General features: G+C 39.5%; 9 protein-coding genes and 1 long non-coding RNA gene across 20 annotated transcripts; 5 read left to right on the top strand and 5 right to left on the bottom strand.

Annotated features, from left to right (window-relative positions):
• Positions 1-5,561: 5,561 nt before the first annotated feature.
• On the bottom strand, positions 5,562-7,953 carry LOC139187442 (pentatricopeptide repeat-containing protein At1g50270). The gene is made up of 2 exons (XM_070819829.1): positions 7,848-7,953; positions 5,562-7,751 (listed from the first exon to the last, which is right to left on the bottom strand). The coding sequence occupies exon 2, from the start codon at positions 7,655-7,657 to the stop codon at positions 5,807-5,809; it is 1,851 nt and encodes a 616-aa protein (XP_070675930.1). The 5' UTR covers positions 7,658-7,751; positions 7,848-7,953; the 3' UTR covers positions 5,562-5,806.
• Positions 7,954-8,730: 777 nt separating this feature from the next.
• Positions 8,731-13,153, bottom strand: LOC103443441 (uncharacterized). 2 transcript variants are annotated; one of them, XM_008382288.4, is made up of 6 exons: positions 12,707-13,153; positions 11,529-11,810; positions 11,357-11,435; positions 10,301-10,428; positions 9,442-9,682; positions 8,731-9,183 (listed from the first exon to the last, which is right to left on the bottom strand). In XM_008382288.4, the coding sequence occupies exons 2-5, from the start codon at positions 11,778-11,780 to the stop codon at positions 9,449-9,451; spliced, it is 693 nt and encodes a 230-aa protein (XP_008380510.3). In that variant the 5' UTR covers positions 11,781-11,810; positions 12,707-13,153; the 3' UTR covers positions 8,731-9,183; positions 9,442-9,448. The 2 variants fall into 2 exon arrangements, with proteins under 2 accessions (XP_008380510.3, XP_070675936.1); XM_070819835.1 differs by having other exon boundaries at positions 11,541-11,810.
• Positions 13,154-14,130: 977 nt separating this feature from the next.
• Positions 14,131-22,544, bottom strand: LOC103443442 (uncharacterized). 6 transcript variants are annotated; one of them, XM_008382290.4, is made up of 16 exons: positions 22,075-22,544; positions 21,888-21,989; positions 21,733-21,799; positions 21,476-21,657; positions 21,037-21,291; positions 20,073-20,156; positions 19,928-19,975; positions 19,759-19,823; positions 19,004-19,052; positions 17,552-17,810; positions 16,883-17,004; positions 16,297-16,377; positions 16,106-16,180; positions 15,294-15,478; positions 15,040-15,190; positions 14,131-14,699 (listed from the first exon to the last, which is right to left on the bottom strand). In XM_008382290.4, exons 1-16 carry the CDS (start codon positions 22,423-22,425, stop codon positions 14,502-14,504), a joined length of 2,274 nt encoding a protein of 757 aa, XP_008380512.1. In that variant the 5' UTR covers positions 22,426-22,544; the 3' UTR covers positions 14,131-14,501. The 6 variants fall into 6 exon arrangements, with proteins under 6 accessions (XP_008380512.1, XP_008380514.1, XP_070675927.1 ...); XM_008382292.4 differs by having other exon boundaries at positions 15,043-15,190; XM_070819826.1 differs by having other exon boundaries at positions 17,555-17,810.
• A 6,199-nt stretch (positions 22,545-28,743) lies between these two features.
• On the bottom strand, positions 28,744-31,499 carry LOC103443552 (uncharacterized). The gene is made up of 5 exons (XM_008382427.3): positions 31,125-31,499; positions 30,898-30,999; positions 30,330-30,396; positions 29,396-29,580; positions 28,744-28,875 (listed from the first exon to the last, which is right to left on the bottom strand). Exons 1-5 carry the CDS (start codon positions 31,491-31,493, stop codon positions 28,744-28,746), a joined length of 855 nt encoding a protein of 284 aa, XP_008380649.1. The 5' UTR covers positions 31,494-31,499.
• A 1,827-nt stretch (positions 31,500-33,326) lies between these two features.
• Positions 33,327-33,818, top strand: LOC139195391 (non-classical arabinogalactan protein 31-like). The gene has a single exon (XM_070820917.1). It carries the CDS (start codon positions 33,327-33,329, stop codon positions 33,816-33,818), a length of 492 nt encoding a protein of 163 aa, XP_070677018.1.
• Positions 33,819-41,117: 7,299 nt separating this feature from the next.
• Positions 41,118-46,671, top strand: LOC103443444 (probable sucrose-phosphate synthase 2). The gene is made up of 12 exons (XM_008382294.4): positions 41,118-41,677; positions 42,370-42,602; positions 42,727-42,790; positions 42,906-43,601; positions 43,779-43,910; positions 43,993-44,124; positions 44,213-44,389; positions 44,470-44,523; positions 44,621-44,683; positions 44,887-45,837; positions 45,928-46,055; positions 46,186-46,671. The coding sequence occupies exons 1-12, from the start codon at positions 41,399-41,401 to the stop codon at positions 46,472-46,474; spliced, it is 3,198 nt and encodes a 1,065-aa protein (XP_008380516.1). The 5' UTR covers positions 41,118-41,398; the 3' UTR covers positions 46,475-46,671.
• Positions 46,672-47,860: 1,189 nt separating this feature from the next.
• On the top strand, positions 47,861-115,171 carry LOC103443445 (probable methionine--tRNA ligase). 3 transcript variants are annotated; one of them, XM_070819824.1, is made up of 18 exons: positions 47,861-48,087; positions 48,756-48,939; positions 49,047-49,191; positions 49,289-49,442; positions 49,606-49,761; positions 50,024-50,254; positions 50,340-50,483; positions 50,950-51,040; positions 51,118-51,224; positions 51,348-51,462; positions 51,912-52,030; positions 52,146-52,211; positions 52,341-52,469; positions 52,575-52,718; positions 53,458-53,578; positions 54,818-55,032; positions 55,116-55,217; positions 114,912-115,171. In XM_070819824.1, exons 2-18 carry the CDS (start codon positions 48,804-48,806, stop codon positions 115,140-115,142), a joined length of 2,406 nt encoding a protein of 801 aa, XP_070675925.1. In that variant the 5' UTR covers positions 47,861-48,087; positions 48,756-48,803; the 3' UTR covers positions 115,143-115,171. The 3 variants fall into 3 exon arrangements, with proteins under 3 accessions (XP_070675925.1, XP_008380520.1, XP_008380519.1); XM_008382298.4 differs by lacking the exon at positions 114,912-115,171 and adding an exon at positions 55,810-56,213; XM_008382297.4 differs by lacking the exon at positions 114,912-115,171 and adding an exon at positions 55,810-56,213 and having other exon boundaries at positions 54,815-55,032.
• On the top strand, positions 63,774-88,855 carry LOC103443553 (protein NO VEIN). Of its 2 annotated transcripts, none has more exons than XM_029100786.2 (13): positions 63,774-64,225; positions 64,981-65,318; positions 66,139-66,541; positions 67,158-67,262; positions 68,300-68,471; positions 70,229-72,000; positions 72,756-72,968; positions 73,275-75,542; positions 85,546-85,655; positions 86,057-86,459; positions 86,547-86,861; positions 87,056-87,313; positions 87,686-88,855. In XM_029100786.2, the coding sequence occupies exons 1-13, from the start codon at positions 63,863-63,865 to the stop codon at positions 88,442-88,444; spliced, it is 7,479 nt and encodes a 2,492-aa protein (XP_028956619.1). In that variant the 5' UTR covers positions 63,774-63,862; the 3' UTR covers positions 88,445-88,855. The 2 variants fall into 2 exon arrangements, with proteins under 2 accessions (XP_028956619.1, XP_028956620.1); XM_029100787.2 differs by having other exon boundaries at positions 87,471-88,855.
• LOC139194881 (uncharacterized) lies at positions 83,596-83,939 on the bottom strand. The gene is made up of 2 exons (XR_011579623.1): positions 83,802-83,939; positions 83,596-83,705 (listed from the first exon to the last, which is right to left on the bottom strand). It is a non-coding gene; the product is annotated as an uncharacterized lncRNA (long non-coding RNA).
• Positions 115,172-116,248: 1,077 nt separating the features above from the next.
• LOC103409373 (protein NO VEIN-like) lies at positions 116,249-140,201 on the top strand. Of its 2 annotated transcripts, none has more exons than XM_029100783.2 (13): positions 116,249-116,964; positions 117,900-118,170; positions 118,867-119,530; positions 120,254-120,358; positions 120,958-121,153; positions 123,265-125,039; positions 125,758-125,970; positions 126,285-128,552; positions 136,321-136,430; positions 136,840-137,242; positions 137,330-137,644; positions 137,946-138,197; positions 138,607-140,201. In XM_029100783.2, the coding sequence occupies exons 2-13, from the start codon at positions 118,058-118,060 to the stop codon at positions 139,729-139,731; spliced, it is 7,539 nt and encodes a 2,512-aa protein (XP_028956616.2). In that variant the 5' UTR covers positions 116,249-116,964; positions 117,900-118,057; the 3' UTR covers positions 139,732-140,201. The 2 variants fall into 2 exon arrangements, with proteins under 2 accessions (XP_028956616.2, XP_028956614.2); XM_029100781.2 differs by having other exon boundaries at positions 117,833-118,170.
• The last annotated feature ends 2,335 nt before the right edge of the window (positions 140,202-142,536 follow it).

The following is a 142,536-nucleotide window of genomic DNA, read 5'->3' as shown; positions in this document are numbered from 1 at the left end:
GAGGATATCCGGGGTAAAGTAGGAGTAGCCGAAATTGAAGGAAAGATGAGAGAAAATCGGTTACGGTGGTTTAGACATGTGCAAAGAAGGCCTACTGACGCTCCGATTAGAAGATGCGACTATGGGACAGAGGTTCAGGGCCGAAGGGGTAGAGGAAGACCTAGGAAAACTTTGGAAGTGACCCTAAGAAAAGACTTAGAGTACTTGGATCTAACGGAGGACATGACACAGGACATAACACAATGGTGTTCTAAGATTCTTATAGCCGATCCCACTCAGTGACTTGGATTTTCCAAGTCTCCAACCGAGAAGTTTTCCTCACTCGGGAAATTAAGGGAACACTACCTCAACCTACATGCTCCACTCACAAAGCTTCAACATACAAGCTTCAACAAAAGAAAATTCAAAGAACTTAGCGAAGAAGGCTTTGGTGTATTTAACACAATACGTTGAAATAAAGGAAAGCTTATTTATTGATATCCCCGATAAGGTACAAATATGTACATATACATGAGTCAAAATAAACAACACAAGAGGGAGCCTTCACAAAGGTTGCTTAGGAGAAGTCTCAGCAGTCGGTAGAGCCCCAGAAAGAGAAGGCACCGGAGGGGGATCATTCGGAGCCTCAGTACTGGACAGAACCCTAGAAGGAGGAGGCATCAGAGGTTGATCATTTGGAGCTTCATTACGCGGTACAGCCCCAGAAGACGAAGGCAATAAATGCATTTGGAACAAACCCACAAATCTCTGATGATCAAGTAAAACCTGACCATCAGATTCCTTCATCTGGTCAAGCTTCCTCTTCATGTTTGTAGCTATGTCATGTGCGAAACGGTGCAACTGTTTATTCTCATGCTTGAGCCCTCTAATCTCCTGTTTGAGACTCATCACTTCAGCCGCCAATGATTCAACTTGGCGGGTTCGAGCAAATAGGCGTTGGGCCATATTAGACATAGAACCTGCACACTGAACAATGAGAGCCAGAGAATCCTTAACAGCCAACTCATCAGACCGTTTGGAAAGTAGTCTGTTATCTTTGGGAGTGAGAAGGTTCCTGGCCACTACCGCAGCGGTCATATCATTCTTCATCACGGAATCCCCAACGGTAAAAGGACCAGTAGGGGAGACGAAGGATGGGCGCCATATGTTGTCTGGAGAAGGCGGGGCTGCCTCTTCAACAAAGTTCAAGTCAAAACGACGGTCGGAAGGGCCAGACATTTTCAAAGGTGTTGAAGAGAGAAGAGGTCGGAAAAATCAAGATCTTAGAAGTGCAAGAATGGAGCTTCTACTGGTAGAGATTCAAGTGTGCTTTGGAACTTAATGCCAGCCCCTATAAAAATCTGCACTCGACGAAGCTTCAGAAATCAAAGAGGCGCCTGCTCATAAATCGAAGAGGCGTTTGCTTTCTCAAAAGCTGGGCTGCTCAGAGACCACGAGGGTCGATCTCAGAAATCGAAGAGGCGTTTGCTTTCTCAAAAGTTGGGCTGCTCAAAGACCACGAAGGCCGATCTCAGAAATCGAAGAGGCTTGCTTTCTCAAAAGTTAGGCTGCTCAGAGACCACGAGGGCCGATCTCAGAAATCGAAGAGGCACGTACTTTTCCAGCCTTGTCAGCACCTGTCACACGCACACTCAGCTTTGCGGAAATTATGGGTATTCTGTCGAAGATTTCTGGTGAAGTAGAAAGCACATGAATCGTACTGTTCAATCACCCACTTCCCACACGCAACAGTAGCTCATGGGTACGACAGATAACTTTGCCAAAGTTCTCTGACAAAGTTGAGACACGTGAAGCTTGCAGCTCCCACTACATCGCTCTGACCAAGAAGGGTAAAAGAATAGCAAAGAAACAACACTAACAAAGTTTACACACATAAATTTTGAAGGTCTAGCTACCATATTATTACCCACAAGGGTAAAGGAACAGTACCACTGCTGGATAATTGGAAAGTCCCGGTGTGTCAACTTTTGTGCTTCGTGGCAAGGTAGACTAGCAAACATACCCAACCTTTACTCACATTCGAGAAAACACTCCCAACAAGATTGCTTGCTCCAAAATCGAAGAGGCACCGCCCTCCGAATCTCGAGAGCCAGACTCCCAACATGATTACTTTCTCAAAAATCGAACAGAGGGTAAAGGAACAGTACCACTGCTGGATAATTGGAAAGTCCCTGTGTGTCAACCTATGTGCTTTGTGGCAAGGTAGACTAGCAAACATGCCCAACCTTTACTCACATTCGAGAAAACACTCCCAACAAGATTGCTTGCTCCAAAATCGAAGAGGCACCGCCCTCCGAATCTCGAGAGCCAGACTCCCAACATGATTACTTTCTCAAAAATCGAAAAGAGGGTAAATGAACAGTACCACTGCTGGATAATTGGAAAGTCCTGCGTCAACCTCTGTGCTTCGTGGCAAGGTAGACCAGCAAACATGCCCAACCTTTACTCACATTCGAGAAAACACTCCCAACAAGATTGCTTGCTCCAAAATCGAAGAGGCACCGTCCTCCGAATCTCGAGAGCCAGACTCCCAACATGATTACTTTCTCAAAAATCGAAGAGACACCGCTCTCCGAATCTCGAGAGCCAGACCCCCAACAGGATTGCTTTCTCAAAAATCGAAGAGGCATCGTTCTCCGAATCTCGAGAGCCAGATCCCCGACAGGATTGCTTGTTCGAAAACCGAAGAGGCACCACTTTCCCAACTTCAAGAGCTGGATCTCCGTGGATAAAGCTTGTCTGTAATCTTCACACGCAACATCAGCTTTCCAGATACCACAGACCACTTTTTCAAAGTGCTCTGACATAGTTAAAACATGTGAAGCTGGCAGCTCCCACTACCGTGTTATGACCAAGCAGGGTAAAGGAATAGCATTATTACTTGATGTTAGGGAGACTCCTATATATGTCGACCTCTATCCCCAACGGACAGGTAGACCTGCAAAAATGCTCAACCCTTCCTCTTATCTGAGAGGGCACTCCCAACGAAGCCTTTCGAAATATTCAGCTTTCTTTCCCCCCGATAATACCTCTGCAAACAAGTTATACTAGAGCAAGAATATCTCATATCATCAGGGTTAAAAGCAAGAGTATCTCATATCATGCTTTTTCCCTGTCTTTTCCTTTGGCCTTGTTCTTACCTGCAAGACAAGGAGAAAAAGAGTAATCAGTCAGCACTTGGAATCAAGCTTCAAGCCAGGAACTGACTGCCTGGAACCCCTTACCTGATTACTTACCTGGCATTACTCTCGAGTACTCATCTTCAACATCTTATGCTTCCAGGGAAGATACCGCATCTGCCTGAGGAACAGATAGGGCAAGTGAGAAGGATACAAGGAAGCATGTGGAGACAAGCGTAACAGCACACGTGCCGATACATCCACTACTCTGTCAAAAGCAAAAGTATCCCATATCATCAAGGTCGAACGTACTCTAGATTTGATGGACTTGTTTTGACCCTCAAATTCTTCAGTCGGCCTTATACTCTGGAGGAAACCAGAAAACCCTCCAGCCCAGTTCAAGAATAAGCCTGTGGAAAGTTAATTCTTCAAAAGCAAAAGTATCTCATATCATCTCTTCTCATTTTTCTTCTCTTTATCCTTCATGCTGCCTGCAAGATAGGGAGAATGTGAACAATCAGTCGGAGCTCTGATTGCTTACCTTGTCTGTCACCTCTTTCAGCAAATCCCCTAGCTCGGCGACTTGGGGGACTCCTACTACATGGTTTGTATCGCGCTTGACCAAGCCTGAAACTACAAGTAAGCTTCAAGTGAAATTGATACATTACCTTGTGCATCTCCACCAGTTAAAGATACCACCCCTGGATGGAGGAAGAGTACTTCCAGAGAAGATGCCACATCTACCTATGAGACAGATAAGGCAAGTCAAGACGATACCACACTCTGGTACTTAGAAGTTTCGTGATTACGAGATCATTCTCTCACAATATTTCCTAATGTCATTTGTACTAAATCATTCACTTGTACTCACTAAAGGAGAGCTTGAACCTATGTACTTGTGTAAACCCTTCACAATTAATGAGAACTCCTATATTCCGTGGACGTAGCCAATCTGGGTGAACCACGTACATCTTGTGTTTGCTTTCCTATCTCTATCCATTTATATACTTATCCACACTAATGACTGGAGCAATCTAGCGAATATCACAAAAAGCGACCGTTTTCGCTACCTAGGATCTATCTTGCAAGAGAACAGAGAATTAGATGGAGATCTCAACCATAGAATAAAAGCTGGATGGATGAAGTGTAAGAGTGCATCCGGCGTGTTGTGTGACCGTCGTAGGCCACTGAAGCTTAAGGGAAAATTTTATAGGATGGCAATAAGGCCATCGATGTTGTATGGCATAGAATGTTGGGCGGTGAAGCATCAACACGTACACAAAATGGGTGTAGCGGAGATGAGGATGCTTCATGGGATGTGTGGGCACACGAGAAAAGATAAGATTGGGAATGAGGATATCCGAGGTAAAGTAGGAGTAGCCGAAATTGAAGGAAATATGAGAGAAAATCGGTTCCGGTGGTTTGGACATGTGCAAAGAAGGCCTACTGACGCTCCGGTTCAAAAATGTGACTACGGGACAGAGGTTCAGGGCCGAAGGGGTAGAGGAAGACCTAGGAAAACTTTGGAAGAGACCCTAAGAAAAGACTTGAGTACTTGGATCTAACGGAGGACATGACACAAAACCGAGCACAATGGCGTTCTAGGATTCATATAGCCGACCCCACTTAGTGGGAAAAGGCTTTGTTGTTGTTGTTGTTGTTGATCATCTTTAGTTCATTCGATCCGACGGCCGAAAATTGAGAGGGGTGTGTGAGAGGTAAAAATTGGTGTGTGGATAATACCACCTTCAAGAATTGATATAAGAGGAAATAAAATAAATACTCCAATTTCTGGGTTGTCCGACATTTATGGAATACGATTATCTCCCCTCCTATTTTCTTCTCCTTCCCTCTTCTCCTCTCACACTTTCATTTTTTTTTTCTTTTTCTCTCTATAAAAAATTCAAAACAAAATGTTGATGTCGTTTGGTCGTAACCGTTTAAATAGGAGGGAGAGAAGGGGAGAAAGAAAAAGGGAGGATAATCTTACTCTGACGTTTATTGGATTTGAAAAGAAAGCAACAACATTTTTCTTCTCGTACAGGGGTGCAATTTGGGTTAGATCAACTCGGCGCTCATGCCAACTCGATTTCAAACCCAACCTAGCTAGTTAGAATAAAGTAAAAATCCTTCCAAATCTAAACTGACTTCAACACAATTATGTATTGGTTGGATCGGGTTGATGCTTTGCCCACCAATTTCAACTTAAACTCAACTGATTTCTAGCCCAAATTGCTTAAGGACATATTACTCGTCACATTTCTTATTATATAAGCTAGGTACAAGTTTGTGAGGGCTATACTTGAAGTTGTCGGGTTTTCATTTGAACAATGAATGATAATGTTGTTACATTTCTTTTGGTTAAAACTTTGGTATTGTTTTGTAATTTAATTTCAACTTTGCATAGTTGAAGCTCTAGAAATGTGTGCGACGCTATTTGGTGAATTTTAAACAGTTTTAACGTTATTTGGTTAAATTGAATATGAAACTACATGTATTCAAGCAATAGAATCATCTTAAATGGTCTTTAAAACCCGCAGCACCGCACATGCATTTTTGCTCCTTAATTACTAATCTTAATTAGTAATAGGGATTTTATCCTTGGTTTTCCTTTTCTTTTATCTTATCAAACTCGCACTGAATTTTGACTGCAATAAAAGTTCAAATCTGACCAGTGATCACCCTCGTCAACTTTCATCAATGTCAAACCCAAATAGGTTAGCATCTGGAACATAACCAGCCCGTTTCAGTTGGAAGAACATGTTGTCCAACATCACATATATATCATCCGATTCAGAATGCGATTCGTCGAATGCAGTAAACTCGAAAACTGCACCATTCACTTCGATCCAGCTACACCCCGTTATCTTCTCGACGCGTTTCCCTTTCATGAGCTTCCTTATGCCAGAAGCTGCTTCCCATTTATTCCATGTCGAATACAAGTTTGCCAGAAGTACATATCTTCCGCTATGATCGGACTGTAGCTTGATCAGATGATTTCCAACGAGTTCTCCTAGCTCGAAATTCTTATGAATCATACAGGCACCGAGCAGAGCTCCCCATACACCAGCTGAAGGCACCATTGGCATGTCCTCGATAACTTTTCGTGCTTCCTCCAAGTACCCAGCCCTTCCGAGTAAATCAACCATGCAACCATAGTGATCTACATTAGGCTCCAAATGAAAAACCTCCTTCATCGATCCAAAAAGCTTACATCCCTCGTCTACAAGACCTCCATGAGAACAAGCACTAAGAACAGCAATGAATGTAACTTCATTAGGCAGAACCGCACTCTGTAACATACGCGAGAAGAAGTTCAAAGCATCTAAAGCATTACCACCCATTGCCAAACCACTAATTACGGCGGTCCAAGCAAAGACGTCCTTGGTTGGCAACTTTCGGAAAATGGATAGACCTTCACCAAGGCACCCACATTTCGTGTACATATCTACTAATGCCGTTCCAAGTAATGAGTTCACTTGTATCTTATGCCTATATATATAGCCATGAACCGACCTACCTTGATCCAGTGCCCCTAAGTCAGCACAAGAGGTAAGCACACTCGTCAATGTAAATTGGTTAGGTTTAACATGTTCTGAATGCATGTATTTCAAAACTAGCAATGCATCTTTGTATCTCTTACACTGCACATAACCTGCTATCAAAGCACTCCAAGAAACTACATTTTTACTCGGCAATTCTTTAAAAACTTTACGAGCATCGTCATGGTAGCCGCACTTCATGTACATATCCAGTAGAGCGCTACCAACGTAGACGTCCCATTGTACTCTACCTGTTTCCACATAGAACCCATGAAGCCAGCGTCCGAACCAAAGATCGCCAGCCATTCCGGCAGCACAAAGAACACTAACAATCGTCACCTCATCGACTCTAATTCCCATCAATCTCATCTCCATAAAACACTTCATTGCTTCCACAGCCCGATCATTTTTGACATACCCGTCAATCAATGCAGTCCAAGAAATCACATCCTTCTGGGTACTTTCATCAAACACCTGGCAGGCAGACTCTAAGCACCCACAACCAGAAAACACAGATATCAACGAATTCTTCACAAATTGGTCAGAACTCAATCCAAACTTAACTATTTGAGCGTAAAACTGAAATGGGTTTTCGTTTTTCAACTTGGAAAATGACTTGAGAAGCAAAGGGAAGGTGTGCTTGTCCGGAGCAACGCCAGTCGTGCGCATTTTTGCGTAAAAAAGGAGTGACCTCTGAGGCTCTGAACTCGCAGAGAATGCTCTGATGATGGAGTTCCATAGGTGAGTGACGGGTGCTTCGATGCGGTCGACAAGTAGCGAAGCGTAGGCGAGATGGGTAGGCTGAGATGCTGCAATGGTAGTCACAAGTTGGTCGAGGAAGAAAGAGTTGTGTGAGAGGCCAGCGGTGACGAGGACGGAGTGAATTTGCTTCAAATGGTGAAGGGTCTTGTGTTTGTGAAACAGAGAGAGGAGGATGAAGATGCCGTCGTCGCCATGGAAAGGGTTGATCTTGCTGCTAATGCTGGTTCCCGACATTCAAATTTTCTCCCTCCCCAAACACCTTTGTTACTATGTTATTCAATTCATTCGATGCAGCCGAGAAAATTGAGTACTGTGTGAATATGAATACCTTTAAAAAAAAAAATTGTCCAAAAATAAGATAATTGTTGTGAAATCAATAGTATATGTGCAGTGTAATATAAAGTAAACAAGACATAATATTTACAAGGTTCGATAAGTGACTACGTCTTCGAGGCAACAGTAACATTCTCTCTTATTATCATATGGATATTACACAAGGCAATGGAAACAAGAGATTGCATATTTTCTTCTCTACTCCCTATTTGCATATTTGTGAGCTGATAAGCTTGTACATAAGAAAACTATATCTTCTCTGTTAAGGTCAAAAGATGTGAACGTAGACAACACAGCTTCAACATTTGTTGGCTAAAAAGAACCTCAACATTTGTTGACTGTTAAAAGACGGTGGGTGTTGCATAATTCTTCCTGTGAGTCATCCACTTTTATAACAAAAATAAAGAAAATATTTGAGATTGGTAAGTTATAACATTATAATACGGTCTATTTTTTATGTCTCTTATTTTCTCCTTAGAAATTTAAATTTTGTAACTTACCTCTCAAATACAGCGACCAGATTAAGATTTAGAGTGACCAAAAGGAATTTTAACCCAAGAAGGAAACGATGAAATTGAGGTTCCACCATAAAACCAATTGGCAATATGACGAGTAACCCAAGACCATATAAGCACATAGCAAACCTTGTCCCTCATCGTGGCGAATTTTCATGCCTACACGTGGACAACAACTGGGTGACGTAGAGCGCGTGTGGCCGTTGGACTTCACATGTGGACAACTTTGCTCTGATACCATGATGAAATTGAGATTCTACTATAAAACCAATTGGCAATATAAAAAGTAGCCCAAAACCATATAAGCACATAGCAAATCTTGTCCCTCACCGATGTGGGACAACTCTCAATAGGAAAGACCGGGCAGGGAAACCCAAAAAATCTCAAAATCATCGCTTCATAAACATGGAGTGAAAAGCTCGTAAAATATCCAATTTGGAGCGTAAGTGGCTAAAAGAGTGCGAAAATCATAACCTTGAAATTAATAAATCAGGCACAAGAACGAAACAAAAAATAATGGAAAAAAAAATAGCAGTGTCCAATTAGAATCCAATACAGAGACAGACTATTGTTCTTTCACAAACACAGCAAGAAGCAGCACTTCGTCGACAAAACATTTCCTTACTATTATGGTTCAGCACAGTGCTGCCTGCCGTCTGCTAACGGAATACCAAAAGAATAGGGTCATGAAGGAACTATTTCGACGAAGCCCGGCACCACAGTTTTGGCAAATGTGAGAGTTTCTGAACTTTACATATGCCTGAGCTAGTTAACCTGTAAATTCTAGAACGAGGCAGCCCCAATACAAGAAGAAGACCCATAGGAAATGACAAACCTAATAAGGTATAGGAAAAGCAATAGATATTGTGCAAGCTTCACCAAAATTGCCCTTTCCCTGTGATACCTATCCACCTGCATGAAACGGGGAGGAATCAATTAGCCATACTCGATGAAAATTAGGAGCGTCGATCAAGCATTTCCAACGAATAGGCAAATACAAACATGAAGGGGGAAGGGCTTTCCTCATTTTCTGCCTATGGTTTAACATAATTGCTCATAAAGAACCCTAAGTTTGAAAAATAAGGTTCGCCAAGTGTTTTACAACAAAATCATCTATTCGAAGTTAGAAGGTCAGAATAATAATCAGCCTCGTTAAAGAAAGAAATGTACCCTGCAATCATTTGGTAGGCAGGTATATCCTGATGGTGTCTTTCTTTCTAAGCCTTTTACGACAAGTTGGGCATTTGTGCTGAACTTTTATTGAGGCTTCAATACACATCTTGCAGAAGATGTGACCGCACTTTGTTGAGGTTTCTTCATTCAACGGGCCCAAGCATATTGGGCAGCTGAAGGAGGGTGTCTCTGGGGGTGGCGTGTTCTCAGCAAGTTCTGGAATAGACACTTCCTTTGTCTGCAGCAAAATTCACGGATTTAGCAATAAAACTTTGACAAACAATTAGCAACTTGATAAAGACTGAGAAGTTTATGAAACTCAAGAGTTTGTAACTATAATTATTGAACAACTCGCCAAGCTTTGTGTGGATTAAGTGGTCGCATGAAACCAATTAATCAAAAGTAGAATTTCTACAGAACCTGACTCTTTCTAACACTTTCTAGAGGCTATTTACCAACACTTTTTAACACCTTCCGCTTCAGTAAAATAGTGAATCATGAGGCCTTCTAACACTTTCTAGAGACTAATTATTTTGAAATTTACGTTAAGGATTGTGTTCATCACTGCAGTTTTAAAACTGAAGTACTTCCAAGCTTCTATCCAAAATTGATTTTTCCAAGGATATTTTCAGTACCATGCTCAAATTGATTAACAGAGCTCTAAACTTTATAAAAATATCCGTAAGTTTAGAGATATGTAGAAAACAACCTAAATACTAATACAAACAAAAAAAAAGGACAAAGGAAGATAGTGACACCAATGTAGACAACTTTTTTATGAGAATACCAATGGAAAAAGATTAAAAACATATAATCCCACATGAAAATATATCATGAAAGGAAACTGTCGTATCACCTTGTTTTCGTCATTGTCTTCCAAGCTAAAATGATGCTCCCAATTCAAAACTGCTTGATTTCGTAAAGTTCTTCTACGCTTGTGGCAATGAAGAGGAAGTAGAGGTACAGGTAATTGAGGAGGCACATCTGATGATTAATTATGAAAATGTAAGAGACTTCAAGTAATGGAGAAGTGCCCAAAAAAACTTCATAGAGTAACAGAGCAGAATAAAGCAAGGCTCAAGACCTCCTTTATTACACAAGTGTTTGTGTAAAGGATATGTCTTTTAAAAAATGGCACTAATGAATTAAAACTTCAACAGATAATCACAAGTATCAGATAAGGTTCAGGGTTTTGATGTAAACAATCACAAGAATCACTAAGTGCACTTTGAAATAATTACTTCAGATATTGATGAAAAGTAAATAGAACATGTGTGAACCAGCAGGGGAAAAAACTGCACACCCAAATTTAATTGCTTTCTATGTGGTGTTCATACAAACAATGATACAAGTTTTGGATAAGCATCTACAATGCACTAGAACACCCTTGTTGACGATCCTTTACTCATTTATGTTCCTAAATTTCATCTGTTCTGTACCCCATTCCATTTCAAAACTAGTGAACCATAAAGAAATCAAGATTAAGAGGGAAGGCCATGTTTTTTTATCCTTTCCTAGAGGCAAATGAATGAATGATGTCAAAAGAAACAAACTTGAGAAATTAGAACCTAAAGCATCAGAATGGAAAATAAGGTATACTGAATTGCTTAGATACAGAATAATGGCAGAGTAATGGATCTTAAAAAGCTTGCTCCATACATCAAAAACAACTTCAGTATACAGGAGTTTAGAGGAACTAACAGAAATTACTAATGTTTGAGGAAATCAGGTTGCCACAAAATCACAGGCAAACAAAGACGAGAAATTCATTGTTCAGAGCACAACAATTCTTGTTTATGGACAATACAACACACACATACAAAGGGATCTTCTAAACATTTCAAAAAATAATCAATTCTACTCAAATCAAACCATATAAAAGCATGATTTAAGAATACATTTGAAACCTAACCTGTATGGCCATTTTGCCTTTCAGAGTTTGTAGCAGACCCATCTCTCACCTCAAGGTTTCTCCTGGAGTTATTCTTGGCCTGATAGCAGGAAAAAGAATCAATAAGTATGCTCGTAAAGAAATCATGCAAGATATAAAGAAATGGATAATAGAAGAAATCCAAAACTCATACTTGAGCATATACCCTTGGGGAAATTATGACAACTTCATCATCGACAACCTCACAATCATTTGAAGCTTGTGCTTCTGACCGACCATATATTTCAACCTGAACTTGTTGACTATTGTCCCAAGAACATCTGGCATTTAGAACCATGTCCTCACAAGGAGCTGGATAGTTGAGGTCCACAATTAGTGGCATCTTCCCCCTTTGAGAATTCCTCATTTTCCCTTCTGTAGATTGCCCCAATGAGTGTGAGGCCATGCTTCTGCGGAAAGGGATTCGCGCTATGTGCTACACATACAAAGAACAGATAGGTGTGAGTAAAATGTGAGACGAGTCATGTAAGCAGCCACATCATAAAGTAAGACAACATGCTAAAAAAGTTCTAATAAGTGTAACGTGTTCCTTTATATATGGGAGACCATCAATGTGTAAATGATCATCAACCTACGGTCTCGACTTTTCAAATACATTTTCCACTTTGCAAATTCTAATCCAATCATCCAAATCAAACACAAAACCTGACAGACACCTACACCACCCAATGAAACGGAGCTACCTTAAAACAAAACCTCTTTCCAAAAACAGTGATTTACGATATCAGATTTCTACATAGACAGTTTCAAAGTATCTCTAGGAACCATGTTTACCGGGAAATCCATAACCAACTTAGGGTCACGACGTTAAAGAATCTTACTTTTGGGATAGATTGACTCCTGGCACCGCTAGGAATGCTTTCCGGTTCAATTGTACGCGAGAGAGGGGTTTTTCTCTTTAATTTGATTTATTTTCGATATAATAAACTCTCATTATTACAATACAAGATTCAATAGTATGCCTTTTTACAACAAAATTAGTCCATAAACCTAGTGCCACCAGAAATAAATCAACCCCTTATTGTTTCAGTGATTAAATCAATCGGGATTCCAACGCAAAACGATCCTTCCAATTCGATCAAACAATAGCAATACAATATCCACCTATATACACACACACATACATATATACATACATACATACAAAGTTCTAAACACATGTACAAGTTGTGTATGCAAATTGGAAAACTAAATACCCATGAATCAAAACAACAAAAAAAAACCCAAAACCCAGAAATCATCCATCAAGAATATCAAGATTCAACCCAAGAATATACTTCAAAAAAAATAAAAAATAAATAAAAATCGTACCTTTACCGGCGAGAGGAGCAGAACAACGAAAGGGGCAGAACAGAAATGTTCTTCTCACGCAACCAAATCGATTTATATAGACAGAGAAGCCGAAGCAGAAAAGGACAAGAACGGCGAGGAAAGGGGGACAAAATACAACAACGCCGAGAAAGTTCGATGTATCTCTCTTACTCTCTTTATTTTTTTTATTTTGTCTTTCCTTTTTGTTTCCGAATTTCTGCTTGTGCGATTGAGACAAATCAAGAAGCACTTTTATGTTAAGCGATTTCCTGGAAAATCCAATTCCGAATTGTTGTTGGCTTTTGTAGACAGAAAGACATTCAAGTCTGATGAGTGGTTTTTGCTTTCCTTTTTCTCTTCCGGAGTTTTTTTTTTGGAAAAAGTCAAATGCAGATGGGCCGAGTACGAATCGAGTTCGCGGTCGGTGAGTGTGAACCGGAGGTTGCTGTGATTTTTTTTTCTTTCTTTTTCTTTTAAGCGAATTACGACTTTAATAATTATATTTATTTATTTTAGTAATTTTTTTTATTGGAAGTTTTATTTTAGGGAGTTTTAACGAGACAATTCTGATACTTTTCATTTTAACGAAAAATGTCATTTTTACTTTTAAAAGTCACTTCTGATACTATACACTTACAGCTCCTTTTTGTCATTTTAATTAAAACTCAAAATTTTCAAGTATTTTTCATTAGTTTTCTGTTTATTTTATGATTACATTCCATCTAATTATTTTTGGATCTTGGACTATGTTTTTCATTCTACTAGGGGGGGGGGGTGTATATAGTATGCATATAATGAATATGGAATTTGAAAAAAAAAATATAAAAGAATGTATATAGTATGCAATATGAATGCGATAAAATTGAAAAAAAAAATATAGAAGTAAAAATAGTATTGTTGGAAAATTATTTTTTCTTTTCTTTTTAAACAATGATATTCTACTCCATGCGGGATTGAGTTAGGCCGCATTGAGTTAGGCTGCACAATGGGTCAATCACTAATTAGGTATCGAACTTAACACAAATGCAATACGTCGTTGAGCTAGACCACACAATGAGTCAGCCACTAAGTATAAAGCTCAACATAAATACAATACATTATTGCCATAATCGAAAAACAGCTTTTCTCATTCTATGGGTATGACTTAAAATTTTAGCCCGAGATAGATTTTAACCTTTTTTCGATAATCCTTCCCCATTCAATTTAAATAATGAAAAATATTTAAATAAAAGAAAGGTTATTATAGATAATGTTGAGTTTTGTATACCTAGAGATTTGCCAACCTTGATAAAAAGAGGGGTCAACAAACTTGTGTGGGACAAGACTACTTATGTACAAGGAAGGAGTCGATATTGTTGTTTGTACCACATTTACCGATTGTAGGAATGCATTTCTGCCAATTTGTCATATATCAACTTAAGAGGTTTTAACGAAAGATAACATTATATTGAGGCCGGCTTTGAAAGAAAATATATGTAGCAACATTGGAACAATCTAGATATCTCGTTTCATTGCACGAGTCTTGTCTTTGTAATTGTAACCAATTTTTCTCAATAATTTTGTGACTTTCGTACAGACAACACAGATCATTCTCACAAGATCTCGATGGCAGAGTAACCCAAACAAGCATTCAAGTAGCTGAACAAGAGAACCGATCCGCAGCTCGAGCGAACATTCTTACAAGTATCCTCTCAGAATTTCAATTGAACCTGAAGACTCTTCTTACGAGTGGTTGAGTTGCGGGCGCCAATGATGATTTAGAGGCATCATCTCTGAAAACTTCAATCAATTGGAGTCACTTCAAATGTCTCAACTTCTTCGTAGTATTTATAATGCTTTGGCTTATCTCCGGGTGTTCCAGTTTTAGTAATTTCTCAAGTTGAAGAGCGGCTTCAGGGAAGCAAACCTCCTCGATACAAGAAGCCGAGCAAAGACCAAAGATAACTTCATTGACGTCTTCTTCAAGCTGAAGGGAGAAGAGATGGCTAAACACCTGAAGAACAAAATTAAATTGCAGATCAGAAATACGTGAACACCATTCAAGCACATTATCATGTGGACAACCTAACAGGAATACGATTTACTGAAATTAACACTACATTATTAAACCGAGAGCCTTCAAGCCAATTTGATTTAGCAGAAAAACAACCAGCGCCAATCTTTTTTCACCATCCTAATCCTACAGAGTCGGACTGAATTTTTTTTCTTTTAATTCAAGTGAGTTGAAAAAGGACTTTTAAAGCCTACATGTATCGGTAGGACAAATCTACTGGATACAAGAGATGAGAGAATTTCTATATGAACAATAACGAAAATTAGTTTCCTATTCTTACCACCTTCATCCTCGAAATAACAGTGTCTTTAATGGCTTGTGACCGCGATACCAAATTAATAATAAATAGACCTTTCTCAGAAAGTGCATCCTTTACAGTCTGAAGAAATGATTCGTCCACGAAATCTGCTGCAGGACAGGTCATCCCAGAGCTGTAAATGACAAATGAAACTTATTAGAATTTGATGGCTTTAACATCAGATTGCCTTTTATATGGATACATTTACTTGCAAAATAGGTGCAGCCTGAATTCACCTTGAGTCTGCCGAATCCACATCAATAATAAGTATGTCAACCTTCGAAATCACCCTGCTTTCGAAATCACCATTGGAAGAAGTGTTGCATTGAGCATCCTTCTTGTCTTGAACAAGAGAAGTTTCATCAGAAGCAGCAGAATTTGCAATATTTCTAACAAACTGAATCCCATCAGCAACGTGCGCCTGATATGCCAAAATAAATCTAAGAAGTGATACATATTGAGTACAATACAACTTCAAGATATGAAGGATAACAAAGTATAATCTCATTTACAGGTTGTGTATATGTCCAGGAGCTATGTTTGCGTCTAATTGCTTTCTCAATGTGTATTCCAAAACAAAGAAACAAAAGAACACCAAACTTAAAGAGATATGTTTTTCCAATCTTTTGTCCATCTTAACTGATATGATTCTCTCCTCAATTGTCGTCAATTCGATTATGTCAGTGTTTTACTCTTACACACTATCACAAATATTGTACAGAGAATAATTTGAAACTGACATGCAAGTGAAGCGCTTTACACTAAACCATAAATTCGAGTCCAGCAATCAAGCATAAAGAAGCATACGAAATTTAAAAAAAAGGTGATCTCCACGCCCAAAAGATTTACTTCCCCACCCAGATTTTAATGGAAATTTACCCTTCTTGAAAATCACTAAAACAGACATATTATTAAAAACAAACTTCAAATGAAAATATAAAATAAAGAAATTAGCAGTGATTAGTTGAGCGTTGAGGGCAACAATGGGGAGGCGGGGGCGCGGGTGCCATAGTGTGTTCAAATAGAAGTATGATGTACAGTGAACTACCTGTAAGCAATCATCTTCAACAAAACCAAAGTATTCTTTTGCAAGTTTGAGGACTACAGGATCCAACTCCACCACCTGTACAAATAATAAGTGATTACTGCATTTGCACTAAATGAGTTTTATCACCAAAGATGATATCGAAACTCTGATTTTTTTTTTTCTTCTGGGAGATGGTTTAAGCGTAAAATTACCTCAGTGTGCACAAAGGGCAGACATCTGTTAAGGAACATAGGAAGTAAACCTGCTCCAAGACCAATTACAACTGCTTTAACCTGAGAATGCATATAGCAGTGTGAATGGGTACATTTAATAGATGAACATAAAAATTTGCCCTCATTAAACTAAAGCCTAACACCATGCATATATAAATGTTTCTACAGTCAGAACACGATTGACAATTTTCAATTTATGTTATAGAAAATAAAAACTTCATTTAAAAAAAATACTAAAACACAAAGAAAGTAAAACATGATCATCGGGCATGAGAAGACTAACTCTTTTCTTGGACTGGATTGAAGTTAAACAAAACTTTACTAATCCAAGATGAAAAATCACCATACTGTATGAGCTCCTCATTCAAATTACTCCTAAAGGTGACATTCTTAAAAGGGTGCTAAGGAGGAAAGGTGAAATTTTTAGAAGGGTGCTAAGGAGGAAATTAAAATAGCTTTTTTATTTAATCACATTTTGAATATAAAGCAACCAGAAGCCGATCCATTTTTTTTGCCACCAAGCAAGACCTTTTTACTGAAAGATAGTCAGAAATACAATGCTTACTGATTTTTGAGCTGATGCCATGCTTTCCAAATAAGAAGAGATCAACATTAATCCAGAAATAATCCCTGTATGGTAAGAACTAGCCAAATATCCATGATAGACCTTCAGCTGGTGGCTCGTTTCTTCAAATTAAAAATAACGAAATTATTCAAATTAAAAATAACGAAATTAAGTAAAACTGAATGAGGAAAATGCAAAGGATAAAATGGACACCAGCAGAAACAATAATATCTTCAATTAGGCTGATGGAACACGTTAGAGTTACAAAACTACAATGGGTAAAACAATGACAATAGAATAATTTGATAATTACAACTCCGTGTGTCAAGCCCACCAGTACCAGGTGCAATGATACTTTTAAAAGTTTCCAACATGCATGTATATTCACTATGCTATTTAGTTTTTGAGAAGAATTATACTATATTCTTTTGAACTTGAGGTAGGTTTTTCAGAAGGGTTTGTCAGAAGAAGTGAAAAATCATGCGGGTAGGTTTTTCCGAAGGTTTTGTTTAATCAGCATAAGGCTTTTTCATGTTCCACCAATAGACAATTAAGAAGATACTAATATTAGAGCAGATATAAATTTCATGATTGGAGCAAAACAAACCAGCAGGAGAGAAACTCAATTCAAATTATATTGGCAAAGACACAGATCAATAGATTCAATACCACCACTTCTTTTCTGGATTCCTTTTCTTTTAGATCTGGAAGATGAATTTGTCTTTTTTCTCTCTGTCTCACCAACAACTTTACTGTTAGATCCTTCCTCTGATAGAAGAGCTTCAGACTGAACCAAACCCTCACTTCTTTGGAAAACAAGGCGACGAAACGTCAAATCTCTGGATGGTAGAATGCGACTGATATCACCATCGACAGTTTCATAAATCACGTCCTCAACTATAATTGGGCCAGTTATTGTTGATGTGACCTGCAGATGCATGCAAGGGAAACATGTTTTCATTTACTAAAGGACATGAGAAGATTGGTATCCATCTCATACACAAAGGCTGATAAAGAATAGTGTGACATGAAGAAATTCATAATAAATTTCACAACATCCATTTTTCGGAACATCGACAATGGATCCAAACCTTATTTTGAAATAACTATTATAACCTTATAAGAATCGTATTATTGTATGCTTTAGGGGCAACCAGCAGTCAAAGTACGGGATCAGGAACGGAGCAAGCCTATAAAATTGGGGTGGGGTGGACCTTGGTACTGGGGACTAGTGGGTGGGCCTCAATTGGGGAGCGAATGGGCTAGGCCAAGGGTAACACCAAACTTGGAACTTTTTCTAAATGATCTCCGTTAGCCAGGCTTAGTGAGGGAAAGCCTTCTCAATGTTTCAATCACTTCGTGCCTGGATGGGATAGTTTAAACAAGTTTCTTCAGATAAGAAACACAAATTTGAGCAATTCAACTATGTAATTTAAGTTTTCCTTGCACCTCTGACTATGCTTTGTTGTTGCTTCCTATGTCCTACTTTATAGGGAACTTTGACTGGAGCTTATTCTGGGCAAGTTCTAGTTGTAAGAAGCTAAAGTATTGTGCCACGTTTATATGTTTGAACACTACTGTCCCCTTCAAGTCAGACATACTATGGAGTCCCAAAGCTCAAGCACCACCAAACTCAGGGCAATCACAGCCAAGTCAAAAAGTCAGACAAACTATGGAGTCCCAAAGCTCAAACACCACTAAACTCAGGATATAGGAGCATCGAAGGCTACTTCAGAGTTTAAAGCTACCACATAAATACGAGTCACTATCTTGCTATCTAGGGAACAAGCACCGTCAAGCCTAAAGGTACTTTAGACAGTCACAAAACCTTATGTAGGTGAAGGTGACTATAAGCTCTAGAAATTTAAGAAAACTACGTTAAATTCTGTGGAACTCTGTTAAACTATGCTTATATACTAAATTTAGACTATTTAGTAACACTTCAACTAGTATCTACATACTTCAACTGGTATCTACATATCAATTTATATTCCATTTGCATTATGAATAGAAGAAGAAGTAATGGCATTTGCTTAATAATTTCCACCAACCCTTTCCAATTGTAAACAAGTAAAATCAACGTCCTCGTAGTTAAAAAAAAAAAAAGAAAAGAAAAAAAACCTGGTGAACAATATCTCGTTGCTTGATCCCATCACTTGCCATCATGAATCTGCAAAAGCAACCAGCCAATACAAACGTATAAGAAACGAATAACTGCCTGAGCCATAGAGTACAGAGATATTATCATAAAATTTTGTATTGCAATACCACAGACCAGAGGGAACTGAAAACATAAAAGCAATTCGTTATTAATGTGTAAGTCATATTAGACAAGTCACAAAGTCAACAGTCAACACTACTGATGACATTGAGTCAGGACAGGACCAATTGTTCTTAGTTTTGTACTAAATTAAACGATTTAAAACTGACAACCTCTGTCTGAGTATAAGTATTGATAATTCTGAAATGGGGGTAACAGTGATCCTATAATAGCAGCTTCAAAAAAAAAACCTTAATATTTTTGCAGTTGGGACCCATATATCGGTGCTAATAATACTAGAAATGATCTTCGGCAGGTAATGAGTATTTGCATCATGACAACTTGGAAAACATCAAGGTACCAGAGTTCTATAATGTGCTTCAAAGTATAGTATTAGCATCCTTAGAATAGTGTCCTATGTTGGTTGCTCCAACAACTAATCTGTGGGGTATTTTATTGATAGGTGCACACAAGACAAAATCACAGCAAGAATAATGATGATAACTATGTTATTTTATCAGGTCATTTCATCTCCAAAAACTATACATATTACATAGATATATATTAAGTTGGCGTTCTGGAATATAAAACAAAAAGAAGTGATGCGAGTACATACGGAATCTGGGCTCCATTGTCATCTTTTCCAGGCGCCAATTGTTTAACCAAGGGAGATAAATCCTTCTGAAAGGGAGACCAAAATAAGATAGTAAATAACCATAATTAATAGGGTTAAACTGTCAGAATTGAGAAAGCCACATCAAAAGATTAAGACAAATAAGCATTACCTGAATGTCATCCATGCTGGCACTAACATGGCTGGCATCTAATAAAATCTTAATTCAACACATAAATCAGGTTTAGAATAGCAACAAAAAGAATAACCTCCAAAATGAGGACCACAAAGATATTATGACTTTGATGAAATTGTACCATTACTAGACGAGCTGCCTTAGAGCTTTCTACTACCATCCATTGTCCTTCTTCAGAGGAGAATAGCCATTCATGAGCCCGAGTCTGAAATATAAATTTACTTATTTATTTAACAGGAACTAATAGACAAATTAAGAATACAGAGAAAATATTAGATTGGAGATGAATTACACACGATATAATCGTAAAATTGTTATGATGTTCCCGTAGATTTGAGCCCCGTAAGCATATAAAATTAACTCTGTTTGTCAACTTCTTCCTCTCTATTCTTTTTTTCAATAAGACAACCATGACAACTAATAAGTGAAAGCGTGTTTCAATACACCTCTTAGCTAGCTTTGCTGCATGGTGGATTTCTTATCCACTATTTTGTAATTCTTGTTTTTATTTTAATAAAGTGTCATCGTTTCTTCTCAAAAAAAAAAACTTATAGCTACACATTTTCCCAAAATATGGCAGAACTCGATATGAATAGCCCACTGTACAAACAATCCTTAATGCACATCATACAATATCCTAAAACATTTATCTTAGTTACTGGAGACCTGAGAGAGCGAAAGAGATGTTTTCATGGAGATATGTCTCTTAATTTCTTAACAAACCAGGCAAGGTGATGGATGAAAGATAGACCCAATGTTGAATACTTGGATGGCACAATGCTACAGCCAACTGAAAGCAAGATGCATTGCCAGAATAACAAGCAAGTAACGGTCAGGACTAGTATCAACTGTGGTTTCATGAGACAAACCTATTTCATAAAAGTCAGGTAACATTATACATGCAGCATATGTAATTTGACAAGTTATGATGCTTCCATTTTGCATTTCCATTAAAGGGTTGCAGAAAACTTGGGTCAAAATAACTCTATTTGGATCAAAATTTTCATTACATTTATGCGTGTAAGTGTACTATGATACAATACAGTGCAAATGTGCAATAACCAGAGAAGTTCACAAATACAAACCTTAGGCACAATAAAAACCCCACAATGATACGCAAATGGACCAGATGAATCCTGAGCATCAAGAACTACAGCTCTGTAACTGAAACGGGATCCACCGCCCAAATTAAGCTGAAAACGACTGCCTGGGGAAAGCTTAGTCAAATCCCCTCTAGCTCCAAGATTTAACTCTTCAAGAGAGTACAGTACATCCGAACCAAGGGAGTATTCTCTACGAATTTGGTTCTCCTTATCAACAGCTTCAAGAAGTCCAGAAGCCTAATCCACAACAAAAAGCTTCTGTCAATCTTTCGAGAAAATAGATTACCAATTTATGAAACCAAGCTTACACCATAAAAGAAAGATTGGAAATTGCAATCCCTACCACCAACTAGTTATTCAGTTGTAACCCTTATTGTGCAAGAATTATGGGTAAATAAGGCATGTAGGTTGGGTATTTTACCTGACTTCCCCTACAAGCAAAAGAAGACTTATTGAAAGATGTTGTGACATCCTGCAACACGCTGGAAACCTCTTTCTCAGCAACCACCATATATGCTTGAAGGCTTGGCTTACTAGACGGTTTCTGAGGTATGGCATGAACACCCATTTTCCACCCAAACCGGTACTTCGAGAAAAGCAAAGCTGGAGTTACAGTACCACAAGATAATTAAGAGTTAAGAATTTTACTTAAATATACCTAAAGCAATTAAGTAATACCTAGAACATGTGACTCTGCCAGTGTAAGGCAAACAAATTTCCCCCCACACTTCAAAACTCTTCTCACCTGGAAAATACCAATACAATGCCACTCAACAAACAATTTCCGATTACGAATGAAACTAAATTATTGACAACATAAAATTAAAAGGAACCTCTGATAAATACTGATCCCCAAGCTTAGGCCCCATCTCTGGCTCCATTAAGGCATCCAGTCCACCTTTGTCAACTACAACATCAAATGCCTCCTCCGAAAACTGTAAATTTCGCAACAATAATCCGATAATTCAAATCATTTGATGCCGATTGAGTTAAAAAGAGTTAAAATTGCGTGAGGATTACCTGCATGGCGGTCATGTCCATGACGCGCCAGCGCATGTCGGGGCGGTGGCGAACATTGCGGCGGAGGCAGTCGGAAATGGCGACCTTGGAGAAGTCAATGTTGGTGATGGAAGTGAAGCCGGCGTCGTAGAGGTGTTCGGAGAGGCGGGAGCTGCCGCAGCCGGGGATGAGAATTTGGGGTTGGGGAGGGAGGTGGGAGAGCAAAGGATCTCTGAGCTCGGACCACTCGGCGTACCACTCGAAGGAGTCGTCGGTGCCGCGGATGGTGAAGAACTTGTCCCAGTTCTCTTTGCTGGTGAAGTCTCCTAGGGTTCCGAGTAGCTCTGCTAACTGCTCCTCCTTCTTCCCCATTTTTGCGGCGTCTCTCTCTGCTCTGTCTGGGTTTATATGGGGTTTGGTTCGTAGAGTATAAGATTTTAATCCAAGATTTTAATCCAAGTATAAGATTTTAATCCAAGTTCCACAATCATAAATTTACATGTCAATTACATAAACTTTTTAAATAAAAATTAATAATTGATTTAGAATTTTAATACTCACAACTTTATTAAACTTCTAACTAATTTTCAATTGAAAAAATTTCCAAAATAAATAAAAAATTAGAATAAGTTTGTATCCATTCACTTTTTATAAAATGTTTTCAATTTTTTTTATCTTTTACGCACCCATTCATGTAATTTTTTTTCAAGTTTTAATCTGAAAATGTACCCATTCTTAAATATATCAATTTGTTATATGTAAAATGTACCATTTTTTTATATAAAATCTATTCAATTTTTCTCTAATCTATTTTTAAACTTATATGGGTACATTCTTTTCTTTTGATTTGAGAATGTATCCATATCAAGTTTAATCAAACATATTTACTAATGTTATTAACCCTAATATCTATTACTTTTTTGTGTGGTTTTGAAGAATGTACCCATGTTTTGGTACAATAATGTTTTTGTTAATTTTGATTAATGTAACCATGTTTATATATATAAGTGTTATTAACACTTCAAAAATCTCATTCTACACTCCTCACAAGTGTATTTTTCTTTTCAAATATAGAAAGTTTGGAGTGTAGAATGAGATTTTTGGAGTGCCAATAACAATTCTCTCTATACACACACAAAAGTATAATTTATATTTTAATATTTTTAATCCCACAAATTATGGATTTTTATATAAAATTTTATTAATATAAACGACTATAAATTTCAATTTTTAATTTAAAAAATATAGTAACATACATAGAAATAAATGATCACATTAATTTTAGGGACTTCGATCAAAAATTAAAAACCAATAAGGCTTCAATAAAAAAATATTGATAGCTAATGACCATATCCAAAATCTCCCTATAATAAAACTCAAATTTGGTTCTACTTATTCCAACTTGCTCTAACTCTTGGGACAAATATAGTGCTAGAAAAAAGTCCAAAAAATCATGAACCAAACCAAAAAAATCCAGATCCTAGACCAAAAAAGCTCCAACCCAAAAATTCCCAGAATTTTCGAGATGAAATACCAAATCGATCCTGAAATTTCGGTACGAGATTCGGTATTGTCTACTCAATCTTTTGGTAATCCCATATCAAACCGAAAATAAATAATATATAACATATATGTATATATACATATATATATATATATATATGTATAATTATACATTTGAATTGTTGCTAACTACTAGTAGCAATATAATTGGTGTGGTCTACATGTAGTAACTATAGCCCCTTATCCCCACATCTGTTGGTACGAACCTCCTACAAATGTGTCTAATTCTTCAACACGAAATCAAAAAATTGTATTGTTAGTTTTCAAACATATTAGGTTTGTAACTTTTTTTTTTGCTTTTGGGTTTGTTACTTATTTTATTTTGGTTGCATGTTAATTTAATTTGGTATGTATGATTGCTATTTCATTTTGTATGAAATTTGGGAATACCAAACCATCTTGAAATACCGAAAATTGGGAATATTGAATTTTTGGTTTGGGATTGGCCTTCAAATTCTCGTCCCGAAAATTTTCGGTTTGGAATTCGGGATCCCATTTTCAGTTTGGGATCCCGTACCGAACCATCCCTAGACAAATATGAGTTAAAACTCAAAACTCATTTCTAAGGCAAATTTAGCTCAGGATTCCCCTAGATTAGTGGGGCTGGGCCACTATATATGTATTTTTTTTAAATTTTATATTTATAAATTAATTGAATCCAACGGTTAAGATCTAATTTGATCAAATTCAACAATAAAAAAAAATATCTAACTGTCCAAATTTAAATCCAACAGCTAAAGTAATTAAAAATTTATTTTATGTATTTCGTATTCTTTCATAGTGTTCAACGGGTTTCATGGTGTTGATTTAGTGATTTTTCAATATTTATTGGAATCTAAATATTTGTAGATTAACTTAGGATAATCTACATAATTTTTTTTTTAAAGTTACTTTAAGAAGGAAATTATCTTAAATTCATTATTTAATAATCTCGGGCTAAAAATTTAACCCAAAAGGGTTTGAGGAGAAAAACTATTTATGGGTTAAAATCTAAATTTTTTGGGCTACAAATTTTAGGTTTTAACCCAAGGGTTGGAGATTGTCACAGCCCGCCCTGAATTATTGTTATCGATGGCATGAAATGCCTAAATTGCCCTTGGACATTGAGCATGTTTATGTGGTGTTGTGGTTTAAGTTTGGGTTTAAATTAAATGGGTTAGTTCCTAAGTTTTTAGAACTAAAAGTTAGTAATTTTTTGTGGTGATTAGTGACCCAAAACTGGACCACACACTCACACACACACACCACCCGTTGACCTTTTCCCTTCTCTATCTCTCAGATCTTCTTCCACTTCAGTACAACTTGTACGGACAACCTTCGAAACCACCCATTTCTTCACAGATCGAGCTTGTAGACACCATCATCATCTTCATCTCATCGTCACGAACCCATCCATACCATTTTTAGGACGTGGAAGCTTCGGGATTGTGAGAACCAAGAACCCCGAATGGAGGTATTGTTCATGCGCACGTGGATGTGGAGTTTTTGGGAGATTTCAAGGTTATAGGGAGCTTAAGGACCTCTCCACGAAGCTCGGAGAAGAAAAATGGCATGATTTGGACGTCGGGAAGTCAAGATCGATGCATTTGAAGTTTGACCAGATTATCGAAGGTTCCCCAGTAAATTTCCGTGAATTTTAGGTCCCAAAATAGTTTCCGGTGAACGGCGACGACAACCGGCGAAGCTAACCGGAGAAGAAGATAGAATATTCCGTCAAGAAGAATATAGAATATTCCGTCAAAGTTGACGGAATATTCTGACGTCGTCAATTGTTTCGCATATAGAAGAGACTTATCCCGAGGACGAGCGCAGTCAAGGGCAATTCGGAGGCTACGACCCTTCGACATACCAGTTAATGGGCTTTTGGTTTTAAGTATATACGTATATGCTTGATATTTTCCCAGAAAATGCATTTAAATGAGTTATGCTTTGAAAATGTCATGCCTATTGATTTATGCTTAAACCATGAGTTAAAATTGTATGCATAAATGTGACTTAGTGTTGTGGGCGCTCAGGTAAGTTCCAAGTGAGTTTATGAATTGTGAATGTGTATTGAATGGTTATGATTAATTGAGAAACATTGAGCTCATAAACTTGCACCCGGTGTTAGTGATTAGCCAGAGATATGGCACAGGCCTGTATATAATGTCACATCCCGCACCATATGCTCACATTTGATCCAATTTAAGTGCACAGTCTTGTCGTACAGACCATTATATGTGGTTCCGACTCGTAGGTGACTAGCGATTTATCACACAGTTATAATGAGAATGTAGTAAGGAGTATAGTTATATTACACACAGTCCTGTCGTACAGACCCTTTCAGTGGTTCCGACTTGTGTGCAGTGTAGCGCCATATAGGTCACATGTAGTGACTCCGGCTAGATTGACTAATGAGCTATGAATTCAGCCGTATAGACTTCTGCAGGGGTTCCGGCTAATATGTTATTTTCCACGAATTTATTTTCACCTGAGTTACTTATTCTGTTTATATCTTGGCATGGCATACTTATAATTATGAATATGTGAAGCATTATTTGAATTGATATATATATATACACAATGGCAGAGCCACTAAAGGACAAGCGTAGTCATGGGCCTATCCTGCAATTTTTTTTTCCCATTTCTATGTATAAGATATAACATAACCTCCTTTTATTTCTGGTAAATTTAGTTGCAATCTTGAAATTCATGGATTTGGGATTCTCTTATTCTAGTTATAATGATGTAGTTTCTTCAACTTGTTAATTACTTCACGGTCATCTTTGGGGGGACGAGATTAATTTAGGTCGAAGTTTTTGACTGTGGTAATTGAATCTAATTGTCAGGATTTATCACTTACTCTAAGAATGTTGACTAATATTTTTCTTTGTTGGCTTGAACTTCTAGTCCATCTGCTCTTAAATATTAGTTGGATTATGTGACTATATGGTTGATGCGGTATGAGTATAATCTACCTCTATCTTGCATATTAACCTAATGGTTGATGCGGTATGATATTTTTCTGAGTTTAGATAAATAAATCGAAATACAACCAATCTATCTCGTATTTTAGGCATTAAAAAATAAAGTTTCATATTTGTGAAAGGCCCCCCGTGATGTAAGATCTTGGCTCCGCCACTGTATATATATATATATATATATATATATATATATATGTTTATATTCTATTTGTAGGAAAAATTATACATGTTTTATGGCGAGGGGTTAGAGCATTTGAAAGTTAAATGTGTTCTCAAAACTTTTGTTTTTGCCCACTCACGTTTTCTGTTTTTCACCCCTCCAGGTTTTAGGTAGACTTGTTGTTGGTGGCGTATGACGATCTCGGTGGTTCTGACATAATATAATTGTAGGATATCTTCTGGTACTGTATAACTAGTACTTGTCCTACTGGACTGCACCTAGACTTTCTATGCTCTGATTAGGAGTATTTATCTTTGTATCTCACTCCTAACACTTTCTGCTTATTAGTGCACATTAGTAGCTTTCGGTTTTTATTTATTCGTATATTTCTTATTCTTATCGTTTCCGCACTGTGCACATGGCTACGTCACTCTCACGTGACGGCCAACATGCCTCGATCTCGGTCGGGGTGTGTCAGAGATGGTCTAAAGGGAAAAAGGTCATTTGGTTGAAGCGAAATAGATGAGTAGTACTATAGTAGGATAAGAAATTACACGCATCGTTCATGCAAGTAATGCTATTCTTACTATCGATTTATTATTATGGAAACCTATTTGCTTTTGCCATACAAATGATGATATCTAAAATGAAGAATATTTCCCACCAAATGATCAATCCAATAATACCACTCATAGGTACATAGCGCAATACTTCTTCGTGAATCTCCACTATTTTTGCCTATTCAGGGACAATGACTTGGGGAAGTTCTAGTCCAGCCTTTAAGGTATGGATAAAGGACAATACATGATAAGTGTAGAACTTTATACGAATATGTGTATTTTTTTTCACATGTTTTGTGATTGTCATGGGATATCATCATAATGATGAATTCTTAAGTTGTGTGGTCTATGCCGATGATATAAGAATATGCTCTCTATTTTTACGACAATGAACTCGTATCATACAAGTTTTGACATGGCCAATGAGTTTTATTTTTCCATTTTTTGAGTTGTGTGTTGGTGTACTGGCATACTTATTTTTTTTTTCTTAATAAAAGGTTTAAGAGAGAAACCGGACGTCAATTATACAAGTTTAGGGAGGAACTTAGTGGCTTTATGAATAGTATTGTGCCCCCAAATGGCATTATGTGACATTCATTTAAATTTAATTTTAAATTGGAAAGAGATCCTCTCCTGATCTTTTCCACCAAAGTCAGCGGATAAAGTGATCCGAGTCTTTGAAATTTGATTCAATGACTAAAGTTATTATAACTTTTAAAATGGCCCTCTGTTTTTAGCCGTTTGATCAAATTTCAAGGACTCCGATCACTTAATCCGCGAGCTTTGGTGGAAGAGATCCGAAGATGATCTCTTTCCTTTTAACTTATCTTGATGTGTCAAAGATTGTACGACCAATCCTAGTTTGAATGAAAAGGCATAACCAAAGATATCAATATTTAAGTACTGGTTTGGTGCTGAGGTGCTTTTATAGAAAGTGAATTTCAAAAAAAGTTGAGCTCAAAAATGTGTTTGATACACACTTAAAAACAACTTATTTTCACAATTTTGGATGAAAAAAAGCTGAAAACGTGAAGTAGCAAAAAATAAGCTTATTCTCACATCACAGTAGAAGCAGTTTTTTTCAAAGCACAATAATACCAAACCAGCCCTAAATTTGATTTGTTTCTTAAACAACTTAAATTAAGCTTGGCTTGTTTCTTTCAAGCGTAGAACTTGAATAAGCCGAACCCAGGGCAAACTCTGTTTCGAGCCAATTTATAGTCAGTGAGTCTCGTATCGAAGTACTATGTTTCATAAAGGAAAGAGAACAACAAATTACATAAGAAACAAAACTAGTGCATATATATACTTTTTATTCCTCCTTAACAAAGGAATTCTGATGGTACATCCACCACATAACACACAAAATAAAAGAGAGACCTTATTCATTACATAGAGGAAATATATTCATATCCATGATGGTAAATCCACCTTATTATTCTACTTAATTACGGACCCTGCCACTCCATTGATCTTCAAGCGCGCAGAGCACGTCAGAACCAGTAGTTACAGAAGTGGAGCATTCTCTACGAATTCGGTTCTCAGTTTCAAAAGCTTCAAGCTGGAAGCTACAGCCCTAAAATCACAAACCAAAGCTTATGAGAAATAATGATTGGTCCAAAATAAAATTTATTTTAAAAATAAAACTATTTTGTGTCATCAATCCACATACTATATACAGTGTGAGTGAATCTCACGTTAAAAAATGAAAGTCATGCTAATAGTTTTAGAGAAATAATTTCCCCACACGTTTTTTTCTTCAAGTGTACTTATTTGTAGACGTTAGGTTAAATAAATTAAATAGATTAAAGAAGAATAGATGAACATAAATCATCAGGAGTATGCAGAAGGAGAAAATGATGTGTAAAAATAATGTCTGTATTGAAGATTTCTCAAATTCTACTGGTAGTCACATTTTTAGACAGATAATACGTACTCACTAATGAATACCCTATATAGTCAATTTTTTATTTTGGCTAAATCAAAGATGTCACGTGTTTTTTTTTAAGTCTAAGAAAAATTAATTAAGACATCAAGACATCTAAATATTATAAATAAAAAATATACCCTTATTAAAATAAATAATTATATTGTACCTGATTTTCATGAGAAGCAGTTTTGAGTGATGATATTGCAATTTGATGCAGAGCAGTAGGGATCTCTTTTTCAGCCACCATCATAAAGGTTTGAAGGTTATGGCCCTGAGGCTTGGTAGACAGGTTCAGAGGAATGGCATGAAAGCCCACTTTCCAACCAAAGCGGAAGGTGGAGAAAAGCGAACCTGGAGATATGTATATAGCAGGTGATAGACAAGCACTATACGTACATGTATATTATCCGTAATCCAAGACACGAGCATCTCCAAAGATATAGACAGATTAAGTAAGCAAAATTTGTACATCTACGTGACATGTTGCCGACCCAATTGACCTTGTATAAAGTTTTGGCACTGATCCAAAGGGAGTAAGTAGTGGAACATGGTATTGTTCGACTCCGACAATAAGTTCTAAGGTCATCCACACTGGTTCAGACGAGTTTGATTTATATACATGTGTGAACCACACCTTCAGTTTGATTCTTATAACGTTTGGTAAATTCTATTGATTGTCGGACCCTCCGAATTAAAAAACAATGTTGGACCTATCTAGTTTAATTTTCCTCTTTCAAATTATTGGTCATTTGCTGTATATCAACTCAGAATAAATATTATAGAACTCGAATTTTCTCCTATTGTACATCACGTGATTTATATACATGTGTGAAGAGAAATTTTTCCATATGATCGTTATACAAATGGTACATCACGTGTTATTATATAAGTGGTGATAAATTTTATTTTTATGTTATTACTTTTTAACACAAGATATCTCCACTTGTATAAGGACACGTGGCATACCACTACGTGTTTCGAGCACATTGAAAAATCTCTCTATTGTGAAATGTTAGGTGTTTCCTTAAACAAGGTGTCCTTACTCAATTGCCTACACCATGAAGAATGAATAGGAAGTTATAAAGCTTGACATTACGCACCTAGAACATCAGACCACGCCCAAGTAAAGCAAATAAATTTGCCCCCAAACTTTAGAACCCTGTTAACCTGGAAGAAAAAAAAAATCTTTATGAGAAACCAACCACTAATTAGTATTACTTAAAAAATGTCGAACCCAGTGCACAAGGCTCCCGCTTTACGCAGGGTCTGGAAGAGGTGAATGTCGGCTAGCCTTACCCCCATTTATGGAGAGGCTGTTCCCAAGACTAATTAGTATTACTTAGTGAGAAAAAAAAAATTAACGGTTCAGGTGATCATTTCATCCAAATAGGAAACTTTGTGTGAGGAGAAATATATATGTTAATTGCCATGCATGCATATGTGAGATGTTCTTCGTAGCACGGTACATCAAGTATCATAATACAAATGAAGTGATATTCTACAATTATATAATAAGTTATATTATAAACGTCTTATGCTATGACGTTATATTATAACGTGTTGTGCACCAGCTTGTGTTCGGATTTGCAAGTACATTAAAAATCTCTCTGCAAATACGTACACACGCGACGCCATGCAAATACAGTATTACGAAGTTCTACAGGACACCTCTTGTAAAAATTGATTGCCCATCTGCACGCCAAACTCTGGGTCCATCAAAGCATCTAAGCCGCCTTTATCAACAACAACGTCAAAGCTCTCATCCTCGAACTGCATTGAAATTAAGCCATGATTAAACAATAATTAGCACTGAATTAATTAGGACAAACTCGCTAGCTCTTTATTTGCTTCCAGTTTCGAGTCGATTAATGGATTGTGATTAATTATAGTAGTACCTGCATGGCAGTGACGTCCATGACTTGCCACTTCATACCAGGGCGTATACGCGCATTGCGGCGCAGCATGTCCGAAATGGCGACCTCAGATAGGTCAATGTTGGTGATGGCCTTAAATCCGGCATCATAGAGGTGCTCAGACAGGTGGGAAGTACCGCAACCGGGCACGAGTAATTGCAGCGGTAGGGTTTGGGACTCGGGCTTTGGGAGATTGGACAGCAGTGGGCCTTGGAGCTCAGGCCAGTCCTCGTACCACTCGAAGGCATAGTTGCCGTCTTGGATGGCGATGAAGAACCTGTCCCAATTCTCTTTGGTTGTGAAACCCTCTAGTGATCCTAGTACCTTTGCTAACTGCTTCGCCTTCCCCATTTTTCTGCTTCAGTTAATTTCTGTGTGAGCGTTTTTGCAGTTGTTTTGGGTTCGTTTTATAAGCACTGAATGCGAGCTAGGTGTTATTCATGCACATAGCTTGTTGCATGTTTGCCGCACGTTTAGGCAAGCTGAAAGGCCACCGAACATCAATTTGCTACGTGGGGATTGTTATGCATGCACAGAGCTTGTTGCATGTTGCGTTTAGGCCAGCTGAAGGGCCACCGAATTTCAATTTGCTACGTGGGGATTGTTATGCATGCACAGAGCTTGTTGCATGTTGCGTTCAGGCCAGCTGAAAGGCCACCGAACATCAATTTGCTACGTGGGAGGATTTTAGGCCAACATGAGTAAAATGATGTACCAAGGTTCGTGGAGCTCTTTGGTGTTTTCTATGAACTCATCAAATTAAACAAGCAATGCACACAATATAAGTGGTTCAAACAAGACTTCCACGTACATCATTTTAATTAAGCATAGTTGTAATTTTGTACTTGAGACTGTTGAAACATGCAAGGCTTTAGTTTAAGGCTGCGAATGGGGAATTAATGGAAGTGTTCCACCAACTTTGAGTAAGCCGAATTCTTGTTACATAAATGTTTTTGGCAAATTATAGCTTTTATTTCTTTTGGTTTCATTAATCTTATGATTAATTTCACTAGTACTAAAAGGCATCGAAATTAATGTGATTGTTATCGATCTCTGCGAGTAATAGATACTCATTTCTTGTGAAACCAAAACTTTGGTCGAGTAATAGATCATTCTACACTCATTACCAACATAAAATTTACACAACAAAGCCCCAAACCAAGTGCACAAAGGAAAAATGGACCTTCCAAACAAAACACCAAGAGTCTAAACAGAAGAGGCTCAAAAACAGTACAAAATGAAAGAAAACCCTAGATTTATGCTACTACCGCTGCCGCAACACCTCAGGATCAGCACGGATAACTCACCCTCACGAATTCTGTGGAGCCAAAAATAATCAAGAGGCAACACATGGATTTTTAGGTGAAGAAGACAAAATTGCCCTCGAGACACACATGGTTTCCTACATGCGAGCAGTGGAGAATCATCCATCAACCGAGTCAAGAGTGCCCAAAATAGGTAACAAGTTCAAATTTATCTCATCCATCTTTACTCCATATCCTCTACAAGGAAATCATTACATAACCTCCCAAAACATTTCCTTTATTATGATAATTAGTCAATTAATATATTTATACCTAATTAATATATTAATTGCTAATTGAATCACCAAATAACACCTCAAAAAACACTTAAAGGCCGGCCACACTCCCCTATAAAAGCCCCATTCTCTTCTCCAAAAGGGACCTCTCACACTCTTGCAAAACTCCCAAAAACTTTCCAAATATTTTTCTCTCTAAATTCTAACTTTGGCATCGGAGGTTCTTCGACTAAAGTCCCCCCCCCAATTCATCGTGGGCGCGTGAGGCTCTTGGCCTTGACCTAAGGTGTTAATTGTTTTGTAGGTGCAATTTTGTCCAAGAAGAAGAATGCGGAAATTTGTATCCACAAATTGGTACTTTCATTGAGAGTTGAGATTCATACTCATAGAAGACTCTCGTGCAAAAAGGTTTTTTTCTCTATTTTCTCTATTTTCTAGTCCACTTGTATTTTTCGTACGTTCTTATTATTAGAATTTTTTATTTGCAAAGATTCTTTGATAAAACGTAAAAGAGAAATACAATGGCTATAAATTTAGAAAATTCCACAAGTGAAAATTCCAATATTCAAGAAAAGAGACTGCGGCGATCCACGAGACTAAATGCGATCTTAGGGGGAGCGGCACCACCACCACAAGGCTCCACCATGGCAACCACCGTGGTGGCCACCACGGCAATCACCCATGGCAAGGTCTATGGCTCCACCACCACTGCCCAAGCCGTGTTATCCAAGGCCCACACCACTAAAGCCACGGCCCGAGTCATGTCACTTCATGCCCAACACGAGCCCAATGCGTTGCCAAGCCAAGCCCAAATCTCGTATTCGCAAGCACCACATGCCAAGCAGCCCACTCTCGTGGCCCAGCCTGTTCCCGCCGAGCAGCCCACTCTTGTGGCCCAACCTACTTATGCAGCCCAGCCTGCTCCCGTCGAACAACCCACTCCCGTGGCCCAGCCTATTCCCGCAGCCCAACCTGCCCCTGTGGCCTTCAAAGTAGCCCAAGTCAACCCAAGACTATCTCAACCATCCGGACCTAACATCAAGCCGGGGGCATTTCCACCACGTTTCTCCGTGGATTTGACATTTCCCAATTCAAATCTTGCGCCCGAAGCCTACCACACTTCCACTGCTCAATGAGGCACATTTCTTTCCAGCTCTTCCAATCTAAATGGTGAACAACACTTGTCTGGATAAGTCATAGAGTTGGCAAGCACCCTTGCACAACAGACGACCTTGATGAATCAACTTTTGCAACGCATCGAGATCCAATGTGCCCCGGACGAAGTGTCCTGAAATAGGATAAGGGCAGACAAACCTTTCCAGCAGTGTCCAGACAAGCAGCCACGAGCCAAGCATTCATGCAGTGTGCATTCCCGATTAGGCCCCCGAGATAGCGTATACTCCCGTCTTAGCGCGCGGAGGAGCGTGCACTCTGAACTAGGCCCGAGGATAAGTATACACTCACGGTTAAGGCCATAATCTAATAGTCAACATGTGCAGCTTTCCAGGTAAAGCATTCATTCGCGGTTAGGCCCGCAAGGAGTATACTCCACATAACATCGGAGCAGGCAACACGATGGACAGAGAAAAGCAATCATTCAATCTGGCTCAAGTTCTACCGGCAGTATGAGAAGAATTCCCTCGTTTGCCAGAAGTGGACCACATGCACCCTGCCACAACATAGATGAGCCGAGCATATGAAAGAGCAGCCTAGACCAGCAGGTCAAAACCAGGGCAGCCGAGAGCTCTACCACCCCCAACAAAGGCAAATTCAGAAAGAAGTAGAAAGGCTCATGACCAATCGATTGCGCAATTTCCTGCGCAACGAAGCTATTGATAAGGCGCTCCGATGATACATGACCAACATAAGTGAGTTATTTTTCAATGACAAGATCGAGCAGACATGACTACCCTACATAGATTGTCAGATATAAAGATAACTTCTACTTCGATAAACACAGCAGCTCAGCCTAATAGCGCGTCCAGGGCAGACGAGTACCAGAATGACACACCAGCCCAACTACCAAGAACCGGGGGCATGCTAAGGACTATTTCGGTTGTCCCAGCAGTCCAACTTTTCTCAGCTGCACTCACGACAATGATTTCCATGCTCTCCAGTGCGAGAGGATAAACTAATTGTTCTCCAGTGCGAGAGGGTAAACTAATTCCTCGACACCCATATGGGTCTGCTCTCCAATGCGAGAGGATAAACTAATTGCTCTCCAATGAGATAGGGTAAACCAATTCCCCGACACCCATATAGGTCCGCTCTCCAGTGTGAGAGGATAAACTAATTGCTCTTCAGTGTGAGAGGGTAAACTAATTGCTCTCCAGCGCGAGAAGGTAAACTAATTGCTCTCCAATGCGAGAGGGTAAAGTAATTCCCCAACACCCATCTGGGTAAGCTCTCCAGTGCGAGAAGGCCACATAGCTTAAAAGATCGAATGCTTGAAGATCGACTAGGCAACAAATGGTTAGGGGCATCAGCCACTTTTGCACTTAATAGTTCACTCATCCGATACTTCATCTTCAGCAGCTCCGATCTTGGTAGCTTTATCCTTGATTGCTCCATCTTTGGCAGCTGAGAAATCAAACTCAAACAGTTTCCTTATTTTTGGCAAGCAGCCCAGACATGGCAGCCTAAACCGTTGCCCCTGCCACGCCACTTCCTCGACCTATGCCGAGTTAATCTTTGGCTTCAATCAAGCCGACTCCTGGCCCCTGCCAGCCGATGTGCCGCACCACCCCGATGGTTGCCCCGTGGCAGCACCTCCCAAGAAGAAGACAAGGAGAATTAAGTTTTCCTTACATCGGTGCGACGCGGAGAAGACGAAGAAAGTAACGAAAGATGGTCCTTTGCATGGGCAAGTGTAGAAGATTGCTAGGGGAGGGGGACAAATATCCTCTGAGCCTTCCCTCTCTTGTAGGGTTGAATAAATCGCTATCCAAAGTTGATTTAACAACCCACTTAAGGTGGGCTTAAATAGGCTTTGAGAGAAATTTATTTCCCTTTCCTAGAATGATCTAATTTCATATTAAAGAGGGAATCTACATCAAAATATGAAGTAGTCCTAAAGCGAAAAGATCTCTACACTTGCTGCCCTTTCCTACGAGCAGCCCAGCAGGTGTGGGGGCATTTGTGGAGCAAAAAATAATCAAGAAGCGACATGTGGATTTTTAGGTGAAGAAGACAAAATTGCCCTCGAGACACACCGGGTTTCCTACACGCGAGCAGTGGAGAATCATCCATCAACCGAGTCAAGAGTGCCCAAAATAAGTAACAAGTTCAAATTTATCTCATCCATCTTTACTCCATATCCTCTACAAGGAAATCATTACATAACCTCCCAAAACATTTTTTTATTATGATAATTAGCCAATTAATATATTTATACCAAATTAATATATTAATTGCTAATTGAATCACCAAATAACACCCCAAAAAACACTTAAAGGCCGGCCACACTCCCCTATAAAAGCTCTATTCTCTTTTCCAAAAGGGACCTCTCATACTCTTGCAAAACTCCCAAAAACTCTTTAAATTCTAACTTTGGCATCAGAGGTTCTTTGGCCAAAGTCCCCCTAATTCATCGTGGGCGCGTGAGGTTCTTGGCCTTGACCTAAGGTGTTAATTGTTTTATAGGTGCAATTTTGTCCAAGAAGAAGAAGGTGGAAATTTACATCCACAAATTTGAACGTCAGAAATCCAAGCAAACACCTCCTCAAAGATGGAAGGAGGGGACTCCATCACCTAGCAAGGAATACCTTTCTGATCGCTGCATAAGCTAGTGGGAATCCCACAAGCGACATTGCCAACAAAGGCAGACTGAAAGAAAGTGGTGGTGCAAATACTTGAGCTGGTGTGAACACCATAACTCTACACACCTTCCCAATGGACTGCAACAGATTATAGTTAAAAGTGATTGCAAACCAATTTGGTATGAAATTGGTGCGGGTGAAAAGAGTGATCAGAAATGCAAAGGATAGACAAGGGACGTGAAAATGGAGGGATACCAATAATTAGAGAAAAGAAAAAGAATTTGAGGACATAGTCGAGTAAGATCAATGGCTTGTGGGGTGGTTGGGATGGATAGCAGAGGGACAACAGTAAGAGAAAGTAAGGAAAGGAAAAACAAAAAGAAAAAGGAAGAGACGGCTATCAACCATGGCTATAGCTAAGGGCATTGCACGGAAAATTGAACTGGAAAACCCTCACATAAGCTATGAGAAAATGACACGCCCCGATCCCGATATCCAAGGGACATCGAAATGGTCACGTCCTGGCCGACACCCGAAGGTGATGCAAGCCATTTAATGAATGCACATGCTGAGAACATGTAAATCATGCGTATACATTTCATTTATGAAATGTAGCAAGATAATAGGATGTGACTATTCATTTCTGCGTGAAGATAATGATATAAATAATATTCAACTGCCAACAATGAAAACACATTGATAATGCATGACATGTTCATAGCATACATCTAATTCAAAATACAACATAAGGTGTTATTACAATGATGTCAAGCATAGATGATGGCACAATATCACTGGTAGGGAAAGGCCTCGTAATGTGGGTCGTAATCCTCTTTCCTATGTCCTGAGGGGGCGCAAAACAAACATTAGTGGACCAAGTTGATATATACATAATATTGAAATAGTTATCAACATATTAAACCCTAAAGTTTCATAAAAACATCAGTAGTATAATATGTAATACGTTTTCCAAAAACCCTAGCATGCCATAAAAATCTTTCAATAAGCATATCATATATATAAGGTGCTAACTAGTGGTATCAGTATCGCCCAAAGGCATAGAGAACTCTTCATTTAGAACACTTCTTTCAGAACACTTCATTTGCCAAACAGGCACCAACCTACGCCCGGTCGAAGCCAGTATAAATATCCTTTGCCAAACATGCACCTACCTACACCCGGTCGTAGCCAATATAAGTATCATTTGCCAAACAGGCACCAACCTACACCCGGCCAAAGCCAAGGCAAAACAGTGACCACTAAATACGCACAAAAATATTGAATATAGTCTTTCCAACATAAATACATATATATATCTCAAAATCATCTTCATAGCATATAGTCATCCATCATATATACTATAAAGAAGTGTTGTAAAAGCATGTTCTAAATAGTATATAGTCATCCATCATATATACTACAAAGAACATAAGTTCGATAGAACATGATATTCCAAAATATTTGTAGTAAGCATAATATCTCATAAAACATTTCATAAAACGTAATCATTAAATCATGTTTTTCATGTATACATTTCTATAATTAAAACATGCATTTTAGAAGGGGTCCACTCACATATATTTAGTCGTCGAAGAGCCGTACAAAATAGGAATAACGGAATTGTCGCTAATAATTGCACTTAAGCACATAAAGTGTTCAATTAATAAAGCTCTATTCAAACGATTGAATTTGGGTAAACGGACATTAAAAACAAGTCCAGGATGTCGAAATTAGTCTAGGAGGGGTCCCGAACGAAACCTGAAAAAAAAAGTCAACAAAAGTCGACGTTGATCATTAACCGATCGAAGTCAAAGTCAACAGGTTGGGTCAATTGATCATGGGCCAATCAAAGGTTTTGGGTTGGACCGGTTCAATGGGCTATGGTTTAGGTTCAATGGGTCTGGGCTTGATAGTCTGACCCAAAGGTTTGATTAGGTTGGCTTAGTGGGTCGAAGGCCCTAGGTTGTGGGTCAAAGGGCTTTGGGCTTGAAAGCCAGACCCAAGGCCTAGTTTTAGGGGTTTTAAGATAACTGGGTTTGGGTTTAAGGCTTACGGGCTGAAGCCCTTTGGTCTTGGGCTAAAGGTTTAGCATGCCAAATGCCCTAGATTTCTCGGCCCAAAGGCCTTGGCTTAATGGGTTTTGGGCTTGAGGGCTCATGTGCTCCTGTCGACAGCATCACACCATTTTAACCTACGATTTACCCTTAACATTGAAGATATGAGATAGGGGAAGAGATTGGTACATGTTTCACAACGAGTGGTGGCCGGAAAACGCCTCGAAGGCCACGGGTTTGCCGGATAAGTTTGCTAAATTCTCTTTGTTGCACAGAGGCGAGGGGGAGAGAAAGTTAGCACGGTGATGGTGATGGTGCTGTCGTTGTTGTTGGGATGTTTTGGGGTGTGTAGATGTGCGTGTCTCGCTGGAGTGAAGATGGTGGGTGAGTTGAGAGAGAGATTCGACAGTGAGATGAGAGTGTGAGAGAGAAGAGTGAGTTAAGAGACCCCGGGGAGAAAGAGAGAAGATAGGGGAGTGTTTGCCATGTGGCAAACAGTGAGTGGAGAGATTTTGAGAGAAAATCTGTAAAATAGATCTGGATTGGGTAGAATAGTAAGGGACCAAATTGTAAACTTTTATAAAACTCTAGGGAAAAATTAAGAAATTACATTTATTTGGGGGTGGGGTTTAATAGAAAAGCTCTCAGTCAGAGAGAATGACTCTCACCAACACATGAACGAATTAAGCACCCTCTAAAAAGAGTTTCGTTTTCCTTACTTACGAACAAGTTACGTACATAAACATCTGATAGAGGACCATTTGATACTGATAGGCTCAATTCTTTCAGTAATTTAGTTGGTAAACACAACTTTATTTAAGTGATTAGTTTTAGTGTCTGCGAGTTGGAATTATATGAAACGAATTTAACGTTACCGTGATGTTCCGTTGTAGTAAATCAATTATATGTGTAATTTTTTTTAACACATGTCATTGTTTTAGTGGATCGGAACATCACATGATGATGAATTTGTTGTATGTAATAGTATGGTTGATAAGGAAGGCAAAAATGAAATACATGCTAGTGTGTCTGGATGTGCATGCATTGCCAACTATATTTGTTTGAATGCTGATCATTCAGTTTGTGGTCGTGCTACAAATAATGTGGGGAGTTTGGGAAGGTAGTATAATTATTTACCTGCAGTTTGAAAAAGGATTGAACAATTTAAGCTAAAGTTTTTGCAGATATAAAGTTGGTTGATAGTGGTTACCACTAGGTGGAAGAGTTTTTCTTTTCCTGCCACATACTTCTACATCAAATGCACAGTATAAGTAATTTCAAAATAGGACCACAAAGTTTCAATTTTCTCTCGTTGCATCTCAAAGTATCTCTTATAATTATATCAGTTTGTGCCATCTCAAAGTATCTCTTACACTTATATTAGTTTGTGCCTTTGTATGATTTTTTTTTACGCTAATTCATTAAATTCATGGCATGGTGAACTTGAGATCCTTACATGGCTAGCATGTAATTCACACTTGCAACACATTGACAAAAAATAAAATAAAATAAAACTCGTCAAATAATGCATGCTTATACATTCAAAAAGACAAAATGTGTAAAATGATACAATTTCAAAACCTCAAAATGCAATTTGAGAAAATTGGAAATTCATCACCATTTTGACAATCACCTCAAATTTGAAGGTCAAATGTAGTTAGCTCTTTTTTGGGCTTATTTATTTTTTTCATTATCATCCTCATCTAAAGTTATTTTTAACTTTAAAGCTTGAACTGTCACTTAATGCTATATTTCAGTGGTATTATTTCTCACTTGTAAGTGAGGTAGCTTAAATTCAAATATTGTATTGCAAATTCGACAGAAATTTATCAATAACTAGCTCATTGTGTTGTTTAACTATAGTTCTCACTCTTTTAGTATAAATATATGACTTTGTATAAATAAATAAAAATATTCTCTACACTCATAGTGCAGACTTTGTTGTTTTCCAATTTCATCAGTACTACATTATAGTGAAATTTATTTACGCATACGCAAGAAATTTCAAGTTCAACAACATCGATAATGAGTTTGATTTTAATTATTGTGATCATTTGTTGGGTTATGTAGCTTAATCAAATTCCTCACGTATAAACAAAAATAAGTACCATTATATAATTTGGAGTTTTAACGAAACACTCAGATATTGTTCACTTTTAACAAAAAATCATACTTTTAACTTTCTATAGTAGTATTCACTACATTTTTATTTGTTATTTTTCATTATTATTTTTTTAAACTTTTCGTTAATTTTTCTTATATAATTATGTGAAAAAAGTATCATTGTAGAAAAGAAATTGGAAATAAATTTTTGAAAAAATAAAAAATAAAAAAATTTAAAATCTCCTTCCCTCCCGTGGAGGAAAGCCGATCGGGGCAGCTGGTTCCAAATCTCTCGGGCGAAGAAAAGCAATGCGGTCATTTCGCATTGGGAAGCGGATGACCTTGAAAGGAGTGACTCAACCAACCATCACGGGGACACGTGTGCGAAGCAGACCACTCGTGAGCCTCAGTATCTCTATACACGTGTCACCATTCCGGACCCACCATTCCACGCCATGTGTCTCTCTCTCCGCATCCATCTCTCTCGATTCTCTCTCTCTCTCTCACTCTCGCGGGCTCTCCAAACTCAACCGAAACTCCTCACAAATCCCAAATTCCAAATCCCAAACTCCCAAAAGGCTTCTCTGATGCCGAGTTATTTTCACACAGCACAACATTTTCTGTTTGTTTCCCGAGAAAGTCACACAGAATAGGAAGTCCGAGAAAATATCAAGACGCACAGAAGAACCAAGAGAATATCTGCATGTCATGGGACTCCTCTGCTTTCGTTTTTAGAAACCCAATCATATTTTCTCTTTGAAAGTTGTAAATTAAAACAAATCGAATACATTTTACGAGAAAATGGCCGGAAACGAGTGGATTAATGGGTACTTGGAGGCGATACTGGACAGCGGCGCCTCCGCCATTGAGGAGCAGAAGCCGGTGCCGGAGAATCTGAGAGATAGAGGACATTTCAATCCGACCAAGTACTTCGTGGAGGAGGTGGTGACGGGGGTCGATGAGTCGGACCTTTACCGGACGTGGATCAAGGTTGTTGCGACCCGCAACACGCGGGAACGGGGCTCCAGGCTCGAGAATATGTGCTGGCGCATTTGGCACCTTACCCGTAAGAAGAAACAGGTTCTTGTTGTTAATCCCCTTCCTCCTCCTTTGATTTGTATAAGAAAGAAATTAATGGTTTAATGCAACGTGTGTGTTTAATTATTAATTATTTTTCTATATTTTGAGGATATTTTGATTAGGTTTGTTTTATTTTATTTATGCACGACGATATTCTATAAAAATGTGTGTGATCTTAGAATATTTGGGAATAATTGTGTTACGAAACACTGTCATATTATATTATTTTATGGCGATGTTCTTGGTACACTGAAAAAGTACTCACAATAGCCAACCAGAATAATTAGGTATCCAACTCGCGAGTGAGTGATGCTTTCGACTTGCAAGTGAAAATGACTAGATTCTGGTATTAGTGGCAATTAGGTTGTTTGAGGTGGTTAGTTTGAAGAGGGCGAGCCTTGGAGTAACGGAAATGTTACTCTTACGAGTTCGAGTCGTGGAAACAATTCCTTTACAAAGCGAAGGTAAAACTGCTTATGACAAATGTTTCCTTGACTCTCGCAAAGCGTGAAGTCTTGTTGGCTTGGTGTCGTCTTGAAATGGTTAATTTGTCATGGTGATTATTTTGTTGGTACAATTTTAAAGGGCAATTCCATTTGTAACTCATGATCGATGGTGATCTGCTCACATTGTCAATGCCATCACTTTAGTTTTGGAGAAGTCGATAGCTCATACTTGCATGGCTCTTGTAGTTGGAGGTGGAGGAACATCAGCGGTTGGCAAACCGCAGATGGGAGCGGGAACAAGGACGTAGGGATGCAACTGAAGACATGTCGGAGGACTTGTCCGAAGGAGAGAAAGGGGATGGTTTGGGGGAGATGCAACTAGGTGATACGCCAAGGAAAAGGTTCCAGCGTAATATTTCGAACTTGGAAGTATGGTCAGACGATAAGAAGGAAAAGAAGCTTTACATTGTTCTTATCAGGTATAATTCTTTACGTTACACATCAATTATCATTTAGTTTCTGGTTTATCGTCTATTTACTTTGTGCAGCCATTACAATTTGTAATACAATCTTTCACTAATTGAAACTTTTCTTCATCAACAGTTTGCATGGTTTGGTCCGGGGAGAAAACATGGAGCTCGGTCGAGACTCTGATACAGGTGGACAGGTATTTGGTGGTCATAACATTTTTCTAGTCTGTGGAAATAAGGCTAAATTCGTTTTTTTTATACCGTTAATTGCGTTTGCATCTATGTTTCATGGCTTTATGAACACATTATCAGGTCAAATATGTGGTAGAGCTTTCCCGAGCACTTGCGAGGATGCCTGGGGTTTATAGGGTAGATCTCTTTACGCGCCAAGTGTCATGTCCTGATGTTGATTGGAGCTATGGTGAGCCAACAGAGATGCTAACTGCAGGTCCTGAAGATGGTGATGGTGATCTGGGAGAAAGCAGTGGAGCGTATATTATCAGAATTCCTTTCGGTCCTCGTGATCAATACCTCAGCAAAGAAGTACTCTGGCCATATATTCAAGAATTTGTAGATGGTGCTCTAGCTCACATTCTTAACATGTCCAAAGTTTTGGGAGAACAGATTGGTAAAGGACAGCCTGTCTGGCCGTATGTAATTCATGGCCACTACGCAGATGCAGGGGATAGTGCTGCTCTTCTTTCTGGTGCTTTGAATGTCCCAATGGTTTTAACTGGGCACTCACTTGGAAGAAACAAGCTTGAACAGCTTCTTAAGCAGGGACGCCAATCAAAGGAGGACATCAATTCTACATATAAAATTATGAGGAGGATTGAAGCAGAAGAACTTTCCCTTGATGCTGCAGAACTAGTTATTACGAGTACAAAACAAGAGAGCGAAGAGCAATGGGGGCTTTACGATGGGTTTGATGTCAAGCTTGAGAAAGTTTTGCGTGCTCGTGCTAGGCGAGGAGTAAATTGCCATGGCCGTTACATGCCAAGGATGGTGGTAAGCTAGTGGCTTTATTCCTAACGAGTTATGATTGTCTTTGTTTTTTTAAATACCTAGCATTGCCTTACCAAGGATCTTTCTGAGTGTTGGTCAATTAGAAAAGGAATAGAGAATTTGCGTAAATGATAGCAATGCACATGTTTCTTTTGCGAACTAAGTGCATTCTTCATGTAGGTTATACCTCCTGGCATGGACTTCAGTAATGTTGTGGTTCAAGAAGATACACCTGAGGTTGATGGCGAACTTAACCAACTTGGTGGTACTGATGGGTCTTCCCCGAAAGCAATTCCAACGATATGGTCAGAAGTGAGTGCCTTTGTGCCATCATATGTTTGTGCACTTAAACGTTAACCAGCTTGCTGTCCTCATATTCAACAAACTTTGGCAGGTGATGCGGTTCCTTGCAAATCCTCACAAGCCAATGATCTTGGCTTTGTCAAGACCAGATCCGAAGAAGAACTTAACCACTCTTTTAAAAGCCTTTGGGGAATGCGGTCCTCTTAGAGAGCTCGCTAATCTTGTAAGTGGGTTTGTACAAAAGTTCAATTTTACCATTACACAGTGCAATTAAATATTTGGATTAAATACTAATAAAATGGTTTAAACAGACACTGATAATGGGGAATAGGGACTGCATAGATGAGATGTCTACCGGAAATGCTAGTGTTCTTACGACAGTTTTGAAACTAATTGATAAGTATGACCTCTATGGGCAAGTGGCATATCCAAAGCATCACAGGCAATCAGATGTTCCAGATATATACCGTCTCACGGCAAAAACAAAGGTTCATTTGATGATCACAGTTTCAAGATAGCAATTTTTTGTTTAACAAAGATTATGTGCTAAGGGGTTCAATTATGACAGGGAGTTTTCATCAATCCAGCATTAGTGGAGCCTTTTGGGCTAACCTTGATTGAGGTTAGTTTTTTCTAGTTTCTTTCTTTAGAAGCGATCTTTACTTCCTCCAGAAAGTGAGACTTTCGATTTAATACACCTTTTTTTTCCTATGATTTAGGCAGCAGCACATGGGCTTCCAATGGTAGCTACAAAAAACGGTGGACCGGTTGATATACATCGGGTATAGATTACATCTTTTACTCAATGATTGTGCTCCATACATCTGTTACTTTTGAGATGTTGTGAAGTGAATTTATTCAGATAGTTGTGGATTTTCATTTTCTACTTCTGTTAACTGGAAATTCAAAAGGTTGCGAGCTAACAGAAAGTAGAGAGTGATTTCAATTGTAATGATCGAGTTACTTTTCACGTTGTGCATTTCAGGCGCTGAATAATGGTTTGCTTGTGGACCCTCATGATCAGCAGTCGATTGCTGGTGCACTTCTTAAGTTGTTATCGGAGAAGAATTTATGGAGTGAATGTAGAAAGAATGGCTGGAAGAATATACACCTCTACTCATGGCCTGAACATTGCCGGACTTACTTGACTAGGGTTGCAGGCTGCCGCATGAGACATCCACAATGGCAAACTGACACCCCAGAGGATGATATGGCTGCTGATGAGTCTCTCAATGATTCTCTTAAGGATGTGCAAGATATGTCTCTTAGGCTCTCAGTTGATGGGGATAAAGCTTCATTGAACGGATCTTTTGATGTGACTGCTGCCGCTGGTGACCACGATGTGCAAGATCAAGTGAAACGTGTCCTAAGCAAGATCAAGAAACCAGATTCCGGTCCAAAAGATCAAGATGGCGGAAATAAGCCGCTGGATAATGTGTCAAGTAAATATCCCATGTTAAGGAGGAGACGGAAATTGATTGTTATAGCGCTTGATTGCTACGAAAGCTCTGGAGATCCTAAAAAGAAGATGATTCAGGTAGTTCAAGAAATATTTAAGGCTGTCAGATTAGACTCTCAAAGTGCTAGGGTCACAGGGTTTGCTCTATTAACGGCTATGCCAATGTTAGAAACTGTAGAGTTTTTGGCATCAGGGAAGATACAGGCAAACGAATTTGACGCGTTGGTTTGTAGCAGTGGAAGTGAAGTTTACTACCCTGGTACTTATACAGAAGGCGGCGGAAGACTTTCCCCAGATCCAGATTATGCATCACATATTGACTACCGTTGGGGTTGTGAGGGTCTAAAGAAAACAATTTTGAAGCTGTTGAATGCCCCTGAAGGCGAAGGAAATTCTGCTTCTTCCAGCCACATTCAAGAAGACTTAAAATCAAGCAACGCACATTGCATCTCATTCTTCATAAAGGATCCTAGTAAGGTAGATGAACTTTCTAAACTAGAGTGATGGCAATTTAGAAATTATTCGGTTCATTTCGTTTGATTAAATTCAAAATGTATGCTTCTGCAGGCAAGGAAAGTTGATGATTTGAGGCAGAAACTCAGGATGCGGGGACTGCGCTGCCATCCAATGTACTCCAGGAGCTCAACGAGAATGCAAATTGTTCCTCTCCTTGCTTCTCGAGCGCAGGCACTCAGGTATTGTTGATATCTAGAACTTGGCGCACAAGGTCCTCTACAAGCTGACAGTTTTTTAAATTGGATAGTTCTATTGTGTCTATAATACTAGAAATCGAGATTCATGCATTTTTTATACCTGGTTTTTTAGGTACCTTTTTGTTCGTTGGAGATTGAATGTCGCCAACATGTACGTGTTCCTTGGAGAAAGTGGAGACACCGATTATGAAGAAATGATATCTGGAACTCATAAGACAATAATCATGAAAGGGGTGGTGGCAAAGGGTTCGGAAGAGCTGCTAAGAACATCAGGAAGCTATCTCAGAGAAGACATTGTTCCTCACGAGAGCCCTTTGGTCGCCTACGTAAGCGAGGAAGCAAAAGCTGATGAGATTGCTAATGCTCTGAAGCAAGTCTCTAAGTCTGCTGCTGGAATGTGAACGTGAGTTGTGGTGTTTAAGTATTGATTCTACACAGGGATAAGTCGTATGGTATTCCTTGTGTTCGTTTGTGAGTGTTTACGGATTATGTACTCTTCTGTTCCTCGCGCATTTTTCCGAGTGAACTACTATTTTCACGGAAGGCTATCGTTGTTCGTATGATTATTATGATATTATCTAGTATTCGTTCATTGCGATTCCCCCAACTCTCTCAAAGCGAACCAATGCAACTGCGCGTTCGATGTTTTAACACGACAGAAAGTTGTGTTACGAAATTTGTCACTGGCTTTGAACTCTCTACTCTGAGACCACCACTTCCAGATGCAAAAAAAAGTAATGACGGAAGGAGAAAGATAAAGCAAAGCACAAACACACAAGGATATTGTTGAGGGAAACGCAAGCTAGCAGATGAAGCAACTTGTTGCCTAAGTGATACCGGATTAACATCGAAAACCCTCCAATGTGAAGTGAAGGGAGAACCCACTAAGCTATTAGCCACTTGCCTTGTATTGATGTGTTGTAACAGGTTTAACCGACCGAACCAAACTGATTAACAAGGGATTGGTTTTGTTTGGTTTCAAATGTGGTGTTGGTCAAAACCGAACCAAACTGACCGTTGATTATTAGTTGTTTCGGCTTCATAGGCAAAAATATGACAAAAGCCACCAAACCAGCCACCAAAATGACACAGTTCTATACTGGTTTGGCTTTGTAGCCTACAAGAAAAGAAAACACAAGAAGTTTTAAAAGTTGCATAAGAAAATGCCATTGACTTCTATGGGAATTTCCAATTCCTAGGAATACAAGCAACTGAAATGTTGATTAGCTTCTGCGTAAAAACAGGGGAATTTACAAGAGGACTTCTAGTGTGTAAAGGCTGTTCTAGCTCGATAATTGTTATCAACCAAATCACTCGATTAAATGAATTTGAAGCAAAGATTGAACCACATTCACCCATGATTTTCCTTTAAAAAAAAAAAAGGAATCATATGGTGACTTTGTCATTGCAGTTTATTTTTTAAGGGTTAGAAAGAGTCGTAAATGCATTTCAATCTTCTTTATTCACCAATATCATGAATCGAACCTAAAATGTGTATGTGTAATACGGGTATGAAATTCGTGCATAACTATTAGACCACCCGTGTAAGTACTGGTTTGGTACTGAGATTCTTTTATAAAAAATGGGTATAAAAAAACTGAGCTTAAAAAGATGTTTGGTAAACACTTAAAAACATCTTATTTTCATAGTTTTTGATGAAAAAAAAAACTGAAAACATCAAGCAACAAAAATGAACTTAATTCTTACCGTACAACAAAAATATTTTTTTTTAAAGTACAGAAATACCATAACAGCACTTAAGTTTCGTGATTTTCCTTTGAACCACAATTCTTTCTCTACCAGGTTTTTCTGTGGCCCTGTCCATGCGAGAGGTGTGTCGTTTCGGTCCACTTTCAATTGCGCACTTATAAGGGTAAAATTGGCACAACAAAAGAATTCAATAAGCAAAACCTTTGTGGAAATTTGACACTTACCTAAACCAAACTTTGTCTCAGCCGCAGCTCCCGTTTCACTCGCTCTCTCGCAGCCGCAACGCAACCGTACGGACAACTGGGTAAGCCAATTTCTCTTCGCTCTTGCTTTCTTTTATCCAGTTTTTTTTTTTCATGTGAATTTTACTTTTTATCTGGATATATATATATATATATGTATGTATGTATGTATAATTTCGGACTAGGGTTTTCCATGTAGATAAAAATCGGAGTAAATTTATTGGTATTTGGGCTATTTTTATTTGCATGCATTATTTGATTGGGTGTTGAAGTATTGCTTTGTTTTGATTTCCTTTTTTGTTTTTTGTTTTTTGAATGTTTCTGACACTCTGTGATTGCAACTGGGAATTTCATGCATCTACGAAGCTCGAAAACCAAAAGTGTTTCCCTTTTGTTTCAAAGTTCTGCTCTTTTTCGTTCTTTTGGGTGCTTGCTTTTTAGGATTCATTTCGAGCAGTGGCGTTTTAGGATTCATATAGCCGGATCCACTTAGTGGGACAAGGGTTTATTGTTGTTGTTATTGTTGGGTGCTTGCTTTTTATAAATTTTTAGTGTCTCTAGATTCTCAGATTTCATAGAAGTGCTTTTAAAGGTGCTTTTCCGTTCGGTCAATCGGTAGAATGTGTAACAAATACAGTATGCAGTATGCCCTGTTTGAAAACTAAAAAAATCTGATAAGAAAATAGTACAAAAAAAGAAGTCTTAATTTTATGTTTATCTTGGGTTGCAGTTTTTTAAGCTCCTGGTTCTGGCCAGCCATTGAAGTTGAGAGCCGGACATGGGAGACCTCAAAGCTAACTCCAAGGGGGACCAGAAGGTCGCCAAGCTACCCATCCCTGGCAAGCGAAACATCCTTATCACAAGTGCCTTGCCTTATGTCAATAATGTCCCTCATCTCGGCAATATCATCGGCTGTATGTATCATTTCATTAATTATATTTTCCTTCTAATATCCTTGCGAACCAAACAGACTCCTGAAATTTTTTTGTTTTGCTTTGTTTTGCTCTGTTTTGTTGGGCAGGTGTATTGAGTGCCGATGTCTACGCACGCTACTGCCGTCTCCGGGGATACAATACCTTATACATATGCGGAACTGATGAGTACGGCACGGCAACGGAGACCAAAGCTTTGGAAGAGAAGTGTAGCCCCCAAGAAATCTGTGACAAGTAAATTTTTTCAGTGAAGTTTATGTAATTTTGTAAATTTAAACTCTATTTTTTGTGTTTGATTTACTCTTATCTTATTTCAAATTGTTGTATGTAGATATCATGCAATTCATAGAGACGTTTATGAGTGGTTTAACATAAGCTTTGATAAATTTGGGCGTACATCGTCACCAGAGCAAACAGAAGTATGCCAAGCTATTTTTAAGAAACTGTTGGAGAATGATTGGCTTACAGAGAACACAATGCAGCAGGTAGCAACGTAGCAGTCACTGGACTGTGTCAATTATTTCACATTTTCTTGGTTTAGTCGGTGAATCTTTGCATACACGTTTATCTTCATGCATTGCAATTGAGTTATGTTTTGAAGAAGTGTTTCTGTATTCTATTTTAACTTGAATTAGTACTGTAATTCAGCTTTACTGTGACACATGCGAACGGTTCTTAGCGGACAGGCTTGTGGAGGGGACATGCCCGACTCAAGGCTGTGGCTATGCTTCTGCACGAGGGGATCAATGTGAGAACTGCGGAAAGCTTTTGAATCCGACAGAACTAAAAGATCCTAAGTGCAAGGTACTTGCCATGTTGTTTGTACTCTTTACATATGCAAACTTTGTTGAAAGAAAAACATGAATTGTTTGCACGTATTAATCAAGCCCTGTTCTTGCTTATAACCTTAGCCCTTGTAATATTTTTCTTGTTTTCTGATTTTTTTTTTTTTTAATAAATAAGGGTTTGTGAGAGTAACTCTCCCCGTTCACATGCAACAATTATGCGTACAAAAATGTGATTATGCTGCACCATTATATTTCTCATTTTTGCCTATTGCAAGCAGGTTTGTAAGTCAACTCCACGAATTCGAGATACAAACCACTTGTTTCTGGAACTACCTCTGCTGAAGGATAAGTTGGAACAATATATCAATGAAATGTCAGTGGCTGGGTCATGGAGCCAGAATGCCATTCAAGCGACCAATGCATGGCTCAAAGAGGGGCTTAGGCAGCGGTGTATTACTAGGGATTTAAAGTGGGGTGTTCCGGTTCCACATGATAACTTCAGGGACAAGGTTAATACATGCAACTAAGTTTCTGCGCATTTTTGTTAATGATTATCAAAATTTATTAAATTTGTCCCAACTGTGCAATTTGTAGGTTTTCTACGTGTGGTTTGATGCTCCAATTGGATATGTCTCCATTACTAAATGTTACACTGATGATTGGGAAAAATGGTGGAAGAATCCTGAAAATGTGGAGTTGTATCAGTTTATGGGCAAGGATAATGTGCCATTCCACACAGTAAGTTTTCTACATATGCCTCACTTGTAAGTACTGTTTTCTTAAAATGCCTCGCACATACGTACCGTTTTCTAAATATGCCTCACACATAAGTACATCATAGTGATTATCTTTTACCGTATATCCTTAGCTTAGTTGTATGGTTGTATATCTGATTACAAGTATAGTTTGCTGCAATACTTTAGGGATTTCTGTCACCATTGCTCACTACCGTCATTGTGGAAGTCATACTCTGTATAATTGCCCTCTGAAATTATTGAAATGTTAGGATCTCTACAGCTTCATAAGTTTCTCCAAGAAGCAAATATATGCATCTGTGGTTCCACTATGAAATTATAAATCAAAGCTCAGGCGTTTGCCTTCCTTTTCTCGCAGTTGTTTATTCATGTTTGTGATATAATTTCAACTGTATATGTATTTCTTGTTTGGAAAAAAGAATTACAACTTTATACTTATTTATCTTTAGGTGATGTTTCCTTCCACTCTTCTTGGAACTGGTGAAAATTGGACTTTGATGAAGACTATCAGTGTAACCGAGTACTTAAATTATGAATCAGGTTGGCTGACTATCTAGTAATGATTTTGCCACAATCTGATTATAACTAGGTGATCTAAATTTTTATGGTTTTTGCAGGAAAGTTTTCTAAGAGTAAAGGCATAGGGGTTTTTGGAAACAATGCAAAAGATACAAAAATTCCTGTTGAAGTATGGAGATACTACTTGCTAACTAATAGGCCTGAGGTAACTTTGATGATTACCCATCTTCATTTTTAGTTTTTTTCTGTGATGGTTTGTAATGTATATCCTTCTTTCTATGGAGCTTATTTTACTTGTTTAACTTTTATTTTATTGTTGGTCAAATAGGTATCAGACACATTATTTACATGGGCCGACTTGCAAGCAAAACTGAACAGTGAATTGCTGAATAATTTGGGCAACTTCATAAATCGAGTTTTGAGTTTTGTTGCCAAACCTTCAGGTCAGTCAGCGTTTGGTTTCTGAAAGTATTGACCAGTCAGCGGAATTGTCTTAATACCATGAGGAAGTTTATTCAGTCAAATATTTAAGGAACCATTATATTTCAATCTTGTTCTCGTTTTCAAATTTTACTTTTGTCGGGGTTATAACTCTAGTGATAAAGCCCTTAGTGGCACACTCACAGCCAACTTTTGGCCTCCCTTTTCCCAGAATTAAAAAAAAAAACAGAAAACTGTTTTTGCTTTTATATTATTAAGTCTTGATACAAAAAGAAAATAATTTTTTTGATAATGCAAGAGTGTTATCAAAGTTGTATTTATGTTCCTACATGGTCCAATTACTTATGAAAAGACTATGCTCTCAGTTGGATGATAAATAAATTCTTGCTCTATCTTCATTGGGTGCTTATTTTTCTATGCACGTATTCTGCTTAACAAATTCTGGGTACAGGTCAAGGATATGGTTCCATTATTCCAGATGCTCCGCAAGCAGAAGCAGATCCTTTAACAGAGAAACTGGCTGAAAAAGTTGGTAAATATGCGGAGCAATATATAGAAGCTATGGAGAAGGTGATCGAAATTTAGATGATAGTCTTGTTGCAAATGACTGAATGCTTCTTCTTCTACTTGCCTCTTTCACTTTGCTCTTGCATTGTTTTGACACTCCTATATGTATTTTGTGCAGGTTAAGCTAAAGCAAGGACTCAAAACAGCAATGGCCATTTCTAGTGAAGGGAATGCATATCTGCAAGTAAGCATGTTTTTAATCTCTCTTTGAGTAAATGGATAACTTCTTTTCTTAAGTGGTATTGCTTGGAGATGGCTGCAAAACCAGTTATCGAGCTATTCCTTAGTTGTACCATCTACATTTATTCTGCAGGAAAGTCAGTTCTGGAAGCTGTACAAAGAGGACCAACCTCGTTGCGCTATTGTTATGAGAACTTCAGTCGGACTAGTGCATCTTCTTGCTTGTTTGTTGGAACCCTTTATGCCATCATTTTCTCTCGAAGTAATAATTCTGTTCACAGGCTACATTGAAATATTGTTTGTGGTCACGTGAAGTTACTATGATCATCGAGGCTGATATATTTTTTTTTCTTTAACTTATTTCAAGGTATTCAAGCAGCTTAATTTGCCTCCTGAGACACACTTATCACTTTGTGATGATGAGGGAGATATTGATAGGGCAAGACGGCCTTGGGAGATTGTACCTATTGGTCACAAGATTGGGAAACCAGAGCCATTGTTCAAGGAATTGGTATGTCCAGCTGTGCCCAGTCTTTTACCTGTTTTTTGGTTTTTTTTTTTTTGGTTACACGTTATTATTGATATCATGGAATAGATGTATTTAGACTGGTGAGTGACGAGTGAGGAAGAAACAACCTGATCTTATTGGAAATTAGTGATCGAATGATCGTAATGCCAATTCTTCTGCATGAAGGCAATAAAGTCAGCAAAGTGGCCAGAGTTTGTCACAGTTTTTAGGAAAGGGAGTTCTGAATACTTGCCGAGGATTTAGAGAAATAGTGGAGAAACAGCTGATGTTATCAGCAAGAGAAAGAGTATTGAAAGAAAATATAAGATAAGGAAATTGGACGAGGGGGACTTCAAGTAGCTCCTGAATAAACACCATTTCAGTTATTCTGAATTGGATGATGCATTTACTTTACAAGAAAGCTTGTTTCATAAGGCAATGCTGCCTTGTAAAAGCAGCTACCACCCATAACAGGTGCTTCCTGCTAGAACCAAATCTTTATAATTATTATTATTGACTGTCATGCAAGATCCTAAAGCCTTAGAGTAGTCCTATCTAAATTTTATTTTTTTAGCTTCTCTAGATGAGTGGCTGAACAATTAAGCTGGTTTCTGGGATAAGTTTACAGGCTGCACTTACCATTTGGTTTTGATTTTCAATTTTGGATTCTCTATGTTATGATTGTTGCATCACTTGCCTATTTGTAGATTCTAATTTAGTGAAATGTTATATTTGCACACAGAAAGATGAAGAAGTAGAATTCTGGAGGCAGAAGTTTGCTGGAAGTCAAGCTGACAGAAAAGAGAGGGAAGAAGCTGAAGCAATAAAGGTGGCTGCACAACTCAAAAAAACGAAAGTTTCAGGTTAGACTTCCGTTATGTTTTTGTTTCTTTTAGTTGAGTAGGTAAAAATGTCACATGTGGTACCTATGGTTTCCTTTTACCACCCCAGTTCTTTCTTAAATATAGGGTTTGTGCATTTACTCTTATGCAAACCCCCAACCCACCCTACCATACACACGCCAAAAAAAAAAAAATCACATTTTAGAAACGACATATCCTATTTTATGTTATGTCTTTTATAGTGTTAAAAATTGTTGCAATGCTTCTTTGTGAGTGATTAGTAATGTTAAGTACTGTAAAATTATATTTCACGATATTTTGAATGAGATAGGTGAAAGTACCAAGGAGTTTCAAAATGGTGGGATTTGGAAACACATGATTTAGATCCTCAAGATTTCTTATTTGGCTAACCTATTCAGACTAATATGATTTCACTGAATTTCTAATCTTTTTGTTCGTAATCTTGGATGCATCGCTTTGTAAATATGTGTCGTTGTGGTGGTGGATTTTAAGTTCCCCAAACTGAGGACTTTAGTAATGTGGTGATATTTCAAATCTATGCCTAGCCTCAAGTCCATATCAAACTCCCTATTCCAAAAGTACCCTGATTATCTAGGTGTTTTTGGTAACTTAGACTATACTCACCACTTTGCGAACTTTAAAACTACAATTTCAAGAAACATTGAATCCTAATCTTTAAACTTTTATCATTTTTGATCTGCACGTTGATAACTTACTTTATGAAACAGCCCTGTTCTGTGAAAGGAAGACCCTTTCTTTATTGCATGCTCTGTTGTTATCAGGATAATCTTTTCCTGTTTCTTTTGTACATCTTTTGTTGTATGAGGAACTATGGAATGATGCGAGGGATTTTGTTGAGGACTGCCAGTAGTGCATGTTGCCCAAATAGGATTTGCATCCTTGTTATTATTGAACAGTTTTTGTAAACATCTTTCTTATGCTGTGTTGATATTTCTATTCAAGCTTGATCTATTTTGCTTTTGGAGGCTACCATCAATTCTTTTGACAGTTGGTCCACAAGTTTTCTATATTAGTAAAGTTAACTTCTAAATAATAATTTCCACACTTCGCCGTTTGGTGTTATACTTCTCACTAAGTAATATGTCTCTTTGTGTTTGGAAAACCAAAAATACATAGCTTATCCTGAGTGTGGGTACCAGTACTTGAAAAGAATACCACACCCTTTATTAGTTTTTCTTGCATATATGGATTCATTCTAAGAGGCCATTGTTATAGCAGACAGTACTGGAAAGAAAAAGCAACAGCCCACAAAATCTGCAGCTGAAGCAGAAATTTCTATTAGTAGGCTTGATATCCGCGTTGGCCTCATTACTAAAGCTCAGAAGCATCCTGATGCTGATTCACTGTACGTAGAGGATATTGATGTGGGTGAAGGACAAACCAGGACAGTGGTCAGTGGGCTTGTCAAATATATACCCCTTGAAAAAATGCAGGTTTGTATTTCCATCTACCAATTTTTTAATAATAAAGTTAGTATCAATTTCTGTCAACATTCATATTGACCGTTCTGTGGCAGAACCGGAAAGTATGTGTTCTTTGCAATCTGAAGCCAGCAAACATGCGGGGTATTAAGTCAGAAGCAATGGTTCTTGCTGCTTCAAACAGTGACCACACCACAGTAAGCAGCTCCGTAACCTTTAATAGTATTTGCATCTTATGTGCTCTTCTTAAGCCACTCATCACTGTAATGCTAATGATTGATCACTCTGAGTGACCAGACAAAGGAGTCTATGAATATGGATCTTTATGATACCTAATTTTAACTTCTGGCCTTTTACATTTTCTGTTTACAAGGATATGTTTCCACAGCTTTTTGTAAAACTTGCTTCTGTAAGAGTTAATTTCTGGTAGGCACATGATTCTAGGTGTTGACCCTATTATGCATAAGGTCGTGGCGATAGTATTGTGAAATTTTGTGTCTGAATAAGTCCTGTAGTGGTTTTGGTAATCAGAAAGTAATATCTCAATCAAACTTGAGTCGCACTGACTGTGGTTTGTTTCTGATCAGTCAGTTGGGAAGACTTATGCTTTTGCAACTCACGTTTCTTGTGTACTCGTAACTTTTTTTGGACACCAATGCAAACATATTAATTTTCATAACCTTCTCAAGCATGCATGTAATATCAGTATGCAATGGTTCAATGGACATGCACAGTTTGACACTAATGTAATTACTGATAAAATATCTTCAATGTTGGGTGCACTTTCAGGTTGAACTGGTTGAACCACCAGAAGGTGCACAAGTTGGCGAGAGAGTTACATTTCCCGGGTTTGTAGGTGAGCCTGATGAGGTTTTGAACCCGAAGAAGAAGGTGTGGGAGACCTTGCAGGTGGATCTGCACACGAACACTGAACTAGTGGCGTGCTACAAAGATGTTCCGCTCACAACATCAGCTGGTGTTTGCACCGTGTCTTCTATTGCCGGTGGGTCAATTAAGTAGAAAGACAGTTAACACTCTTGAGATTGGAAAGGAAAAGAAGTTTTGGACCTGGCTTTCATTGTTTGTCATCATTTCGTTGTCTGTAGATTTAAACTAATTTTAATTTGTGTGGTAATTTGGAAAACCGTATCTAATGAAGTTTTGCTCGTTAATGGAAACTGGTTTGTTCTTTTCTTTTGGGAGCAAAAAGAAAAGGTGTGCGCAAATTTTTTATGTTCCAATCTTTTTGAGTTAAAATTTTAGCATCAGATTATTAAATAATGAATTTAGGCTTTTCTTTAAAAAAAAAAATTATGTTGATTATCTTAAGTTAATTTTACATTTTAATTTAAAAATATTTTAATTTCGATAAATATTGAAAAATCATTAAATTGATACATAAAACTCATAAAATACTATGGAAAAATCACTAAATCGAATCATTAATTAACCATGATTAATAGAAGCAATAATTAATAAGCCATAAACATGGGAAGAAATGGTTTTGGAATATGGTAGAAAGAAAAATTGGAAGAAATGTAGGACAAAAGTGAGTTTTATGTGGATGTTTCAACAAATACATAGATATTTATAGTTTTTTGGTGAATTTTGAGTTAAATTTTAATTTTAATTATTTGAGCCGTTGGATTTAAATTTTGACTGTTAGATTTTTTTTTTTTTTTACCATTAAATTTGATCATATACGATCTCAATCGTTGGATTCAATAAATTTAGGCTCATTATTGGTTTTGACAAGCGGGGGACAACCCCACGTGGATGGGGTCGCGCGTGCGCGAGTAAGGCCTGAGCGTTTGGGCTTCACCTCCCATTTTCCACTCTCACATGTGGGGCACACCACTAACCTAGCCCAATTTTATCGTCGGTATTTGGCCCAATTTTAGCTTCTAACCCATAACCTCAAATTGGCCCAAGGGTTGTAAGGAAATTGGGGTTTTGGGGAGGACTTACTTCAAAAGTTGGAGCTAGTCTAAGGCCTTCTATAGTAGGCCCGGAAAAAAGTGAGTGATACCAACCTAATGGTTGGGATAAAACTTAAAAACTGCTTTTCTCTTTTAATAGTCAAGGCTTAAAATTTTACCTCGAGATTATTAAATAATGATTTTAGCCTAATTTTTTTAAAATTAAATTTTATGTGGATTATCCTAATTTATTTGTATGAATATTTGAACTTAAAAGTATGTAAATACACATAAATAATGAAAAATCACGCAAAAAATATGTATTTATAAAGTTTTTGAGTGAAATTTGATTTGAATAATTTTTTAAAACTTTTTTAGACGTTAGATTTAATTTTAGGCCTCATATCTTTGTTTTTACTGTTAGATTTAATCTTATTTGATCATAGCCGTTGGATTATAAGTAAAAATTAAATAAATAAAGGTTTGATATATAACCGTTGGATCAATCAACGGTCATATTATTTGGACCATTTGATCACAACTGAAATATGACCGTTACATGTGGCTGACAGCATATGTCTGCCTCGGCTCCTCCATGCTTTTGCTAATGTGTGATGCATCAGCTTTGGAGCATGTAGTGAACGATGCCCATTCTTTTCTCATGACCTGATAGAGTTGATGAGATTATGAGTGCATAGGATTGTGACAAGTGTCTTTGTATTATAAGTAGTGTCCTTAGACTCACTAATATATAAATACCAACCGTTGTAATTATTCTACACAAATTGAATAAAAAAGAAAATTCAGTTTTAACAAAACTTTCCCTCTCTACTTTCTCTCTCTTGTTTGCTTAGTTCTTAAGCTTTTACATTGTTAACACTTCCCGCATGTTTTGATCAATTACACACCGCGAGGCTAATAGAATAGCAGACAAGTTAACAAATTAGTCTTTGATTAGAATCAAATCTAAAACATTTCACTTATAAATGAAAATGAATACTATGATACCGTAATACTAAGTGGTTAATTTTCCTAAAAAACTTTGTAACTGCATTTTATTGTCTAATTTATCTCACATATCTAAAATATTAAATTGCTAGCTAGCACAGATGTGACAGCGGACCAACTTTCCTTTGTATTACTTTTTCTTATGCTTAACTTTACCTTTTTTTTTTAATTCTTTTTTTTTTTTTTTGAAAACTTTTTCCAAAAAAAAAAAGAAAAAAAAAGTTAAAGTTCAAGCAAATTCCTTTTCCGTATGAACCCAATTTTTTTTATCGGAGGACCACATTCAGTTGAAATCCACGTGTTGTGTCGAGATAGAATGTCTTCTTGGTGAAGAGCTATCTCTTGGAATTGGGTTAAGAAGATTATGAAGATTTGCTTCGGAGACGATCCAATTCCCTATCTCCTTGGCTGTAATTACTACAAATGGGGAAATGCTGGGGGACTCGCCCCTCAAGCGAGTCTGAATGGACTCTCCCTCCACGTAATAGTGCTTCAATTGTTGATACTAATTGTGGGTTCCACTCTTATTTTTAATTAAAAACAAATAATATTACATGTTATAATATTGTTTTTTCTAACATCAAATTATTTCGATAAAAAAATATCAAAGAGCTTTAAAAAGTTAGATGAATTCTTCGACTAATTTTTTCAACTTTGCAGCCATGTTTACCAATTCATGGCTATTAGCGCGAACAATTGAAATTGTTCGTGTTTTCCACTCTCACATGTGGAGCACACCACTAATATAGCTCAATTTTATGGTCAATATTTGGCCTAATTTTAGCTTCTAAGTTCTAACCCATAACCTCAAATTGATCCAAAGGTTGGAAGGAAATTGGGGTTTTGTGGAGAACTTACTTCAAGAGTTGGAGCTGGTCTAAGGCCTTCTATAGTAGGCCCGGAAAAAAGTGAGTGATACCAACCTAATGGTTGGGATAAAACTTAAAAACTATTTTTCTCTTTTAATAGTCAAGGCTTAAAATTTTAGCTTGAGATTATTAAATAATGATTTTAGCCTAATTTTTTTAAAATTAAATTTTATGTGGATTATGCTAATTTATTTATATGAATATTTGAACTTAAAAGTGTGACAGCCCGTCCCGAAATATGGAATATTTTGTCCTCAATAACGTGGAATGACAACTTTACCCTTGGGCGTTAAGTTGTAAATCTATAAATTGGGCTAAGGAAATGGACATTTTATCTTTGGTTTTATTTCTTTGGAATCAATAGGTAATTAGTAGGGTTTTTAGGTTTAATTTTGGTAGCCCAATTGGAGGTTGAGTTGGGTTATAGGTGTGCCCAATCCGAGCATAGTCACACACTCACACGTGCGTTGACCTTTCTCTCTCTCTCTCTCTCCCTCTCGATTTTCTTCCATTGTCTGTACAACCCGTACAGTCACCCTCTCAAATTATCTCATCACTCACAGATCGAGTTAGATTAGATAATTTTCGGACTCCTTGCGAGCTCAGGAGTCTAACCATACCGTTGGTTGGACGTGAAGACCTCAAAAACCCTAAGAACTTGCGAGCTCCAGCGAAGTGCTTTGTAGCTCCGACGTGATCGTGAAGGTTTTAACCAGTTTAGGGACCTAAAAAGGTATTTTTCTAACTTCTCTAGTACCTGGGAACCCTTTTGGAGTAGTTTTGACGTTAAAACACTCGGGTTTATCGAGTTGCAAGTTTGGCCGATTTTTCATAATTTTTTTCGGCCAGTTTCCGTTGATTTTAGGACCTTTGAAAGGTAAGATCATGTTCTCATCATTGAGAGCTTCACTTTGGTGAAAATTTCATGGAATTTGGTGTTGAATTGGAAGAGATATTGAAGTTTTTCAGTTTTCCAGAATCCGGCAATAGCAGAGGTGGCCGGCGCCGGACTCCGGCGAACCACGGAAGAAGGAAAGGAATATTCCGTCAATTTTGAAGGAATATGCTAACGGTGTCAGGTAAATTAAACGGCATATTCTAATATTTAACGGAATATTCCCCAACGCCGTTAGGGAATCTGTCAGTGCCAAGCACGTGCCTACACGTGGGCGGCGCGTGGGACGTTGAAATTTTTTTAAAAAAAATATGGGGATGTTCCTGAGGTTGAGTGGGTCACGGTGGTATATTCAAATATCCCAATTGAGCAATGTATGAGAAATTATTACCTAGTTTTGATTATGTGCTTAAAAATAACGATTAAATAGTTGTTTCGCATATAAGTGAGACCTATCCTGAGGTTTAGCGCAGTCAAGTAAGGCTCGGGGGTTACGACCCTTCCACATATCAGTGAGTGGGCTTTTGGTTTTCAGTATATAATTATATACTTGGTATTTTCCCCAGAAAACTTAATTAAATGGTTTTATAATTTGAAATGCCATGTCAAATGCTCTCTATGTTTAATTGTGCATTAGTACGATTATATATATACATTGTTGTTCGACGCTGTGGATGCTCAGGTAAACTTCAGGTGAGTATATTGATGGTAGTGATGGTAATGAGTATAATAGTGCTGAGATATATTTCGAGCTTATTATCCTGCACCCCGGTGTTAGTGCTCCGCCCAAGGACAAGGCCTAGCCTTCATGTGATCGTTCACCTCTCGCACCACACGCTCACATAGGATCTAAGGCAGGTGTCAGTCTGTTGTACATACCACTTTAGGTGGTTCTGACTCGTAGGTGACTTGCGATACTTCGCACAGCCTTCACGTGACCGTAGCACTTGAGCGTATTTATTTACACCTAGACTGTCGTATAGACCACATTAGGTGGTTCCGACTCGTGTACAGAATTTGATTGATAAGTTGTGGACCCAGCCGTACATGTCACTTTAGGTGACTCCGGCTGTCATACTATTTCTTATTGATTTATGGCACCTGGCTTACTTATTTCTTTCTGAGATTTGACATGGTATATTCAGTGGATTTGTTATTTTGAATATGATTTTGCGATATAATCGTATATGCTATTTTATGGGAATTATACAGGTTTTACGGCGAGGGGTTACTACTTTTGATAAATGAAATGGTTTTGAAAAACTTTGTTTTTGCCCACTCACAATTTCTGTTTTGCGCCCCTCCAGGTTTTAGGTAAGTTTGCTTGTTGGTGGTTCACGAGGAATTCACGGCAGCTCTGACAGATTATCACAAATGTAGGACCATCTTTGGTATTGTATAACTAGTATTCGTCCTGTTGGACTGCACTTAGGTTACCTACGCTTTGGTTATGTGTAGTCACTTTAATATCACACTTTCACCTTATCTCATCTAGTGTTTTAGTCAGTTGGTTTTTATTTATTCGCATTTCTTATATCATTATTGTTTTTGTACTGTGCACATGGCTACGTACCTTCTCGTGATCGCTATCATACCTCGATTTAGGTCGGAGTGTGTCAAAAAGTATGTAAATACACAAAAATAATGAAAAATCAATCAAAAATAGGTATTTATAAAGTTTTTGAGTGAAATTTGATTTGAATCATTTTTTTAAACTTTTTTAGACATTAGATTTAATTTTAGGCCTCAGATCTTTTTTTATCGTTAGATTTAATCTCATTTGATCACAGCCGTTGGATTATAAGTAAAAAATAAATAAATTAAGGTTTGAAATATAACCGTCGGATCAATCAACGATCATATTATTTGGACCATTTGATCGCAACTGAAATGCGATCGTTTGAAGTGGGCGACAACATCTGTCCGCCTGGGCTCCTCCATGCTTTTGCTGGTGTGTGATACATCAGCTTTGGGGCATGTAGTGAACGATGCCCGTTCTTTTCTCAGTACCTGATAGAGTTGATGAGATAATGAGTGCATAGGATTGTGACAAGTGTCTTTGTATTATTGGTGGTGTCCTTGGACTCACTAATTTATAAATATCAACAGTTGTAATTATTCTACACAAATTGAATAAAAGAGAAAATTCAGTTTTAACAAACTTTCCTTCTTTAGTTTCTTTCTCTTGTTTGCTTAGTTCTTAAGCTTTTACATTGTTAACACTTCCTTCATGTTTTGATCAATTACACACCACGTGAGGCCAATAGAATAGCAGTTAAGTTAACAAATTCGTCTTTGATTAGAATCGAAATGATCTTTCACTTACAAATAAAAATGAATACTACCATATCGTAATACTAAGTGGTTACTTTTTCTAAAAAAATTTGCAACTGCTTTTTATTGTCTAATTTATATAGCATATCTAAAATATTAAATTGGCTAGCTAGGAGGGATGTGACAGCGCACCAACTTTCCTTTGTATTACTTTTTCTTTTGCTTAACTTTACCCTTTTTTTTTTTTTTTGAAACTTTTTCCAAAAAAAAAAGAAAAAAGAAAAAAAGAAGTTAAAGTTCATGCAGATTCCTTTTCCGTATGAACCCATTTTCTTTCATCGGAGAGGACCACATTCTGTTGAAATCCATGTGTTGTGTCGAGATCGAATGTCTTCTTGGTGAAGAGCTATCTCCTAGAATTGGATATTCTTCGAGGTAAACTTCAACGGACCATGTTATTGAGTTAAGAAGATTCCGAAGATTTACCTCAGAGTGGATCTAATTCTCTATCTCCTTGGCTATAATTATTACAAAGGGTGTGCTATCCACACACCCTATTTTACTTCTCAAACACCCCTTGATAATTTATGTCTGTTGATCTTCTTCAATTCATCCGATCAGACGGCCGAAAATTAAAAAGATGTGTAAAAAATAAAATGAGTTGTATGGATATCACATACTTTATTACAAATAGGGAAATGATGGGGGACTCGCCCCTCAGGCGAGTCTGAATGGACTCTCCATCCACGTAATTGATACTAATTGTGGGTCCCACTCTTATTTTTAATTAAAAACAAATAATATTACATGTTATAATATTGTTTTTCTCTGTGGTCTGTACTTTTTCACCCTTTCTCCTTCCTGAAGAACCAAACATTCATAAAATTACATGAAAACCCAATAAATCATACTCCAGATTTAGAAATTATTGTTGTAACAAGAACATGAATTATTCGGCCCCAAAAACAAAAAAATGTTTTACATCATTCTTACATCAAATTATCTCCATAGAAAAATATCAAAAGAGCTTTAAAAAGTTAGATGAATTCTTCGACTAATTTTTTTCAACTTTGCAATTCATGTCTATTGGCGCGAATAACTGAAATTGTGGGAAGAAAAATCAGACAAAGATCCACGCTTGATGGATGCTTTAGGGTTTTAGCTGGGAGGAGAGAGAGATGGTGAAAGAGAGAAAAGAGTAAAGAAGAGAGACAAACTAGTATTTTAAAAGGAAAATTGATGGAAAGATTTTGAAAACTTTGAGTTTCAACGATAAGGTTAAAATAAAACGTAAAATGAATAGTACCACGATTGATTTTTTAGTGTAAAAATATGGTTTTTCGTTAAAGTAAACAGTACCAAAGAGTTTTTCGTTAAAGTTCTATATTTTAAATTGTAATTATTAAAGAGTGCGTTTTTGCTCACCACAATTTAGTGTGGTGTATGCTCACCATCCTATTTATCACCATTAGATGAGTTTGAATATTGAGATGTGTGTTTATTCACTACACTAATCTCGAAATTCAAACTCATTTAACGATGATAGTTAGGATGGTAAACATACATCACTAAACGGTGATGAGCAAAAATGCTCTCATTATTAAACATAACAGTGGGACCAGCAATTAACATTGAAACCTATATCAGTATTACGTGGAGGGAGAGTCCTTCGAGTCTACTAGTCTAGGTGCTGCGCTGGGCTCCTTTACAGCGTGTGTAGGCGCAGGGCGGGGCCCATTGTGCTATCCTGGTTTAAATTTTGGGAGGAATTTGGCCCAAAATATTTTTGGGAGAAACAAAATGATTTCGCGCCTGCCGTAAAACGGTCTCAGACACCCACCAAATATTTTCCCTTCTCTCTCTGTTTCTTCCTCGCCATGTCCGGACGACGTTCTCGCCCCTCCTCCCGCAGCAGAAGGGGTCAGCCACCGCAACAACCCCAAAGCCTTAATTTCCCCCTCCAAAACTCCAGCAACCCTACCCAAAACCCTGGCTTCACTCCTCCTCAGGTTTCGAGCTCTGCGGTCTTTTGGCCTCAGAACTCGAGAGATATGCTCGAGAGTATTGACCGAGCCGTGGGGAAGGCTCGCTACGAGCTTGCCGCCGCCGGAGAGAACGTCTCCGCTTGGAAGGTCGTGCAGTCGACCCTTCTGATGCTCAAAGTTGATAGCTGGGATTCTTTGGGGTTTCAGATGCAGCAAGTGCCGTATCTGAACCTCCTCATGCTCACCGAAGCGAAGGTAATGGCATCCTCTAAGTAATGCTTCATTTGGTTGCTGAGAAAGTGTAGGAAAAGAGTTGTAATTGATATTAGTAATTCTTCCTTCGTAATTTAAACACTTCCATTGCGTATTAGGAATTTAGTGAAAATACTCTGTATTGTGAAAATCATACATGATTTTTATTGCTTGTAATTAGCCTCCGAGAAACCACATTAAACAAAGAATATCATGGATATAAGATGGACCACATTTGAAAGTGGGGTGAAGAATTGGAATATTTTACCAAAGACTCGAGAGAACTCTGGGCTTCTTAAGGATATATATATATTTTTACCTTAGCGATTTTCTTTCGCAACAGTTATCTTGCTTCGTGGGATTGTTTTCAGTAATTTAAACATAAGGGATGAGATTTAATAAATTTATATTTCTGATCTGGGTTTGGGGTGAGAGCAACTAAAAGGCTTGACCTTTTTATTATTGAGCAATTCCAAGGAGATTTGCTATCTTTATTCACCGAACATTAGTTGTCAAGGTGTACTTATTGTCTTTTGTTTTGCTCATTTGAGTATGAAGTTTCATTTGTAAAGTAAAAGTAATAAAATCATGCAGAACGAACATGTGACTTTTCCTTTTCACTTGTTTTCTCAACAACCAAAAGAAGCATAGGATACAATATTAAAATTTTGCATCTTTTCTGTATTTTTATCTTATAAGATCTATGCCTTTATGTATTAAATCCCATCAGTCTTTACTTATTTTCTATTGGAATTTAGATAAATGCATTTATCCATTGTTTCGTTGGAGTTCAAAGCATTACTTCATTGTATGATTTGGAAGTAGCAATCTGCAAGAATGAGAGAATTAAGCAGTTTGAAAAGCTGGGATTGGGCCCTTTGTTGCGACACCCACTTGTTTTGCATTATTTCTCGGTGAAGTCTGCTACAACTAAAGTGTTTAAGATAACTAGTGAGGAGATAACATCTCTACTTTCAGAGTTCATGGATACTTCTAACAATAAAATGTTTAGCCCTGAAGAAATTTTAGATTTCATCGTTAAGAGGCGATCTGCTGCAAGCAAGGAAGATCTTGGAATACGAATTTACAATCTGGGGTATGTCTCACATTTGTTGCTTCTACTTTTTGATTAACAAAGCTGTTTTGTAGATAGATGAACTATGATCAGAGAATTACACTGGCAAATGAAATCTTTTTTTTTCTTTAGTTCATATGCAATTATATGATGCTGGATTTACTAGTTTATGAAGCTTTCATGCAGTAAATTTCCTTCTAATATTTGCAAATGCATGCGGCAGTAAACTTTTTTCTTATGTTTTAGGGATGTTGAGTAGGATCTCGTATAGTACTTGCCCGTTCTCTCGTAGAGTCATGGATTTTTTATGCATGCTTGTGCTGATGTAAAATGCATGCTTTTTGTCAATTCTTTGTGTGTGTGTGTGTGTGTTACGTAGTCATCTCATTTATCCTTTTCAATGATTTAGGCAAATTTATAATGTCATTGATTGAAATAACTTTATGATTTATATTGTGTGTGTGTGTGTGTCAATCATAGTCTATTAATTGGTAAATTTGTTAACCATGATTTTAGTTTTTAAGGGGTCAAGACTGTCTCATGATATTATGTAGTCATCTCAGAGAGTGTGTGTGTGTGTTACGTAGTCATCTCATTTATCCTTTTCAATGATTTAGGCAAATTTATAATGTCATTGATTGAAATAACTTTATGATCACAGGAATTATATTGTGTGTGTGTGTGAATCATAGTTTATTAATTGATAAATTTGTTAACCATGATTTTAGTTTTCTAAGGGGTCAAGACTGTCTCATGATATTACGTAGTCATCTCATTTATCCTTTTCAATGATTTAGGCAAATTTATAATGTCATTGATTGAAATAACTTTGTGATCACAGGAATTATATTTTTGCCATTCAGAAAGCCAAGAGATTAGAAATGAAATCTGTGAAGGGATTTGAGGAAGAAATAGTTACAGAATGTAGGCAGAGTCCACTTTTTTCCGCACTGAAAAATCAGCTAGATGAACGTTTCAGCACCATTTCTCAGCATGTTGAATCGTTTTCCTCCATGCACAAGGATTTTCGTGGCAAGCACATTAGATTTGATTCCTCAAGCTTAAAGGATGAAGATAATGAGAGTAAGGGAGAGAAGGTTCAAGATGCCCTTCCTGTGGAAAATGGTAGGGAAACCAATGAGGTCAGCAATTTGCATGAAGATAAACTTTCAATTGACAATAACCGTATGAAGATTTTTATTACAACCTGGAAGGAGGCATGTCAGGAGCTCACTGTGACTGAGGTATGTTCATGCTCTTGTTTTGGTATGTAAACAAATGATTTGATATCAAATACCTGCCAATAGTTTGGTATCTTATTATGTAATGTATTTAGTTTTCTACATATTTTCATTGCTTTTCAGAATTATAATGAAATTGATTTTAATGTGTAACTGATACCAAATTCTCTAGGTTTCAAAGATTTGAAGAAACATTGTTCTTGGAAATGTGCTTCATTTTCTGGCTGATATCTTTACAGATTGATATTTTTAGTGAATTGTATTAATGGGGGAAGGCTATGGATTTAAAGGAAATATATTCGGGGAAGAACTGGAGGTATTTGCTGATGTTTCTCATATCCCATGGGTGTTGACAAGGATAAGAAATACATGTTAAACAATTCCAATAAATTGTGTTTCCATGCTAAATTTTCTTGCATAACAAAAGTTGCACCACGTTCTTTCATTTTTATTCCTTCGCTGCTTTAACTTAGCCTTAGTACGAGTGCTACAAGTGTCAGAGTTCTAAAAACCACCCTTTGACTATTGTTTGCTGTTTAATAATTTTGCAGATCTTGTTTTCTATTTATTGTTTCTACACATACTACTGGTTTCACAAGATATCTTTTGTTTCTTGTAGGTAGTTGATATGATGCTGCTGTATAATAATACCACAGCTAAGCGGAGAAAGAAAATCAAGTCAATGTTTTCCCTTCATCCATTAATTGGATTACTTAACGTTGCTGTAAGTCATTGTGGTCTGTTTAATTATCAGCTTATTAGTTTCCCATGTAGTATTTTATTGTTTTGCAGATGTTTAATTATTCAGTTCACGAGGATATTAAAGTATGGAGATGCATATGTGTTTTTGTTATCTTTGTGTGTTTGGTGTTTTAACTCTGGTTGTAGATGTATGGTGCTTTGTTATAGAGTCTTTGAGGATTACAAGGGAGTGGGGTAGAGGAGCTTTGGGATAGAGTAAGACACTGGGACAGCCCTTTGGGCTTCAGTTTCAGTGGAGTTTAGAGATTACAATCTCTCTTCTATATTTAGGGATTTGTTAGCAGCCGTTAATTGATACGGTTTAGCTTTACCTCTGTTCAGTTAGTTTTCAGCAGGGGTCCTTGCTAGTTTTCTTCTAGCTCCAGGTGGATATCTTTTCCACATGGTTTTCTTTTCCTCTTTTGTAAATTCTTTCCCTTTTTATAAAATTCTTTCGTTTCCTTTCAAAAAAGAAGAAGAAAGATGTGTGTTGCTTTGGTTGCTGTTTTGGTTCTGATGGACTGCTCGTCCAAGCTTATTGTAGTTCGTTTTTCTTTTTTCATAATAAAACTACATATTTTAGTGTATATTCGTGTGGTTCCTTTTGGTTTTGGTTTTGGTTTTGGTTTTGGTTTTTCTATCATGGGTTCAATACTTTTAGTTACCTTGAATGTTAGGTAAGATTCTGCTAAGGCCTTGTATAAGATAGGAGAAGGTCCTACCTGAGAGTATGTATCTGTATGCTTATAAATGGCATGTTATAGGGCCTGTATCTGTATATCATGTTAAGATCATTCTTTATATCTGAAAATTTTCAAGAAAATTACTCTACAAGGTTCTCAATTTGTCTTATGTGGGTTTCTTCGAGTTTTCCACATATCCATCGATATTTCCACAAATTCGTCTATCTATATTTTCATTGACACGGATATTTTAAACATTGATTGTGACTAACCAGTGAAATCCTTTATTGTGATGCAACTGTTCCTGATCGCTCACATTGTTATTTCTATGATGCAGGTCTCGTCTATCAAATGTGGAATGTGGGACAGCATGTATGATACATTCCAAACTGTCAGTCTTACTGATAACTGTCCTGAATATGTGAGCATAGATGAACCAATTACTAAAGATGAACCAAAAATTAAGGATCCACCGGTCGTCACTGAACATACTGTTGAGCATACGCAGAGTAAGTGGTGGTTTTTTTTTTTATTTTTCGAAAAAGAATCATCATGATGCAGGACAAAAGGATTACGGGAATTTTTTTTTTTGTTTTTTTTGGGAAGAAACGATAACACTTTATTAAAATAAAAACAAGAGATGGGTAATTGGAATTATTTTTATTTTCCTCTTTTAAGATTTTGATTTTTTTTTTAACAAAGTAAATATTGAAGCCAAGGGTAAATAAGTTGAATACATGGCAGATTTTGAGTTGAATATATGGCAGACAGAGGAAGTGGCAGATTTTGATTTTGATTTTGTTCTCGCTAAAAGATCTTTTAGCCGACGCGAGTCCCTGTTAAACTTAATTCCATTAAACGGAGTCCTTGTTGCTAACAAACATGGGTTAGTCCAGTCCAATTCAGTTTAGTTAGTGAAGGTAAACAAACACATCCTAAAAGACTAAAACACCCTTGACCCGTATGACGGATGTTCTTCTTCACATGATAATGGCATGTATACTTACCTAGAATGGGAGTTTGACTTGCTCTATTTTCTACTTCCCTTGGGTTTACCAACACATTTGGAATCATTCTAAATCCAATACCTTAAAAAACCAGGAATTATATGGATTGAGGGTAGTTGATACAAAACCGTTCTTGATAACCCATATTTCAGACTTTCCCAATTTGAAGTTAGTAAACAAGCCATTAATAGTGAAGAAAACATTAATTACAATTCGTGGACAAGGAGTCCGCATCAGGCCTCCCCCTTTGGATCACATCATCGGTATTAATCTTCTATTAGTTTACAAGAGTGATTCCATCTAACAATTAAAAAATGGATTTCACTACTCCCAGCACAATTTTGAGCTGTAGGAAATTACTGCCGCTAAGATCATCTCCAACTCTTGGGTTAAAACCTAAAATTTTTAACCTAGAAAATTTAGGTTTTAGCCCAGAAACGATTTTTTTGCTCCAACTCTTTTGGCCTAATTTTTTAGCCTGAGATTATTAAACAATAAATTTAGGCTAATTTTTTTCTTTTAAAGTAATTTAAAAAAAAATTATTTACACTATCATAATTTAATTTTATAAACATTTTAACCTAAAAATATTTAAATTCCGTTAAATATTGAAAAATCACTAAATTTAAGTGAATTTTGAGTTAAATAATTTTTGTAATTATTTTAGCAGTCGGATTTAAATTTGGACCATTAGATTTTTTTTTTTTTACCATTAGATTTGATTATATTCAATCTCAGCCGTTTGATTCAATAAATCTTGGGAGACATGCCCATGTGGGTGGGGTCCCGTTGGTGGTGCCCACACCATTTTCTGGGCTAAATCCGGGAGGGAATTTGGCTTTTAGTTTTTAGACTACACATTTAACATAGGTTGGGTTGGGTTTGGGGGGGAATAAAATCTAAAAAAATAGCATTTAGCCCAGAGTTGGGTTTGGTCTAATAGGTTTAATCTTTGGAGGCTAATTCTCTGCCCTCCCACTTCCCGTGTCCTTCCGTGCCCTCCTGTTTTGTGTGGTCACGATTAAGCCACGTCATCATTATATATATATTTTTTTATAGAGATAATAAGACAAAAAGGAATAGTAATATAAAATGTTGACGTGGTTTAACCGTGACCACACAAACAGGAGGGCACGGGAAGTGGGAGAGCAAAGAATCTGCCTCCTTAATCTTTTGACACCAAAGCATTGGTTCCTGCTTTTTTATGTTTCTCTTTGAAACTTGTATGCCTTATGGTGTTCTGTAATTAAATTTCACAGGTGTTTCTGTTGAGGACATAATCAGAAGTATTACCCTGTATTTTGAGAGTGATCAAGGAAGGCATTACAATAGCCAATCACTTCAGGAGAAGATATTTATCTTCTTGAGAAAGCTTTGCGATTGCGAGCTTTGGCTGGTCAAAGAATTTGGCCTCAAGGAATTTACATCCCTCGGTCATGGGGAGTTTTTTATCTTCTTAGAGAAATATGCTTGTCTACTGCCAGACGAGCTGTGCAAGTTCCCGACTGGTGACGTAACGGTAAAGTGTCCTTTGGAGGTTTGCTTGCTCCAGCACCATTTGGTTGTTTTAGTATCTCAAGCTTTGAATAGTTTATGGGAGGATGAAAACATTACTAAAGAAAAAATATTACTGCTGCTTAGGAAGCAGTTCCCATTGGTTAGTTTCACAACTACTGAAAATGGTTCAGCGGAAGATTTCTTAAGTATAGTGGGAAAGCATAAAAATGCTGCGATTTCCAAATGTGTTCTATTTTCAATGGCACTATGTGGAACTAGTTATGCTAGACAGTCATCAGCACAGATTGAGAATGTCCTATGGAACAGCACTTTAATCGATACTGACAGTGGCCCGAAAGCAAAGCCTTATGAATCTGTTACATCCAAGGTTGCAATTGAAGTCTTACTTAGGGCACCAATGATGTCAGATTTAAACTTATGGTCACATTGGGACCTTTTGTTTGCTCCCTCTCTTGGTCCTCTTTTACCATGGCTGTTGAAGGAAGTCAACACGGATGAACTGTTGTGTTTGGTGACAAAAGATGGAAAACTGATTCGGTTAGATCATTCAGCAACTGTTGATTCATTCTTGGAAGCTGCACTTCAAGGATCCTCTTTTCAAACAGCAGTGAAAATGCTATCTCTATTTTCACTAGTTGGGGGAGAAAAACATGTTCCTGTCTCCCTTCTGAAAATTCATATACAACATGCATTTGAAGTAATCCTGAAGAATTATTTAGATGGTTTGGAAGTACATGACAATAATAATTCTTTTAATTATGGAGAACCACTGTCTAGACAGGAAATTGTTGGTGAAGTTGCTGCTGGTAAATTGTGTAGTAAATTACACAGTGACATAGGCAAGATGAATGGTGCAACGTCTGTTATATCAAGATTTGTCCTTGAATGTCTTGGGTATCTACCTGCCGAGTTTCGTGATTTTGCTGCTGATATATTGCTTTCTGGGATACAATCTGTTGTCAAACATGCTCCCTCAGCCATTCTGGGTGAATGTATCAAACCAGAACAGCGTCTCATGCTTCACGAAGTTGGGTTGTCTCTTGGTATAGTGGAGTGGATTACTGATTACCATGAATTTTGTTCCAAGGATGCTACTGACTTGTTCATATCTGCGGATTCACTTATGAATTCTGTTAGTTATGGAACAGGGTCAAGCTCAATGATTGTGCAAGATGTGTCAGATGAGTTTTCTGCTTCTGAACAGAGCATGGGTGCATCTGGTAGGCCAGATGAGCAGACAACTGGATGTACTGGTTGTCTGAAGATTGATAGTGCAGAAGCTCCTGATGCTAGAAATGGATATTGTTCCACACAAGGTTCTGCGGAGCTTAATAAGCATGAAGATGCAGCCCAGGTAATTGAGTCAATCCGGAGAGATGAATTCGGTCTTGATTCAACCCTACAAGGTGTTGAAAGTATCATGCTAAAGAAGCAGCATGCTCGCTTAGGGAGAGCTCTTCATTGTCTTTCACAGGAATTGTATTCTCAGGATTCACACTTTCTTCTTGAGCTGGTAAGGGTGCTCTCTCTCTCTCTCTCTCTATCTTTTTCCCCCTTTCATTGTGCTTAGTGCAGTCATCTGCTCAATTGTGTGAATCTTCCTCCTTTTTATTATCTTTTTGGGTGTCTCCTTTCATTCACTGTCTAAATTCTTGGTCTTGTCATATAATTTTTTCCTCTTTCATTTAAGGTATAAATGCCTGGTCTTGTCATATACTGTTTTTCATGTAATTTCTGGAAGTTCTCCTGGATTCTGATTAATAAATGAACTCTGCTTAGATTTGTACGGCTTTCTGGGTTTACTGACTCGTGGTTACCTGTGTATTTATACATATGGAAATCTTTCTAAACAGCCTGACATGTTAAGTGGTCAACTTTATTATTTGTTTATAGCATGGAACCAGATTGATAGTTTGAAAAAAATAACTATGCATATTTATCTAGCCAGATTGATAGTTTGAAAAACATAACTAGGCATATTTATCTATTTATATTTTGTGTTGTTGCCTGATGCCCCTGATATCATATATTGTTGTGCAGGGCTTAGAATTCTCAATGTGGGATTTACCCTCAACACGTTTCATTTGTAAAATTTATCCTACAACAACATATTGTCAATACTATTTCAAATTTAGATTTCGTGTGATCTTTATATGTTTGATACTATAATTGAGTCTGAAGTTGAAAACAAGCCTTTGATAAGCTAGTGATGTTTTAATACAATTTTATACATCTAAATACGTATTTATTCTATTTTTGTTGTCTCAGGTTCAAAATGCTGATGATAATACCTACCCAACAAATGTAGAACCAACTCTAACATTCATTCTTCAAGAATCAGGTATTATTGTATTAAACAATGAGCAAGGATTCTCTTCCCAGAACATTACAGCACTTTGTGATGTTGGAAGTTCCACCAAGAAAGGATCTAATGCTGGATATATTGGGCAGAAGGGCATTGGTTTCAAATCAGTATTTCGGGTAGGTTGTGAAAACACTGCAGTTCTCTCTCTCTCTCTTTCTCTCTCTCTCTCTCTCTCTCTCTTTCTCTCATGTCAAACCACACCTATTCTTTCTTGATTGTTTGCTGCATTAAGTGAAGTACCTTGTACAGTTGTACTATCATTTGAATTTCTAACAAGCATTATTATAGGGACTATGGATCATATGTTTTACTGCTGCTATGAATTATTTATTATTTGGAGGAGACTTGCTCCACTGGATCCATAATGGTCCAGAAAGACATTGATAATATGCTTTCATTAATAGGCTTGCATTTATCTGCAGGTCACAGATGCTCCAGAAATTCATTCCAATGGGTTCCATATCAAGTTTGATATAAGTGAGGGTCAGATCGGGTTTGTTTTGCCAACAGTTGTACCTCCCTGCAATATTGACTTGTTTAGTAGGCTTACTTCTGGTGGCAATGATCAATCTGATCGTGACTACTGGAACACTTGCATTGTTCTTCCTTTCAAATCAAAATTATCAGATGCAACTGTCATGAAAAATATTATAAATATGTTTTCAGATCTTCATCCATCTTTATTACTCTTTCTGCACCGCCTCCAGTGTATCAAGTTCAGAAACTTGCTCGATGATTCACTTACTGTCATGAGAAAAGAAATTGTGGGAGATGGTATCGTTAAGGTTTCACTTGGGAAAGAAAAAATGACATGGTTTATAGTATCTCAAAAATTGCAAGCAGAATTTGTTCGTAGTGATGTACAAGAAACAGAGATCTCGATAGCATTGACTTTGAAGGAATCCAATAGTGGCGATTATAGTCCAGATTTACGCCAACACCCGGTTTTTGCATTTCTTCCTCTAAGAACTTATGGCCTGAAATTTATTCTGCAGGGTGATTTTGCCATTACTTCATCTAGAGAGGAAGTGGATGGAGATAGTCCCTGGAACCAGTGGCTATTGTCAGAATTTCCAGGTTTGTTTATCAATGCAGAGAGATCTTTTTGTGCTCTTCCATGTTATAGAGAGAATCCAGGCAGAGCTGTGGCAGCTTATATGTCCTTTGTTCCGCTTGTCGGGGAGGTGCATGGCTTCTTTTCTTCTCTTCCTCGATTGATTATTTCTAAATTACGTATGTCAAATTGCTTACTCCTAGAAGGAGGAAACAATGAATGGGTTCCTCCTTGCAAAGTTCTAAGAGGTTGGAATGAACGTGCTCATTCACTTCTTCCTGACAGTTTACTACATGAACATCTTGGCCTTGGGTTCTTGGATAGAAATATTGCGCTGTCAGACCAACTTGCAAGTGCACTAGGTATTGCGGAGTATGGACCCAAAGTTCTTCTTCAAGTTATGGTCTCTTTATGCCATAAACATAGTGATCTCAAATCAATGGGGTTTGGTTGGCTGGCCTTTTGGCTAAGTGAACTTTATGCAATGTTTTTCAGTTCATCCGTGGAAGCTTCATTTGACTCTAGAATTCAAATGGATGTCATAGAAGACCTTCGAAAAATTCCATTCATTCCTCTTTCAGATGGTACTTACGGTGCAATAGATGAAGGCCCAATTTGGTTACATTTTGATGCCTCATGCACTGAGCTTGAAGCTCAGCACGGACTTGAGTCCTTTCCACACTTATATGCAAAGCTTCGGACCGTAAATCCTGCCCTCCTTTCTACACTGTGTGCAGATATGTCATCCATGGATGTGACCACAGTTGAAAAACTCACATGTATACTTTTCCGAATTGGTGTCCAGAAGTTGTCTACACACGAAATTGTCAAAGTGCACATCCTGCCAGCTATGTCTGAAGATAGAATTATGGATAGGGATAAGAATTTGATGATTGAATATCTCTGCTTTGTTATGCTCCACCTACAGTCTAGCTGCTCCAATTGTCATGTTGAAAGGGAATATATAATCTCTGAAATACGGGATAAAGCTTACATATCAACAAATCATGGCTTTAAACGACCTTCTGAGGTATCAATTCATTTCAGTCAAGAATTTGGTAATCCCGTCGACATAATGAAGTTGATTAATATGGCGGATATGAAGTGGCATGAGGTTGACATCTCCTATTTGAGACATCCTGTCACAAAGTCACTCCCATGTGAACTGGAGAAGTGGAGGCAATTTTTCCAGCAAATTGGGATAACGGATTTCGTCAAAGTAGTTCAAGTTGTGAAGGGAACAGCTGATATTTCAGATGGACTAGTTAAGAATTTGATATGGGATAAGGACTTAATTTCCCTTAGGTCAAATATCAGAGATTGGGAATCCCCTGAATTGGTCGACTTATTGTCACTATTGGCCAGAGATGGCAACAAAAGAGGTTGTGAATATCTTTTAGAGGTTCTTGATACTTTGTGGGATGATTGTTATAGTGAAAAAACTACAGGTTATTGTGCTTCTAACTCTGAAGCCAACAGAAGGCCCTTCAAATCTTCATTTATAAGTAGCATCTGCGATGTGCAGTGGGTAGCATCAGCGATGGATGATGTGCTTCACTATCCTAAACATTTATATCATGACTGTGATGCAGTGCGTTCGACTCTGGGGGCATCTGCTCCTTTTGCGATTCCAAAGGTTAGTTTGGTACCTGCATACCGAATTCCCCATTTTTTTACTTCAAAGGGACCTTTTTTATTTGTTTTCTACATGTTTTTTTTTTTTCTGCATACTAAATTACTTTCTGATTTTTCCTAACAGTTTGAATGGTTATCAATAAAGCTTATATAATGATTGTAAATAATTCTGTGAAAATAAATATTTGTGTGAGAATATTTGTAGGTATCCGCTGATGAATGATCGTAAATAATTCTGTGAAAATTTTTGTGTGGAGAAATTAATATATGTCCAACTTTGACTACTTGTGATACTTATATTTTGGATTTGTGAACTTGATTTTCTATCTTCTAATATATTTTTTTTCTCTATCGTATTTTAATTATCTAATATGACATGCTTTTAATAATCGCCAGGATTCGCAGTTGAGCTTCAAGATTTTAATTATGTGAATTAGTTGAATATTGATGTTAATAATTTGTTGACATCATTATCATTCGAATTGATAAGCCTGCTTGTTCTCTTTTATGTTTAATGTTCTCCTTGTCCATAAAAGTATAAATAAAAGTTTGTATCTTCATAAAACAATTTATAATTAGACAAAAGGATATTACGATGTTGCATCTACGAAGAAGAATTTTTTTATGGTAGTTAAGAAATTAATTAACATTATTTATACGGTGTTGTTGTTTGGACGCTTGGGAGTTTTAACGAAAAGTTCACCGTACTGTTCACTTAACGAAAAATCACATTTTTACACTAAAAAGTCAAACTTGATACTATTCACTTTACTATTTATTTTGTCCTTATCGTTAAAACTTAAAGGTTTCAAGCCTTTTTCATTAGTTTTCCTTTAATAATTCCCCCATCGCCTCTCTGTTCACCTACTAATTCATATCCAACTGTTTACATGTGCAAAATGATGAAAAAGCCACAAAATCAAGAAACGATTTAAAATGGGAGGATTATGTTGGGAGAGGTATTTACTTGATTAAGATGGCCTGGGTGTTGCCATTATTAACCGCAAAACTCGCTAATGCAACACCCATGCCATCTCCGTCAAAGCAAAACCTCTCTCAAATCTAATCCTCCCTTTTTAAATGGTTTGTTGATTTTCTGGCCTTTTTCTTCATACGTGGTGACATTTGAGGGTTAAGATTTATGATTCTGTCAAAGTCATGGGGACTTTGGGTTCTGGAATGTGGTTATTCATTTTTTATTGGGCCAACCAGGGTCAAGTGAAGCACAGTTCGGTATTTTACCACCGAATAATTATGGCATATTTGATGCTAATTTTTCGAACAAACTCAGCTCCAAGTCTTATTTGTTCCACAACTCAGGTCTGGTCCCATCCCATGTGAAGCAGTCTCTGGTGGTTATTTGATTCTTACAGTGATGTTCCAGAACCATTTGTTTTTTTGAGAGAATGTGGCTCAGATTTTGGTACCTTGGAAAGAACCTTTTGTTTTTTTCAAGAGAACTTGACGGTACGAGGTGAAAATTTATTAAATAAAAAAAAATTACACCTAGTTAGAGATACTAGAATTTATTATATGTTTAGAATTTGGAGATGGCTGCATCTTTCGATTACCAAATTTTAAAAAGAAAAAGAAATGATAGCTCTAGATTCCAATCCTCTTTAGCAATCCCTATTGTTTCCATTATGAAATGAGCAATGCACCTCAAGAATATTTTGCATATGTTGTTTCTGGAAGGCAACTCCGCCTATGTCTTACATAGCCGGTCCCAAGCCCGGATAAAGGAGGAGGGGGAGGGCGTCAGGTAGTCGACAGCCGGCACTCCATGATCACGTCGAATCCTTATGAAAATGAATCCAGAACAAAATCGCGCTAAAGCTAGGGCGTCACCCGTAAGTGGCGCGCTGTGTGGCCCGAGCACAGTGATAAGTGAGCAAGGGTCGCTGTATCTCCATCGGCACCCGGATGCAGTGTTAAATGAGCAAGGGGGCCATAGAAACTTCTTTTCGAACGACTCCACTCAAAGTTGTTTGGGAGCATATGCTCCTATCAACTTTACCCGGGACACACAAAAGAAGTACTTTGATCCTATTAGACGGGGGAGGGTGAAGAAGCTAGGACAGAAGGGTAGAGTTCAAGAGAGCAAAATGCGTTTAGGAACGTGGAATATAGGAACCTTAACGGGAAAATCTATGGAAGTAGTGGAAGTTATGGTGAGGAGAAGGATAAATATTATGTGCCTACAAGAAACTAAGTGGGTTGGTAGTAAGGCAAAGGATCTAGAAAACTCAGGGTTTAAACTTTGGTATTCGGGCACACATAGAACGAGAAACGGTGTTGGCATCATCGTGGACAAGACCTTGGTACAAGATGTTGTAGATGTCAAGAGGGTAGGAGATAGAATCATGGCAATCAAGATTGTAATAGGACAAGAACTTATCAATGTGATTAGTGCGTACGCACCTCAAGTAGGGTTGGATACGAGTTCGAAGGAGAAATTTTGGGAAGATCTTGGAGACTTGGTGCAAGGAATTGCTCAGACGGAGAAGTTATTTATAGGAGGAGATTTAAATGGACACGTGGGCAGGGAGACAGGCAACTATGGAGGTTTTCATGGTGGCCATGGTTTTGGGGAGAGAAACGAGGATGGGGAAGCTATCTTGGATTTTGCAATGGCATATGATCTCTTCTTAGCCAACACCTTCTTTAAGAAGAGAGAAGAACATGTGATCACCTACAAGAGTGGGTCGTCAAAAACACAAATAGATTTTCTTCTAATGAGGAAAGGGGATCGTATAACATGTAAGGATTGCAAAGTTATACCAGGAGAGAGCGTGGCTAATCAACATCACTTGTTGGTGATGGATGTACATATCAAAAGAGTGAGACAAAAGAACAAGACTTGGAAGTGCCCAAGGACTAGATGGTGGAATCTAAAAGAAGAAAAACAAGCCATTTTCAAAGAGAAAGTAATCACCCAGTGTGTGTGGGATAGAGAGGGGGAAGCTAGCCAAATGTGGGATTCCATGGCTAGTTGTATCCGAAAAGTAGCAAAAGAGGTATTAGAAGAGTCCAAGGGCTTTGCCCCACACCAAAAGGAATCTTGGTGGTGGAATGAGGAGGTACAAACAAAGGTGAAGGCTAAGAAGGAATGTTGTAAAGCCTTATACAAGGATAGGACCGATGAAAATGGTGAAAGGTATAGAAAAGCGAAACAAGAGGCGAAGAAAGCTGTGAGAGAAGCTAAGTTAGCGGCTTACGACGATATGTATAAACGGCTAGATACCAAAGAAGGAGAGTTGGATATCTATAAACTAGCTAGAGCAAGGGAAAAGAAGACAAGGGACCTAAACCAAGTGAGGTGCATCAAGGATGAGGATGGAAATGTTCTTGCTACAGAGAATGCGGTTAAAGACAGATGGAGAGGTTATTTTCATAATCTTTTCAATGAAGGACATGAAAGGAGTGCTTCTTTAGGGGAGTTGAGTAACTCAGAAGAGTGTAGAAACTACTCTTTTTATCGTCGAATCCGGAAGGAAGAAGTGGTTGTAGCTTTGAAGAAGATGAAGCATAGAAAAGCAATAGGCCCAGACGATATACCAATCGAAGTGTGGAAAGTTTTGGGAGAGACAGGTATAACATGGCTCACTGACCTTTTCAATAGGATTTTGAAAACGAAGAAGGTGCCAAATGAGTGGCGAACGAGCACTTTGGTGCCTATCTACAAGAATAAGGGCGACGTACAAAATTGCATGAACTATAGGGGTATTAAGCTAATGAGTCATACAATGAAGCTCTGGGAGAGAGTCATTGAGCATAGATTGAGGCAAGAGACACGGGTTTCGGACAACCAATTCGGGTTCATGCCAGGACGCTCAACCATGGAGGCAATCTATCTCTTACGAAGATTGATGGAAAGATATAGAGATGGGAAAAAGGATTTACACATGGTCTTTATAGATTTGGAGAAAGCGTACGATAGGGTTCCAAGAGACATTCTTTGGAGGATTCTAGAGAAGAAAGGAGTACGAGTAGCATATATCCAAGCTATAAAGGATATGTATGAAGGAGCAAAGACTGCCGTAAGAACTCATGAAGGACAAACCGAAAGCTTTCCCATAACTGTAGGATTACATCAAGGCTCATCCTTAAGTCCTTACCTTTTTGCGTTGGTAATGGATGAGTTAACAGGACATATTCAAGATGATATTCCTTGGTGTATGCTTTTCGCAGACGATATAGTGTTGATAGATGAAACTCAGGAAGGAGTAAATGCAAAGCTTAACCTTTGGAGAGAAGTGTTGGAATCTAAAGGTCTTCGCCTAAGCCGATCAAAGACAGAATATATGGAGTGCAAGTTCAGTGCAAATGGAGGCCAAAACGAGTTAGGGGTGAGGATCGGTGATCAAGAAATACCAAAGAGCGATCGTTTTCGTTACCTAGGATCTATCTTGCAAAAGAACGGAGAATTAGATGGAGATCTCAACCATAGAATACAAGCTGGATGGATGAAGTGGAAGAGTGCATCTGGCGTGTTGTGTGACCGCCGTATGCCACTGAAGCTCAAGGGAAAATTTTATAGGACGGCAATAAGGCCGGCGATGCTGTATGGCACAGAATGTTGGGCAGTGAAGCATCAACACGTACACAAAATGGGTGTAGCAGAGATGAGGATGCTTCGTTGGATGTGTGGGCACACGAGAAAGGATAAGATTAGGAATGAGGATATCCGGGGTAAAGTAGGAGTAGCCGAAATTGAAGGAAAGATGAGAGAAAATCGGTTACGGTGGTTTGGACATGTGCAAAGAAGGCCTACTGACGCTTCGATTAGAAGATGCGACTATGGGACAGAGGTTCAGGGCCGAAGGGGTAGAGGAAGACCTAGGAAAACTTTGGAAGAGACTCTAAGAAAAGACTTAGAGTACTTGGATCTAACGAAGGACATGACACAGGACCGAGCACAATGGCGTTCTAAGATTCATATAGCCGATCCCACTCAGTGACTTGGATTTTCCAAGTCTCCAACCGAGAAGTTTTCCTCACTCAGGAAATTAAGGGAACACTACCTCAACCTACATGCTCCACTCACAAAGCTCCAACAAAAGAAAATTCAAAGAACTTAGCGAAGAAGGCTTTGGTGTATTTAACACAATACGTTGAATGGAAGGAAAGCTTATTTATTGATATCCCCGATAAGCTACAAATATGTACATATACATGAGTCAAAATAAACAAACAAGATGGAGCCTTCACAAAGGTTGCTTAGGAGAAGTCTCAGCAGTCGGTAGAGCCCCAGAAAGAGAAGGCACCGGAGGGGGATCATTCGGAGCCTCAGTACTGGACAGAACCCTAGAAGGAGGAGGCATCAGAGGTTGATCATCTGGAGCTTCATTACGCGGTACAGCCCCAGAAGACGAAGGCAATAAATGCCTTTGGAACAAACCCACAAATCTCTGATGATCAAGTAAAACCTGACCATCAGTTTCCTTCATCTGGTCCAGCTTCCTCTTCATGTTTGTAGCATAGTCATGTGCGAGACGGTGCAACTGTTTATTCTCATGCTTGAGCTCTCTAATCTCCTGTTTGAGACTCATCACTTCGGCCGCCAATGATTCAACTTGGCGGGTTCGAGCAAATAGGCGTTGGGCCATATTAGACACAGAACCTGCACACTGAACACTGAGAGCCAGCGAATCCTTAACAACTAACTCATCAGACCGTTTGGAAAGTAGTCTGTTATCTTTGGGAGTGAGAAGGTTCCTGGCCACCACCGCAGCGGTCATATCATTCTTCATCACGGAATCCCCAACGGTAAGAGGACCAGTAGGGGAGACGAAGGATGGGCGCCATATGTTGTCTGGAGAAGGCGGGGCTGCCTCTTCAACAAGGTTCAAGTCAAAACGACGGTCGGAGGGGCCAGACATTTTCAAAGGTGTTGAAGAGAGAAGAGGTCGGACAAATCAAGATCTTAGAAGTGCAAGAATGGAGCTTCTACTGGTGGAGATTCAAGTGTGCTTTGGAACTTAATGCCAGCCCCTATAAAAAGCTGCACTCGACGGAGCTTCAGACATCGAAGAGGCGCCTGCTCAGAAATCGAAGAGGCGTTTGCTTTCTCAAAAGCTGGGCTGCTTAGAGACCACGAGGGTTGATCTCATAAATCGAAGAGGTGTTTGCTTTCTCAAAAGTTGGGCTGCTCAAAGACCACGAAAGCCGATCTCAGAAATCGAAGAGGCGTTCGCTTTCTCAAAAGCTGGGCTCCTCAGAGACCACGAGGGCCGATCTCAGAAATCGAAGAGGCACCTACTTTTCCAGCCTTGTCAGCACCTGTCACATGCACACTCAGCTTTGCGGAAATTATGGGTATTCTGTCGAAGACTTCTGGGGAAGTAGAAAACACATCAATCTTACTGTCCAATCACCCACTTCCCACACGCAACAATAGCTCATGGGTACCATAGATAACTTTGCCAAAGTTCTCTGCCAAAGTTGAGCACGTGAAGCTTGCAGCTCCCACTACATCGCTCTGACCAAGAAGGGTAAAAGAATAGCAAAGAAACAGCACTAACAAAGTTTAGACCCATAAATTTTGAAGGTCTAGCTACCATATTATTACCCACAAGGGTAAAGGAACAGTACCACTGCTGGATAATTGGAAAGTCCCTGTGTGTCAACCTCTGTGCCTCGTGGCAAGGTAGACTAGCAAACATGCCCAACCTTTACTCACATTCGAGAAAACACTCCCAATAAAATTGCTTGCTCCAAAATCGAAGAGGCACCGTCCTCCGAATCTCGAGAGCCAGACTCCCAACATGACTACTTTCTCAAAAATCGAAGAGAGGGTAAAGGAACAGTACCATTGCTGGATAATTGGAAAGTCCCTGTGTGTCAACCTCTGTGCTTCGTGGCAAGGTAGACTAGCAAACATGCGCAACCTTTACTCACATTCGAGAAAACACCCCCAACAAGACTGATTGCTCCAAAATCGAAGAGGCACCGCCCTCGAATCTCGAGAGCTAGACTCCCAACATGATTACTTTCTCAAAAATCGAAGAGACACTGCTCCCCGAATCTCGAGAGCCAGACCCCCAGCATGATTGCTTTCTCAAAAATCGAAGAGGCATCGTTCTCCGAATCAATCGAAGAGGCGCTCGCTTTCTCAAAAGCTGGGCTGCTCAGAGACCACGAGGGCCGATCTCAGAAATCGAAGAGGCACCTACTTTTCTAGCCTGGTCAGCACCTGTCACACGCACACTCAGCTTAGCGGAAATTATGGGCATTCTGTCGAAGACTTCTGGTGAAGTAGAAAGCATATGAATCTTACTGTTCAATCACCCACTTCCCACACGCAATAATAGTTCATGGGTACCACAGATAACTTTGCCAAAGTCTCTGCCAAAGTTGAGCACGTGAAACTTGCAGCTCCCACTACATCGCTCTGACCAAGAAAGGTAAAAGAATAGCAAAGAAACAGCACTAACAAAGTTTAGACACATAAATTTTGAAGGTCTAGCTAACATATTATTACCCACAAGGGTAAAGGAACAGTACCACTGCTGGATAATTGAAGTCCCTGTGTGTCAACCTCCGTGCTTCGTGGCAAGGTAGACTAGCAAACATGCCCAACCTTTACTCACATCCGAGAAAACACTCCCAACAAGATTGCTTACTCCAAAATCGAAGAGGCACCGTCCTCCGAATCTCGAGAGCCAGACTCCCAACATGATTACTTTCTCAAAAATCGAAGAGACACTGCTCCCCGAATCTCGAGAGCCAGACCCCCAGCATGATTGCTTTCTCAAAAATCGAAGAAGCATCGTTCTTCGAATCTCGAGAGCCAGATACCACATACCACTTTTTCAAAGTGCTCTGACAGAGTTAAAACATGTGAAGCTGGCAGCTCCCACTACCGTGCTATGACCAAGCAGGGTAAAGGAATAGCATTACTACTTTTTGTTAGGGAGACTCCTATATATGTCGACCTCCATCCCCAACGGACAGGCAGACCTGCAAAAATGCTCAACCCTTCCTCATATCTGAGAGGGCACTCCCAACGAAGCCTTTCGAAATATTCAGCTTTCTTTCCCCTCGATAATACCTCTGCAAACAAGCTATACTAGAGCAAGAATATCTCATATCATCAGGGTTAAAAGCAAGAGTATCCCATATCATGCTTTTTCCCTGTCTTTTCCTTTGGCCTTGTTTTTACCTGCAAGACAAGGAGAAAGAGAGCAATCAGTCAGCACTTGAAATCAAGTTCCCAGCCAGGAACTGACTGCCTGGAACCCCTTACCTGATTACTTACCTGGCATTGCTCTCGAGTACTCATCTTCAACATCTTATGTGTCCAGGGAAGATACCGCATCTGCTTGAGGGACAGATAGGGCAAGTGCGAAGGATACAAGGAAGCATGTGGAGACAAGCGTAACAGCACACATGCCGATACATCCATTACTCTGTCAAAAGCAAAAGTATCCCATATCAGCAGGGTCGAACGTACTCTAGATTTGATGGACTTGTTTTGACCCTCAAATTCTTCAGTCGGCCTTATACTCTGGAGGAAACCAGAAAACCCTCCAGCTCAGTTCAAGAATTAGCCTGTGGAAAGTTACTTCTTCAAAAGCAAAAGTATCCCATATCATCTCTTCTCATTTTTCTTCTCTTTATCCTTCATGCTGCTGCAAGATGGGGAGAAGGTGAACAATCAGCCGGAGCTCTGATTGCTTACCTTGTCTGTCACCTCTTTCAGCAGATCCCCTAGCTCGGCGACTTGGGGGACTCCTACTACATGGTTTGTATCGCGCTTGACCAAGCCTGAAACTACAAGTAAGCTTCAAGTGAAATTGATACATTACCTTGTGCATCTCCACCAGTTAAAGATACCACCCCTGGATGGAGGAAGAGTACTTCCAGAGAAGCTGCCACATCTACCTATGCGACAGATAAGGCAAGTCAAGATGATACCACACTCCGATACTTAGAAGTTTCGTGATTACGAGATCATTCTCCCACAATATTTCCTAATGTCATTTGTACTCTAATGTCATTTGTACTAAATCATTCACTTGTACTCACTAAAGGAGAGCTTGAACCTATGTACTTGTGTAAACCCTTCACAATTAATGAGAACTCTTCTATTCCGTGGACGTAGCCAATCTGGGTGAACCACGTACATCTTGTGTTTGCTTTCCTATCTCTATCCATTTATATACTTATCCACACTAATGACCGGAGCAATCTAGCGAAGATCACAAAAAGCGACCGTTTTCGCTACCTAGGATCTATCTTGCAAGAGAACGGAGAATTAGATGGAGATCTCAACCATAGAATACGAGCTGGATGGATGAAGTGTAAGAGTGCATCCGGCGCGTTGTGTGACCGTCGTAGGCCACTGAAGCTCAAGGGAAAATTTTATAGGACGGCAATAAGGCCGGAGATGTTGTATGGCACAGAATGTTGGGCGGTGAAACATCAACACGTACACAAAATGGGTGTAGCGGAGATGAGGATGCTTCGTGGGATGTGTGGGCACACGAGAAAGGATAAGATTGAGAATGAGGATATCCGAGGTAAAGTAGGAGTAGCCGAAATTGAAGGAAAGATGAGAAAAAATCGGTTCTGGTGATTTGGACATGTGCAAAGAAGGCCGACTGACGCTCCGGTTCGAAGATGTGACTACGGGACAGAGGTTCAGGGCCGAAGGGGTAGAGGAAGACCTAGGAAAACTTTGGAAGAGACTCTAAGAAAAGGCTTAGAGTACTTGGATCTAACGGAGGATATGACACAAAACCGAGCGCAATGGCGTTCTAGGATTCATATAGCCGACCCCACTTAGTGGGAAAAGGCTTTGTTGTTGTTGTTGTTGTTGTTGTTGTTGTTTCTGGAAGGCGTAGTGGCATACTTTTCGATTGCTCTATGTTCTATAACATGGATGTGAGACGATGCTATTCTTTGGATATAATAACTACAATTTCAGCTGTACAAAATCTTAAATATTGTTTGAAGTTTCTTAATCTTTTGTACTCCATTTTTTTATTCTTTTGAAACAGGTGAGAAATGAGAATTTCGTACGTGATATTGGCTTTAAGACAATGGTTTCTCTTGACGATGCTCTGGAGGTCCTGAAGTTATGGAGGCGTGAAAACGAATTCCAGGCCAGGTATGATTATGATTTTCCCTCCATCATGATTGACCTCATTTTATATATCATTAGCTTATATTTCTTATGTCTTACGCTAAATGTTTTGGTTTCACCAATTTTGTGAATACTATTACCAAAGAAATTTAAGTGCTTAAACCTAGAGGATTTCCTCTACAGTATCATTTGCTTTTATAGGCATTAGATCCACATAATCGGGAGGTAATTTTAAGCAATGTTCTTATAGGGAGATATATGTCCTTTCAAAATCACAACCTTAGCAATGCTCGACACAATACATATATGTATATGTACACTTTACTCTTGTTGTATTTGTTTAATTTTGCACGGTCTGCAAAAATTCTTCATCTTTGAAAAAAAAGATTGCACACTTTAAAGTCGACCCTTCTTTTGTCTTCCAGCCTAGGGCAAATGTTGAAATTTTACACATTAATCTGGAATGAAATGGCTGCTTCAACGGAGAAAATTGCAGAGGTTTTCCATTCAGGACCTTCAATATTTATTCCTTATGCATCTAGCTTCAGGCACGAGGATGTGGTATCTGGTACATTGTTGTCCCCTGCAGAAGTATACTGGCATGATTCCACATCCTTTGTAGACCAAATCAGAGAAATTCATCATCAGTGCAGCTCAGCAGGTGTTACTCATGGCTCATTGATTAAGATGCTTTGCAATTTCTACCCAGGCCTTCATGACTTCTTTGTTAACGTCTGTGGAGTCCATGAGATCCCTCCTCTCCGAAGCTACCTTCAGATTTTGCTTCATTTATCAAATGTTGCTTTGCCTTCACAAGCAGCTAGTGCAGTAAGTACTAAGTAACCAAGTTTAGAGAAATATGACAATGAATGCAAGCTGCAGGGTGATCTAAGTGTCTTGTGTTGCTTGTGTCAGGTTTTTCAAGTTTTCCTGAAGTGGACTGATGGACTAAAATCAGGATTGAGTGCTGAGGATGTTCTTTATTTGAAAGATTCGCTTACAAAGATTGAATGTACGGTGCTTCCTACTTTACAAGATACGTGGGTTTCTCTACATCCGTCATTTGGTCTTGTGTGCTGGTGTGATGATAAGAAATTAAGCAAGCACTTTAAGCACTTGGATGGCATTGATTTTATATACTTGGGTGAACTGAGTAAAGATGATGAAGAGATGCTATGTATGAAAGTGTCCATCCTCATGCAGACTTTAGGGATTCCTGCTCTTTCAGAGGTAAGATTAAGATATGTCTCTATGTGAGCGGAGCTGAGATATGTCTCTATTTGTTCACAAACACGCACATGTCACGTGAGCATGTTTATGAAACATAAGCAACATGTTTGAGTTATAAATGGAATTCAATAAGTCATAATAATAAATTAAATCATACACCTGAAACTTCCCCATACCTTCTTGTTTACATGCAGGTTGTAACTCGTGAGGCAATATATTCTGGTATCGAAGACTGTAGCCTTAAAGCTGCATTGCTGGATTGGGCTCTTCCATATGCTCAGCGATACTTGCATGGTGTACACCCAGATAAATATTCTCAACTCAAGCAGTCTGAATTTGAGATGCTGAACTGTCTGCAAGTAGTAGTTGTTGAAAAGCTGTTTTACCGGAATGTTATAAAGGCTACTGGAAGTGAATCCAAGAAGCAAGTTGAATGTAGTTGCCTTCTGACGGTATGTTATTTCATCCTTCATTGAATGTGAATGCCTGCTGTTTGTGTTTCATAATGCTCCTATTATACTTCAAACTGATTTAAACTCTACCTGGAACCACAATATACTTGCATCCTTCTGAAATACAAGGATTTCGTATGTGAAACATCTTATGCAGGTTACTTGACACCATCCTCCTACTTTGTTCTGGGAAAAGAGAAATATAAATTATGCATCCCCTAAAAGTTCCTCCTTTTAATCAACTTCTCTTATCAAATGGTGTTTCTCATAGTTTTATGATTCCGGAAGATATTTTAGCAAGAATTTGGTGTGATGAGTGCATGCAATTTTTCTCACCTTCATACCCTTGTTCCCTTCATTTTATAAATACAGGGTAGCATTTTGTATACAACCCAAGAGTCGGATTCTCATGCATTATTTCTGGAGCTTTCTCGTTTATTTTTTAATGGAAGTCCTGAACTGCACTTGGCAAATTTCCTTCATATGATCACAACCATGGCAGAATCAGGTTCAAATGAGGAGCAGACTGAGTTTTTCATCTTAAATAGCCAAAAGGTACCAAAGCTTCCTGATGGTGAATCTGTTTGGTCCTTGTCTGGCTCTGAGGCTAACTTGGCAATGCATATCCAGTTTGATCCTAGTAGTTTAGGTCTTGTGTCTGATGCTCCTGACCTTGGTTCGTCTAATTTTAGCAATAGAGATCGGCTTAGATTTGGTACACCCAATTCGACACAAGCAAGTTTAACTGGGCGGCTAGGTGAGCTTGTAGCTTTTAAATTTTTTGTTGACAAAGCTGGCGAGGCAGTTGTTAAATGGGTTAATGAACACAACGAAACTGGGCTACCATATGACATTGTTCTGGGAGAGAAGAAAAATAGTAGAGAGTACATTGAAGTTAAAACAACCAAGTCTACAAGAAAAGACTGGTTTGAAATATCGATGAGAGAGTTGCAATTTGCGGTTGAGAAAGGTGAAGCTTTCAGTATTGCACATGTCGTTTTATTGGATAATAATGTTGCAAGGGTCTCAGTATACAAAAATCTTGCAAAATTGTGCCAGCTTCACAAACTACATTTGGCTGTCTTGATGCCTGAGCAGCAGAAGGAATTTTCCATTGTGTCCCAGTCCTAAAAGGTACTTCATGTGGCCTCTACTGCATGCCCAATTGGCCTATCTAAGTTGATGTGGCAGCAGACGATCTGCTTATTTAACCGGATTTTATCACATCAAATTGGGAGGCCATAGGCCAGTTGATTTGCAACCAAAAGTTTTGACTTTTGGGTGAAAATTGTGCTGGAATTGGACATGCCGAGAACTATTCGTTCAAACTTCATCATCTGTTGTGTGTAGTTACTGCTGTCAGCTGGGATTCTTCATATTTATTCGAACAATTCAGTCCCCTTCATTGATTTTAATAGGAGCGAGAGTGACCTCTCCTCTATGGCGTCTGTATGTACAATGGATAGGAATTGTCTCTGGCAACAATGTATATATTTACACTATGTTTGGACGAAGGAAATAAACTTGGAATTTGGATAAAAATCAGAATTTATAAATTGATATGCACAAATTCCCTTGTTTGGATTTATAAACATAGAAATTTAGAATTTCCGAGTGTAAAAAGCCTTGGAATTTGGGGCTTCCAATTCCTAAGTTTAAATTCCATGTAAATATGTGTCATTTCCCAATTTCTATGATTGAGAGTTTAAAATTAACAAATTTCATTTTCAATTCCATTGTTTTTTTAGGTTAACCAAACAAGAAAATTCATAAATTCTAGAAAATAAAATCCCGTCATTTCAATTTCCATCATTTTAAAATTTCTTAGTAATCTTAAATTTCTTCGTCCAAACTTAGTGTTGCAGAATTTACTTGGTTTTATTAGCTAGATGACAGTTGCTTATCAAAGATATTGTACAGTTTTTTTTTTTTTTTTTTTTTTTTTTTTTTTTTTTTTTAAGTTGAGGACTTCCAAGTTCTGCATTTTAGGCTTATCGATGTTCTTCTTTTCCAGCTTTTTATGTGCTTTCGAGGATTACATACGACTCTCTCTGCAAGAACGCGCTGTTGTTCGACCACCCTGTTATTTTGTTTGCCATTCTTTTCCAGTTCCTTTCATACTAAAACACAAGCTGGGCCTTACTCGAACATAATTTGAGATTTGGAGTTGAGTTCTTAAAAACCTAATTTTTGATCAAAGAAGAAGAAAAGCAATGGAAAAATGGGAGGCAATAAATCTTTGGAGATGTTTTCCTTGGCGCCCAATTCGAAGAAAGCCCTATTACGGACTAGATCATCACAAAATCTGCGATATCTGTTAGCCAATAAAATTATTTGACTAGCCCGCAAGGAAAGTGTTGTTGCCTTGCAAGTTGCAAGCAAAGCCAAGCCCACAAGGAAATTATTTGACTAGCCCACAAAGTGTTGTTGCCTTGCAAGTGCGTTTGGTACGTGGGACGGGACGGGACGGAACGGAACGAGGCGTTCCGTCCCGCGTTTGGTGCGCTAAAAATGGGTGGAACGGGTTGTTCCACGGGACAGATTTTGGGTGTTTTTGCGTTCCACCTCTCCCCCCTGGAACGGGTTTGTTCCACGTCTGTGGAACACAGTGTTTTACCATTTTAAGACAAATATACCTCATGTCTTTTTCAAAAATTACACCTTCGTTCCGTCCCGTCCCGTTCCGTCCCGTCCCGTCCCGTTCCGTTCCGTCCCGTCCGCGTACCAAACACATAACGAAATGGGACGAGACGGGACGGAACGGAGATGGAGCAAAGATGCCCTTGGATGGAAACAAGGAGGAAGAAAAAGGAGATGGAGAGGTTATAATTTTGTGTTCCACGGATGTGGAACGAGTCGTTCCAGGGGGTGAGGCGGAATGAAAATTCATCCAAAATTTGTCCCGTGGAACATCGCGTTCCACCCGTTTTAGGCGCACCAAACGTGGGTCAGAACGCCTCGTCCCACTTCGTTCCGTCCCGTCCCACATACCAAACGGTATCGTTTGGGCACACCAAACGGGGGTGGAACAAGTCGTTCCAGGGGGAAGGTGGAACGAAAAAGTGACCAAAATCTGCTCCATGGGATAGCACATTCCACGATTTTTTGGCACACCAAATGTGGGACGGAACGTCTCGTCCCATGTACCAAACAGTACCTTATAAAATGAGGGAGATGGTTGTTGAAATTTGAAAACACACCGACAAGGCAAAACGAAACAAAAAAAACCAATAAAATTGGGAGTTTTAACGAAAAGCCCGTGGTACTACTATTCACTTTAACAAAAAACAACATTTTTACACTAAAAAGTCAAACCTGGTACTATTCATTTTACCCTTTATTTTGTCATTTTCGTTAAAACTCAAAGTTTTCAAGCTCTTTTCATTAGTTTTCCTTAAAAATTAAACAACGAAAAATTCAGTCACATACAAACCTCGAAATAATAACGAAGAACTCAAAAACACATAGAGAATCGGTACGTCAGTTAGGGGCAAGGGTTGGAAGTTAAAATTTGTGAGTTGCTTGTCGGCCTTTGCTTGCAACCTCGTGGGGTTTCCTTTTGTCTTTAATTTTGTCATTTTCATTAAATGAAGTATGTTGAATGCTTTCAGTTAAGAAAAAGTACGTATGAGTAATTTTCATTTAAGTTTCTTTTTAATTTCATCATTTTTTGTAATTCCTTAGTAATTCCAAAAGAGATTGTTGAACAAATCCTTAATATTCCAATTGGTTGTGGTGCTTTGGCTAATAAATGTATCTGAAATGGAACAAGTGATGGTAACTTTTCTATTAAATATGTTTATATGTTGGCCATTAATTCTAGTGGTTTTCCTAATTGGTGATGGAATCTTATCTGGAAACTTCATATTCCTACAAAAGTTCAGAGTTTCTTATGGTCACACTCTCTTGATAAGCTCCTCACTAATGAACAAAGGCTGAGGAGGGATATGACTGATAAACTTGAGTGTCAAAGATGTACTTGTGGCTTCGAATTAGTAGCTCATGTTTTTAAAGATTGTCCTAAGACAAGAGAAGTTTGGCAAAAGTTGGGAATGTTGAATCAACAGTTAGACCACAATGATTGCCATGATTGGCTTCATTTTAATCTCACCAATAAAACTTTCTTTGGGGGGGGGGGGGGGGGTGGGGGAAGACGTTTGGAGTGGTGGTTAGTTTTTTTCGTTGCTTTCTGGTTTATTTGGTATTGGAGAAATAAATTTATTTTTGAGTAGGATTTTGCAATGACTGATGAGCCTACAATTGCTATTTGTACTTATCTTCGTGAATGGTTGAAGGTTCATACTCACAAGTTTGATAAACTGCATAGGATTGAATCTTTTCTCCATTGAGATGTTCCTCCTTCGGGGTAGTTTAAGCTTAATGTTGATGGTTGCAAGAAGGGAAATAATAATTCTATTGAAGCAGGTGGTGTTTTAAGAGATTCCGATAGTAAATGGATTTCTGGGTTTTGCGCCAATTTGGGCACAGGTGAGATTCTCACTATTGAACTATATAGGGTCTTTACTTACAATTGGCATGGAAATTACGGATTCATAAATTCTTTGTGGAATCAGACTCTGCAGTTACAGTTCATTTGGTGTTACAAGCTGCTGGCAATAATCATCCTTTAGGCCTCCTTGTTTTGGCATGCCGAGAATTGCTTTCAAGATTGTGGCAATGCGAACTTTGACATGTCTACAGAGAAAAGAACTTTGTGGCAGATGGTTTAGCGACCTACAATCTTGATTTAAATTTAGGTCATTTTTATTTTGATACTCCATTCTTGTTCAACTAGTTTCATTTGTGAGGATCGATTTGGGATGTCCCGGTCTAGATTTATTATTGACTAGGTTTGTTTGGGCTCTTGCTTTTAGCCCCATTTTTCAACCAAAAAAAAAAATCTTCTAAAACACGTTTGGAATTTTGAGTTATGGGGTCTCAGACCAATTCCAACCCTTAGAGTAAGTCTCAAATTTTCCCTTCTATTCCCCTTCCCCCCCCCCCCCCTAAATTTCATTCCAACCCTTGTGCTAAAATGAGATTAAACATTAAAACTTAAAAAAAAACTCAAATTCCCCCAAGATGTAACCCAAAAATAGTGGTTGAGCCCATGTGTGAAAGTGAGAAAGGGAAAATGTAGCTCACTTGCTAGGTAAGGACGCACGCACGAGCGGCACACGCCTCACCTAGTAGGTCCCCAACCCCACCCATGTGGCCACATCAGTCACTTGTCTTTTCATGAAGATGGAACCTAACGACTCATTTGCATAACCAATGGCACAAATTCAAATGACCAACAGTTCATATTTGTATTTGTTTTTTTTTGTTTTATATTTATAATTTCATTTAATCCAAAGGCTAATATATAATGTAATAAAATCCAACAGTATAAAAAAAGATCTAACAGCCAAAATTTAAATCCAAAGGTTAAAATAATTAAAAAAATATATTTAACTCAAAATTCACCCAAATTTAGTGATTTTTCAATATTTATCGGAATCTAAATATTTTTTGGTTAAAAGGTTCATAAAATTAAATTAGGATAATGTACATAATTAAAAAAAATTACTTAAAAGAAAAAATTAGCCTAAATTTATTCTTTAATAACCTCAGGCTAAAAAATTTAGGCTAGAAAGGGTTGGAGCAGAAAAACTGTTTCTTGGTTAAAACCTAAATTTTATGGGGTAAAAATTTTAGGTTTTACTCCAATGGTTGGAGATGGTGTCAAGGGTTTAACAAATCTAAGTTTATTTAGTATAATTGGAAAAATATGATCTATGTTGTATGCCTATTTTAGTGGGGGAATAAGGAAAAGGTTCAGCATAGGGAGAAATAGAGTAAATAGAATTGGAGAATTTATCTGGTGTAGTTGCCTTTATTTATTTTAAACATAGCAGACCTTCTTGCTCTCCAGAGAACACAAAATCTAATAAAAAAATTTCTAGAACATAATATTAAAATCAATTTATTAAAATTTACACAATCGCACTCCTAAGGAAATTAGAATTGCAACAAATACGCCAATTTTTAAATTCACCTCATACATACTTATTCCCTAGCATATGTTTATTCAAACAAAAATGATATTCTTACTATTTATTTAGGAGTAGGATTCTCTCCTCTCTTTTTTCCATCCCCTTCTCTTTTCTCTTATTTGAACAACCACAATTAAGCCACGTCAACATCTTATATTAATTTTTTTATAAAAAAAAAAAGACAAAATGGAAAGTGTGAGAGAAGGGGAGGAGAATAGGAGGGGAGAGAATTCTACTCTGAACTATCATTTATACCATCTATAGAGATGGAACCTACATGTATTAATGAGTCCTACCTCTATTAAAAAAATGGTACAAATGATCTTGAAATATCACGTCTAATACCATGTAGATGCAATCGTATATATTAGAATATAATTTTGCACATCTTGAAAAATTCAATAAAGACTTGCAAAAAAGAGAAAGCTTCAAAAATATGAGCCTATGATGGCATTGGTGTTGGGTCCTTCAACGTTCATGTCAATAGCCTTATAATTATTGAACTCAAAACAATTGGCCTTGGCTCAGAGCCGGCTTTGAGGGAGTGCGACCGGTTCCATGGCACATGGCCCCAAAAAATATTTTTTATTGAATATAATAATATATATAAAATAATATATAGAAATACTAATCGAATCAAAATATATACATATAAAAATCTGATAGGCCAAAAACCATCAGACTACCACCTAAAAGCCATTGACTGAGGCAAACAATTCAAAAATAGACTAATTCTCTCACGCCAAAATCTCATCGTTGCGTTCCATTTTTCTTCTTTTCACACCAGACTACCGTCACTACCGAGGTAAACAATTCAGCGCAGAGCACCAGAACGTGTGCCAGTGTGAGTGTCCCAGACTCCTTGTGTAATTCCCTTGTCCTATTGTTATATTTCCCACAAATTATTAAACCCTAATTTATAAATTTATGAAATTAAAGAGAAACTTCCAAATCATGATGATAATTCAACTAATCAGAGTGATGTAGACTTCGATCAAAATAAGATATTTACTAATTTAAGTATATTGACTCGAAATTTGAAGATTTAGGTATTTCTCATCTATAATGATTTTTTTTTTGTACTTTTCAGGACAAAATCAAGAGAAGAGCAGTCACAAAAAATCGCTAGACGCACACGTATTACGGACTTTCAAGTTTCATTGTTCATACTTACTATAATTTTATTGTAATCTTGTTTGAGATATAAAAGATGGCACCTACTAGAAAATATCCATATGGCTACTTAAAGCGTCAAAGAAAAAGAAAAGTTGAACAATTGATTCAGTCTAAAAAATGAGCTATTGATAGGTTCTTTCTAAAAGAACAAGAACCACAAAGTTCAGTGAATGATTTAATTACGGAACAACAAGATGCCAATGAGAAATTAGTGGATGATTTGGGCAATGATGAAATTGATGATGACCTTGATGAGAATGATAATCATGAGGATGCTCCTATTGTCATTGATCAACCGAGTGAGTCCATTCTCTCTGTTGATGCACAAAATCAGTGAGGACTTTGGTACAACAGAAAGTGTTAAGTTTGTTACATTCGCTAAATTGCTCTGGTCACTAGTGTGGATAAGTATGTAAATTATAGAGACAGGAAAGCAAACACAAGATGTATGTGGTTCATCCAGATTGGCTACGTACACGGAGTAGAAGAGTTCTCATTAATTGTGAAAGGTTTACACAAATACATAGGTTCAAGTTTTCATTTAGTGAGTACTAGTGAACGATTTAGTACAAATGACATTAGGAAATATTGTGGGAGAATGATCTCATTTTATAGAAGAGAGTTTCTAGCTTTGTTCTGACATTGACACGTGTCGTGTTATGATTGACTTCCGAAATTGACACGTGTCAAACTATGATTGGTTTCTGATGTCAACACATGTCGCGCTGTGATTGGCCTCCTGGTTGGAGGGAAACTCTTATGGGTCATTGACAGTATAACGTTGATCGGTGCTCGGTACTTTCGGGATTGGTCAAGTATGGTACAAACACCCTCAAACATTTATGATCCTCAAATTTGGGATAGTCTTGATCCCAAATGAATTGATTTATTGGCAGAAAAAGGTCCAGCAAGAGATCTATCAAGTGAGAAAGGTCTTAAATATCAGTTTAATAGGCGTTTTAATGCAGCTTTTTACACTCGATACTTATCCAATGGAGAGAAACATGATAAAGATTGGCTAGTCTATTCAAATGATGTTGATAAAGTGTTCTGTTTTTGTTGTAAATTGTTCAAGAAATGGCCTCTCAAAGGTCAATTAGCAAATGAGGGCTACAAAGATTGGACACATCTCAATGTGAGGCTTAAAGAGCATGAAAACAATTTTGATCACATCTTGAACATGACCAATTGGATTGATTTGTGTCTTAGATTACTGAAAAACGAAACAATTGACAAAGTTGTGCAAGACCAGATCAAGAAAGAAAAAGAGCATTGGAGGGAGTTATTACGAATGTTGATTTCCATTGTGAAATATTTAGCTAAACACACACTGGCTTTTCATGGAAATAACGATAACCTTTATGAAGAAAGTAATGGAAATTTTATGGGTCTAGTTCAAATGATGGTTGAGTCTGATTCATTGATAAAGAATCATCTTCAACGCTTCCAAAATAATGAGATTCGTTATTATTATCTTAGTCATACCATCCAGAATGAGCTGATATTGTTGATATCTTGTGAAATCAAAGATGCAATCATTCAAAAAGTCAAAGAAGCTAAATATTTTACCATAATACTTGATTGTACTCCTGATTTTAGCCACCAAGAACAGATGACCTTGATCATGAGATGTGTGGATAACCTTGATCATAAGATGTGTGGATATGAATAGTACTCCAGTAAAAGTAGAAGAATATTTTTTGCAATATTTGATTGTGAATAACACATAAGGAGAATGATTGTTTTAAGAGTTGCAGAATGCATTAAAAGTTATTGATCTTGATATTGATGATGTAAGAAGGCAAAGTTATGATAATGGATCAAATATGAGAGGGAGACACCAAGGTGTACAAAAGAGGCTTTTGGATATAAATCATGGAGCAATGTACACTCCATGTGGTTGCCATAGTCTTAACTTAACGCTTTGTGATATGACAAACTCTTGTGGCAAAACGAAATATTTCTTTGGAACAGTACAACGTATTTACAGCTTGTTCGCAAATTCTACAAAACGATGGCTGATTTTGAAAGAAAATATAAAAGGACTGACTCTCAAATCATTGTCGGCCACACGATGGGAAAGCCGTGTTACGAGTGTTAAAGCAATTCAATCCCAACCTCTACAAATAAAAAAAGCTTTACTCCAATTAGCAGAAAGTGACAATGACTTGGTAACAAGAAGTGCAGCTAAATCTTTGGCAACATACGACATTGGGAATTTTGAGTTTTTATTGGGCATGACTATTTGGTATGAAATATTGGATGCTGTTAATGAGGTTAGCCAAGATTTGCAATCTAAAGACATGCTTATTGATGTTGCTATAGAAGAAGTACAAGGATTGATCGCTTATTTTGAAAAATACAGAGAAACTGGGTTTGCGGAGGCTATGACTAATACTAAAAAACTTGCTATTGAAATGGAAATTGATCTTGTGTTTCCAGAAAAGCGTCAAGTTCGTAGAAAAAGACATTTTGATGAGAATGAAGGTGAATCATCCCAACCAACTGAACAATCAGCGGAGGAATCTTTTAGGGTTCATTATTTCTTGTATATAATAGATCAAGCTATTGGTTCATTGAGAATGTTTGAAGAATATCAAGTGTATGATGATATATTTGGGTTTTTGTTCACTTCAGAACGGCTGAATTTGATAGATAATGATAAATTGAAAGATTGTTGTGATCGGCTTCAAAACTTTCTCAAGAAAGATGAGCTATTTGATGTTGATGGGGATGCATTATCAGTAGAGTTGAAGCTTTTATGAGAGCGTTTGCCAAAAGAAATAAAGACATTCATTGACATATTAAACTACTTAAAGATGATGCGTTGTTTCCCGACTGCAAGCATTGCATATATAATTTTGTTGACTATACGTGTTACCATTGCATCTGCAGAAAAGAGTTTTTCAAAGTTAAAGTTATTAAAATCATACTTGTGGTCAACCATGTTGCAGGAAAGGTTAAATGGGCTAGCTTTGATATCGATTGAAAGTGATTTTTTAGACAAAATTGATTATGAAGGTTTAATTGATGATTTTGCAGCAAAGAATGCACGAAAAGCCATCTTTAAGTGAAGCTTTAGTGCTAGACTTTTTTAAGTTTTGTTTATTTGGTTTCTTTAGATTGAACTTAGTGTTAGTTATTAGTACTATGGTTATTTTGTAGCTTTCCTTACATTTAATAATATTTAGAAACAGATGGTTAATTAGTTTTAAAGTTTATTTCGATATTGCTTTTTAACATCAATACGTTGTTCAATTTTTTTTTTTTTTAAGATGTCTTATAAGAAGGACCCCTTTTATGAATTTCACATAGGGCCTCCGAAATCTCAGAGACGGCCCTGCTAGAAACGAGAAACTTTAAACACTTTTGTCGAAAAGCTACAGAAGAGCCAGACTGCCACTCAAGCTATAAGCCATTCCAATTTCGTGGACATATAAAAATAGATGAAGAACTTGGAAAACTCAAGCAGGACAACGCCTCCTACCCAAATCTTTATCTTTGGGTTTGGAAGCATAAGTACCATAACTCCAAAATGAGACCCCCATAGTATCTCCAGTCATTCAGGCATCAGCAAACGTTGTAAGCTCTGGAAGAAATCCACAAAATCTCCCTCAGAACACCTCTGGGGTACTGAGGGCAGAGCCCTGCTATTTGAAGTTTGACAAACCCGAAGCCCCAAAAGACAGAACAGTAGTACTTTCCGAACGAAGATAACCATGCAAGTCTCATTCAACCTCGCACTCCGAATAAGCCGATGGTCCAAATGAGAACACCCATTTCATCCATAATCAAAGAGGCACCCCTGCCTGAAATTGTTTCTCAACTAAGGTTCAAATCATTCCGCGGTGATTCTAACCCCGATTACCACATCATGCACTATAGGAACATCATGGCGTTATGCAGCAACAACTATGGTTGGATGTGTAAAATATTTTTGTCCACTCCGGAGGGACCCGTCATGAGAAGGTATTCTTAACTACTAGCCAGGTTCATCGATTGCTTAGAAACTCTGGTCGACTTATTTACTAACACTTGTTATGTATACCGCGATGTTCGCAAACGCCATGAAGTTATGTTCAGATTACTTTCTCAAACCAGAGATGAAAGTCTCAAAGCCTATCTGAAGCGCTTCCGGGCAGAGTTGGTTGAGGTAGAAAAACATGATGACAGACTCGCAACTTTGGTATTTAAGCAAGGTCTCTATGTCCATTCACCTCTCTCTTAGAAGTTGAACAAGAAGAAGTACCACTATGCTACCCTGGCTGAATGCTTTGATATCGCAGATGATCTGACCTACTGGGACGATAAGAGTAGAAGGACAGGTATCGAAACGGACTACCCTAGAAAGAATGATGGACATAGACACTCTTCCACCCTTTTCGCGACAGGTCATGAGAGGAAGGCGCTGAGACAAACAAGCCCTGTCAAAACCAAAACAATATACCGCCCCGAACACCACCATTAATTATATTCCCCACAACATAAAAGATAAACCCTTCTTCCAACTCACGACCTCTCCCAAAACATTTGGTTAAGAAGAATCCGAGCAAATATTGTTCTTTCCATAAAAGTACTAGCCACATCACCAGAGGGTGTCGAGCACTGAGGGATCATATTGAGGAACTGCCGGATCAGAGGCACTGCTGGACGTTCGTTAGAGACAAGGCAAGGAAAGAAAATTCGGCTGAACCCAGTGGCAGAGATTGATCAAACAAGCACACTGATGAGGAAGATCGATGGCCAACTAAGAAATCGACCATCAACATAAATTTCATCAGTGAAGGACGGAGTCACAGATGCAGGCAGCAGAAAAAGTCGAGAGAAACCTAGTACCAATCACCCTAAAATGGAGGCCCCGCCATCGTGTCTAGATCGAATAAAAGTAAAAGGTAAAACGAGCACACACTATTTGATTTCCTTCACAGGATATGTAGGCAGTCCTTTCGGGGCCCAATTGCAAAAGCAATCGTCTACGTGAAGACAAGTCACATATAACTCATCTTCTAATGCCCCACCATAGGCTTATTGTCAAAAGTGATCCCTGATGTAATTTTTTTACATCACATCATCTTTTAATTAAAACTACACCAGCAATTTGATTCTCCATCTGGAGATATGTAGGCAATCCTTCTTGAATTCAATCCCACCCCCTTGTAAATCAACTTTACTTAAATCACACCCTCTCGTCAGACTTAACTCCAACTAAAATATCAAGAGTTCGGACAATTTTGAGCTTTCCATTTTGGCTTAAGTAAAGGGACCTTGGGTAAGTAAGGTAAAAGGTTTGATATGGGGATTTTGACCTCATTCATGTTTCATAGATTGGTAGGGGATTTTCATTCATTGTCCATTTTGCCCAAGATCTTGAATAAAGAGCATCTATTCGCTTCAGTTATGTGTTCTTTCTTTATTATTTTTTTTCCAGTAAAACTTTGCAGCAGTGCAAGTCTAAAAAGGTTCAAAGTTACACTGTTAGATAAGCCTCATTTAGCCTTGTCACGCCCTGAACCCAACATATGTCCAAGATCGACACATGACGTCATCATGTACCCGTACATCTACCATGCCTCGCCTCCGGGACATGGACAAAACACCATTCAAGGTCCAATTGTGTCGTAATCTTTCATATATTTTATGGTTGCATCTAATCTCCTTGTTAAACTACCTACGTACCCTCAGACAGGATTAAACCATTCGTAGTTCACCATTTGTTAAACTTTGAACTGTTCGTAAAGCACTTCTGTTGACCCTAGAAATTACAAAGCCTACGTGGCGCGCAGGCCGAGTATATTCTAAGCTAACTACGTCCTTCGGTGATTGCGGGGCGTGCCAACTCGTCGGCCGAGGCTCGGCCGAGGAGTAAATTTGTTGGTGTTGCGTTGGGTCGCGCTACTGACTTCTGCGTCTTGCGATTGCGGCCGAGAAAGGAACACGTCTCGGCCTCTTGGGTTCTCGAGCCTGAAGACAAGACTGCTATTCTTACAAAGTTCACGAACCGAATTCGGCTTTCAATGTGCCGAATGTAATAACTGTAACACCTCACTTCGCCGAGAAGGCTAATGAGATGACCTCGACCAATAAGGATTCGAAAACCCTTCTCGACCGAGACTTGGATAGGTAATCGACCGTTCTCGCCGCAGTGCTGTTGATGCCAACGGAAGATACTGCGAGACCGACCGACTCTACGGTGACAGAGCTATCTATGCCGACTTAAGATATCACCGGTTGCTTCCACAGTGCTGTTGATGCCAACGGAAGATGTGTCAGCGAAAAAGGAAAAGAAAAAGATCTCAAGTTGTGAGAGTTTGCGCAGGGCAATTTTGTGTTGATTTGTTGGGGGCTTCTGAACGTTGCACAGTATCCCCTATTTATAGTACTGAACCTTGAGTTCGAGTTTAAATCTTACTCGGACTAGGTTTCCCTCTCCGGATCACCTCGACCAGTCCTACATCTACTAGGACTATGAATCTAGTCCTTTGCTACGCCGGATTAGTTTCCTGGATATCCGATCCCGTCGAGACTCCCTGTTGCACTAGGATTCGTCCTATCCGTCCTAGATTTGGACTCCCATGGGTTGACCGATCCATGGTCCTGTTGCCGCCCGGCCTCCTGGGCCGAGAGTGATCCTACCCTCGGCCCAAACCATTATTTTGGGTCCAAACACTGCCCCCTCGCTTCTGAGGTCCTCGGCCTGAAACCTTCGGCCGAGTTTCGGCCTTGAAGAAGCGAATCTGCCACTCAGTCCTAATACCCGAGTTCCCAGGCGCATTTATTGAACACGATCGCACGATCTTGATCCTGCTAACCCACTTTCCACGTGGCGTCCTCTAGCATGTCCAATCCCTCATAATGGCGTCCAAGGCGTGCGGCAGCCTGAACCGTCTAGCCATCATGACCACTATCTCAATCCGCGAGCCACTACCTCAGTCCGTGAGCCACCTGTCATCGTGCGGGCGTCGAACCGTCTTTCGTCATTAATTTCGCCGTCACACGCAATCGTGCGCCCCCAAAACCCTAACCTTCGGTCTTCTCAACCGCATTTCCCAGATGTTCATCATGATCAGTAATTTCTTCGGTCGATTTTGCCCTCTGTTTTGAATTTCGAACGATTGCTCTCCCCCCCCACAGCTCTATAAATACCGAAGTTATTTCATTTGTACTTTTACGCTCTCAAATTTTCTAAAATTCTCTGCCATTGATTTCTAGTGCATCTCTTATTCCGAGTCTTCGTCTTCAAATCCCCAACCCAGAAACCCTTTTACTCCGTGTTTCTTTCTTGCAATGGCGTCTTTCATCTCCAAGCTTTCCAGGGAATGTGAACAAAACCAGAAGATATTCGATCGGAGCTCGATCAAAACCATCCGGTTTGAAAACGACATGAGCACCCAGTACCAAATCCTGGGTCCTCTCTTCAAGGCTACCATACCGCCGACTATCATCGGCCTTCTACAGGAGCACTGCCTAACACCCTTGCTTCAAGGGTTTGAATGGTCGCGATGGGAAGCGGCTAAGCCCCAAGGCTCCTGGCCCTCGACGACCACGTCCTGGGCAGCCTGGGTCGTTCGAATGGAACGACTCTTCGGTGAGCAATGGAAGGCCCTTGGCATCTACGACGCCATCCTTCTTTCGTCCATGGAAATCGTCCCCGACAAGGAGTTTCTCCAAGCCGCTCTGTGCTTCTGGTGCTCGGCCACCAACACAATGGTCCTTCCTCTGGGTCCCATTGGTCCCACCGTCCTGGATATCACTGCCATCCTGGGGACTTCAGCGACCGGGATCCCTGTCGACGCGACCCTCTCTGGGCGTCCGTCGAATATCGACCTAAAAACGCTCTTCGACTGTCGGGCATTCGAGACCTTAAACCGTGATGGTCGAATCCCGTCGAAGGAAGATATTCAGAAGCTCCACAAGAACTTCTGTAATTACAACACCCTATATCTTCACTTCGCCGGTCGAGGAGAAGAGGACCTGCGAGAGGGGGAGCACGAAGCCTTCCTCTTCTACTGGTACAACAAATACATTTGTTGTACCAAGTCAAACAAGTGCTTGGTCGAAAACATGCCGGTAGCCGAAGCCCTGGCTAGTGGTCACGTCTTGGCACTGAGTTCCAACATTCTCGCCCAACTTTTCCGCTGCCTGGCCGAGGCGACCCTCCACAAGGTCGATCCGCATCAGAATGGTCCTCTCTGGGTCTTCCAACTCTGGTTGCAGGTATACTTTGCCTCCCTTCGGCCGGCCATAGCCGAATTCTCACCAACAGAGGCGCTTGGACCTCAACTGGCCTCTCGACCGACACCCCTCATCAAGCCGAAGAGGTGTTTAGGTACCTCTTCGCTCTCGACGACTTCTCCAACGACGAGTTCCTAATATGTCGTCGTCGAGAATATCCTTCCTCCATCAGGCTGCCTACCTCCCCATGGAGCGCGGAAGAGGATGCTGACCTTCGTCAGACCTGGGGGTCGTTTGTGCTTGCTCGCGACCTCCCTCTCGGCTGTGATGGAAAACGGTCAGGTTGGGAAGTATATCATCCAAACTTCCTTGCCAGACAGCTCGGCTACCTTCAGGGCTGCCCTATCCCCATTCTCTCATCCCGAACGGTCCTAAGCCGTGGACGCGAGCCTCGTTCCTCTGAGAAGGAGTGCAGCACCGCCGTGAAGGAGTTTCAAGAGCGCTGCCGAAAATTCCGCCTTCGACCAGCCACCCCGGAAACCCACTGCACCGACACCTTCGGTGAGTGGTGGGAGAAATACACCCAAGAATTCTTTGGGGTGCCGGTCGAAGACGTGCTCAGCAGACTCTTCGGTGACCGGCCTAAGAAGGCATCGGCCCCTCATCCTCAAGGTACCTATTTCATTTTCCTCCTTTCCATCAACCTTGTATCTTGATTTGCCTTGCTGAATCGTCTTTATCCTTTTAGGTAGTCGGCCCTTGAGAAAGACGGAGGCAGTTTCCGCTGCCACGACTGAGAAAAAATCGGTCGTGGTCCAGAAGGACAAACCCGCTGGTAAGGCCGTGCTGATCAAACGGCCTCGCCAAGAGGCTGAGCCGGCTGTCGAGCCCTCCCCGCCTGCCAAGCGGGTTAAACAAATGGCGAAGAAGGGCGCACGGGAGATCCACGTTATCTCCAGTCATACGACGACTCCCAGTGCTTCCCTTTCTCCTGTCGCCGGCCATTCTGGGGTCGAGAAACAGCCTGCTTTGGTTGCAAAGACGGCCCAAGCGCGGCCTGCCTCTGCGGCCGGCGCATCAGTCGGACCTCCTTTCGTCGAGAAGGCGCCTATCCCACAGCAGGCGGTTTCTACGACTAAGGGAATTTCGCCCAAGAATCCAAAGCCCTCGGTCCTTGTGTTGGATGAAAGTGAGGGGAGCGATGAGGTCCCGCTGGCACAACGCCCTCGTCCTCACCAACAACCTCCTCCAGTATCTGAGGTGGCGGTTCCAGCTGGCCCCTCCTTGGCCGATCGCGACAAGCGTCCGGTCGAAGAACCTCCTGTAGTGGCCGAACCCCTGGCATCCTCACAGGGATAGAGTGTTCCTTCTGCCGAAGCGGCTGTCCCAGTCGGCCCCTCCGCGGCCGACCGCGGTAAACGACCGGTCGAGGAACCCGAGGCGACAGCGGACTCGCCTATCCATCCTCAGGACCAGTGTTTCCATATCCCCCCACAAGAGGCTACTTCGGCCTTCGTAAGTATCTTCTACTGTCTTTCTTTGATTGCTTTTCTGCTTTAAAATTCTAAAAGACTACTAAATGTCAGGTGCCTGTACATTCTTTTCACCGTCAATTCTATGCGCCGAAGGGCGTTATCTATATTTCCTGGCCGCCTCAGTGGCCATCAAACGTAGATAACCTCCATCGGCCGCGTGAAGTGAGAAGCAATCTGAGATACTGGGCTCGGCCATTGAGTTCTTTAGGTTCAAGCAACGATCCTGGGGACATGGCCGAGGTCTCTTCTCGGCAGGTTACAAAAACGACACCTTCTTGATATTCTTGTCATGACTTCCTTTAAGCTTAACCTTGTTTATTCGTGCAGGCTTCATGGGAGGTTGAGTTCAAAGCCCTTCTCTCCAGCACGACTGCAGAGTCCGGCCCTTCGGCTGCTCCGACCGAAGCTGCCGATCCAAACGCCCTCACCCAGTTGCGAGAAATCCTTTCGCTCTCATCCTCGCAAGTTCTTGAGCGCAATGGTCTCGATTCGCTCGGCGTGTGTCTGAACGACCTTGGAGCCGACGGTCGCCTGAGCGGAGATGCCATTGTTCGGGCATCATCTGCCTTGGAGCGCGTTAGGGAGACCTTTAGTATCTTCCAGACTGCTCTGAAGGCCGAACAGGGCCTTCAAGCCGCCACGGCCGTTCAAGACACCCTCCGTCCGAAGATCGACGATCTAAGGGCAAAAGGAGAAGTGTTAGCCGAGCTCGACCGTCAAATGGCCGAACTAGCAAAACGCCGGTCGGCTATTGCTTCTGAGCTTGCGAGGGACTTCGAGTCAGGCGGGAAGGATCGCCTAACCGAGTATGCAGCGGCTAAAAAACGGGTCGAGCGGTTGAAGCTGGACAAAAAGAATCGGGAAGCCGAAGTCCTTATGGCCGACGTGCGGTGGTTGGAGCTGAAGGCTCTGCTTAGCATTCTTCTTCCCTCGTCTCCCTGAATGTATTCGACCGACTCATTTTTGTAATACCTATTAATTTTAATGGAAAGATTTTTCTTACTGGTACAACCAAATTTTTTATTCACGCATTTCCCAAGTAACTGGATAGTATTTCTTCAAAAACTTCCCATTAATCGGTAATCTGTGAATTACACCAGTCCGGTCTTTAAGATGATATGCCTCCTTGCCGTATACTTTATGCACAATGAACGGCCCTTCCCAATTCGGCGACCACTTGCCGAACCTAGGATCCTTTAGTCCTACGGGCAACACCGTTTGCCACACCAAGTCACCCTCGCCGAACGTCTTCTGTCGCACCTTTTGATTATAGGCTCGCTCGGCAATCTGTTTTTGTGCCACCAATAAGTTATAAGCGTCAAATCGCGCCTCTTCCAAATCTTCCAGTTCTTGACTCATGGACTGATTATATTCGGCGCTGAACAAACTACTTTGTTCAATTAATCGCAACGAATTTATGCTCAACTCGACCGGTAGCACCGCATCGTGTCCGTAGGTCAACGCGTACGGGGTTGTTGCAGTCGCCGATCGGGGCGATGTTCGGTATGCCCATAATGCCTCGTTCAACTTCAAATGCCACATGCCAGGCCTTTCTTTTATTATTTTCTCGAGGATGCCGATCAACACTTTATTACTTGCCTCGGCCTGCCCATTCGCCTGTGGATAATACGGTGTGGACTGCTCCAGCCGAATTTTCAAATTGGCCATGTATTCTTTAAACCTCTCGGCTGTGAAAATTGTTCCATTGTCGGTTATGATCGTTTCCGGCACACCGAACCGGGTCACAATATGTTCCTCCACGAAGTCGCAAACCTCCTTAGATGTTAACTCAGCATATGATTTCGCTTCGACCCACTTGGTAAAGTAATCAGTTGCGACTATTATCCATGCATGCTTAGCAGCTCCAGAAGTCGGCGTGATTTTGCCGATTACGTCCATGGCCCATCCTCTAAACGGCCATGGCTTAATGACCGAATGTAGTGATTCGGCCGGGACCCTTTGTATAGGCCCATGGATTTGGCACTGCACGCATCCTCGTGCAAACTCGATACAATCTTTCAGTATTCTCGGCCAAAAATAGCCGTGTCGTCGGAGTAGCCATCGCATTTTTCATCCAGACTGGTGAGCTCCACATACCCCTTCATGAACCTCCGCGATCGCCCGAGCACTCTCTTGGGGGCCGAGGCATAGCAGTAACAAACCATCTTCGCCCTTTCGGTACAACTCATTCTGGTATGTGACATAGTTCGTGGCGTGAACCCGTGTCCTGCGACTATGTTTCCCGTTAGGATTATCAAGGTACTACATAATGGGTTTCCTCCAATCATCTGATATTGCCTCGGCCGCGCAAATTTCTATAGAATCCTGCCGATCTAACAACGAAGGCAGGGACATGACCCTGGTGCGTATCACATTGTCTCGTCGGAGGATTTGCTGATTAACCAAGGCCGGGTAAAGTTGTCGTAATATTGGTATCTCCCGGCCTAGCTTGCCCCCCAGGAGTTGTGCACCGGAGGCGATTTGAGCCAACTCGTCTGCGTCGGTATTATGAACCCGAGAAATATGCTCGAATGTAATACCGTCAAAGGACTCGACCAAATAGCTGGCGACCATGTGGTAGGGCGCTAGGGTACAACTCATGCAGCGAAAAGACCCATTAATTTGGTTAATCACGAGTTCAGAATCACCTAGGACGAGGGCACGAGTGGCTCGAAAGTCAAGAAGGAGGCCGAGACCAATGATAAGAGCCTCGTATTCGGCCTGATTGTTGGTGCACTCGAAATCCAATTTGAGTGAAAAATACCACCGATCGCTGTGAGGAGATTGAATGACGATGCCCGCGCCGGCCGAAGACGAAGTACTGGAACCATCAAAATACATCGTCCAATAGTTGTCGCGGGTCATCACCATGCCGATTTCGACATCGGCATCCCCGAAACCGTAAGGTGAAGGGTGCTGAGCAAGGAAATCGGCCAACGCCTGACCTTTCACAGCTTTTTACGGTACATACTGCAAACTGAATTCGGACAACGCCATCGTCCACTTCCCAATTCGGCCCTTCACAATGGGCCGGGTAAGCATGTACCGGATAACGTCGGTCTGGGCAATGACTTGGGTGACCGACGGGAGCATGTAATGCCTAAGCTTGGATGCGGCGAAGAACACGGTGAGACAGAGCTTCTCAACGGCGGAATAATTGATCTCCGAGTGGCTCAGATTGCGGCTGAGGTAAAAGATAGCCTGTTCTCGGCCGGCATCGTTGTCTTGCGCGAGGAGACAACCGATGGACTCTTCGGCCGCCGAAATATATAGCTTGAGAGGCTTACCGTGCTGAGGAGGGACCAGGACAGGTGGGCTTGTGAGGGAAACCTTGATTTGCGTAAACGCTGCCTGATGCTCCTCATTCCACACGAACTTATCGGAGTCCTTGAGTTTCAAGAGTGTGGAGAATGCTTTCATTTTCCCTGCCGAATTAGCAATAAATCGGCGTAAAAAATTGATCTGGCCGAGTAAGGACTGTAGTTGTTTCTTCGTTGTTGGGGGTGGGGCACTGATGATTGCACGTGCCTTATTCATATCAACCTCAATCCCTCGGTGATGTACGAGGAAACCTAGAAAATTTCCGGCCGACACGCCGAAGGCACATTTGGCGGGATTCATCTTGAGGTTGTGCCGACGCATGCGGAGGAAAGCCTGTCGGAGATCATCCAGATGTGTCTGTCGGCGTTTAGACTTGATGACGACATCGTCGATGTAAACTTCGACGATGGTTCCAATTAAATCATGAAAAATAGTATTCATCGCCCGTTGATATGTGGCGCCTGCATTCTTAAGACCGAATGGCATAACAACCCATTCGTAAGTGCCGAGTGCCCCCGGGCAACGGAAATCAGTTTTGTGCACATCGGCTTCGGCAATGAATATTTGGTTGTATCCGGCGTGTCCATCCAGAAAGGATAAGATCGCATGATTCGCCGCAGCATCGATTAACAGGTCTGAGATCGGCATGGGATACGCATCCTTGGGAGTTGCCAGATTCAGATTGCGGAAATCGATGCAGATACGCAATGCGCCATTTTTCTTTAACACCGGAACGATGTTTGCCAACCATTCAACATATCGAGCCGTCCGAATGAACCCGGCCTTTAGAAGCCGAACCAATTCGTCCTTGATGCCGAGTTGTACTTCCGTCGAGAATCGCCGAGGTGGCTGGCGGAAAGGTTTACATCCGGGCTTAATTCGTAGTTCATGCTCGACCAAAGCACGATCTAAGCCGGGCATTTCATGATAACTCCAAGCAAAACAATCTTTGAATTCCGTAAGCAAGGCACGCAACTCGTCCTTCATTTGTTGAGGAAGTAAAGCACTAACAAACAAGGGCCGTGGGTCATCGGCCGTCCCAACATTAATTTCTTCTAGGGGGTCCTTAACCTGGGGCCGATGATCCTCGAGCTCGGCCGGGGCAGCTCGGATTTTATCAAAAGATAGGGCAGGACCATGATCTTCTTCGGCAAGGAACTCGACGAGGTTAACGCCTGAATTCGGTTGCCGAGATATAGCATACCAATGGGCCAGCAGTCGTTCCATCGTAGATGAAACCGCGGCCTTACGTTTGTCCTGATCAGTGTCCGACATCAACCTCGGGTAGGAAATTGGCCAATCCGAGTCTCGCCGAATCCTGTTGAACAGTCTCGGCGCCAACCTCGATGGCTTTCTGAACTGAAATCCGAGTCGGCCGTCCGTCTTCATTGAAGCCTTGCAGCGTAATATAGCCGACGTGATCATCATAGTACCGGGCTTGGATCATGTTAGCTTCGAAGGGCTGGCTATCGGCCGGGTGAACAGTGACCGATTTGCCGTCCCAAAAGACAAGCACTTGATACAACGAAGAGGGAATACAACTGGTTTGATGGATCCAATCTCGACCAAGCAGTGCATTATACTCGGTTTTAGAATCAACTACGAAAAAGGCGGTCATGTGGGTGCGACCGGCAATATTCACAGTTAACGGAAGTACTCCTTTGGTTTGGGATTTGTCGCCGACGAAGCTACTCATCGTGATTCCTGACGGAATAAGCTCGTCATTCGAACGGCGTAAGGCCTTCATGATATTCAGAGGCATGATATTGACGGTAGCCCCACAATCAACAAAAACTTTAGAGACTGGGTATCCCTCAATGTGGGCCGTCACATATAATGGCTTTAAATGGTGAAGCTTGGCCGACGATGACCGAGGGAACAATTCGGCCAAGGCAGCCTTTAAACCCTCATCTTTTGTTGCTGACTCTCCTTCAGCGATCGACACAAAATCAATATGGCCAGGTTCTTCGGCAACCACATCTCCATCGAGGAAATTTGGTTGAGCCGTGCGCGATTGAAAATCGGCAGGTAACACATGGACCATACTAATTTCCATATTATCCAGAACTGATGGGCCCATTGGGTCGATACCCTCCTCACTCGGTTGGTCGACAACTACGGATTCCGTTGCTATCAAAGCTGGACAACAAGACTCCTCTGTTCCCTCTGTGACGGCTTCATTCGGCGGTGCTGCATCAGCGAGTTGTTCTTGCACGACCTCCTCAGGTCGGGTCGAAATTGACAGTGCTCCTGGGGTCCCAGCCTGAACCTGCTCTTGATAGTGGAGCCGGGCATCCCTGATGTCAAGATAAGCATCCAATCGTGCGACACGTGCAACTTCATCGGCCGTAAGGCCGAAGAGAGAAACAGCTGAGAATACCTCGAAGTGATATCGTAAGTATTGAAGGTCCTCTATCGAGAAAGGAAGGTCAGCTGCACCGATATCGGTGTACGGGTCAACTTCAAATCCAAGGACACGAGCTTCTCGGATATGCTGGAACCTTACTTTCAATCCTGGATCTGAGGTCTTTTGGATGATTCGCTCGGCATCCGGACAAGTCAGGACTAGATCAATAGTGTCCTGGCATGCCTTCGGCAAACCATACAGATCGTTGGCCGAATGTCGCTTATGAAATTCTCGCATATATTCCAAAGCCTCCCCAAGAAATGGTGGATGCAAATTCCGTCGAATTTTGATCAAAGGTTCTTGTATAGCTGGCAGGGCGAATTTGCTGTTAACCTCCTGCCTGAAAAACTCAAGGCGTGCCTTCATCTCCCCTGGCCGAAGAAGAAGTTTGATTCGTTTATCAGCCTCCTCGAACGTAGTCTCAACATCTCGGTCGACCGACCGTTTCCCTTGAACCAACTCTGTCATGATAGCGGGAGTTGGTCGCTCATCATCGGGAGCAATCGTGTCCTTCGGCCGCCATTTAGGGACCGAAGTTTCATGGGCTGCCTGTCGGCGAGCCAGGCAATCTATCCTTTGTTGCCTACGTTTCTGGGATTTGGACAGTGCCGTGTAAACTCCCCTCGAAGAATGATATGTATACCACCGTTGATCTTTAGGTTCAGGAGGTTTAAAGGTTTTCTGGCTCCGCGATGATTCTGAGCTGCTAGAATTTCGTTTGTAGTAATCATCGTCATAGAACGAATCATCAAAATCAAGGCGCCTCCGGATCGGGGGTGTCTCTTCCACCCCTACTTTAGGACCAAGCCTGTCAAAAACACCTTGAGGTTGGCCTACATTGGCAACACTTCACCGGGTTGCGGTCACAGGCCGTTCCATCCCAACTGAAGGGGGCTTCCCCTCTGACTCGCTTTCGACCTTCGTTCTACATTTTCTGCACAAAACCGCCGTCCCGCTGTCTTCGTCGGTGGTATAATCCATCATAAGTTTAACAATAGCGGGTCCCGTTAAAGCCGTAGGTGGTGCGTTTGAACGAAAATCGGCCATGAAGCGCGGCCGAGAATTCTGAGTCCAGAGGCGTTGCGTCGTAACGGCTTCGGCCTTCCCTTTCCCTTTGTCCTTAGGTAGGCATGCGTCGACCATATTCACGGTTGCTGTGGGGAACGGATCAGTGTCAACACCCATCTTCTTTTCGGGAAATTTCAGTTTACCATTATCAATCCAGCTTTGGATGTTGTCACGAAATACGACACAATTGTTTGTCGTGTGTTTGCTTGAATTGTGATACTTGCAATACACCTTTCCCTTAAGCTCTTCGGCCTTGGGAATGTTGTGGCCAGGCCGAAGCTTGATGATTCTTGCGGACAACAGTTGGTCAAAAATTGCGTCAGCCTTGGTAATATCAAAAGTGTAGACCTTTGGCGGCTTCAACGCTCCTTCAGTGGCCGAGCGACTTTTGACTTCTCTAGAATCAACCTGAGTCAACGCCTTACAAACGTATGGCTTATCTATTACGATCTCGGCCGCATCCACACTAACGCATTCATCCTCGGTAGACGCGTAGTTAACCGTAGGATTCTTGTAAAGCGTCCCCCGAGATGGCGTTTTCGAAACCTTCTCCTCGCGAAGCAAATAGTCATACTGTTCGACATGCTGGGCTAGTTCGTACATGTCCCTAAAGTTTGCCCCCAAGAATTTCTTTTTGTATTCGACATCTAAGCCGTTCAAAGCAAGCCTGACGAATTCGACTTCGGGTAAAGGTACTCGGCACCAATTTCTGGCTGTCTTGAACCTAGTAAGATAATCCATTGGTGATTCATCAGATGCCTGAGCCATCCTTGCTAACGAAGAAACTGACATCTCCATCCCTGGCCGATAAAACTGCTCGTGGAATTTCTCGACCAACTCTTCCCAGTTCTGGATGGAATTGGGGGGTAAATTAATGTACCAAGCAAATGCCGAGCCGGTCAATGAGAAGTTGAACAGCCATAACTTATGAAAGTCACTATTGACATCTCCACATTGCGCGGTAAAACGAGCCACATGCTCCAATGAAGACAAGGACGATTCACCGGCAAAAAGACTAAAATCTGGGATCCTAAATCCCTTCGGGTACCCAAACGTTTCCACATAAGCTGGGTACGGATGAATAAACTTGGGAAACTTCGGCCCTTTTTTCATGGCCGAGTCGATCATCCGCAGCACTTCGGTCATGTCAACAGGTGTTGCTTCGACCCTCTGGTCAGTTTCCGCTGGCCTATTATTTGACCCTCCTCCTTTTTCCAAATTAATTGGTTTCAACGGAGCAGGAATAGGCTCGGCCGGTACAATCGGGACCGGATTGTTTCCTGGAGGACAATGCTGGAGAAGATCAGCAGGCCTGCTGCCACCGACTTTGCTAAACAACATTTCGAGCAACCTGTTCTGTCGCTCAGCAGAACTGACTATCGCGTCATGCAATTTGTCGATGCCTCGGCTGAACGTCTGCTCGACTGACCGAGACTGCTCCTCCAGTCGCTTCCGAAGAAACGACCTTGTTGGTGGATCAGATCCTTCACCACCATCCTCGTCACATTCCTCTATTATCCCTTCATTGAGGACGCCTGTGTTTCTGTTATGGATCTCTAACCCACGGAGCTGACCACCGAGATTAATTTCTCTCTCTCGGCGAGTCGCGCTCGTGGACTTAGGTGTACCAGCGCTAAGGGGATTCTGCGCCTGTGGCACACTCTGTCCTATGCTCTGACTCGGCAAATCGGCTGTCGACTTTCCCATAGCTGTTTTCTTTTTTACCGATCGTGTTTCAATTGGCATGAACTTCGTAGTTTAGCACTGGGTCCCACTGGGCGTGCCAAAATGTTGACCCTAGAAATTACAAAGCCTACGTGGCGCGCAGGCCGAGTATATTCTAAGCTAACTACGTCCTTCGGTGATTGCGGGGCGTGCCAACTCGTCGGCCGAGGCTCGGCCGAGGAGTAAATTTGTTGGTGTTGCGTTGGGTCGCGCTACTGACTTCTGCGTCTTGCGATTGCGGCCGAGAAAGGAACACGTCTCGGCCTCTTGGGTTCTCGAGCCTGAAGACAAGGCTGCTATTCTTACAAAGTTCACGAACCGAATTCGGCTTTCAATGTGCCGAATGTAATAACTGTAACACCTCACTTCGCCGAGAAGGCTAATGAGATGACCTCGACCAATAAGGATTCGGAAACCCTTCTCGACCGAGACTTGGATAGGTAATCGACCGTTCTCACCGCAGTGCTGTTGATGCCAACGGAAGATACTGCGAGACCGACCGACTCTACGGTGACAGAGCTATCTATGCCGACTTAAGATATCACCGGTTTCTTCCACAGTGCTGTTGATGCCAACGGAAGATGTGTCAGCGAAAAAGGAAAAGAAAAAGATCTCAAGTTGTGAGAGTTTGCGCAGGGCAATTTTGTGTTGATTTGTAGGGGGCTTCTGAACATTGCACAGTATCCCCTATTTATAGTACTGAACCTTGAGTTCAAGTTTAAATCCTACTCGGACTAGGTTTCCCTCTCCGGATCACCTCGACCAGTCCTACATCTACTAGGACTATGAATCTAGTCCTTTGCTACGCCGGATTAGTTTCCTGGATATCCGATCCCGTCGAGACTCCCTGTTGCACTAGGATTCGTCCTATCCGTCCTAGATTTGGACTCCCATGGGTTGACCGATCCATGGTCCTGTTGCCGCCCGGCCTCCTGGGCCGAGAGTGATCCTACCCTCGGCCCAAACCATTATTTTGGGCCCAAACAACTTCCTAGCATAAAACATAGAATACCACACTACACGTCAACCATAAGCCAAACAAGAGTTGTCATCCTGCCATTCACACACACATAAGCTTTCCAACACTATTCCGTAATCACATCAATTAATAACTCATACAATACATCAAAATTCAAGGCTAGAGTGTCACAATTCAGCTGAAGCCTATATCTCTAAAGCTTTTTCAATCTAAACTGAGTCCAAGGAATTAACGAAGCCAATGATGTGATTTCAAACCACTCAACGAAACCAAAATACAAAGAAGGATTCCGGACCAGAAGCATACTTGATGCTGATTCACTTTACGTAGAGGTATTGATGTTGGTGAAGGACGTGAAGGACAAACCAGAACAGTGGCCAGTGGACTTGTCAAATATATACATCTCGAAACAATGCAGGTTCGTGTTTCCATCTACCAATTTTTTAATAATAAAGTTAGTATCAATTTCTGTCAACGTTTGTTCATATTAATTGTTCTGTGGCAGAACCGGAAAGTATGCGTTCTTTGCAATCTGAAGCCAGCTAACATGCGGGGTATTTAGTCAGAAGCAATGGTTCTTGCTGCTTCGAACAGTGGCCACACCACAGTAAGCAGCCCCGTATATTTTTAATAGTATTTGCATCTTATGTGCTCTTCTTAAGCCACTCATCACTGTCATGCTCCAAACAAAGGAGTCTACCATATGGATCTTGATGATACCTAATTTTAACTTTTTTGGTCTCTGACATTGTTTATTTACAAATAATGAGGATATGTTTCCACATCATTATGTAAAACTTGCTACTTTAAAACGGTGAATTTGTAGGCACATGATTATAGGTGTTCCCTTTTATGCATAAGATCGTGGCGATAATATTTTGAAATTTTGTCTGCATAAGTTATGTAGTGGTTTTGATAATAAGAAAGTAATATCTCAATCGAACTTGAGTTGTAGTGACTGTGGTTTGTTTCTGATTAGTCAGTTGGGAAGACTTATGCCTTTGTAACTCACGTTTCTTGTGTAACCGTTACTTTATTGGACACTAATGCAAACACATTAATTTTCATAACATTCTCAAGCATGCATGTAATATCTGTATGCAATGGTTCAATGGACATGGACAGTTTGACACTAGTGTAATTACTGATAAAATATCTTCAATGTCGGGTGCACTTTCAGGTTGAACTGGTTGAACCGCCAGAAGGTGCACAAGTTGGCGAGAGAGTTACATTTCCCGGGTTTGTAGTTGAGCCTGATGAGATTTTGAACCCGAAGAAGAGGGTGTGGGAGACCTTGCAGGTGGATCTGCACACGAACACTGAACTAGTGGCGTGCTACAAAGATATTCCGCTCACAACATCAGCCGGTGTTTGCACCGTGTTCTCTATTGCCGGTGGGTCAATTAAGTAGAAAGACAACTAGTACTCTAGAGATGAAAAGATAAATATAAATATGATGAACTCTTGATAGAAACGGAAGAATAAAATAATCGGAGTGCTTAGAATTAGGGGAAGCATTGAAACGGAATCAGATCAACCAACCTTTTAATATTATTACGTGAAATAGAATGACATATGGATTAGAAAGTATTATAATGTATTGGAAACATGTGAACCACAATATAAAAAGTTCATCCAAAGGCGAATTGAACTACATTATTGCTAACATATTGCGAGGTTAAGTCCATCCCCTCCCTCTTAGTATCGTTTTTTCTGTCTGAGTTGCGACCTAAGTGGGTGTCTAGACAAGTCTAGACGGACGCCTAGACGAGCTAGGTAGATGCCTGAATACGTCTAGACACCCTTTCTTAATTTTCAAATACTTAGGGATTAATCGAGGTGATAGCTAACCGTGTAACGTCTAACGCCTTTGTTAACAAAATGAAGCTGTATTTAAAGTGTATTTTGAAACAGTATTTGGTTAAACAAAAGGAAAGTATTTTTGAAAAGTGTTTGGTTAAACAAAAGGAAAGTAGTCAAAGTACCTTCCAACTTGACTAGAGTCACAAAGTTGTATTCTTATGTCTATTCGGAAGACAACGTTATTCGGTATGTGTACAGACCCTCTTGTGTCGGGTTGGTGAAAGCGGGCTCGTGGCTGGCCCAGTACTTGGATCACTCCATCTCTCATTTTAAGACGAGTTCACATTAACTAAATAGAAAATTCTAAACTCATGATACATTGGTAAAATCTTAACATTTTATTTTCTAGTATATTCGATATACGACTCTCTCTTAAGTATATGTATGATACACAAATAAGTCAAAACCTTATATCTACGTATAGAGAATAACTTACATGAAACATGTCTGTTATCATTATGACATTTCAATTTAATAATACATCATCTTGTTAAAAAAAAAAATGTGACAATGTATTGAATTGAAGCGCTACGTGGTTTTTTTTTTTCTTCTTAATTTGACATCCAAAATATATCAAAAAACAAAACAAATAAAATAAAATAATTATATATATAACCGATCCTATAAAAGCCAATAAACGAGGACGCTGAGAAAGAGCGGCGCTCAACCTAAAACCCCAACAAAACCTCCACTCAGAAACAAAAAGATTTCGCGCCTGCCGTAAAACGCTCTCACAAACCCAGCAAGTGCAGAGAGAGCGTGGCTAGCCAGCCCTGTAGTAAAGCTGCTGCTGGGTCTCCAGTACGAAGCTGGGTGCAAACTCCCTCGATTAATAACTAACTCCACGCACCCACCAAATATTTTCCCTTCTCTGTCTCTGTTTCTTCCTCGCCATGTACGGACGACCTTCTCGCCGCTCCTCCGGCGGCGGACGGGGTCAGCCACCGCAACAACCCCAAAACCCTAATTTCCCCCTCCAAAGCCCCATCAATTCACCATATGTCTATCCCTCCAACCCTGCCTTCATACCCCACAGTGCCTACCAAAACCCTTACCAAACCTTCCCTCCCACTAATTTCCCTATCCAAAACCCTAATTTCTCCCGCCAAAACGCTGGCTTCACTCCTCCTCCCCAGCAGGTTTCGAGCTCGACGGTCTTTCGGCCTCAGAACTCGAGAGATATGCTCGAGAGAATTGACCGCGCAGTGGGGAAGGCTCGCGACGAACTTGCCGCCGCAGGAGAGAACGTCTCCGCGTGGAAGGTCTCGCAGTCGGCCCTTCTGATGCTCAAGGTTGATAGCTGGGATTCTTTGGGGTTTCAGATGCAGCAAGTGCCGTCTCTGAACCGCCTCATGCTCACCGAAGCGAAGGTAATGCTACCCTCTAAGTAATGCTTCATTTGGTTGCTAAGAAAGTATGGGAAAAGAGTTGCAATTGATATTGGTAATACTTCTTTCGTAATTTAAACACTTCGATTGCGTGTTAGGAATTATTGAAATTACTCTGTATTGGGGGAAACATACATGATTTGTATTGCTTGTAATTGACCTCCGAGAAACCACATTAAACAAAGAAAATCATGGATATAAGAGAGACCACATTTGATTGTGGGGTGAAGAATTGGAATTTTGGACCAAAGAGTCGAGAGAACTCTGGGCTTCTTAAGGATATTTTTTACTTTACCCATTTTCTCTGGCAAAAGTTATCTTGCTTCGTTGGGTTTTTTTCAGTAGTTTGATAAACATAATGGATGTGATTTAATAAATTAATATTTCTGATTGGGGTTGAGAGCAACTCCGCCTATGTATCTTACATTGCCGGTCCCAAGCCTGGATAAAGGAGGAGGGGGAGGGCGTCAGGTAGTCGACAGCCGGCACTCCATGATCACGTCGAATCCTTATGAAAATTGGGGTTGAGAGCAACTAAAAGGCTTGACCTTTTTATTAGCAATTGCAAGGAGATTTGCTATCTATATGCACTGGACATTAGTTGTCCAGGGTGAGTATACATATTGTCTTTTGTTTCGCTCATTTGAATATGAAGTTTCATTTGTAAAGTAAAAGTAATACAATCACGCACAATGAACATGCAACTATTTATTTTCTCTTGTTTTCTCAACAAAAGAAGCATATGATACAATATTAAAATTTTGCATATTTTCTGTATTTTGTCTTACAAGATCTATGCCTTTATGTATTAAATTCCATCAATCTTTACTTATTTTCTATTGGAATTTAGATAAATGCATTTATCCATTGTTTCGTTGGCGTTCAAACCATTACTTCATTGTATGATATGGAAGTAGCAATCTGCAAGAATGAGAGGATTGAGCAGTTTGAAGAGCTGGGATTGGGCCCTTTGTTGCGACACCCACTTGTTTTGCATTATTTCTCGGTGAAGTCTGATACAACTAAAGTGTTTAAGATAACTAGTTGGGAGATAATATCTCTACTTTCAGAGTTCATGGATACTTCTAACAATAAAAGGTTTAGCCCTGAAGAGATTTTAGATTTCATCGTTAAGAGGCGAGCAGCTGCAAGCAAGGATGATCTTGGAATACGAATTCACAGTGTGGGGTATGTCTCACATTTGTTGCTTCTACTTTATGATTAGCAAAGCTATTTTGTGGATAGATAAATTGTGACCAGGGAATTACATTGGCAAAGGAAATCTCTTTTTTCTTTAGTTCATATGCATTTATATGATGCTGGATTTACTAGTTTATGGAGCTTTCATGCACTAAAATTCCTTCTAATATTTGTAAGTGCACGCGGCAGTTAAATTTTTTTCCTTCTGGATTAGGGATGTTGAGTAGGATCTCTTATAGTACTTGCCCATTCTCTCTTTGAGTCACAGGGATATTTGATGCATGCTTCTGCTGAGGTAATGCATGCTGTTTGTCAATTCTTGCCACTAACTATAAAATCTCTTTGTCATGAATAATATTCAGGATTCACAGACATTTTGATATAAAATAAAATGGCCCAATCTCAAGCATTATTTGTTGACCTTGGTTCTGCTTTGTTGCAGACCTTTATGAAGTAGTTGGTCATTTATAATTTATATGAGTCATCACCTCTGTGTTTGTGTGTGTGTGTGTGTGTGTGTATCAATCCTAGTTTATTGATGGTTAAATTTGTTAACCATGATTTTAGTTTTCTAAGGGGTTAAGACAGTCTCATGGTATTATTATATAATCATCTCATTCATTTTTTTTCAATGATGTATGCAAATTTATAATGTCGTAGATTGAAGTTACTTTATGATCACAGGAATTATATTTCGGCCATTCGGAAAGCCAGGAGATTAGAAAAGAAATCTGCGAAGGGATTTGAGCAAAAGTTAGATACAAAATGTAGGAAGCGTCCACTTTTCTCCGCACTGAAAAATCAGCTAGACGAACGTTTCAGCACCATTTCTCAGCGTGTTGAATCGTTTTCTTCCATGCATAAGGATTTTCGTGGCAAGCACATTAGATTTGATTCTTCGAGCTCAGATGATGAAGATAATGAGAATTATTCATCCGAAGATGATTTTGAAAATAATGACCATGCCACAGGTAGTCAGGTTAACCACTCAGCACAATCTGTTAAAAGTTCCGACCAAGTGAGCAGCTGTCCTTACCCGTCTGCAATAGAAGAGAGGACACGTCTTGGGTTGAGCCAGCTTTCTCCAGCTAGCGGCACCCAAAAGCACAATGAGAGTAGTGGATCTGTTAGAAAGAAAAGGAAATCTGAAAACATAAACAGTGCAATCTCCATTCCGCACAAATTGCGGAAGAGAGATAAGGTTCAAGATGCCCTTCCTGTGCAAAATGGTAGGGAAACCAATGAGGTCAGCAATTTGCATGAAGATGAACTTTCAGTTGACAATAACTATATGAAGATGTTTATTACAACCTGGAAGGAGGCATGTCGGGAGCACACTGTGACGGAGGTATGTTCATGCTTTTGTTTTGGTATGTAAACAAATGATTAGATATCACATATCTGCCAATAGTACGGTATCTGTTTATGTAATGTATTTAGTTTGCTATGTATTTTCATTGCTTTTGAGAATTATAATGAACTTGATTTTTACGTGTAACTGATACCAAATTCACTAGGTTTCAAAGATTTGATGAAAACATTATGCCTGGAAATGTGCTTCATATTCTGGCTGATATCTTTACAGATTGATATTTTTTAGTGAATTATATTAATGGGGGAAGGTTGGGTATATAAAGGAAATATATTCAGGGAAGAACTGGAGGTGTTTGCCGATGTTTCTCATATCCCACGGGTGTTGACAAGGATAAGAAATACATGTCAAATAATTTCAATAAATTGTGTTTCCTTGTATTACAAAAGTTGCACCATGTTCTTTCATATTTTATTCCTTCGCTGTTTTAACTTAGCCTTATGAGTGCTATAAGTAACAGAGTTCTAAAAGTATTGATGTTTCTCGTATCCCACGGGTGTTGACAAGGATAAGAAATACATGTCAAATAATTCCAATAAATTGTGTTTCCTTGCATTACAAAAGTTACACCACGTTCTTTCATTTTTTCTTCCTTCGCTGTTTTAACTTAGCCTTATTACAAGTGTTATAAGTATCAGAGTTCTTTCATTTTTTATTCTACAAATTTCGGTTTCACAAAATATCTTTTGTTTCTTGTAGGTACTTGATAGAATGCTGCTGTATAATAATACTAAAGCTCAGAAGAGAAAGAAAATCAAGTCAATGTTTTCCCTAGATCCATTAATTGGATTACTAAATGTTGCTGTAAGTCATTGTGGCCTGTTTAATTATCAGCTTATTAGTTTCACATGTAGTATTTTATTGTTTTGCAGATTTTTAATTATTGAATTCCTGAGGATATTAAAGTATGGAGATGCATATATGTTTTTGTTATGTTTGTGTGTTTTGGTGTTTTAACTCTTGTATTACATATTTTAGTGTATTTCATGTAGTTCCTTTTGCTTTTGGTTTCTCTATCATGGGTTCAATACATTTAATTACCTTGAATGCTTTAAGGTAAGATTCAGCTAAGGCCTTGTATTTAAGATAAGAGAATGTCCTACCTGAGAGTATGGGAAGTATACAAGGAAAGAACACAAAGTAGCCAATAATGGTTTTTAAAATTGTTGTTATGCTTATAGATGGCATATTATAGGCCTGTATATTATGTTAAGATCATTCTTTATATCTGAAAATTTTCAAAAAAATTACTCTAGAAGGTTCTGAATTTGTCTTATGTGTGGTTCTTTCAGTTTTCCACAGGTTTGCTGTGGAAGTTTTGTTTTGTATTGTGATAACCAGTGAAATCCTTTATTGTTATGCAACTGTTTATGATCACTCACATTGTCATTTCTATGTTGCAGGTCTCGTCTATCAAATGTGGAATGTGGGACAGCATGTATGATACATTCCAAACTGTCAGTCAATATGAGTTAACTGGCAGTCTTACTGATAACTGTCCTGAATATGTGAGCATAGATGTTGAACCAGTTACCAAAGATGAACAAAAAATGAAGGATCCACGGGTCATCAGTGAACATATTGTTGAGCATATGCAGAGTAAGTGATGGTTATTTTAATTTTTTTGAAAAAGAAGAAGCATAATGATACAGGACAAAAGGATTATGGGAAAATATGAGTACAGGATAGAAACTACTAGCATCATGGGTTTCTATGAATCACTCCTAGAGGCCTTGGGCATGACAACTAGGGTTAGAATCACACTAACCTAGAGAGGAGAAAAGCTCCATCGATTTTATTCAATCATTATTCATTACTATCTAAGAGGTCGCACTTGGTGCGATGGCAAGTGCCTTCGCCCATGAGCGGTAGGTCTCGGGTTCGAGACTTGGGAGCAGCCTCTCCATAAATGGGGGTAAGACTAGCCGACATTCACCTCTCCCAGACCCTGCGTAAAGCGGGAGCCTTGTGCACTGGGTACGACCGACCTTTATTATTCATTACTATCTAAAGAGAATTACAATGATGCAACTTATAACAAACCTAAACCTAATTGAACAAAAAATAACCCATTCCTTTAGAAAGTGGAAATAATAACCGGATCCTTATAGATCAAAGAAATTTAAAGACTAATGGGCCTGCTGGAACCATAAATTGACAGCTTTTATTTTAAAACCCTAGACACTAAAAGACTAAAGCACCCTTGACCAACATGACTGACGTTCTTCTTCACATAATAATGGCATGTTTCCTTACCTAGAATGCGAGTTTTTTCTATTTTATGACTTCCCCTGGGTTTACCAACACATTTGGAATCATTCTAAATCCAATACCTGAAAATCCAGCAAATACAAAACCATTCTTAATAACCCATATTTCAGACTTTCCCTATTTGAAGTTAGTAAACAAGCCATTAATAGTGAAGAAAACATTAATTACAATTTGTTGATGCACAAAATCAACGAGGACTTTGGTACAACAGAAAGTGTTAAGTTTGTGACCTTCGCTAGATTGCTCCGGTCACTAGTGTGAATAAGTATGTAAATGGATAGAGACAGGGAAGCAAACACAAGATGTACATGGTTCACCCAGATTGGCTACGTCTACGGAGTAGAGGAGTTCTCATTAATTGTGAAGGGTTTACACAAGTACATAGGTTCAAGCTCTCCTTTGGTGAGTACAAGTGAATGATTTAGTACAAATAACATTAGGAAATATTGTGAGAGAATGATCTCTATTTATAGAAGAGAGTTTCTAGTTTCATTCTGACATTGACACTTGTCGTGTTGTGATTGGCTTCTGATGTTAACACATGTCGCGCTATGATTGGCTTCTGATGTTGACACGTGTCGCGTTGTGATTGGCCTGGAAACTCTTCTGGGTCCTTGACGGTATAACGTTGACCAGTGCTCATTAGTTTCGGGATTGGTCAAGTATGGTACAAACACAATTCGTGGACAAGCAGTCTACATCAATAACATCACTAATAGATACAAGTACAACATAAATTCCAGAAGCACTAAGAAACTGCGGTGAACTCTAGATAGAGTGAAAACAACAAAGAAATCTTCAACCACCTGTAATCCTGGTTAGAAGAAATAGATAATTCTTTGAATTCCCAAGTCACCAAAGCCCAAATGGAGGCCCAAACTTAACCTTTTTCCATTGTCTATCCACTTCCACCCCTTCATACTCTTTAAAGATTCTCCTATTCCGCTCCATCCAGATAACCTACAATATAACTAGTGTCTAAAAAGCTAACCATGTCTTACTTGTTTACTTGTTCCTAGCACTTATGCATTCCAGAAAGCTCTCGCTAAACAATCTCTACAACCCGTTGTATCTAAGGGGACAGTGTAAGGTTACATGACCCACACTTTCCCCCGCTGCTTTGCACATAACACAAGAATGAGGAGATTAGCAGGCATAAGGCCTCCCCCTTTGGATCACATCATGGGTATTAATCTTCTATTATTTTACAATAGTGATTCCATCTAACAATTGAAAAATGGATTTCAGTACCCCAGCACACTTTTGAGCTGTAGGCAGTCAAAATTACTGCCGCAAATAGGTTTAAATTATTGACACCAAAGTATTTTTTCTTAACTTCTTATAATAAGATAATATCTCGTCTTTTTCTGTTCCCTCATTTTTTATGTTTCTCTTTGAAACTTGTATGCCTTATGGTGTTCTGTAATTAAATTTCACAGGTGTTTCTGTTGAGGACGTAATCAGAAAAATTACCTTGTATTTTGAGAGTGATCAAGGAAGGCATAACGATAGTCAATCACTTCAGGAGAAGATATTTATCTTCTTGAGAAAGCTTTGTGATTGCGAGCTTTGGCTGGTCAAAGAATTTGGTGTCGAGGAATTTAAATCCCTCGGTCATGGGGAGTTTTTTATGTTCTTAGAGAAATATGCTTGTCTACTGCCACACGAGCTGTGCAAGTTCCTGACCGGTGATGTAACTGGGAAGTGTCCTTTGGAGGTTTGCTTGCTCCAACACCATTTGGTTGTTTTAGTATCTCAAGCTTTGAATAGTTTATGGGAGGATGAAAACATTACTAAAGAAAAGATATTACTGCTGCATAGGAAGCAGTTCCCATTGGTTAGTTTCACAACTATCGAAAATGGTTCAGTGGAAGATTTCTTAAGCATAGTGGGAAAGCATAAAAATGCTGCGATTTCCAAATGTGTTCAATTTTCAATGGCACTATGTGGAACTAGTAATGCTAGACAGTCATCAGCACAGATTGAGAATGTCCTATGGAACAGCACTTTAATCAATACTGACAGTGGCCAGAAAGCAAAGCCTTATGAATCTGTTACATCCAAGGATGCAATTGAAGTTTTACTTAGGGCACCAATGATGTCAGATTTAAACTTATGGTCACATTGGGACCTTTTGTTTGCTCCCTCTCTTGGTCCTCTTTTACCATGGCTGTTGAAGGAAGTCAACACGGATGAACTGTTGTGTTTGGTGACAAGAGATGGAAAACTGATTCGGTTAGATCATTCAGCAACTGTTGATTCATTCTTGGAAGCTGCACTTCAAGGATCCTCTTTTCAAACAGCAGTGAAAATGCTCTCTCTATTTTCACTAGTTGGGGGAGAAAAACATGTTCCTGTCTCCCTTCTGAAAATTCATATACAACATGCATTTGAAGTAATCCTGAAGAATTATTTAGATGGTTTGGAAGTACATGACAATAATAATTCTTTTAATTATGGAGAACCACTGTCTAGACAAGAAATTGTTGGTGAAGTTGCTGCTGGTAAATTGTGTAGTAAATTACACAGTGACTTAAGCAAGATGAATAGTGCAACGCCTGTTATATCAAGATTTGTCCTTGAATGTCTTGGGTATCTACCTACCGAGTTTCGTGATTTTGCTGCTGATATATTGCTTTCTGGGATACAATCTGTTGTCAAACATGCTCCTTCAGCCATTCTGGGTGAATGTATCAAATCAGAACAGCGTCTCATGCTTCATGAAGTTGGGTTGTCTCTTGGTATAGTTGAGTGGATTACTGATTACTATGAATTTTGTTCCAACGATGCTACTGACTTGTCCATATCTGCGGATTCACGTATGAATTCTGTTAGTTATGAAACAGGGTCAAGCTCAATGATTGTGCAAGATGTGTCAGGTAAGTTTTCTGCTTCTGAACAGAGCATGGGTGCATCTGGTAGGTCAGATGAGCAGACCCGTGGATGTACTGGTATCTGTATGAAGATTGATAGCGCAGAAGCTTCTGATGCTAGAAGTGGATATTGTTCCACACACAGTTCTGCGGAGCTTAATAAACATGAAGATGCAGCCCAGGTAATTGAGTCAATCCGGAGAGATGAATTCGGTCTTGATTCAAGCCTACAAAGTGTTGAAAGTATCATGCTAAAGAAGCAGCATGCTCGCTTAGGGAGAGCTCTTCATTGTCTTTCACAGGAATTGTATTCTCAGGATTCACACTTTCTTCTTGAGCTGGTAAGGGTGCCCTTTCTCTCTCTCTCTGTCCTTTTCCCCCTTTCATTGTGCTTAGTGCAGTCATCTGCTCAATTATGTGATGTTTTCCTCCTTTTTTATTATCTTTTTGGTGTCCCCTCTTTCATTTACATTTACCGTCTAAATTCTTGGTCTTGTCATATAATATTTTCCTCTTTCATTTATGGTATAAATGCCCGGTCTTGTTATATACTTTTTTTCATGTAATTTCTGGACATTCTCTTGGATTCTGATTAATAAATGAACTTTGCTAAGATTTGTACGGCTTTCTGGGTTTACTGACTAGTGGTTACATGTGTATTTATACATATAGAAATCTTTCTAAACAGCCTGACATGTTAAGTAGTCAACTTTATTATTTGTTTATAGCGTGGTGCCAGGTTGATAGTTTGAAAAACATAACTATGCATATTTATATATGTATTTATATTTTGTTTTGTTGCCTGATGCCCCTGATAGCATATATTGTTATGCAGGGCTTGGAATTCTCAACGTAGGACATGCTCTCAACACCTTTCATTTATAAAATTTCTCCTACAACAACATATTGTCAAATACTATTTCAAATTTAGAGTGTGTATGATCTTTATATTGTTGATACTATAATTGAGTCTAAAGTTGAAAACAAGCCTTTGATAAGCTAGTGATGTTTTAATACATCTAATTGTTGTACGTATTTATTCTTTCATTGTTGTCTCAGGTTCAAAATGCTGATGATAATACCTACCCAACAAATGTAGAACCAACTCTAACATTCATTCTTCAAGAATCAAGTATTATTGTTTTAAACAATGAGCAAGGATTCTCTTCCCAGAATATTAGAGCACTTTGTGACGTTGGCAGTTCCACCAAGAAAGGATCTAATGCTGGATATATAGGCCAGAAGGGCATTGGTTTCAAATCAGTATTTCGGGTAGGTTGTGAAAACACTGCAGTTGTCATTCTCTCTCTCTCTCTCATGTCAAACCACACCTTTTCTTTTTCGATTGTTTGCTGCATTAAGTGAAGTATCTTGTACAGTTGTACTATCATTTGAATTTCTAACAAGCCTTATTATAGGAACTATGGATTATATGTTTTACTGCTGCTATGAATTATTTATTATTTTTGTTAATCAAACTCTCAGCTTCATTCCCTGTTTGGAGGAGACTTGCTCCACTGGATCCATAATGGTCCAGAAAGACATTGATAATATGCCTTCATTAATATGCTTGCATTTATCTGCAGGTCACAGATGCTCCAGAAATTCATTCCAATGGGTTCCATATCAAATTTGATATAAGTGAGGGTCAGATCGGGTTTGTTTTGCCAACAGTTGTACCTCCGTGCAGTATTGACTTGTTTAGTAGGCTTACTTCTGGTGGCAGTGATCAATCGGACCGTGACTGCTGGAACACTTGCATTGTTCTTCCTTTCAAATCAAAGTTATCAGATGCAACTGTCATGAAGAACATTATAAATATGTTTTCAGATCTTCATCCATCTTTATTACTCTTTCTGCACCGCCTCCAGTGTATCAAGTTCAGAAACTTGCTCGATGATTCACTTACTGTCATGAGAAAAGAAATTGTGGGAGATGGTATCGTTAAGGTTTCACATGGGAAAGAAAAAATGACATGGTTTGTAGTATCTCAAAAATTGCAAGCTGAATTTGTTCGTAGTGATGTACAAAAAACAGAGATCTCGATAGCATTGACTTTGAAGGAATCCGATAGTGGCGATTATAGTCCAGATTTACGCCAACACCCGGTTTTTGCATTTCTTCCTCTAAGAACTTATGGCCTGAAATTTATTCTGCAGGGTGATTTTGCCATTACTTCATCTAGAGAGGAAGTGGATGGAGATAGTCCCTGGAACCAGTGGCTATTGTCAGAATTTCCAGGTTTGTTCATCAATGTTGAGAGATCTTTTTGTGCTCTTCCATGTTTTAGAGAGAATCCAGGCAGAGCTGTGGCAGCTTATATGTCCTTTGTTCCGCTTGTTGGGGAGGTGCATGGCTTCTTTTCTTCTCTTCCTCGATTGATTATTTCTAAATTACGTATGTCAAATTGCTTACTCCTAGAAGGTCGAAACAATGAATGGGTTCCTCCTTGCAAAGTCCTAAGAGGTTGGAATGAACGTGCTCATTCACTTCTTCCTGACAGTTTACTATGTGAACATCTTGGCCTTGGGTTCTTGGATAAAAATATTGTGCTGTCAGACCAACTTGCAAGTGCACTAGGTATTGCGGAGTATGGGCCCAAAGTTCTTCTTCAAGTTATGGTCTCTTTATGCCATAAACATAATGATATTAAATCAATGGGGTTTGGTTGGCTGGCCTTTTGGCTAAGTGAACTTTATGCAATGTTTTTCAGTTCATCTGTGGAAGCTTCATTTGACTCTAGAATTCAAATGGATGTCATAGAAAACCTTCGAAAAATTCCATTCATTCCTCTTTCAGATGGTACTTACGGTGCAATAGATGAAGGCCCAATTTGGTTACATTTTGATGCCTCATGCACTGAGCTTGAAGCTCAGCACGGACTTGAGTCCTTTCCACATTTATATGCAAAACTTCGGACCGTAAATCCTGCCCTCCTTTCTACACTGTCTGCAGACATGTCATCCATGGATGTGACGACAGTTGAAAAACTCACGTGTATGCTTTTCCGAATTGGTGTCCAGAAGTTGTCTACACACGAAATTGTCAAAGTGCACATCCTGCCAGCTATGTCTGAAGATAGAATTATGGATAGGGATAAGAATTTGATGATTGAATATCTCTGCTTTGTTATGCTCCACCTACAGTCTAGCTGCTCCGATTGTCATGTTGAAAGGGAATATATAATCTCTGAAATACTGGATAAGGCTTACATATCAACAAATCATGGCTTTAAACGACCTTCTGAGGTATCAATTCATTTCAGTCAAGAATTTGGTAATCCCGTGGACATAAAGAAGTTGATTAATATGGTGGATATGAAGTGGCATGAGGTTGACATCTCCTATTTGAGACATCCTGTTTCAAAGTCACTCCCATGTGAACTGGAGAAGTGGAGGCAATTTTTCCAGCAAATTGGGATAATGGATTTCGTCAAAGTAGTTCAAGTTGAGAAGGGAATAGCTGATATTTCAGATGGAGTAGTTAAGAATTTGATATGGGATAAGGACTTAATTTCCCTTAGGCCAAATATCACAGATTGGGAGTCCCCTGAATTGGTCGACTTATTGTCAGTATTGGCCAGAGATGGCAACAAAAGAGGTTGTGAATATCTTTTAGAGGTTCTTGATACTTTGTGGGATGATTGTTATAGTGAAAAAACTACTGGTTATTGTGCTTCTAACTCTGAAGCCGACAGAAGGCCCTTCAAATCTTCATTTATAAGTAGCATCTGTGATGTGCAGTGGGTAGCATCAGCGATGGATGATGTGCTTCACTATCCTAAACATTTATATCATGACTGTGATGCAGTGCGTTCGACTCTGGGGGCATCTGCTCCTTTTGCGATTCCAAAGGTTAGTTTGGTACTTGCATACGAATTTCCCCATTTTTTACTTCAAAGGGAAAAGGTTGTGACCTTTTTTATTTCTTTTCTACATGTTTTGTCTTTTCTGCATACTAAATTACTTCGCGATTTTTCCTAACAGTTTGAATGGTGTCAATAAAGCTTATATAACTTCACATCACATTGGCGTGAGAATATTTGTAGGTATCTGCTGATGAATGATTGTAAATAATTCTGTGAAAATCTTTGTGTGGGGAAATTAATCTATGTCGAACCTTGACTTCTTGTGATATTTATATTTTGGATTTCTTCTACACAATTATTTATATGTCAACGTTATTTTCTATCTTCTAATATGTTTTTTTTCTCTAATCGTATTTTAATTATCTAATATGACATGCTTTTCATAATCACTAGGATTCACAGTTTAGCTTCAAGTTTTTAATTATGTGAATTAGTTGAATATTGGTGTTAATGGTTGGTGACATCATTATATTATTATCATTCGATTTGATAAGCCTGTCTGTTCTCTTTTATGTTTAATGTTGTCCTTGTGCATAGAAGTATAAATAAAATTTTGTCGCTTCATAAAACAATTTATAATAAGAAAAAAGGATATTATGATGTTGCATCTACAACAACAACAACAACAACAAAGCCTTTTCCCACTAAGTGGGGTCGGCTATATGAATCCTAGAACGCCATTGCGCTCGGTTTTGTGTCATGTCCTCCGTTAGATCCAAGTACTCTAAGCCTTTTCTTAGAGTCTCTTCCAAAGTTTTCCTAGGTCTTCCTCTACCCCTTCGGCCCTGAACCTCTGTCCCGTAGTCACATCTTCGAACCAGAGCGTCAGTCGGCCTTCTTTGCACATGTCCAAAACACCGGAACCGATTTTCTCTCATCTTTCCTTCAATTTCGGCTACTCCTACTTTACCTCGGATATCCTCATTCTCAATCTTATCCTTTCTCGTGTGCCCACACATCCCACGAAGCATCCTCATCTCCGCTACACCCATTTTGTGTACGTGTTGATGTTTCACCGCCCAACATTCTGTGTCATACAACATCGCTGGCCTTATTGCCGTCCTATAAAATTTTCCCTTGAGCTTCAGTGGCCTACGACGGTCACACAACACGCCGGATGCATTCTTACACTTCATCCATCCAGCTCGTATTCTATGGTTGAGATCTCCATCTAATTCTCCGTTCTCTTGCAAGATAGATCCTAGGTAGCGAAAACGGTCACTTTTTGTGATCTTCGCTAGATTGCTCCGGTCATTAGTGTGGCTAGTATATAAATGGATAGAGATAGGAAAGCAAACACAAGATGTACGTGGTTCACCCAGATTGGCTACGTCCACGGAATAGAAGAGTTCTCATTAATTGTGAAGGGTTTACACAAGTACATAGGTTCAAGCTCTCCTTTAGTGAGTACAAGTGAATGATTTAGTACAAATGACATTAGAGTACAAATGACATTAGGAAATATTGTGGGAGAATGATCTCGTAATCACGAAACTTCTAAGTATCGGAGTGTGGTATCATCTTGACTTGCCTTATCTGTCTCATAGGTAGATGTGGCAGCTTCTCTGGAAGTACTCTTCCTCCATCCAGGGGTGGTATCTTTAACTGGTGGAGATGCACAAGGTAATGTATCAATTTCACTTGAAGCTTACTTGTAGTTTCAGGCTTGGTCAAGCGCGATACAAACCATGTAGTAGGAGTCCCCCAAGTCGCCGAGCTAGGGGATCTGCTGAAAGAGGTGACAGACAAGGTAAGCAATCAGAGCTCCGGCTGATTGTTCACCTTCTCCCCATCTTGCAGCAGCATGAAGGATAAAGAGAAGAAAAATGAGGAGATGATATGGGATACTTTTGCTTTTGAAGAAGTAACTTTCCACAGGCTTATTCTTGAACTGAGCTGGAGGGTTTTCTGGTTTCCTCCAGAGTATAAGGCCGACTGAAGAATTTGAGGGTCAAAACAAGTCCATCAAATCTAGAGTACGTTCGACCCTGCTGATATGGGATACTTTTGCTTTTGACAGAGTAATGGAAGTATCGGCACGTGTGCTGTTCCGCTTGTATCCACATGCTTCCTTGTATCCTTCGCACTTGCCCTATCTGTTCCTCAAGCAGATGCGGTATCTTCCCTGGAAACATAAACTGTTGAAGATGAGTACTCGAGAGCAATGCCAGGTAAGTAATCAGGTAAGGGGTTCCAGGCAGTCAGTTCCTGGCTGGGAGCTTGATTTCAAGTGCTGACTGATTGCTCTCTTTCTCCTTGTCTTGCAGGTAAAAACAAGGCCAAAGGAAAAGACAGGGAAAAAGCATGATATGGGATACTCTTGCTTTTAACCCTGATGATATGAGATATTCTTGCTCTAGTATAGCTTGTTTGCAGAGGTATTATCGGGGGGAAAGAAAGCTGAATATTTCGAAAGGCTTCGTTGGGAGTGCCCTCTCAGATATGAGGAAGGGTTGAGCATTTTTGCAGGTCTGCCTGTCCGTTGGGGATGGAGGTCGACATATATAGGAGTCTCCCTAACAACAAGTAGTAATGTTATTCCTTTACCCTGCTTGGTCATAGCACGATAGTGGGAGCTGCCAGCTTCACATGTTTTAACTCTGTCAGAGCACTTTGAAAAAGTGGTATGTGGTATCTGGCTCTCGAGATTCGGAAAACGATGCTTCTTCGATTTTTGAGAAAGCAATCATGCTGGGGGTCTGGCTCTCGAGATTCAGGGAGCAGTGTCTCTTCGATTTTTGAGAAAGTAATCATGTTGGGACTCTGGCTCTCGAGATTTGGAGGGCGGTGCCTCTTCGATTTTGGAGTAAGCAATCTTGTTGGGAGTATTTTCTCGGATGTGAGTAAAGGTTGGGCATGTTTGCTAGTCTACCTTGCCACGAAGCACGGAGGTTGACACACAGGGACTTTCCAATTATCCAGCAGTGGTACTGTGCCTTTACCCTTGTGGGTAATAATATGGTAGCTAGACCTTCAAAATTTATGTGTCTAAACTTTGTTAGTGCTGTTTCTTTGCTATTCTTTTACCTTTCTTGGTCAGAGCGATGTAGTGGGAGCTGCAAGCTTCACGTGCTCAACTTTGGCAGAGACTTTGGCAAAGTTATCTGTGGTACCCATGAGCTATTGTTGCGTGTGGGAAGTGGGTGATTGAACAGTAAGATTCATGTGCTTTCTACTTCACCAGAAGTCTTCGACAGAATGCCCATAATTTCCGCAAAGCTGAGTGTGCGTGTGACAGGTGCTGACAAGGCTAGAAAAGTAGGTGCCTCTTCGATTTCTGAGATCGGCCCTCGTGGTCTCTGAGCAGCCCAGCTTTTGAGAAAGCGAGCGCCTCTTCGATTGATTCGGAGAACGATGCCTCTTCGATTTTTGAGAAAGCAATCATGCTGGGGATCTGGCTCTCGAGATTCGGGGAGCAGTGTCTCTTCGATTTTTTTAGAAAGTAATCATGTTGGGAGTCTGGCTCTCGAGATTCGGAGGGCGGTGCCTCTTCGATTTTGGAGCAAGCAATCTTGTTGGGAGTGTTTTCTCGAATGTGAGTAAAGGTTGGGCATGTTTGCTAGTCTACCTTGCCACGAAGCACAGAGGTTGACACACAGGGACTTTCCAATTATCCAGCAATGGTACTGTTCCTTTACCCTCTCTTCGCTTTTTGAGAAAGTAGTCATGTTGGGAGTCTGGCTCTCGAGATTCGGAGGACGGTGCCTCTTCGATTTTGGAGCAATCAATCTTATTGGGAGTGTTTTCTCGAATGTGAGTAAAGGTTGGGCATGTTTGCTAGTCTACCTTGCCACGAGGCACAGAGGTTGACACACAGGGACTTTCCAATTATCCAGCAGTGGTACTGTTCCTTTACCCTTGTGGGTAATAATATGGTAGCTAGACCTTCAAAATTTATGGGTCTAAACTTTGTTAGTGCTGTTTCTTTGCTATTCTTTTACCCTTCTTGGTCAGAGCGATGTAGTGGGAGCTGCAAGCTTCACGTGCTCAACTTTGGCAGAGAACTTTGGCAAAGTTATCTGTGGTACCCATGAGCTATTGTTGCGTGTGGGAAGTGGGTGATTGGACAGTAAGATTCATGTGTTTTCTACTTCCCCAGAAGTCTTCGACAGAATACCCATAATTTCGGCAAAGCTGAGTGTGCGTGTGACAGGTGCTGACAAGGCTGGAAAAGTAGGTGCCTCTTCGATTTCTGAGATCAGCCCTCGTGGTCTCTGAGGAGCCCAGCTTTTGAGAAAGCGAGCGCCTCTTCGATTTCTGAGATCGGCTTTCGTGGTCTTTGAGCAGCCCAACTTTTGAGAAAGCAAACACCTCTTCGATTTATGCGATCAACCCTCGTGGTCTCTAAGCAGCCCAGCTTTTGAGAAAGCAAACGCCTCTTCGATTTCTGGGCAGGCGCCTCTTCGATGTCTGAAGCTCCGTCGAGTGCAGCTTTTTATAAGGGTTGGCATTAAGTTCCAAAGCACACTTGAATCTCCACCAGTAGAAGCTCCATTCTTGCACTTCTAAGATCTTGATTTGTCCGACCTCTTCTCTCTTCAACACCTTTGAAAATGTCTGGCCCCTCCGACCGTCGTTTTGACTTGAACCTTGTTGAAGAGGCAACCCCGCCTTCTCCAGACAACATATGGCGCCCATGCTTCGTCTCCCCTACTGGTCCTCTTACCGTTGGGGATTCCGTGATGAAGAATGATATGACCGCTGCGGTGGTGGCCAGGAACCTTCTCACTCCCAAAGATAACAGACTACTTTCCAAACGGTCTGATGAGTTAGCTGTTAAGGATTCGCTGGCTCTCAGTGTTCAGTGTGCAGGTTCTGTGTCTAATATGGCCCAACGCCTATTTGCTCGAACCCGCCAAGTTGAATCATTGGCGGCCGAAGTGATGAGTCTCAAACAGGAGATTAGAGGGCTCAAGCATGAGAATAAACAGTTGCACCGGCTCGCACATGACTATGCTACAAACATGAAGATGAAGCTTGACCAGATGAAGGAAACTGATGGTCAGGTTTTACTTGATCATCAGAGATTTGTGGGTTTGTTCCAAAGGCATTTATTGCCTTCGTCTTCTGGGGCTGTACCGCGTAATGAAGCTCCAAATGATCAACCTCTGATGCCTCCTCCTTCTAGGGTTCTGTCCAGTACTGAGGCTCCGAATGATCCCCCTCCGATGCTTTCTCTTTCTGAGGCTCTACCGACTGCTGAGACTTCTCCTAAGCAACCTTTGTGAAGGCTCCATCTTGTTTGTTTATTTTGACTCATGTATATGTACATATTTGTAGCTTATCGGGGATATCAATAAATAAGCTTTTCTTCATTTCAACGTATTGTGTTAAATACACCAAAGCCTTCTTCGCTAAGTTCTTTGAATTTTCTTTTGTTGAAGCTTGTATGTTGAAGTTTTCTGAGTGGAGCATGTAGGTTGGGGTAGTGTTCCCTTAATTTTCTGAGTGAGGAAAACTTCTCGATTGGAGACTTGGAAAATCCAAGTCACTGAGTGGGATCGGCTATATGAATCTTAGAACGCCATTGTGCTCGGTCCTGTGTCATGTCCTTCGTTAGATCCAAGTACTCTAAGTCTTTTCTTAGAGTCTCTTCCAAAGTTTTCCTAGGTCTTCCTCTACCTCTTCGGCCCTGAACCTCTGTCCCATAGTCGCATCTTCTAATCGGAGCGTCAGTAGGCCTTCTTTGCACATGTCCAAACCACCGTAACCGATTTTCTCTCATCTTTCCTTCAATTTCGGCTACTCCTACTTTACCCCGGATATCCTCATTCCTAATCTTATCCTTTCTCGTGTGCCCACACATCCAGCGAAGCATCCTCATCTCCGCTACACCCATTTTGTGTACGTGTTGATGCTTCACCGCCCAACATTCTGTGCCATACAGCATCGCCGGCCTTATTGCCGTCCTATAAAATTTTCCCTTGAGCTTCAGTGGCATACGGCGGTCACACAACACGCCAGATGCACTCTTCCACTTCATCCATCCAGCTTGTATTCTATGGTTGAGATCTCCATCTAATTCTCCGTTCTTTTGCAAGATAGATCCTAGATAACGAAAACGGTCGCTCTTTGGTATTTCTTGATCTCTGATCCTCACCCCTAACTTGTTTTGGCCTTCATTTGCACTGAACTTGCACTCCATATATTCTGTTTTTGATCGGCTTAGGCGAAGACCTTTAGATTCCAACACTTCTCTCCAAAGGTTAAGCTTTGCATTTACCCCTTCCTGAGTTTCATCTATCAACACTATATCGTCTGCGAAAAGCATACACCAAGGAATATCATCTTGAATATGTCCTGTTAACTGATCCATTACCAACGCAAAAAGGTAAGGACTTAAGAATGAGCCTTGATGTAATCCTACAGTTATGGGAAAGCTTTCGGTTTGTCCTTCATGAGTTCTTACGGCAGTCTTTGCTCCTTCATACATATCCTTTATAGCTTGGATATATGCTACTCGTACTCCTTTCTTCTCTAAAATCCTCCAAAGAATGTCTCTTGGGACCCTATCATACGCTTTTTCCAAATCTATAAAGACCATGTGTAAATCCTTTTTCCCATCTCTATATCTTTCCATCAATCTTCGTAAGAGATAGATTGCCTCCATGGTTGAGCGCCCTGGCATGAACCCGAATTGGTTGTCCGAAATTAATTAACATTATTTATACGGTGTTGCTGTTTGGACGCTGTACTTCCTTAATAATTCCCCCACCGCCTCTCTGTTGACCTACTAATTCATATCCAACTGTTTACATGTGCAAAATGAAGAATAAGCCACAAAATCAAGAAACGATTTAAAATGGGAGGATTATGTTGGGAGAGGTTTTTACTTGACTAAGATGGCCTGGGTGTCGCTATTATTAACCTCAAAACTCGCTAATGCAACACCCATGCCATCTTCATCAAAGCAAAACCTCTCTCAAATCTAATCCTCCCTTTTTAAATGGTTTGTTGATTTTCTGGCCATTTTCTTCATACGTGGTGACATATGAGGGTTAAGATTTATGATTCTGTCAAAGTCATGGGGATTTTGGGTTCTGGAATGTGGTTATTCATTTTTTATTGAGCCAACCAGGGTCAAGTGAAGCACAGTTGTTCAGTATTTTACCACCGAATAATTATGGCATATCTGATGCTAAATTTTCGAACAAACTCAACTCCAAGTCTTATTTGTTCCACAACTCAGGTCTGGTCCCTTCCTATGTGAAGCAGTCTGCGGTGGTTGTTTGATTCTTACAGTGATGTTCCAGAACCTTTTGTTTTTTTTTTAGAGAATGTGGCTCAGATTTTGGTACCTATATTGGAATGAAACTTTTGTTTTTTTCAAGAGAAAACTCGACTGTATGAGGTGAAAATTTATTAAATAAAAAAATGAAATTACACCTAGTTAGAGATATTAGAATTTATTATATGTTTAGAATTTGGAGATGGCTGCATCTTTTGATTACAGGTCTATATTATTACCAAATTTGAAAAAGAAAAAAATCAATAGCTCTAGATTCCAATCCTCTTTAGCAATCCCTATTGTTTCCACTATGAAATGAGCAATACACCTCAAGAATATTTTGCATATGTTGTTTCTGGAAGGCGTAGCGGCATACTTTTCGATTGCTATATGTTCTATAACATGGATGTGAGACAATGCTATACTGTGGATATAATAACTACAATTTCAGCTGTACAAAATCTTAAATGTTGTTTGAAGTTTCTTGATCCATGTGCTCCATTGTTTTTTTATTCTTTTGAAACAGGTGAGAAGTGAGAATTTCGTACGTGATATTGGCTTTAAGACAATAGTTTCTCTTGACGATGCTCTGGAGGTCTTGAAGTTATGGAGGCGTGAAAATGAATTCCAGGCCAGGTATGATTATGATTTTCCCTCCATCATGATTGACCTCATTTTATTCAGGAGTGATATCATTAGCTTTTATTTCTTATATCTTAGGCTAAATGTTTTGGTTTCACCAATTTTGTGAATACTATTACCAAAGAAATTGAAGTGCTTAAACCTAGAGCATTACCTCTACAGTATCATTTGCTTTTATAGGCATTAGATCCACATAATCGGGAGGTAATTTTAAGCAATGTTCTTATAGGGAGATATATGTCCCTTCAAAATCACAACCTTAAGCAATGCTCGACACAAAACATATATTTATATGTACGCTTTACTCTTATTGTATTTGTTTAATTTTGCACGGTCTGCAAAAAATTTGCATCTTAAAAAAAAGATTGCACACTTTAAAGTCGGCTTTTCTTTTGTCTTCCAGCCTAGGGCAAATGTTGAAATTTTACACATTAATCTGGAATGAAATGGCTGCTTCAACGGAGAAAATTGCAGAGGTTTTCCATTCAGGACCTTCTATATTTATTCCTTATGCATCTAGCTTCAGGCACGAGGATGTGGTATGTGGTACATTGTTGTCCCCTGCAGAAGTATACTGGCATGATTCCACGTCGTTTGTAGACCAAATCAGAGAAATTCATCGTCAGTGCAGCTCAGCAGGTGTTGCTCATGGCCCATTGATTAAGATGCTTTGCAATTTCTACCCAGGCCTTCATGACTTCTTTGTTAACGTCTGTGGAGTACATGAAACCCCTCCTCTCCGAAGCTACATTCAGATTTTGCTTCATTTATCAAATGTTGCTTTGCCTTCACAAGCAGCTAGTGCAGTAAGTACTAAGTAACCAAGTTTAGAGAAATATGACAATGAATGCAAGCCGCAGGGTGATCTAAATGTTTTGTGTTGCTTGTGTCAGGTTTTTCAAGTTTTCCTGAAGTGGACTGATGGATTAAAATCAGGATTGAGTGCTGAGGATGTTCTTTATTTGAAAGATTTGCTTACAAAGATTGAATGTACGGTGCTTCCTACTTTACAAGATAAGTGGGTTTCTCTACATCCGTCATTTGGTCTTGTGTGCTGGTGTGATGATAAGAAATTAAGCAAGCAGTTTAAGCACTTGGATGGCATTGATTTTCTGTACTTGGGTGAACTGAGTAAAGATGATGAAGAGATGCTATGTACGAAAGTGTCCATCCTCATGCAGACTTTAGGGATTCCTGCTCTTTCAGAGGTAAGATTAAGATATGTCTTTATGTGCGCGGAGCTGAGACATGTCTCTATTTGTTCACAAACATGCACATGTCACGTGAGCATGTGTATGAAACTTAAGCAACATGTTTGAGTATTAAATGGAATTCAATACGTCATAATAATCTCTAAAGTTGCTATGCATTATTATGCCACATTAAATTGAACAATGCATTGTATTACAAAATTCAGGGTTATCAGTTTGAAAAAGAAAATGGAAAACTAAATTATGGAAATTAACTCATGCACCTGAAACTTCCCCATACCTTTGTGTTTACATGCAGGTTGTAACTCGCGAGGCAATATATTCTGGTATCGAAGACTCTAGCTTTAAAGCTGCATTGCTGGATTGGGCTCTTCCATATGCTCAGCGGTACTTAAATGGTGTACACCCAGATAAATATTCTCAACTCAAGCAGTCTGAATTTCTGAACTGTTTGCAAGTAGTAGTTGTTGAAAAGCTGTTTTACCGGAATGTTATAAAGGGTACTGGAAGTGAATCCAAGAAGCAAGTTGAATGTAGTTGCCTTCTGACGGTATGTTATTTCATCCTTCATTGAATGTGAATGCCTGCTGTTTGTGTTTCATAATGCTCCTTTTATACTTAAAACTGATTTAGACTTTACCTGGAACCACAATATACTTGCATCCTTCTGAAATACAAGGATTTAGTATGTGAAACATCTTATGCAGGTTACTTGACACCATCCTCCTACTTTGTTCTGGTAAAATAGTGACACCATCCTCCTACTTTGTTCTGGTAAAATAGAAAATGTAAATTATGCATCCCCTAAAAGTTCCTCCTTTTAATCAACTTCTCTTATTAAATGGTGTTTCTCATAGTTTTATGATTCCGGAAGATAATTCTACCAAGAATTTGGTGTGATGAGTACTTGCAATTTTTCTCACTTTCATACACTTAATCCTTTCATTTCACAAATACAGGGTAGCATTTTGTATACAACCCAAGAGTCAGATTCTCACGCATTATTTCTGGAGCTTTCTCGTTTATTTTTTAATGGAAGTCCTGAACTGCACTTTGCAAATTTCCTTCATATGATCACAACCATGGCAGAGTCAGGTTCAAATGAGGAGCAGACAGAGTTTTTCATCTTAAATAGCCAAAAGGTGCCAAAGCTTCCTGATGGTGAATCTGTTTGGTCCTTGTCTTCTGTGCATTCCTTAACGAGGAGTGATAAACCACTGCAGACAAGTTCTATTTCAACCGTAGTAAATGAACAAAGCAGTTTGAAATCCAAAAGCAAAGCAGCAACCTGGCCTCCTGTTGATTGGAAAACTGCACCAGGGTTTGGTTATGCTCGTGCAAATGGTTTTAAGACGCAGGCACCAGGTTCACAGCCTAACACGGTTGTACAAAGTAAATTGGGTGATGATTCTGAAGGTATCAGCAGACAAACAGATAATTTGACACCTGTTTCGGTTGACACTAATTGGACAATTGAACATTGTTCAGCAACATCTGCAGCTTTAGTTTTGCCAGACTCCAATCGTCTGCAAGAACATTGTAGTGAGGCTGACAATGAGGCTGACTTGTCAATGCATATCCAGTTTGATCCTAGTAGTTTTGGTCCTGTGTCTGATGCTCCTGACTTTGGTTCATCTAATTTTAGCAAGAGAGATCAGCTTAGATTTGGTACACCCAATTCGACACAAGCAATTTTAACTGGGCGGCTAGGTGAGCTTGTTGCTTTTAAATATTTTGTTGACAAAGCTGGCAAGTCAGTTGTTAAGTGGGTTAATGAACATAACGAAACTGGGCTACCATATGACATAGTTCTGGGAGGGAAGGAAAATAGTAGAGAGTACATTGAAGTTAAAGCAACCAAGTCTACAAGAAAAGACTGGTTTGAAATATCAATGAGAGAGTTGCAATTTGCGGTTGAGAAAGGTGAAGCTTTCAGTATTGCACATGTCGTTTTATTGGATAATAATGTTGCAAGGGTCTCAGTATTCAACAATCTTGCAAAATTGTGCCAGCTTCACAAACTACGTTTGGCTGTCTTGATGCCTGAGCAGCAGAAGGAATTTTCCATTGTTTCCCAGTCCTAAAAGGTACTTCATGTGGTCTCTACTGCATGCCCAATTGGCCTATCTCAGTTGATGTGGCAGCGGACGATCTGCTTATTTAATCGGATTTTTTCACATCAAATTGGAAAGCCATAGGCCAGTTGATTTCCAACCAAAAGTTGACTTTTGGGTGAAAATTGTGCTGGAGTTGAACATGCCGGGAACTGTTCGTTCAAAATTTTTATCTGTGTGGTTCCTGCTGTCAGCCGGGATTCTTCATATTTATTCAAACAATTCAGTCCCCTTCATTGATTTTAATAGGAGTGGGAGTGAACTCTCCTCTGTGGTGTCTGTATGTACAATGGATAGGAAATGTCTCTGGCAACAATGTATATATGTACAGAATTTACTTGGTTTTGTTATCTGGATGACAGTTGCTTATCAAAGATTTTGTACAGTTTTTTGACCACAGTAAAGAAAGTTGAGGACTTCAAGTTCTGCATTTTAGGTTATCAATGTTCTTTCAGTTTTTTATGTGCTTTCGAGGATTATATATATGACGTTTTCTCTCCGCAAGAACGCGCTGTTGTTCGACCATCTTGTTATTTTGGTTGGCATTCTTTTCCAGTTCCTTTCATACTAAAACACAAGCTGCGCCATACTCGAACATAATTTGAGTTTTGGAGATGAGTGGAGTGGAATTTTCAAGAAACGTAATTTTTTTTAATCAGAGAAGAAGAAAAACAACTAAAGCATGTAGTTGTGTGCTACACACACCCATCTCGGATAAATATTTCAATGTGCAGGGAACACGACTCTGTATACTTGGTGTACCAGGCTACGTTCCTTAAAAGGTTTTTGGTAAATCCAGGAAAGCAACATTGGGATGCAGTCAAGTGGATTTTGCGTTACTTAAAAGGTTCTTGGCGACAAGCAATCATGTTTGAGAAGCAAAAAGAAAATGTGGGGATATGCGGATGCCGATTATGCAGGGGAGTTGAACAAGAGAATGTCAACTTTTGGTTAGGTCTTTACATGTGCAGGAGAACCAATTAGTTGGAGGGCACTACTGCAACCAATTACAACTTTGTTGACCACAGAGGCAAAGTACATTGCTTTGGCCGAAGCTGGAAAGTAAGCAATTTGGCTTAGTGGCTTGGTAGGCCAAATAGAATCACTCAAGATTATGTGACAGCTAAAGTGTTCGCTTGGCAAAGAATCAGGTTTTTCATGAAAGATAAAAGCACATTGAAGCAAGGTATCACAAAATCAGAGATTTGGTGGAATCTGAGGAGATTTGGTTGAAAAGGTTCACACAGACGACAATGTCGTAGACTTCCTTAAGAAGATAGTGTCAGCCAATAAGTTTAAGCATTGCTTGAACTTATCAATCTCATTGATTGATTAAGGTTTGGTTTGATATTGTTGTGCTTTGAAAAAAAACTGTTTTTGTTGTGCTATGAGAATAAGCTCATTTTTGCTGCTTCACATTTTTAGCTTTTTTCACCTGTAACTGTGAAAATAAGCTGTTTTTAAGTGTTTACCAAACACCTTTTTGAGCTCAGCTTTTTTTTTATACTCACTTTTTATAAAAGCACCTCAGTATCAAACCAGTATTAAGTAGAACACCTCCTTACTTGAGGTGGAATGAGGCAAGAAGGAGATTGTCAAGGTGAAGGTTCTTGAAGATTTGCAGAGCTGCTTTAAGAAGGTTTGAAGATACTCTGGGATGCAACAGTCAAGACTTGGTGTGACTCACCAAGGTGCAGATTGTTAGGATTTTGGCTCATCAAAGCTAGTGTCCTATCTTGTTTAGGATTGTGTAGGGAAAATAAAAGGTACACCGATTCTTCTCCGAAAAGAACTAGGAAAGAATCTTAGTTTCCTTATTCAATTAGATTAAGAATTCTAGAAGATAATTTGAAAAACGAAAAAAAGTGTACTTTCCTAGTCTATTTAGAATAGGAAACATAATCTGGAAAAAAGACATGTAAGCCGCACCTTATACTTAAATTAGGGTGCGACAAGGCTAGAATAATGTGTGAAAAAGCTAGAGACAGTCAATATAGTGTAAAGGCGATTAGTTCTAAGGGTTTTTGCAAAAGTATTAACTTTATTATTAATCAAGGAAGCCGTGATTTCTCTACCTAGAGAAATCACAACTGGACGTACGCAAAAATTCTGATGAACCAGTATAAATCTTGTGTTTCGGATTTTCTCTATTTTGCTAAGTTTTTGTCTATGGCCAGATACATCAAAATAGCAAGATCTAGAGGGGGTCAGAATCATAACACAAAGTTGATAGTGCAATGAGTTAATGGGTCCTTCATCTAACGCTGCCTAGCTTATGGTCAATAAATCTTTCTTGTTTTAGGAGACGCGTGATGCTAGAAAGACCATTTGCTTAAACCATATTTTGTAAACCATATCATGCAATTAATAATTAAAGAATTTTATCTACAAATATGGTCCAATCATTTCTTAGTACTTAACTGTCACATCACGTGATTTCATCACACACTTCCTTATGAAGATAATGCCAGACAATAAGTTCAAGCATTGCTTGAACTTATCAATCTCATTGATTGATTAAGGTAGAGCACCTCCTCACTTGAGGTGGAAGAAGGCAAGAAGAAGATTGTCAAGGTGAAGGTTCTTGAAGATTTGCAGTGCTACTTCAAGAAGGTTCGAAGATACTCTGGGATGCAACAGTCAAGACTTGGTTTGACTCACCAAGGTGGAGATTGTTAGGATTTTGGCTGGTCAAGTTAGTGTCTTATTTTGTTTAGGATTGTGTAGGTAATGTAAGGGATGCACCGTTTCTTCTCTTAAAAGAACTAGGAAAGA

Source organism: Malus domestica, chromosome 04 (assembly GCF_042453785.1).
Source record: "Malus domestica chromosome 04, GDT2T_hap1".
Taxonomy (NCBI): domain Eukaryota; kingdom Viridiplantae; phylum Streptophyta; class Magnoliopsida; order Rosales; family Rosaceae; genus Malus; species Malus domestica.
This window is presented reverse-complemented; position numbering and strand designations above follow the sequence as displayed.

What these genes read in the sequence shown, in the direction of transcription:
- LOC139187442 (XM_070819829.1), bottom strand. Translation starts at nt 7,657, where the DNA reads ATGTCGGGAACCAGCATTAGCAGCAAGATCAACCCTTTCCATGGCGAC.
- LOC103443441 (XM_008382288.4), bottom strand. Translation starts at nt 11,780, where the DNA reads ATGGCCTCACACTCATTGGGGCAATCTACAGAAGGGAAAATGAGGAAT. An exon ending in CCCCAAGGGTATATGCTCAA is followed by an intron (nt 11,436 to 11,528) that starts GTATGAGTTTTG and finishes TCCTGCTATCAG; the next exon opens with GCCAAGAATAACTCCAGGAG. An exon ending in AAGGCAAAATGGCCATACAG is followed by an intron (nt 10,429 to 11,356) that starts GTTAGGTTTCAA and finishes ATTAATCATCAG; the next exon opens with ATGTGCCTCCTCAATTACCT.
- LOC103443442 (XM_008382290.4), bottom strand. Translation starts at nt 22,425, where the DNA reads ATGGGGAAGAAGGAGGAGCAGTTAGCAGAGCTACTCGGAACCCTAGGA. An exon ending in GACAATGGAGCCCAGATTCC is followed by an intron (nt 19,053 to 19,758) that starts GTATGTACTCGC and finishes TTGCTTTTGCAG; the next exon opens with ATTCATGATGGCAAGTGATG. An exon ending in TTGAAGATGATTGCTTACAG is followed by an intron (nt 15,479 to 16,105) that starts GTAGTTCACTGT and finishes TTGGCATATCAG; the next exon opens with GCGCACGTTGCTGATGGGAT.
- LOC103443552 (XM_008382427.3), bottom strand. Translation starts at nt 31,493, where the DNA reads ATGGGGAAGGCGAAGCAGTTAGCAAAGGTACTAGGATCACTAGAGGGT. An exon ending in TGGACGTCACTGCCATGCAG is followed by an intron (nt 31,000 to 31,124) that starts GTACTACTATAA and finishes ATTTCAATGCAG; the next exon opens with TTCGAGGATGAGAGCTTTGA. An exon ending in CTGCTTCTCATGAAAATCAG is followed by an intron (nt 28,876 to 29,395) that starts GTACAATATAAT and finishes TTGTGATTTTAG; the next exon opens with GGCTGTAGCTTCCAGCTTGA.
- LOC139195391 (XM_070820917.1), top strand. Translation starts at nt 33,327, where the DNA reads ATGGCAACCACCGTGGTGGCCACCACGGCAATCACCCATGGCAAGGTC.
- LOC103443444 (XM_008382294.4), top strand. Translation starts at nt 41,399, where the DNA reads ATGGCCGGAAACGAGTGGATTAATGGGTACTTGGAGGCGATACTGGAC. An exon ending in ACTCTGATACAGGTGGACAG is followed by an intron (nt 42,791 to 42,905) that starts GTATTTGGTGGT and finishes ACACATTATCAG; the next exon opens with GTCAAATATGTGGTAGAGCT. An exon ending in TTGGGCTAACCTTGATTGAG is followed by an intron (nt 44,524 to 44,620) that starts GTTAGTTTTTTC and finishes CCTATGATTTAG; the next exon opens with GCAGCAGCACATGGGCTTCC.
- LOC103443445 (XM_008382297.4), top strand. Translation starts at nt 48,804, where the DNA reads ATGGGAGACCTCAAAGCTAACTCCAAGGGGGACCAGAAGGTCGCCAAG. An exon ending in TTTTGTTGCCAAACCTTCAG is followed by an intron (nt 51,463 to 51,911) that starts GTCAGTCAGCGT and finishes TTCTGGGTACAG; the next exon opens with GTCAAGGATATGGTTCCATT. An exon ending in ATATAGAAGCTATGGAGAAG is followed by an intron (nt 52,031 to 52,145) that starts GTGATCGAAATT and finishes TATTTTGTGCAG; the next exon opens with GTTAAGCTAAAGCAAGGACT.
- LOC103443553 (XM_029100786.2), top strand. Translation starts at nt 63,863, where the DNA reads ATGTCCGGACGACGTTCTCGCCCCTCCTCCCGCAGCAGAAGGGGTCAG. An exon ending in AGGAGCTCACTGTGACTGAG is followed by an intron (nt 66,542 to 67,157) that starts GTATGTTCATGC and finishes TGTTTCTTGTAG; the next exon opens with GTAGTTGATATGATGCTGCT. An exon ending in GAAAACGAATTCCAGGCCAG is followed by an intron (nt 85,656 to 86,056) that starts GTATGATTATGA and finishes TTTGTCTTCCAG; the next exon opens with CCTAGGGCAAATGTTGAAAT.
- LOC103409373 (XM_029100781.2), top strand. Translation starts at nt 116,488, where the DNA reads ATGTACGGACGACCTTCTCGCCGCTCCTCCGGCGGCGGACGGGGTCAG. An exon ending in GTTTCAAATCAGTATTTCGG is followed by an intron (nt 125,971 to 126,284) that starts GTAGGTTGTGAA and finishes ATTTATCTGCAG; the next exon opens with GTCACAGATGCTCCAGAAAT. An exon ending in AATGTAGTTGCCTTCTGACG is followed by an intron (nt 138,198 to 138,606) that starts GTATGTTATTTC and finishes TCACAAATACAG; the next exon opens with GGTAGCATTTTGTATACAAC.